This window comes from Abramis brama (genome assembly GCF_963993115.1).
Source record: "Abramis brama genome assembly, chromosome: 21".
Classification (NCBI taxonomy): domain Eukaryota; kingdom Metazoa; phylum Chordata; class Actinopteri; order Cypriniformes; family Leuciscidae; genus Abramis; species Abramis brama.
Window position 1 is genome coordinate 13,772,005 of NC_139983.1, and position 122,248 is coordinate 13,894,252.

The window sequence follows — 122,248 nt, forward strand, 5'->3', positions numbered from 1 at the left end:
GGTAGTGGGGGAAGAATTGGGAGGTTGTGAACTGCACCACCTTGTCTTACAGTCCTTCTCCTTCCAATCAGTCGCCGGGGCCAGGTGGACTCCATTGGAGTGGGGGAGATGGCAGGTCTTTTTGATGTTTGGGAGCGCAGAAGGGGCGTTGTGTCAGTTTCAGGTTCTGGGGTGGCCGGCAGCAGTTCTCTTTCAGGTTCAATGTTCTGGGGTTTAAAAGTCAGAAACAGATTATCTTTTGCCATGCACCCATCATCCCTCATGCCTTGGCCAATCTCTAGTTTGTCTTGGTCTTCTTGGCCACACATTAGGGCACTGACTGATAACTCTGACAGAGGTGGTCTTGGTGAAGACGGTTGGATAGGTAAAGATTGCCTGTTGAACTGCTGATAGGGCAAGGGGGAGGGAGAGAAGAACACAGAAGGTGTATGCGTACCAGTGGAGAAAGGGGATCCAGAGAAGGGTGAAATTTGTGGGGAGGCGATGCTGTTTGGAAAGAAGGCAACTCCTGGGTTTAAGTAGGTCTTTTCCCCTGGGGAGAGTTCAAAAGTTTCTGGGAACTTTGGCGGAGACAGAACCTTCCAGGAGTGACGGCAGAGGTTGTCCTTCTTGCCACTTTCCTGGTGATGATGCCGCTTGTTCATGGATCCGCTTGGAGCCGAACTGCAGGATACGCTGGGGGATGCCGACCTCACAAACCCTCTTGGTGACTTGCTTAGTTCATCATTTGCTAATTTCAGAGAATCAAATATGAACCTCTCGTCCAGTTTTTTGCCACTGCTGATTAGCACAGAAGACCTTGTGTCAAACATGTCTCCACCTGCTCCCAGGGAACCATTACTGGAGAAGTCAGTTTCTCGGCCCCTTCTTGAACCCAGAGTGCTGTGTGCCGAACCGTGGTCGATCTGTTCATTGATGCACATTGTGTCATAAATGGAGCGTTGAGGTATGTACCCATCTTCATTATAGCCCTCCCTGTCATCAACTTTTTTTGAACAACAAGGGCTCTGCCGTAAGCAGCCTGGACGACTTAATGGCTTCCCCATTGTGTCACTTCTTGACGATGGCTTTCTACACAACCTCCAATACAATCCTCCAGAAGTCTATTGTATGATGCTGCCGGAGCATGTGTACCAAGTCGTCTTAGAAATTATTGGAGACAGACATTTTTCATTTAGTTAAAAAATGAAAATAAAAACTTACTAGTCTTCAGGTGATGGTAAGTGGTTAGTCAAGAAATGGCTTCAGTACCTCCACTGGAAATAAAAAATATAAAAAATAAAGCATACTTCCCTTAAATGTAGCTTGACAGCGACATAAAGTGGGAAGGAAGCAACTTTGTGAGACAGTACGCTTTACATATCCATGTAAAGAGTAGCTTTTCATTTATAAACTGACAAAAAAGCTGTATGTCTGTCTATCCCCTTGGTTTAGTCAGATATAAGCAGTTCTGTTCCAAATTTAGAGCTCCCAATCTCCTGAGGCAGCATCTTTACACTTCAAAAATGCAGTATTAGAGCAAAAACTCACTTCTTTTCCTCATTCAAATGTGACATAACACTTCTCCATGGTCTCTTTGCATTGCCTCTCTTCATGTTGTTAATCACTGACGTAACTGGCAATCATAGCATTGCAGGATGACAGATGGACAGTCCAAGTTCCTTGTGCGCCGGTGGTCCAGGTGTTAAAAGTGTCCAGGAATCCAGTCTGTATTCCAGCATTATCTTGCAGCTCTCAGAGTCTTGTCCTTCGTCACACAGAAACACAGTTGGTTTGATAAATAGCCTCTTATATCAACACCATCGGCAGCTCTCTCTTTCTCTCTCCCTCCTCTCACTTGCTGCCTCACTATCACTCTCTCAGCTCCCTCCCCTGAGTTTTGAGGCAGCTTCAGGGCTTTAGCACTTATCAAGAGCTTAGGACTTTTTTTGCCTCGCTCATTTCATTTCCTTTCAGTCACTTTTATCTCAATTTGGTTTGACCTCTAATAAGATGGCTTAGATTTTCATCAGACCTTATCTGCATTTGCCAGTATCCTTGTCTTATTTGTGTTAATAAAAACCTCATCTAAATGAAACATTTAGCACATTACACCAATAGCATGGGTTTTAAAAAAGCAAAGTTTGACAATGTTTTTGGATTTTTCAAATGGCAATTCAGTCATGCACTGCCAGATTGTCTGTCTTTGTTGTACTTCTCTCTCCCACACACTCTCCTCTCATTCTCGAACCCTCTTGAATCACACCTCATCTGCCCGGAGCACGCCCACACACTCTTTCTGAACAGGCAATATAAACGTGATCTGTCCCTGAGATGCATCTTTCTGTCCGTCATACCCAATTGTACATGTACGAACAATTGGTAGTGATCAGACAAACAGAACTTGCCCTTTTACAACTGAATATAGTTCAAATGCCTCACTTATATATTGTTCCCCTTACGTTAGCCTTAAATGCTTAAAGTCAGTGCAGGTTAAATTAAAGGTCTTGATGTGGGACGTTCTGGTTAACAATAATTCCATTACTGAAGGCTGATGCATGTATATAAGTGCTTTTCATGTGTTACACGATTTCAAAAGCAGCAGCACATTCAGAATCCAGTGTGAAGCACATGCAACAGCTCTTGTCTCTGTTACCATGGTAGCGAATGACAATTGGCTTTACATCGTAGGCTGGCGCTGCATCTATCTGTGCAAATATCAGCATAATCATGTGGCTAAACATTGCTTATTTGATTCCCATTTTTGCCATGTCAAGGTCCTGTCACTTGAACTAACAAAGCAGGACTGCCCTCTATTGACTGAGACACGACACTTTGACTCCATGAATGCATCGCACTCATTATTGTTGATTTAACATCTCTTCTAGAAGCGAGGCTAAAATATCTATTTCTTAAAGATCAACTGAGGTCAGAATTGGAGCTTTTAGTACATCTATTAGCTTCGAGGCCATCTGTACCAGTATGTCTGTGGTCTAGAGAAAATTAATTTTCAGCAGATAGACACATTCAAAATGGTTTTGTTTTGCATCTTGCACACATGGGAATATATAAATTTTTGTCCATTAAAATGCCCTCAGAATGAGATTTATAGCTTTACTGTCACATATCTGAGTGTTCCCACAAATCTGTAGCATCGCCAAGAGTTGCTCAATTCACCAATTCTCAATGAAAACAAATGACTTCTTGTTGTGAACATTTTCAGAGTGAATGTTCCTTTACATGTCAATAAGTGTACAAAGTAGCAATTGTCCAGAAAACATGTTAAGATCAACGGAAACCTTACAAATCTTACCAGAAGTAAGCCAGCCATTCATCTGAGAATTCATATATTTTCAAAGGTTACCAACAATGACATGATGAATGTTTAAACTTAAAAAACTTTCACTAAATAATACTAAATACTGAGAAACAATATCTACTGTGACTAAAAACCAAACAATTCCCTCCAAATTTCATTTTAAAGGTCTATAACATTCATGATAGAACAGATGACTTAAGGAATGTCTGTTGAGCTTGTGCACAATTTCATTTCTGTTTTCATCCCATTCCCGTCTGAATAAAAGTAATACGTAGATGTCATTAAATGTTGGTCATCATGATGGGTTTTTTTAGTTCTTTTTCAAAGCAAGTTCTCAAAGTTTGTAGGTTCTAATTAAGAGCTCTCTTCATCTGACGAGTCCAGGTACTTTTGCTGATGCTTAGAGTCCAGATGAATGTCCCGTATAGCTAGGATTCGTGTGAGCATGCTCTCCATCATGGTGCTATCCAATGGCTGGGCTGAGTACCACACGGGGCTGCTGGGGTTGCAGGACGCCTCGGGCTGCAGGTAGAAAAGATCTGGACGCTGCTTCACGGAGTTTGAGCTGTAATGATAACATTACAAAGGATATCTCTTTAATAAAAGAACCAGAAAAAGACCAAACAAGTGACTCTTCTCCTTCAAGCAAGAGCAATTTGAACGAGGCTCATTTTGTGTGCAGAACTCAAGCTGCTTCATTCAAGAATCTGCAGAATTGTAATTCAAAATTCAGTCTCAAGATTGTAGAGAGTAATATAACACATTATAGTTCACTCAAAAATTTCAAATGTGTGTCATTTTCATTCTGTGAAACACAAAATGAGATTTGAAAATCCAAACTGCTCTTTTCCATGCAACAAAAAATGGAAAAAAGCATTACAAGTAGTTCATTTTATTATTAAAAGTCATTATTATTTGTCATTATATTCCTTCTGATGCCATACAAACCCTTTATGAGATTAAAATGCATGCGCATTTAGTGCTAAACGCCTTGATTTCTTGTAACCAGATGTCATGGAGTCCAACCTTAGCCATATTCAGCATATGTAATTTTAAAGCTTCAGCAGCAGTTTTATTTTAGTATTTTTTATACAGTTATAGTATTTTGAATTAGCTTTTATTGTGATATTTTTATTTTAGTTTACATTTTAATTTTAGTTCATTTTATATGCTTTTTTATATTTCTATTAGCTTAAAAAAATTATTCCAGTTTTAGTTTTTAACTATTTTTAAAGTGATATTTCACCCAAAAATGAAAATTCTGTCATAATTTACTCACCCTCACGTTGTTCCAAACCTGTATGAGTTTCTTTCTTCTGCTGAACACAAAAGATGATGTTTTGAAGAATATGGGTAACCAAACAGTTGATGGTATCATAGTATTTTTTTCCCATAAAATGGAAGTCAATGGGGTCCAACAACTGTTTGGTTACCGACATTCTTCAAAATATCTTCTTTTGTGTTCAGCAGAAGAAAGAAACTCATACAGGTTTGGAACAACATGAGGGTGAGTAAATGATGACAATATTTAAATTTTTGGGTGAATTATCCCTTTAATAGTTTTAACCAACAATAAGATTTGGCAGTAAAAAAATCTACTTTTGCTGCATTGTCATGGAAGACGTTGTACAGGGTTGGAACGACATGATGGTGAATAAATTATAAAATAACACTCACCATTATATCCTTTAAAATAACACTCACCATTTCGAGAGATAGAACTCGTAGAGTCTGACAGGACAGCGTAAGGGGTTCTCCACATTCTCAGGCATCTCCAAAAACTCCTCTTCCACCATCTCTTCCTCTTTCCTCCTTTTAACAGCCGGTGCTGGATGTTCAATAAACACAAGAAATATTATGAGCACAGATGCACGCTCACATGACTAGGAGCTCTGTAATGATTCAAACACATTGTGGTCATTGCATCTTCAGCACAGCCCTTACATTTCTTTTCCTTTTCCTCTTCCTTGCTAGGCAGTCTGAACCGAAGAAAGGAGGTTGTGCCATTTTTGGTGGTCTTTGAGGAGTGGGTGACATTGGCAAATGCAAGGCGTCGATGCTCTTCAATCGTTTTGAGATTGAGCAGCTTGGCTCCAAAAAACAGCAGCGTGTTGAGCAGAACAATAGGAGATAGAGCGCCCAACTGCTTGCATTCCCAAAGGTACTCCTCCTCAACCCGCGAGTGTATATATCCTGTGGAAACATCATGATCATCTTAAAAGCCTATTCACAACACAAGGGGATTTTAAATTTTGTACCAGAGAACAAAATTCTCCTGGTGAAGAATAAACTTTTGTCTTGTACACAACAAGTTCAGGGCTAGTATTGTCTCTTCTGTCACCAAGGCTGCATTTTTTTTTTAATACAGTAAAAACAGTAATACAGATAATATTTTTTTTACAATTTAAAATAACTGTTTGCTATGTTAATATATATTTAAAATAATGTATTCCTGTGTTGGTAAAGCTGAATTTTCAGCATCATTAACCCAGTCTTCAGTGTCAAATTATCCTTCAGAAATTAGTCTAATATGCTGATTTGCTGCTCCAGAAACATTTATGATTATCATCAATGTTCAAAACAGTTGGGCTGCTTCATACTTTTGACCATCATTTTTTTTTTTCAGGATACTTTGATGAATAGAAAGTTTAAAAAACATAATTTATTTGAAATAAAAAGTCTTTGTATCATTATACATGTCTTAACTGTCACTTTTAATCAATTAAATACATCCTTGCTGGAAAATAATATTAATTTTAAAAAAAAATCTTACTGACCTCAAACTTTTGAAAGTGTAAATGAACTGTTTTTGTTTCAACACCTTAAAAGATTTCAGGTTAAAAAAAAATATTTTTTATTTTTACCAATTTCAGATGCATTTAAAATATATTAAGGTTTTAAAAGAACAAATATTCCATGTATTCTCTCAATTAAAATGATGTCAAACTGCATGTACGAAAATACAATTACAAAAATGCTTGACCTTTTATATGGAGTATAAAAATAACACACATGACATTTCAAAGTATTAAGCTAATCAGCTTTACAAGTAAACGGTTAGACTTCCGTACAAATAATAAAATGCTTATTTTATGCTTATTAATACTGTAAACATCTAATATATATGCTAATATAATATGCCCAGAACTGGCATTTCAGTTAGATGCGGAGCTATTGATATGGTGTCAGTAGTTAGTCTAGATTTGTTGGGTGATATGCTTTGGTTATGTGAACAGGCCATATATATTTATATATAGTATCTATGACAAAAAAAATAATTGATGGTGACAGAACAAGGTCGTTTTGGAAAAAAAGAGATTTACCTCCAGGCGGCAATGTATTCCCCCAGTCCTTCAGCAGTGTGGTGATGTCAGTGATGAACTGACTATAGAGTGAATCTGTGAAGATGTTCTCAAGACGCTCATTTTCAAGCAGGCACTAAGAATTGATTGAAGACAGAGTATGTTAAAAATATATAATGTATCAAAAAAAATTTTTTTTTTACATGTAATTACATTCATTTGAAGCAAAGGTACTGAATTTAAAGGCAAATGATTTAATTTATTCTCAAACCTGCTGAATGCCCAGGCACAGGTAGTAGATGCTGTCGGGTTCATACGCCTTGCCGTTCGGCCTGCGGACCTCCTTGATGAAACGACACAGACCCAAACTGAGATCTGCAGGAGTGCACTGCAACAAATCCACCTTCACAGTCATGGGGCCCTCTGAATAAGACACAGTGGGAGAAGAAAAAGTTGCTAAAACACATGGTGGGTCAGCGCAATGTCACGCACCAACTGTGTCAATGACCTTTACCAATGACACAAGCTGCGTGAGTCATGAGGCAGACGGAGAGGGAACGACTCCATGTTCTGACCCATATGTGTGAACTTACCGGACTCCTGCTCCTGTTCACTTTGTCCCGTTTTCATTTTCACCCAGCTGGCCCAAGCTTCGACTCCGTACATTTGGTTAAGCTTCGAGCAGGACGTACTAAGCCAAACACTGCCTGCTGTATCCGTTCCAGATCGCTTACGTCCCTGAATGAGACACAAAACACTAGTTTTATTGCAACACAACAAAGAAACATGACATTTCTTTCACATTTACAAAAGATCAAGCCCAATAAAACCAATGGAGTGCACGCGATATCTGAAAATATGTTGTTAAACAGCTCTTTAGAATACTAACTGAAATAAAATGTGTTTAAATGCTCAAATGGTGGTAAAATGAAGCTAATTGATAATAAAAAAAGAAAAAAAAAGAAAGCTAGTTCAAAAATATTAACAAATACCATAAGAATATCTAAGTAATACTAAAACAATACTATCATTTAAAATAGTGAAAGACATTAAATTGTAGATAAAACCTGATAGCCGATAGAGCGGCACGATTAATCGTTAAAAGAACGCAATCTCGATTCAAACACCCTCGCAATCTTATTCCTAAATGACAAGGATTCGTCTGTGTCTATTAAACCTCTGACAAGTACGATCACAGCGAACATTCAGATCTGTGTTGCCTAAAGTAAAATCTAAAAGTGTATAGTTTGGATATAAACAATGATGTTTGCAGTAGTGATCAAAATAAAAGTAAATCACGGTTTGAAAGTAACATGCTTCAAATAAATATTGTATCACTTCCATTGTTACACCAGTAGGTGGCGAAAAGTGACAAAAAATGTCATTGAAGCATTCAAAAGATTTGGTCAAAAACACTGATTCATCCAGTAATGAAACAATTTGAGTCTTTGAGTCATTGAATCATTCATTAAACCGTTTTTTTTTTTTTTTTTTTTATTCAAATTAAATATTATTTTAATAGACTGCAGCAATTAACATTTTGTCAGAACCTCTGGCAAATATTTAAAAAAAAAAAAAATTTTAGTTGTTTATTCAGAATTATGAAGAAAGAAATCATAATTTTTAATTTATTAATCATGCAGCTCCAATATCTGACTAGTCCATAGAAAAAGTAACTTGCATTGCAGATAATAAATTCTAACTATTTTATTAATATCGTTTCAGTGTTCATCTTATGATGATTGTTTTCTGTTTCAGCTACAAGAAAAAACAGACTCTCAAATCAGTATTTCATCTCCATGTATTTACTTTATTGGTAAGTAGTTGTGTAATAATCATGATAAATGTACAGTAAGCCAGTCATTATCAAAAAATAAACCACTTCAGGGTGATACAAGACCCCTCCCCAATTATTGTTGATTCACTTTCTCTTTTATTCAACCAAGAAAAAAAAGAATCCAAATAACTTATTCTGATGATTTCCCCATCAGAATCAACAAAAAAATTGATCATATAAATAATGATGACAATATAAATAGAAGATTATACTGAATTCTTACTAAATATGTAAATAAACAATTACAGATAAAATGCATTTTAGACTGAATGAATGAAGACAAATAAAGATGATGCCTCAAGAGGAATAATACTGAAATAAATGTCAGAGTTTGCATGACAGAAATAAAGAATAACATCCGATTCTTGTAAAGCAGGCACAGACACTTCAGAATGCAACAACCATTTTGACAGATGCCGACACATTCATCTCCTTTTATGGCAACTTTCTTCAACTGCAGCAAGCTCCATGGCAACCATTCCTCCATCATCATCATCTCCTTCTCTTTCAGCTTCTTCGGTCCCCATCTGGCCTGCATTCAGTCTCATTGTATTTGGCTTTGTTGCGTTATGTACAAAGTTCCTGAAGCGTTTCAGCTTCACACTTTAAACGAGCTACTCCGTCCTATATGCCAGGTTTCCTCCGGAGGGATATTACGAACCTTCCTAACTGCCATCTGACGGCTTCACACTTCTCAGTGCACCCTTTTTATTTTATTTCCAGTCAGAGCAATATTCCTGAAGATTTCTGGTGGCAATTTTAAAGTCTCCATCTGACTTCTTCTCTAGTGCCACTTAGAATTTATTGGCACTTTTAATTTACTGCATGCTCTAAATTTCCAGCTAGATTTTCCAAACTTCTTTTCTAAAAAAAATTACCTTTCCAAACTCCTCCTGAAGTTCATAAAAATCTTTAAATTTGGGACAGATTTGATATATCAAACCATTCAGTTCAGTTTTTCTAGAGCTCCACGATTCTGCATAAACTGCGAATCACGATTTTTTTTTTTTTTGGTTCCAAACAGAGATCATGATTCTGAACAGACAACTAAACAAAATAAGATGCAATTTACCAGAGGTTCTGACTTTACCTGTTTCATTACTGGATGAATCAGCGTTTTTGAATGAATCTCTTGAATTAATTATTATTCAAATGACAAATACATATTTTTAAGTCACTTTCAGCCACCTACTGGTGTAACAATGCAATTGATATAATCGTTACTTGAAGCGCCAAGGTACTTTCAAAAGGCAGTTTGCTCTATTTTGATTGCTTCCGTAGACATCAGTGTTCATATCCGAACTATAAACTTTTATCTCAGTACTTGAATATTTGTAACACAGAAATAAGGATATTGTGTATTTGAAAAGACTGTTGGTGAACCTGTTTTTATACATATACATGATAATTGCTTTCTCTGGGTCAGTGACAGTGCAGATTTGAACGTTCTTGTGTGATTTTGTCAAAGTTTTAATAGACTGGAATGACGCGTGGGTGTTTGAATCGAGATCGCAATCTTTTAAAGATTAATCATGCAGCTCTCGTTGTTTCTTTTCCAATTTTCACTTGTGGGCTACCAAAACCCTAAACAATAAGAATAGGAATATGACCAATTCTTTATAAATTCAGCTAAGCTCACACAGAAATTGGAGCCGGTATTTTAAGCTTTTAAAAATGAGTTTTATTTCTGTCAGTAACCTAGTAAAGTTCTGTAATGAGCGACAGTCTGCAGGGGATGATGGGACTATGGCATCTACATGTTTAATTTCAGCACACGACACATCTCACCCACAAATTAAATGTTATTAGAGTTCATCTGTTTCAAAGAAGAAAGAAATCATACAGGTTTAGAACTATATGATGGTAAGTAAATGTCATTTCTGGCTGAACTATCCTCTATAATGCAGTTTCATTTAGCTTTACAGACAGTTTTACTCTTCTTTTTTTTCTTAACACATCCAAAACCAGGACTGGATTTATATTTTTCTTCGAGTTTTTTAATTCTTTTTTCATTGAAGCCAAAATGGCGTAGTGCATAATTTCAGGAATAATAATGACATAATTTTATTAACCCTTTCATGCATGAATTATGATAACCTCAGTCAGGATTTTTTTCCTATGTGTTTTTATTGCTCTTAGGGCATGAAAAACAAGAATTGATTTTTATTTTATTTTTTTACAAATTTTTCAAAGAGATCTTCAGATGTCCACTTGAGTGGACAGCATGCGGTTGGTTTAAACTTAAGATATACTATATTAAATATAAGACAATAATCAAACACAAAGTATGTGAATTTAAACTAATAAATACAATTATATGAAATCATGTGAAAACTATAAAATATATACAAAAAATATAAATGCAAAATATTGCAAAGGCTTCAAACAACTTCATACAAGTTGCACTTCGCGTATCTTTGATATCAGAACATGAGGACGTGATTCCATCAGAATTTTCTACAGTCTGTCAAGGTACAACTGTGGAAACCACTCAGATGCTCCCTCCAGTGCACCAGAGTATGGAGATTTACCCTTATTAGCTGATAATTCTGATTATGTTCAAGATGCACATGCACATTTCTATCATAGTCCTCTGAGAAAACCTAGCAATACGTTTTTTTCAATCTCATCTGAAATGATCAGTGTTGGGGGTAATGCATTACAAGTAACATGCATAACGCATTCAGATTACTTTTTTGATGTTACAAGTAAAGTAATGTGTTACAAGTAACATGCATTACCTAATCAGATTACTTTTTGATCTAACAAGTAATTAACTACAAGTAATGTGCATTACCTAATCAGATTACTTTTTGATGTAACGAGTAAAGAAACGCATTACGTAATCAGATTACTTTTTGATGTTATGAGTAAGGAAACGCATTACAATAACGCACATTACATAATCAGATTACTTTTTGATGTTATGAGTAAGGAAACGCATTACAAGTAACATGCATTACGTAATCAGATTACTTTTTGATGTTATGAGTAAAAAAACGCATTACAATAACATGCATTACGAAATCAGATTACTTTTTTATCTAACAAGTAAAGTAATGCATTACAAGTGTCAGACATTATGTAATCACATGACTTTTTTTGATGTCAATGAAAATTACATTCTAATAATGCAAGTACATTTATTTACAGTAAAAAAAAGTCACTGCAGATTAAGTTTTTAAGTTTTAAATTTCAAAAACAATATTCACATTATAATTATGAATTGTAGCTGAAATATAGCAATTGATGCATGACGTCCACTACAGTGGACATGTGATTAATCAGAGTTTTCTCTCAATCTAAAATCAAAACTTGGAAAATTTTACTGTGATATGACTCATTAGATATTGCTTGATGCTGCAATATTTTTTTTTACCTACAAGAGTCTCCTAGGATAGAAGGAATGGGTGGATATTCCGGAGCAACTTGGCATGTCTGACTGACCCTTGGCCATCTTGGTTTGGAGGGGGAAAAAATCAAAACACAAAGGCTTGCCACTTGGTTGCAATTTATAGGATGATGCACCAGGGTCCAATGAAGAGGCTGATGTGCAACTTTGCCATAAAAACCCGTGCAAATTCAAGAAAATGCTTTTTTAATAGCTGTCCACTGTAGTGACCACTATGCGTGAAAGGGTTAATTTAGCCAGGTGGACACGGACTCCACAACATTTCATTTCCAAAATTTAATGGGAACTTTGTTCATGTCCAGAACCCACAAATTAGTCCAATTCTCAACAACAACAATTACATTTGTTCATCTCCATGTAAACTCAAATGGTTTATTGCACAACCTCTTGATTAACTAAAAGGTACATCTAGAACAATACAAAGCTTATAGAAGAACAGTAAAACAACCTTGTGATTTTCCATTGACAAATGAAAAACATCATTCCCTTTATCAGCCATTCACAAAGTTTTTAAAACGATCAAAACTGCAAACTACCAATGGACGCCAATGCAATTAATGCTTTGGAGCATTTAACAATCCTGCATCTTGACAATAGAAAATAATAGATACAGCCAAAATGATCTGAAATGTTAAAACCTTTAAAAAACAATTAAGCTTTCTAGATAGAACAGTCTATCTGTAGTTAGAATGCTGTCAAGTATAAAAACCTGAAATCAAGAATCTTTACTACTTAGTAAAAATCCAAGACATTTAAAACCTCTCTAAACCTTTGGTGAACACTTCATTTTTTACTTTGGAAAGTCTTTATCACTCATTTAAAAGCTGTGAAACAACCCACTTCAACAGACTTCCCACTTCAACCTTCCAAACTGCAAAAAGACTGTGGCGGACTCTCGGTTGTTCTGTCACTTGTGCCAAATGTCTTTCCAACAAGCCAGGAATCTGATTCGTTCAGATTACATACCCTTTTTCTGGGAGGGTGGCTGTCTCTACCCCTCTTACGTCTCTTCAGCGTCAACACCAGTCTGTTCTCTTTAGCTGATCCAGGGTCAGTTGGTGCTGTGAAATGACATGAAAGTTAATATTTTTGGGGATTTTACAAATGATAAAACAGAAAAGCTGTCAAAAGCTGCTAAATCTGTACGCAAGAAACAAAAAAAGAATTAACGCAATAGTTTGTTCAAAAATGTGTAATGCCATTATGTATTAGTTGTAGCAGGGACATTTTATGTACAGCATCCAAAAATAAAATATTTGCTTTTTTAATTGATTATCATCAAAGCTCAACGAGAATGAAATATTAGTCGCATCTGTACAAACATGAATGAAAAGGATGACAGAACATTCTATAAATTAAGGTTAAGTCCATAAAGTGAGGGAAAACTGAAAATTCGATTCTTGTTATCAGTAGGGCTTTTCACACTGCGCTTAACCCTGGGTTATCATCGTTCTAAACACAGCTTTTAACCCTGGGTCTTTGCACACTTGTAATTTAGAAGTTGGGTTAACTTAGCACTGATTTTTACCCGGGGTTATTAAACCCTGCTCCGGAGCAGAGTTAGCACCGCTCTTGCACTATTAACCCCATATTGCGGTGCCAAACTTGTACAGTGTGAAATGATGCGGTGTTAGAATGTTGAAGCTAGATGTTTAGCAACAGACAACCATTAGCGTACACATTTGCAGGATTTGGACAGTCACAAAAACACTGCACATTGTATATAAACAGTAAATTCAGCATTTGAGTGGAAAAATGTCAAATGCTGACAGAAAACGCGACAATTTGAGTGAAGAGCAGCCCGTTTGTCTTACCTTTATAGTCCGAAGTATCCATTCAGTATAAACTCGATGCGCATTGCTAGAGCTTTTATGTAAACAGGTTGTGTGCTGCGTTCATCCAATCAATGACACTAAGCCCGCAAATATGCAAATAAGAATTTTAACCCAGGGTTTAGGAATGTACAGTGTGAAATGTCAGCTTATGAATACCCAGGATTAATTGTTAACCCCAGGTATAGTATGAGTAGTGTGAAACGTGAATAAAGATAACCCAGGATTCAGTTTACCCTGGGTTTAGAATGACGCAGGGTTAACTATTTCAAGTGTGAAAAGCCCTAGAGTGGTTTTTTTTCTTTGCTCTACTGCAAAAAGCACAAATCGTTAAAATGTTGTCACGTTTAATTACAGAAAGTAAATAGTTTAGATGAATTCCAACTATGTATTTTAATCAATTTACAGGCCTAAAACAAATTTCTTAAATCTTAACTTACCGCGAGGAAAATCATTTTCCAGATCTGGCTGTTCTGATGGCAAAGACGTGGTAGGGGCAGCTGTCGGCTCCTCTCGTTCCGACGATGCCACCTGTGGCTTCACGGTGGCTCCAGGATCCTCAGCATCTGCCCAGCTGAAGGGTGTCGATCTGGCTTCTGACTCTAGATCGCCACTGTAAGTGCTGCCCTGGTCTGTGCAAGGCAATAAACCCAATACAATCAAATACTGAAGTACTTTGGTTTGGATAAGCAAACGGGTCCAATAATAACAAAACATTTATGCACCAAGTAACGCAGGCTTGTCTTTTCCTTTCTCCACCTCATCGTCTTCCACTGAGCTCTGGGCAGGCAGGCTACATTTAGTGTCTTTCTTTTCAGCAGTGTCTTGATATCCGGGGATGACCATAGGAACAGGCACCTGGACGGTATCAGCATGATTATAAAAGAGCTCTAAACTATAGCACAGAATAAATGGTTAGAAAATAAAGATGACATACCGGTAGAGGTAGCCCCAGTGGAAAAGGTGTGTACTGGGTGTATAGATGCATTGGCACTGGGATGTAGACAGGCATTGGAATGGGCACCGGCACAGGCACATACCTCACAGTCTCTCCATTTTCATCTATCACTGTGGATGGAGAAAGTGTAAATACAATATTTCATTTCAACATATTTTGCAATGCTTATGATAGTACGGCATAACGACTTCTAGCAGGGGTGATGGTGAAAGTGAGGAAGGCCAACCTCTTTCAGACATATTTGGAGGGACTGGAGGTACTGGAGGCTCTGGCTCACACTGGACGCCTTGCTCTTCAGTAATAGGTCTGCACATGAGAGCTTTGTTCTTCAACATTCTTCGATATGGAATAGCAGCCACTGAAGCATCAGTTTGAGTGCTGGCCTATTGGAAAAAAAAAAACATTACATACAAGGGTCAAAAAATAAATAAATCACATTTTGGAAAAAATAAAAATAAAAAAATGCATGTTTTGGAAAGAGCTAATGAAATAAAATGAAATAAAACCAAAATTTTAGTAGCCAATATCAATACCAGTGAAATTTCACAATTCTCAAATCTAATTTTAATAGCAAAACTGAATAAAAAACTAATACATTAAAATCTTATTTTATTTATGTCTTTTATTTATTGTTTTATTTGTATTATAATACTAAAGAAAAGTGTTCTCATTACCAGTAGTTACTTTAACTTTTACATGAGTCTCCTTTGATACTTGCATCTTTACATACACTACCGTTCAAAGTTTGGGGGTGGGTAAGATTTTATAATGTTTCTGAAAGAAGTCTCTTATGCTCAACAAGGCTGCATTAATTTGATCAAAAATACAAGTAAAAACAGCAACATTTTAATAAGAATAATTAAAAAAACAAAACATTTCTTATTATCATCAATGTGGAAAAAAAGTTGTGCTGCTTAATATTTTTGTGGGAACCATGATACACTTTTATTCTTTGATACAGTTCAAAATTACATATTTGAAATCGAAATATTTTGTAACATTATAAATGTATTTTATTGTCATCCTTGCTGAATAAAAGTATTAATTTCTTTTAAAAAGCAATCTTACCCCAAACGTTTGAACATTAGCATGTATTTAATACAACACTTTGTAACACAATGTATGCGTGCATCACTACTTACTTCCCCAATGTTTTTTGAACTGGCATTTGAGGTAGGTAGTGCTCCTACAAAGAAAATTAATTACATTAAAACGAATGGAATTAAACAGCAAAATCTTTTAATTCAAAAACATAAAACATGACAAATGAATACCTGTGAGAGCAGTATTTCCAGGTAATGTGGAGGCCAGAGACACCACACCGCCAATAACAGGCATGTCCTTCGACAAAGATAACGGAGCTTGGACTGTAGTGGTATTAGACACAGTACCTTCAATGATAAAGAAACAAGAGTGAGTCCTTATAAAACCAGTTTTGAAAATTACATTTCACAGCAGAAACTTCTTAACTTAAAATAAGTGTTAATGTCATTTGGTAGCCCTCCTACTACATAGTTTTACAACAGTTTTACATGTAGAACTACATGGTGACGTACCGTTGCTTGCTGGTTGATGAGGGGAAATATACTTTGAAAAGAACTGCAGCAAACAGGACAGGTTACAGAAGTGCCTTGTTGTTCCATCCCAGACGAGGCTTTCCTTTAGTGAGCCCTGATTCTTACAGCAGTGACACTTGGCCATCTGACACAACAAATTCATGCAGGAATGATGCAAAAAGTAGTAACAATTAAAAAACGCTGGCAATATGAAGAATTCAACAAGTGTATCTTAAAAACAAAAAGCAAAAGCTGTTGCTCAATTCGCAATGTAATTTTAACCCCAACTAAAAACAGGTGATTGTGAGTCTTTCTTTAAAAAATAAAGGACAACTACAGCTAAAAGAAGAAAGAAATTAAAAATAAATGCCATCTCTAACCTCATAAAAGAGCACGGTGTAGAGAGACATGCACTCTTCTGTGCAAAACTCCTCCAGTTTGCCCCCAAAGAAGTTCTGAATGGTTTTATGGGTCATGTTTTGACAGTAGGCACAAACCCTGCATTGACCTCCATGTCGTTTGGCAAGGTCATGCTTAAAAAGCAGTTTACAACCTAGAAAAAGAAGACCGAAAGAATGAAAGACAAGTAAATATATGTGGAAAAAGTAAGAGATAAAAAACAACCTTTATTTAGAAAAGTTGTTTTTCTTCGCGCTTTTTCATTGTACGTCAAGTGGCCACCAAAACCATGAACTAAATTGCTTATTTTATGCAAGTAAATGAGTAAATTTCCTTAAGATCCAACACCCGCTTTTAGGCATGTTCCTACCACAGGAACTGGGAATGATTTTAGGGTAACACTTTAGTTTAGGGTCCAATTCTCACTATTAACTAGTTGCTCATTAGCATGCATATTACTAGGATATTGGCTGTTTATTAGTACTTATAAAGCACATATTAATGACTTCTTCTGCACGACCATATCTACATCCCAACATCCTACCCAAAACCTAAACTTAACTACCTTACTAACTATTAATAAGCAGTAATTAGGAGTTTGAGGCAAAAGTCCTAGTTAATAGTTAGTTAATTGTGAGAAATGGACCCTAAACTAAAGTGTGACCGATTTTAGTTATACTAAATTAACTCCTACTTCAGAGTAGGGTTTTACATATTTAAATTTTACATATACTTACTCCATGAATATGGAAAACAGAGATAGATGGACAGACGCTGAAGTCCAGGCACTTCTCAACCTTTGCGCTATAGAGTTGTTGACGTTGTTGAATGCCACGCTTAAAGGGATAATTCACCCAAAAATGAAAGTGAAAATGAAAATTCCTATAACTACCTGGTGCGAAAGCCCCTAATGTTAACCTGAACGGCATGGGCCCAATAATAAGCATCACATGGGCTGAATAAGACGACTGCCATTCCATTTTTTGTTTCATTTGAGAACCACTGATATAATCAAGAATCAAGTAAAGAGATTGGACAAACCTTCACAACAGAAAGATCTAGGCTGCTTTTCGTATGTGATGATGTCTTTGACTACTTTCTCTAGTTTGCAGTACTCGCACACAGCTTTCACGTTGCTTTCCCTCTTATACGTGTCGCAACACGCTCGAGAACAGAACAACCCTGCGTGACCCTAAGAGAAGAAAAAGAGGGTGCTTTAACAACGGTTTTTGAAGAACAACAAAATAATAATTTCACCTTTCCAATACTGTCTGAAGCTTATTATAGAGGTGTTTTATAAAAGTAACATCACACTTGCAATTGCACTGTTGTTCTGAACATCAATACGTCTGTGATTCAGCCACAGCAATATCACTTTTGCTCATGTGACCACTTTTGGAAGTCATACCTTAAACTGGAAAACTTCAGGCTTTGAACTAAACTGATTCTGGCACTGCTTGCACGCGAGTCGTATTGTGTCAGAGGATGAGGGAAGCTTGTTTGGCCATTGCTGCTGGGCGTCTTGTGAATTTACTACACCAGGAGCCGGCACATAAGTTGGAACTGGATTTTGATTTGAGGGTGGTACAAAAGGTGGCGGAGGGTTGTGGCTTGGGCCAGGCACATTGGATGACGTTTGGATGGGCTGGAGATGGTCGCTGTTGGGCCGAGGTGGTGGAGCGCTCTGAGGCTGAGGTCCATGAGAGTTTCCATTCATCTGGTTATGAGGAACAGATGCATTCAGTTTCTCCTAAAGAGAGAGAAAAAAGAAAAATTACATAAATGTTACAAAAGATCTTTTTCAAATAAATGCTGTTTATGTGAACTTTTAAGCTGTTGTCAACATTGAACATAGTAAGAAATGTTTTTTGAGCTCCAAATCAGCATATTAGAATGATTTCTAAAGGATTGTGTGACACTGAAGGCTGGAGTAATAATGCTGAACATGCCATCACAGGAATACATTTCATTTTAAAATGTTAAAAAAGAAAACAATTATTTTAACCCTTTAACTGCCCCACCAAGAAAAAGGCATTTGAAAAAAAATGTTGTTTGCATTTCTTATCTCCTTGTGTCGCTAGTAACCACAATATATTTAATAGAAGTATTAGTATATATAGTAATAATAGTATTTTTTTTAACACATCCCATCATTTTTAAAATATCAGCCTCTACTAAATGATTGATATGGCACTTAAGGGTAAAAGTACCGGAATTAATTCACATACTATGAAAATCAGAAAATACTAATTTATTTAAAAACTAGGGCTGTCAATCGATTAAAAATTTTAATCGATTAATCGCATGATTGTCATGAGTTAACTCGTGATTAATCGCATTTTTTTATTTGTTCTAAATGTACCTTAAATTAATACTTTTCAAGTTTGTAATACTCTAATCAACGTGGGCATGGATAAATATGGATGCTTTATGCAAATGTATGTTTATTATTGAAACCATTGTCAACATAGAGCATGAAGACAAGACATGTTTCAAAGGTCATAGATGTTTTTCAAAGAACTTGTTCATGTCTATTAGACACATGTAGAAAGAACAAAGAAATACCAGGTTCCCATTACTTCTCTTTCTTTGCACTGAGCAATTAACACAAACATGTTTTGATTTTTGCATGACAGGGCAGCTCTTCTGAAAATGCTAAATGTACATTTATTATTTATTATTAGGCTACATTATAGTTTGTCTCTCTCTGTGCCCATTTTGATGAAGCTAAATTCTCAATAAAACTGTTTTCATTAGTATATTTTACTGTTTCTGTTGTCAAACAACGGAATGAATATGAAATGGTGACTGAAACGCGACCCATTAAGACATCGAGCCGTCGTCTGATGAAATCAAATACACATAAGATAAACACAATATCGGTTTTGCGATTTCGGCTATACTTGCATGTAAAATTAGAGAAGCAACATCATATCTGTGTTTAACTGAATTAAAGCGCTGCTCCTCTCTCCAGCGCGAGACGCAGAGAGAGAGAGAGAGAGAGAGAGAGAGAGAGAGAGAGCGAGAGAGAGAGAGAGGCGCGCGCGTGCTGGGAGAGCAGTACCGGCGATACCGGTAGATTCTCAGAAACTAAATAAGGTTTGGGCGCTTTGTTGAAGGGAAAAAAAAAATAAAAAAATCGCTAGATGGGTCTGCAATGTCGCTAAGTTGGCAACACTGTGTATCTCCATTTCTCCAACTAGGTTTTGGGCCACGGGTCAAACAGAAAATACGCGCTGCGTTAATCGAGCGTTAAAAAAAATAGTGCCGTTAATATGATTTTGCGTTAACGCGTTATTAACGCGCTAACTTTGACAGCCCTATTAAAAACATAAAGTAAAATATTTTTGTATATTCTTTATTTATTGAAGTATGCCATTAAATATTTCAGATTTTCATTTTAACACAGGAAATTAAAGATTTTCTTGTTTTTTTCTAACAATAAACAAAAATAAACAACACAAATAACTAAAGTAACAAAACCAAAGACATTACATTCTTTCTGCATTCAAAAACTAAAAAAAGAAGCAGCAAAAGATAGTAATATAATGGCATTCAGAGGTGGGTAGACTATCTAAAAACTGTACTCAAGTAAAAGTACAAGCACTTGTTAAAAAAAAAGTTACTTGAGTAAGAGTAAAAAGTATCCAATGAAAAAACTACTCCAGTAGCTAGTTACTAGTTACTTCGGATCATATATAGGCCTATGCATGCATGTATGCATGCATGTATGTATGCAGGTATATATATATATAATTAGATAGTTAGTTAACAAAAACAGAAGAGACAAGCATTATTTATGCCATCTGTAGCCCGAAAATCATTGCCTGTCCTTTGATTTGTGTAATAGTAACTTATACAACTACATTTGGATTATTAGACAATGTCGAAATAAAGTGAATCTGCAGAGTTTTGCATTCAAAAGCAGGGAACCATTGACACAGAGAAGAAAGAGTTAAAACTCTTCACATGTGCTCGCGCTCATGACCGCTACTGAACATCTGAACACAAACAACGATCAAATGCACATCGACGGATCTTCTTCCATCTGTTTCTCCAAAATGTAATCAAATGTATATTTCTGCAAGCATGTTTAAACTGGTTAACTGTCTAAGACAGGCAAAGGCATTCGTTTTCAAGACAATTTCACACGCCACTGCGCAATACACATAAATTACCGCGGGATGGTGGGTGTTCATTTCATAAACTGTGAACAATGGCTTATTTAATGTATAAATTAAGGGTATACGTCCAAAACTGGTAATGTCATACTTTGTAGTAGTGCTATCGTGGTGTAATAATCAGTTTGGTTATAAAATGTATTACCTGAAATGAAATCGAATGTATCGTCCTACGGAATCATTTATTCACAGACAGCATACGAAGATGTTCAACTAATAAAGATCTTCATCGCTAGCAAACAATATGGCAAACAGCCACTTCATCCAATGCTCTTGATGTTCTAAAACCTTCCTGTTTACGACTCCGAATGTGAAACCGCTTCAGACAATTCAGTGCGTGAAGGAAACTGAACAAATCATTCAAACTGATTTGCGAAACAATTTAGACAGATCTGCCAACTTGTTTGATGAAGTCTTTGAACAGAATCGACTCAGAGTGATTCATTTGTGAATTGAGCATCGCTCATGACTCAAAAAAAAGATACAGCGCGCTTGAAATAAACTACGCATTTAACAACATGTATTGCATTAAAATAAAGTACCGAGAGGAACGTCGCCCAACGTAACGAAGTAAAAGTACAGTTTTTTCATTAGAAATGTACTCGAATTAAAGTAAAAGTACCCACATTTAAATCTACTCTTAAAAGTAAAAATATTGGAAAAAAAATACTCAAGTAAATGTAACGAAGTAAATGTACTTCGTTTACTACCCACCTCTGATGGAATTTTAGGCTTTTATGGTTCAAGAAACACGCAGTCAAATGTGGTAGTGCAACAGGATTTTTTATTTTTAGATAAATTAACATTTCTTTGTAAACCAGCAATGCTGTGTAGTGTAAGCCAACATTAGAAACAATCCTTCAAACAATATAAAACACTAGGGATTGTAAAACATTTTAGCAGCATCTCTTACATGTGAAATGGTGCAACAGCGCGAGTGCTTCCTGAACATGAGAACCACCCGTTATTTCTGGTGGTATACTGCAAAGCATTCTTGGTTTGCGTTCAAGCACAGGAAAACATTGCATTTTTGACATTTCCATCTTGACACACCCTTCGGACAGTAGTTGCACCATCCCCGCTTGTCACAGTGTAGTGGCCAATGTCCCAAGCTGTCATATCGCACATCTGGTTGCGGTTTTGGGAGTGAGGGTCTTGGGGTGTAGTGTTTCTTTGGTGGTGGTTCAGAGCTGGGTGATGGTCGACCAACTTTGGATGCAGGCTTGTTGACCTTATTCAAACTATGGGCAACTGCCAGGCGGAACTGTTTGAGAGGCATTGCTTTCTCATTTAGTAGGCCACAGTCCCTCTTGTAGACCAGCCAGGAGTTTGCAATGGACAGATCAAGGATGTATCTAAAGAGGGGAATATACCATCTCTTTGCTCTTTGCTTTGACTGGGGTCTTGTACAAGTGTACCAGCATGTCAGAAAGATAAATCCCACCCATATGCTCATTCTAAGCAGGGATGAGTGATGGACACGGGACAGTGATCTTTTCCTTGGACTCTTTGCTCCACCGTTTGACAGCTGAAAGAGGCATGATCCCACTGGCATTGCTCAAAAGGTTGTAACATTTGTTGTCAAACCATTTTACTGCAATCACCCCTTCAGCAGACCTGTAGTCATAAGACCCACGTCCTCTCTTAATCAGCTCTTTATCTGTCATCAAAGGAGCTCCACCCGTGCGGTTTGCTCGGACAGTGCCGATGCACTTGACACCCAAGGAGGTTTGTAGGGTCTGGACCAAATTAAAACTTGTAAAAAAGTTGTCAAAGAAGACAACAGAAAGACGTGGCTGTTGTATAGCTTTGCATAGTGTTGTCACCACTTTGGCTCCTAGAGGTAGCATCTGCTCCTCCTCACTGAGGGCGACATTGAAGTATGTGGACGCCCCTTAATACATCAGAAGGTCATGGATGATGCCAGATGAACTGGCTCTGCAGAAGACTTTAAAACCCAACTTGTCTGGTTTATTGCTAATATATTTGGCGGAGGGTGCCAGCTCTTGTGCCTTTATATCCTATCATGACCTCATCCACACTGTGCTTATAAGTGGATGGTATCAGGAGACACTGCTTGCGAAGCATGTCAAAGAGTGGACGGATTTTGTAAAATCAATCTGGATTCTCACTGAACTGCTGATTGTCATTGAAATGAATATAATGGTGCAACAGCTGGAATCTCTTCCTTGGCATGATATCAGCTATCACACTGAAGCGTGACTCATGGTGCCAGTAATCCTCCAGCGATGGAAATTTGAAAACACCCATAAAGAGTAGCATGGAAAGAAAATCTTCAATCTCTTCTAGGCTGGTCTTGATTGGATCCCCCAGCTCCTGGGAGGAATACAGGTTGGTGTGATGAGCAACATGATGAATCATCTCATCAGTGAAGAGCATTTTGAAGTATTGGAAGGGTGACTGTACAACCACAGGGGGTTCAAATCTTGATTCTGTGACCTGGAATTCCTCAATGTCTTCATGCTTCCAAATTCTTCTTCTGGCATTGTGTGAACCTGAGGGGGAACTTGAGCCAGGGGTATCCTCTGGCTCCTTCAAGGAAACTGTTTTTAGAGTGCGTTTTCCTTTTCTTCTATTCTTACATGGAAGCTTTGTAGAGGATGTGCTTGTTAAGGGAGCATCATCTTCATTCAGGGACTCAAAAGAACTGTCACCAGCTACCTCTTCTCGGACGGGGTGATAATCCGGATCCTCTATTTTGTCATCATCATCACTGATATCAGCATCAGAGTCTTCAGGATTTTCTGGTACAAGGGCCTGAAGAATGCACGTTCTTGTACCATAAAAACTGTTGACATCCATCTAGTAATTGTAAAAAAAAACAAAAAAACAAACAAATAAATAACAATCTCTTACAATTTTTGTAATGTTAGTACACCAGCATTCGTCATTTAAGAAGTAATTGCCTCTGATAATTATGATTTCCACACATTCATTCTATGAATTCATTATATTTACTTGAAAAAATATCCCTAAGTGGCAAAAAAATACATAAGAAATGATCTCAGTATATTCATGAAGAAATAACAATAGCTGTGTCAAAAATACAATAGCTGTGTCATATTCATGGCTATGAATGATCAGAAGTTTATATTTCTCAGCAGATAGTCCATTCTGACTGCAGAAATGGATGATCTGAAAACATTAGCTTAGCTTTACTACTTTTACCATAAACTGCCAAATCAATCGTTTGGTTGAGCACGTTTTTGAAAAATTATTGAAAACATACTAAAGTTTTTTCATGGCACCAAGTAACAATGTTGTAAAGTTAGGGCTTTTACAGTGTAATATGTCAAAAAAAAAAATATGCTTACCTTGCAAGATTTCACCAAGAACAGTTCACATGGCAGGAGTGATTTGTTTGTTTCTAAAATCCATGTTAGAAGTGTTGTGACAAGTGCTGTTGATTGACACTGACATCTAGTGGATTTGTTTTGGCATAGCATACCTCCACCAGATGGTAGAGATGGATCAATCAGCTTGAGTTAAGTTAGGTACTCCTCTCAATAAAATATAGTGACTCAAAATGTGCTCAGCCATTTGGTCGAGCAGGCAGATAATATTTTACAACATTACAGTTCTTACTGTATTTTTGATCAAATAAATGGAGCCTTGGTGAGCATAAGAGACTTCATCGATTCTAACCGACCCCAAACTACTAAAAGCTAGTGTATATTATATAAAACACAATATTAGTCTAAATCACAAAAACAAGATAGGAAATAAGCTAAATCCTAAACTAGATTATTAAATGAAATATTGTCCATTACATTATTTAAACTAGTTACAAAAAAAGCACGACAAAAAACACTGTAAATAGAGAAAGACTGCAACACCTGGAATTTGCCGACACAGTCTAATGAGCAGAAGTTCCTGATGGACCCATCAGAAATGGCAAGGTGATACTGAGGAACAGCTAACTTCTTGCAAGTTGTGCATGGGAAAGAGGTGCCTAAGAGAAAAGCAAGATGGATCAGCACAAGAAAAAAAAACCTCTTTAGATGAATCTCATAAAACAAAAACAAAATATTCTAAAAGGAAATATTTTATTTTTACTAAACAAAAGCCTGTTTTTGAGATATTGAAGATTTTTTTAAATCATTTTATTTGATAATTGAATTTTGATTTATTTGAATTTTGATTAATTTATTTGATTATTTCAAAATTATATACATTTCAAAACTATATTTTGCTTTTACTAAAAAAAGCATCCTCATAAACCTGCACTGGCTGCCAATTGCCGCTCGCATCAAATTCAAGGCACTGATGTTTGCCTACAGAACAACCACTGAAATATCAATGGTCTTAAAAATAGGCTTTAATGTCTTTATGAAAAAAATGTTTTTTCTTCTTTTTTTTGTGTTGAAAAAACACAAAAGACACACAGACACAAAAGACACACAGACGTGAATATTTGTCATGGTGCTCTATTAGAACACAATATTTACCTGTCAAACTGGGAGACGCTTGACTCAGGGCCACACATCTCTGAGAGCAGAAGAACTCCGTGACACCCTGTATGTTTGTCCCCTCCATCATTTGTTCAATATTTTTGATTTCTTGGCAGTAGGGACAGTGAAGCCGCTTGCCACTCTTCTGCAACACAGTGAGAAAGACAACAGCTTTAACCCCACTGAAAGGCCATGCCTGACTAACACAGCTTGAGCAGAGAACAGAGTTCAGTCGTTTAATGTCGGGGTACCTGTTTGTAATTGCTGATGCATTCGGTGCAGCAGAACTTTTTAATACTATCCTCTATCTGAACCAGGTGATAGTTTCCTGAGGCTGTACAGTTGCCACAGTTCTCACAGTAGCTCATGTAGAGGTTTCTGGAGGATCTGAAGCGTGCAAAGCATTCATCGCTGCACAGCTTGTGTATGGCACCCAGATGAGTCACTTCATGCTGAATCTGTAATGCAAAAAACAACAACAATAAAAAAAACAGATAATGGCTCAAAACAGCATTTAACTGCATGGATTCCAATTTGCACTGATGTTCTATGACATTGTGGACTAAAGGAACGTGATTTCAAGTACATGTTCCTGGATCAACATCTTTGTTAATCCTGGAGCAACATTTCAATCAACCAATCAGATTTGAGGAGAAATTTACAGTTGATGTCGAGTTTAGGCTTACAACCAGGTTTAGGTGCTTCTACACCACCGTTATTCACCTATTATTTCCCTCTGATTTTATAAACAGGTTATGGTTAGGTTTAAGGTGTTAGGATTATGTTTTTGGACAGAAATGCTGTTCCAGGATCATGCCTTGGCAAAATTACAGCAACAGCACACCATAAGCATTAAGTTTTTAAGACTGAATGTCAGGCTGAGGACAACTATAAAAGGTTTATTTTACTTTATATGGTTTAATTACACTTCCCTGGTGAGTTTATTTTTCAAATTAACAAACTATGCATATGTATGATTGTTAAGATGGTAAATATAAAATGGTAAAACAAGACTCTTGACTTCTCCAAATGTTAAGAAATTATGCAAGTGTCTCATTTTCTCATTATGCAAGATAACAGAGAAAACAAGCCTTTCAAGATAATTGCACCCTCGAGCCGAGTAACGCCATGTTGGAATTTTTTGGACTGTTTGTGAATATAACATCTTGTACTGTTTATTTGGGAAACTGAATGAAAGTTTAGGCTTACAACATTGCATCGTACTGTACATACAAATAATCTACTTCATAATGTTAATCAAAACAACTCAGCCCATAAGGGAGTAACAAATTTGAATATGCAAAAACCACAACAACAAAACTGCAGCATTTGAATAATTTGAGCCTTACCTCTTTGACCAACTTACACACGCTACAGTGTGTAAATAGATCCACAGGTGCATCTTCATACCTGTCTTTATAAATACTCAGACAAGCTTGGCTGCAAAATTCCTTTAGTGTGTTCATGGCGCCCACAGGGATGGTTATTAAGTCCTTTAGATTGACAATGACCCTTTGGAACAATAAAGTAGATTAATAAAATTATCAATCCCACATACCATTTGTATAAATTACATTACAAACTTTGCATAATTAATTTAATTTGCATGATCAAATTAAATATTTGAATCATTATCAGTTATATAATAGTTTTCCACACTTAAAAAGTAGGGATGCACTGATATGAAAATCTTGGCCGATACCAATAACTCTTTATATTTGAAAGCCGGTAACATATATATATTTGCAGATAAATCTAAATCCATTTTATTTTTGCACATTTTTGAGAGCCTGATTACCAAAACAAAAGTCTCACCATTAAAAGCCATGTCCCAAGCACACAATTATAATGATCTCATTATAATTTTATGTAGTCTATATGACAGCACATGTGGCACTTAACTGTATTTTCCTTGTGATTCCAATCCTATTTCAAGCCATTCAAAACCAATTCAAAACCATCACTGCAAACAGAAGTGTCTCAGCTGAAGGAAATTATCAATTTATCAGCTTTAATGTATCGGCCACATTTTCTTATCTTGCCAATAACGATAACATTAAAAATGAACATATCAACCGATACCGATATGGTGAAAAGTAAAGGAAAAGTTTACACTGTCATTATTTATTCACCCTTATGTCATTCCAAATGCCTTAATAACATAAGTTATTTTTTTAGAAGCTCTTTTCCATACAACAAAATGAGCTACAAAAATGACAGCATAACAGCCTCAAGATCCCAATTTATTTGTGTTGTATGGCAAAGAGCAAAGGTTTTCTGGTGAACTTCCTTCAGGTTCAATGAAAGAAATCCATTTAACACACTTTTTCAGTTATTTGTAAACACAATAAACTGACAAAAGATGGAAAACAATTATATAGTACACAACCTAAAGTACTCACTTAAGGCAGAGGTGGCAGGTTTTCTTAGGAGCGATAATGGGGGTAAACTGAACCGATGGTAAACTGAAACTAGTTAGACAAACAGTGGAGCAAAACAACTGGTTGGAGCCTTTTCTCTGGAACGCCGTTTGCCCCTTCTGGAGGACTTTAGAACAGCCCGAGCAGCAGATCCTCACTGTGGGCGGGGGAGCGTGGACCTGGGGCGGCTGGGGCTGCAGGTGGGTTTGCGGCATCATCGGCGGCTGCATTCGGGCGTGGGGCTGGATTTGAGGATGCATCTGGGTCTTGGGCTGCAGTCGGAGCTGAAGCTGAGTTTGGGATTGGGGAGGCAGAAATATAGTGGTCCCTCTGAGTGAAGCAGTGTTCTGGGACATTACTGAGAATGAAGATGGCTGGGAGTGTGCCACAGAAGCTGCATGAAAACAAACCCATAAGAAAAAACACAAATGAGCTAAAGATGTTGACCACTCTAGGTCTTATGGCATGAAAAGGTCATATTCTACACTGTTTTAGCATTATTCCTTTTTTCCCTGCTGTACACTTGTAACGTCATTTGCCTAAAACTTTAGTCGAAGCTTCTTGCACCAAAAAGAGGTTTTATGTAAACAGTTGTGCTGCGTAATATTTTAGGAACCATTTTAGATTTTTTAGGATTCTTTGATGACTAGAAAGTTCAAACGAACCACATTTACACTTTAAAATAAGGTTTCATTGGTTAACACTCGTTAATGCATTAAGTTAACTAACATGAACTATGAGCAATATATTATTTATTAACCTTTGTTAATGTTAGTTAATAAAAATGTTAATGTCCATGTTAGTTCACAGTGCATTAACTAATGTTAACAAATACAACTTTTGATCTTAAAAATGTATTAGTAAATGTTGAGATTAACAATAATTAAGAGTAATAAATGCTGTAGAAATATTGTTAATTGTTAGTTCATGTTAACTAATGCAGTCAACTAATGTTAACAAATGAAAACTTATTGTGTAAAGTATTACCATTTTTTGTAATATTATAAATGTCTTTACAATTTTGATCAATTTAATGTATCCTTGCTAAATAAAAGTATTCATTTTTCTGGATTTTTTTTTTTTTTTACTGTCTTAAAAGTTGTTTTTTTATTAAACATTCTGCTTTAGACATTAATCCATTTCCATTTTTGGCTGTTTGGTGAAGTTATGGTTTCTCTGAATGGACAAAAAAGCCATTTCGAAACAAATACATAAATATTAAGATCTATATTAACTTGTGTCAAAAATTGCTGATATAATTTTAGCAACACCATGCAGCCCTCATGTAAGGTAGTAACATTAAAGCCGATGACAAACAGTGACGTCCTGCACGGACAGAAAAATCTTTGTGCTCTCACCCGAGACTGCATCACTGCTGCTTCCACTGACAGAGAAAACAGAGCTAATCCTCAGTTCATCAGATGCAGAGGAGGCCTGAAATGAGTAAAAAGCCATTTAATACACGAGACAGGTTTTTACAACAGACTGAACAGCACCGCTGAACAGAACAAGACCAAATCTTACCTCATTCTCATTATTTTCAGAACCCTCGAGCTCCTGTTTAATACGGCTCATGTCAGACTGGGGCATTAATGCTTTATCATAGTCTTCATCAATAGGCTCATCCTTAATTCTTATTACAGGGGAGTAATTGGTTTCTCTATCTGTGGATTCCGAAGGAATCTCCGGCTGTAACTGGGAATGAAAGGCACTATTATCAAACTACACAGGCCCATTTAACACTCAAACAACAATAACAAGCAGAAAGAAAAAAAATGTGCAAAAGGAAAAAAACAATCCTTCACCTTAAACCACATGCATTCAGCGGCCACTTCATTAGGCGCACATGTGCACCTACTTGTTAATCAAATATCCAATCACCTTCAGCACCTTGCCAAATCATGCCATGAAGAATTTAGGATGTTTTGGGAGCAAAAGTGGGTCCTATAAAGTATTATACACTCACCTAAAGGATTATTAGGAACACCTGTTAAATTTCTCTAGTTGGTTCACGTAGTGTTTTTGCGCTGCGCGTCTGTGTTACACGTCACCACGTAGGCTCACAATTGGCCGACGCTGGTCATGTGTGTGATGCGTGATGACGTGCAACACAGACGCGCAGCGCAAAAACACTACGAGGCCCAGAGAGAAGGAAATGAATAGTGGAATAAAGTCGTTATTTTTGTGCACAAAAAGTATTCTCGTCGCTTGATATACTTAAGATTAAGCCACTGTAGTCACTTGGACTATATTAACGATCTCTTTAATAACTTTTCTGGGCCAGCAAGTTTCGGTCACCTAGCAGCCTATGGAGGAGTGATCAGCTCTCAGATTTCATCAAAAATATCTTTAATTTATGTTCCGAAGATGAACGAAGGTCTTACGCGGTTGGAACAACATGAGGGTGAGTAATTACTGACAGAATTTTCATTTTTGGGTGAACTAACCCTTTAATGCAATTATCTAATCAACCCATCACATGGCAGTTGTTTAAATGCATTTAGGGGTGTGGTCCTGGTCAAGACAATCTCCTGAACTCCAAACTGAATGTCAGAATGGGCAAGAAAGGTGATTTAAGCAATTTTGAGCGTGGCATGGTTGTTGGTGCCAGACGGGCCTGTCTGAGTATTTCACAATCTGCTCAGTTACTGGGATTTTCACGCACAACCATTTCTAGGGTTTACAAAGAATGGTGTGAAAAGGGAAAAACATCCAGTATGCGGCAGTCCTGTGGGCGAAAATGCCTTGTTGATGCTAGAGGTCAGAGGAGAATGGGCCGAATGATTCAAGCTGATAGAAGAGCAACTTTGACTGAAATAACCACTCGTTACAACCGAGGTATGCAGCAAAGCATTTGTGAAGCCACAACACGCACAACCTTGAGGCGGACGGGCTACAACAGCAGAAGACCCCACCGGGTACCACTCATCTCCACTACAAATAGGAAGAAGAGGCTACAATTTGCACGAGCTCACCAAAATTGGACAGTTGAAGACTGGAAAAATGTTGCCTGGTCTGATGAGTCTCGATTTCTGTTGAGACATTCAGATGGTAGAGTCAGAATTTGGCGTAAACAGAATGAGAACATGGATCCATCATGCCTTGTTACCACTGTGCAGGCTGGTGGTGGTGGTGTAATGGTGTGGGGGATGTTTTCTTGGCACACTTTAGGCCCCTTAGTGCCAAATGGGCATCGTTTAAATGCCACGGCCTACCTGAGCATTGTTTCTGACCATGTCCATCCCTTTATGACCACCATGTACCCATCCTCTGATGGCTACTTCCAGCAGGATAATGCACCATGTCACAAAGCTCGAATCATTTCAAATTGGTTTCTTGAACATGACAATGAGTTCACTGTACTAAAATGACCCCCACAGTCACCAGATCTCAACCCAATAGAGCATCTTTGGGATGTGGTGGAACAGGAGCTTCGTGCCCTGGATGTGCATCCCACAAATCTCCATCAACTGCAAGATGCTATCCTATCAATATGGGCCAACATTTCTAAAGAATGCTTTCAGCACCTTGCTGAATCAATGCCACGTAGAATTAAGGCAGTTCTGAAGGCGGGGTCAAACACAGTATTAGTATGGTGTTCCTAATAATCCTTTAGGTGAGTGTATAACTAAAAAAGTGGCCCCAGAGCACATGTTTCTATTAACACCCAATATCTGTCACTGTTTTTCACCCAAACTTACGTTGGCATCACTTCGCGATGACTCAATCCTAAGCTCAGACTGTACGTCTTGGATATCTGACACAGGAGGACAAAAGTAGCATTTTTACATATATGCAGCTCCATAATTTTTCTTAAGGCATCCAGCTCATCATAAAACCAGTGTACTTATACCAGAGTAAATTACTCTGGGAGAGGCATCAGAATTACTGAAGTATATTGTATAAAGCATAATTTCATTATCTTTTACCTATAATGGTATCTGATGAGGGGGTGACAGGGGTGCCTTCAGAAACCTTCGCTCTCTCCACATCCATTTCTGAGGTTCCATTGGTAGAGGAGCTATTCTCTTCTGTAGTCAGAGAGGAGCCCAATTAGTCCAGAATAGTTCAACTATCCTACATTCTGATTTATAATTCACCCACATTAAAGAACTAGTTCATTTGACAACTAAATGATGATTTACTGCATAAATATATTAAAAACAATGCGTCTCATTCACTAATAATTGCTTCGTATTTAAAGATTACTTCGTATTTGTACGCACAAGTGAAATTCTCACCAAAAAATTCCGCACACATGAATTTGGAGTCTTCTAAATGAGCGACCGCATGCTCAAGGTTAGTCATTTGCATAAAACATGCTGACAACCCGAACATTTTGGTTATTGGTGAATCATTTGTTTGAACCCAGATTTCATGCACAAATTTGTGCATATGCATGCTTAGTAAATGAGACCCGATATCACTGCAGAAACTATTTAGCATATGAAATCTTGCTTAGTAAATGATTCAAAATGTTCAAACTCACCTGCTTCAGCACCACTAGTTGGCAGTCCATCTTGACTTTCATTTTTATCATTGCTGTTCCCATCCATCTGAGAGAAAGCCTTCTGAGCGAAGCTACTGTCTATTTCCCAATCATCTTCATCTGTTCCAAAGACTGGCAGTCCATCAAGCTCATCCTCCACTGGCAGACCACTGCTGCTCTCACCCTGATCAGCAGAAGCTTTAATCTCAAGCTCTAAAGGAGATAGAAAAGACAAATAAGGTTTAATATATCAGCATGAGAGACGAAACTAACAAAAAATGACCAATTGCAGAAAGTGAAGTTAAAAGTAAAACTATGGTAAAATTGAGGTGTTTGGTTTCGTACCTGATGACTGGTCCATCTGGCCCAGATCCGCTGGCAGAGTGCTGATTTGCTGGAGTTCAAAAGACAGAAAGAGTGAAACTTTTAGCTTTGGTATGGACATATTGGATAAAGCAAATGTAATTTAAGACAGAAAAGGGCAGTTGACATACAACATGAACTTTTTTCATTGTGACTGCAGCATGAAATTGAGATTATCATGCAGAAAAACGCAGACTCTTTAATTCTCTTACAAGTCAAATTTCTTTACAAAACATTCCATATAGAATAGTAACACTGGCATAATAAAGAGAGGGAAAAAAGACGTGTCAAGTTTAAAAATCAACAGCAATAATTAAAGAATGAAAATTAATTTAATGAATGAAAACAAAAGCAAAATGAAAGTTAATTCAGAAGTTGATTGAGGCTAAATAGGAAATAAATAGAATTTTTAAAAACATACAATGAAATAAAATAGACACGTTTGTACAGAATTAAACGTTAAGAACATTAAAATGTGAACTGAAACAGTTTTTGGTTGTTTTATACATTTAACTGTAAAATGCAGCACCTGCATTTATGTTAAACTTCCATGTATTTCAATAAAGGCATCTAAATGTGCACAAATAAATAGCAAAACAAAATTAGAGCTGGCAACAAACACGTAAAAAGTGAGTTTGCAAGCACATTAATTCACATACTATTCATTTAACTGTTCCATTCCATCCCTCAATTAAACGAATGCTTTTCCGTCTTTCTTTTTCCTCTGGCTAAGAAATTATAGCTTTGTCATCTTCAACGCTTTCCCTCATTTACCTCATAAATTCTGATTAAATTTATGTCCATTTATGTGAGATTTGAGCTGACCCACTGTGGCACTGCAAAAGTACACTACTGTTTAAAAGTTTGGGGTAGGTAAGATAAAAAAAAAGTGTTTTGGAAAGATTCAAAGAGTAAAATATCAGGTGCCAAATGGTGCCACAATATTCACAAACTTTGACATCTTTATTTTAATAAAGGGTGAAACTTACCCTACTCTGTTATTGAAAGATCCCCAACAAATCGCCAGTTTAAAAATAGATTGTGTCACTCTGCAGGACTTCATAATTAGCGCCAATATTGCATAGGTTTTCTTACATTACGCTATAAATGAATTCAGGGACAATTAAAAATTATTTTTCTGTTAACTTTTGGTCGTACCACAGGAAAATGTCCACAAAATACTTGAAATGACAATTTTGCCAATGTTTACACCTGGTATTAACACTTGGTCATAAGTGGACGACGCTAAATAACACAGATATAAATGGGGTCTAAAACGTTTTGAGCTTGTCTTCTTTCAACCACTTCCAGAGGCAGTCAAAAACGCATTCGACCAGATTGCTTTCATACTAGTCAATATTTAGCATAGCAAAGCAGCTGTTTTCAAAATCACCCCCTATACCCGTATTCACAATTCCCTACATCACTCCACTAATATAGTCCACTGGAAGCAGTGGATGAAAACAAGTGAGTGAATTCAGACACTGACTGTGCAGGAAGGGCTGCAGCTTTTGCATAGTTTGTGCTTGCGGTTTAATAATCTTTTGAAACTTAGAAAACTGACCACTCCAGTAGTAATGAATTTATACCTGTATGATATTACGCTGTAGCAACATTGGACCAGCGGTTTGGAAAATGGATGGATGGATGATTCAGCTACGGACACCATCTTCTGGCGAGACCCTGTGATGTGACCGTCACAGTGCATTATGGGTATTCTCTAGCCATTGAGAGTACACTGGTTGTACACTCGTTATTGCGGTGCATTGTGGGATTGAATGAGCGCACTTGATAACGTCCACTATGGTTTCGGACTCCACTACAAATGGCTGTACCCTAAAATAGTGGCCTTTTAAAAAAAAAGACTATTTTAAAGAATCCCTATGGGAAAAACGAATGGAAAAAATACTTCTGGAACCAAGAAGGCCGCTGAAAAAGAGGGTGGGACACTTTTTCATTTTCAATAATCCATTACACTCAGATGTAAGACACATTTAGGAAGAAAAATCTGTCGCTATTACCATTTCATTAGTATTTTTAAAACTTTTATCCATATGATAGAGACATGAACAGCGTAGTAGGAAGGACCTTTTTGACACTGATATCGATATTTCCTCGATCTTTAATTCTAAATACTTTAGCAGATAAATAGTGATTAATTGGAATTACACATACGAATCCGTATAGAAGCAGAGGCAAAAAAAGTTTGGGGGGCAAAATTCTTCAATGAGAGGGGCCAGAGCTAAACCAACCAATTACGTATTTCCGGTTCCCTGGCTGAGAATGCGCGTGACGTCATAGAGTGCTGAAGGCGCAGGTCTGCATCTAGAACACATACACACCTGAAAATAAACTATAATGAACCTTATCGGTGCATATTCACATGTATTTCAATACACGTGTCACCAGCATTGCACTGGAACCCGATCCACACAAGCTAACGACTTTTGAGGTATTCATTGAGAGATGCCTGCTGCTGCAGACCCCCCCTGCATGCACTGCATTTCTCGCCATGTTAATAATGCAACGCAATATATTTAATAACAGCGATCTCATGTGCACAGAAGCGCTTATTAATGGTTTACTATAAAATCTGAGCTTAAAACTATTGATCATCAGCATCGTACTCGCAGACCTGCGTTATGCATTCGCATGCGTGCTAGCACGCTACATATGAGAGGGAACAGAGAGGAAATGATGCTTTAAATTTGAAAGAGTTGTGAGCGTTTAATTAAATACTTACGAAGAGATAAAGATCAGCGGTCAAACAGGGGCTTTCATGCGTTCTCTTGATGTTTTAAACGTCTTCGCTGTAGTATTGTACGTACAAAGCCTTTCGCCAAAGCAACAACGCGATTCGAGCTCCTGCTGCTTCCCAACAAGCTCAATGTGTTCTGCTGCACCCTGGTGTCCGGGAGGGGAAACGCAAGCCCAAAAGAGCATAAACTCTTCCAAATGCGAATCATTTATTCATGTGCAATAATAGCAATCATTTAACAATTCCATTTATAATATTAAATGTATTATTATAAAGGAACTAAGTGTTTTATTTTGTTATAAAGCTGCCATACATTAAGCAATAAAGCAAGTGCACATGGATTTTTGTGTGTGATCCCCAGGATGGAGAAAGGTCTCATGTCCATGATGCCCAAGTTTGCACCAAGCTCCCTGATCATTGCTAAGTTTTGGGAGGGTCCATCACACATCAAGAAGACAACCCTAACTCCGATTGCATGAAGCCTAACAAGGCTCTCTCGGATGATGCTTGGCTCTCTCTGTTCCTGTCATGCTATTGATAAGAAAGTAAGCAATTGCAACAACCATGAAGACCAGTGCTCGTGTTGCCACACCATTTTCTGTCTCACCATCACTGATGTCAACATAGCCATGAATTTGGTCCCCCGCCAAACTCAGTTTGATTATGAATGTACATTTCATCCATCATCAATGAGCAAACTGTGTCTTTTCCGACTTTCTTCTGCTCCGCAAAATGACATTTTAAAGCTGTGAATGAAGCAACAGTAAATCCAGTTTCTTTAGAGATGCTACTTTACCATTTTCATATGGTCTGAGGATGAGGCAAAGTCAAGAGAAACTTCTCTTCTCTCTCACATAGTCATAGGGCTTTTGAGAGTTGAACTTGCGAATTGCTTCAAGTTTTCAGAAAACACTGACTTTTTCTTCTTTTGGATTCTCTGAAAGATTTCTCAGGGAACATCATCCAGAATTTCAAGAAGAGAGGCACATTCAGTTGAAATTATAAGTGTCTTCTGAAGCACTTTGATTACACCTTTCAATGAAGAAACTCTTGCCTTTGGTCTCCTTGTCTGTTGCCTTTTCAATCTCAGCTTTTGGCGAGCTACACATAGCTTTATAAGCTTTCCTTTTAAGTGTTTTCGGGAAGATTCTGAAACATTGTACCAGTGATCACTCAGAGAGCTCACACACATTCACTGTCAGAGCAATGTCATCATACATGATGACTTGAGCAACAAAGGCCAGTTCAGATGTGTCTTCCATCATGACATTGCTCTGATTGGCAGCTAGGCTGTTGGCACTACTCCCATTGTCTACATATGCAACATCCTCATTACTATTTACAGCAGAAATAGGGATGCCACTTACTACCTCATTAATACTTACCGAGCGTCTTCTTTTTGGCTTTTGCTCTTCCCCCTTGTAGTAGTTGAAAATGGTAGGCACAGCAGTGTCCTTCAGGCATGTCCTTCCCTAATAAAAATGACAAGAAACATAAAAATATGACATTATTGCAGTTAATGGCTGTTATTAATAACAGAGATGAACTGTATGTGTTTATGTTTCATTAATCGGTCTATCACTAGTACAGATTACACATTAAAATTATTATTGCTTAAAAGAATATGTAACTTTTCTCAATAACTGTCACTTCGAATCATGCTGTGTTCTGCGGTCTCACTTGGAGAATCATTTTTCCAACATGAATTTCAGAGAATTTTTTTTTTATAGCAATTCTCACTCTGTGATAGGTTATTTGCATTGAATGCACTGAAATGTAAAGGTTGGCAAAAAGTGGTAATGTTGCTTGATTGCTAAAATCTAAACTTCACTACTAGTGTGTCACTAATTTCACCTAATCAAATACTTAGTGATGTAATGTAAATGTATGAATGATGGTCAATACTTCACCAATTTCAACCAATAAGTTGCTTGACTTTTTTTAATGTATGAAACAAGGTCTCTGTACCCTGGAGTCAGTGGTGAAGTGATGACTCTCGAAGTGTTCACTGCACAGACGAGAGTCCTTGCTAGGGGTCCAATTCTGTCGTCTAATTTTGAGCACCCACTGGTCCAGCCTAAAATAGTCTGAATCACCTAGAGGAAAACTTTACACAGACAAATCCTTCACAGGCTACTTTACATGCAAACAATACAACTTTAATTACTACAGTGTCAAAAATGTCATAATAAATATTTTATCTGAAAGGGTGGTGGACATCACAGTCCTCATTCTGTTCCGCTGCACTGTCTATTCTTGAGTACTTAGGCATATTTCCTACACATATTTTTGAGGACATGTCAACAATTAAAACAAATACTTCCAATAGTGTGTTAGTAACGTTAAATGTTACGCTATTTATGAAATGCAGGCGTAACATTTGGCTAAATTATATGCCAACGTTTCAGACTGTTTTATTCAGTCTATGGTTTCAGCCTGCATCTAATCACAGTCTGTCGGATTCTGGAGTGTAGTAAAGTTTTAAATAAATTAATAAATACAATTTATTATACATATTTTAGTATATAATTTATTATTAGAATTTCACTCACCGGAAAAAATGGACCTTTGACTTCTTGGACGATCTGCTAGTACAATTAATCGCAGAGCAAGCCATATTATTTGAAAATGTTTGAAATAATCCCGAGAAAAGTACAAACGGCAGAGATGCCAAGTGCTGAAGTGACGTGACGTCTAAAAGACAGCAGTAGTGAAATCAGCGGCAATCCACCTGTCACTCAAGTTGCCCGCCTTATTTATGCAGAACTTTAAGGCTTATATAATTTAAACGGATGAGTTATAAAAATTCAGCCTCCTCACAGTTGTCATGAAGGGCAAAATTAGCTATATAGACCAAAACCACTTTTTGTACCAGGCTTTAAACATATTCTTTTCTGCTGTAAAGTTGGGCATTTTAACATGGGTGGTCTAGGGATGGACTCCCTTTCGGAGCCTGCCTCTAGCGGCCAGTCGATGAATTGCAGTTTAAGTCACTTCCGTGTTGGATTCAAGAGAGACCGGAAGGTTGACGCTTGATCAGGATAGAATAAACGATCCCTGCGTCTCAATATCCATACTTTTCATCCTAAGTATGTGAGATTCAAATAAGTGTGTCCCAAAGCATATGTTGATAAGAGTATGCCAGAAGTCCCCGGATGCTCTACTATATCCGGTGGATTTTCGGAGTGTGGATCCGTGCTCACTGGCTGCATTCAGGCTGCATTCCACTCCAATTGTTCATGCCCTTAACTTCCCTCCGTCCCGCTCACTCGGATGTGCGTCATTGCTTACGTTGCACGAGTGCCCACTACTGGCGGAACTCGTAAATAAGGTTTAAATGGAACGCACTAAGCCCTTGATCACTTGCAATTCACTATTGAGCTGATTTATTATTTAAATCCCTTTTTACCTATCAATTTGTTTTATGCACCGTTCTATGTGCATATAAGTTGTTGGAGAAAATATATAAAATCCTATAGGTAGGCTATATGGGCTGTTGGGAAAATAATTAAATTACATGAATGAAAAAAAAAATCCATAGTAGCCTATAAACTTTGACTGTGAACATAAGGTAGCTACAAGTATTATACAATTAAATCTCAAAATAATTAATATATTACACACTATGCTGCCGAGCCCCACACATGACATGCAAGAAAAAAGAAGTAAATTGTGTGCACGATTTATTTGTGGGATTGTGGGATATAGAGCTGAAAGTGTACATCGGATTAGACTCGCTCCCTCGGTCAAAATCAAGGGGACGAGGGTATGTCCATATAATTCCCTCACCCAATTCACAAAGTGGAACACACTTAAAAATGGCGACGGGGATTCCCTGGGGGGAAGTGCATTTCCCGAGTTAGTGTCTAAAATTGTCATGCCCTTCACTTGCTAACAATCCTCCGTCTCGTTCACTCGGATGTACGTACATTGCACGAATGCCCACTATGGCGGAAACTGCAATGGGCTGAATTGGAATGTCCTAAGCCCTTGATCACTTGGAATCAGCTATGGAGTTGATTTATTATTATTATTTTTTTCCCCTTTAAGAATTTGTTTAATGCAGCATCCAAATGTATATAGGTGTGTTTGGGTTATTTTAAATTAAAAAGATTATAATTAATATATCACAGTTGTTTGTTGTGGTGGTGATTAGAGGAGATCTGTGGTGACGTCACAATCGTACTGCATTGTGGGACATATAGGTGCCTGAAGTGTACATATGGCCTATGAAGTAGACTTGCTCCCACGGTCAAAATCGAGGGAGCGAGAGTCTGTCCATATAAACTTCCCTCGTCCACTTCATGAAGTGGAATGCACTTCAAAATGGCGGCAGGGATTCCCCCAAGGGGAAGTGCTTAGGGAAGTTTGCAAGTGCGTGTCTAAAAGTGGACTGGAACGCAGCCTATAACAGCTAACGGCTCGTTTCCACTGAGCGGTGCGGTACGGTACGGTACAGAACGGTATGGTACGGTATGGATGACATACAGCAGATCGTGTTCTTGCTTCTCAACATGTGGCTGTTTGTCACAAGAAGACAAGCGCCTACATTAGGCGTTTCTCAATACCAAGTACCCACAATCCATTGTGCTTTGAAGGAGGATCCAGTTCAGAACTACAAACACAAGTTAAAAATTGTTCAGAATACTACAAAACATGGCGGATGTGCGCGACCAAGGGGGCAATGTTTCCGAAAAAACTGAAGCTTCCCCGGGCGCCGCCATTGATTAGCAGACCCCCACCTGCTGTTAGCATTCCATTGACTCCCATTCATTTTGGCGTCACTTTGACAGCTAATAACTTTACATCTGAGGCATTTAAAGACTCCATTTGTCCATTATTTATCTCTAAAGAAACATGAAAATGCATAAAAGGCTCCATTACCTTGTATCTTACGTTATGGCCCCGTAGAAGCAGTTTTTGTAAAAAGAGGCTAACGATTGCATCATAACCACGCAATCTTCTCGCAATTGCGAGTTTACATCTTACAATTCTGACGTTTTCTCAGATTTGCTTTGTATAAACTTGCAATTGTGAATTATAAAGTCATCGCGTGATACAACTAAAGCCACCAGTTGCGTGTTATAAAGTCAGAATTGCGAGATATGAACTCACAATTCTAAGAAATAAAGTCAGAATTACGAGAAAAAAGTCATAACTGAGAGACAAAAAGTCTATTGTTTTAAAAAAAAAATAATTTTATCATTGTTGTCACGCTATCACTTTTTTGCAATACACAATGATTGTCAAATTACAAAATGTGGAGAGGAAATATGGGGAAAATGTATGAGAAGACAATAATACAATTAATAATTTAAATGTCACGTAAAGATACTTAAAGATTTTTTTAAACCAAGAAGTAACTTGACTCAACATTACACTTTATTTATATATGAAAAAACGTATAAAGGGATCAGTATTAAATATAAAAATGTGAAAAAATATGAATATGAATATTATGAATTTATTTTCATTGCATAAAAGTAGACTATCCATATAGAATACTATCCATATAGAATGTTGTCAAACACTGCTGTGTGTTATTTAGCAATAATTAATCTTGTATCTAGGAAGAAAATCTGTGTATGCAGGTACACATTCTCAATTAACACCACAAAACAAACGCTTCTCATTCGCTCAGTTATATGCATATTAATTTACATTATGCATTATAGATATTTTTTATAAATGAATCACCAGCAGAATAGAACCAGTTTAGGAAAGTTTATGCATCTTAATTTAATTGGAATTTTACTGATATCAAAATTATATTTCAGGAGAAATGTGCCGTCAAATTAAGAAGAAGAAGAAGATGATGATGATAAAGATTAAAGATAAAATCTGGTGGTTGTACAGAAAATAATAATTAATCAACATCGCCTCAATACAAACCTTTATTTTGAAAACAGAGAATATGGGTTATTTTACTTCCGGTGTTCCAGTGCCATTTGAAGGCTGTAGCAGGTTGTGCCTTCCTTAGCAAAATCATACATCTATTAACTTCTTTAAATAGTTTTAACAAGTGAGAGGGATGTTTCGTAGGAAGCTTTCAGCCTTAGAGTATCACAACCCAACTGGATTTGACTGTAAAGGTAGGAATCTGTCAGAAATGAAAGACGTGTTGCCACCTCATGCTCCTAATTCTCCAAGTGAGAATACCAACAGAGTTTAATAAAGAGAATTTATCGTTTCCAACTAGGTTTTATCTATATGTTAATTGTATTATTAATATTGTGTGTGCTCTTTACTTCACCCAGATGAAACGGAATTCAGAAATTTCATAGTTTGGCTGGAAGATCAAAAAATCAGACACTACAAAATTGAAGACCGGGGAAATCTCAGGAATATTCCCAGCTCAGACTGGCCTAAATATTTTGAAAAGGTGAAACTAATATATATCAACAGATTTATTTTCATATGTATATGTAGGCCTAAAGTAATTTATATCGTTATTATTATGAATATTATGTATTAATTGGTGTTGTATGTTTGTAGTACCTTCAAGATGTGAACTGTCCATTCAGTGTTCAGGAAAGACCAGAGAGCGTTGACTGGCTACTGGGTCTTGCTGTTCGTTTTGAATATGGAGACAATGGTATGATTATTTGTTTGAGATTAAAACCAGTGGTCGACAAATATAGTTTTATTTTATTTTTTAAGGCCAATCAATATTTGGAGAGCAGTTTGGCTGATATAAACTATATCCACTACTACTCAAAAGTTGTTGTTTTTAAAGTAGTAATAAATAAAAATTAAATACAAATTCAGCATTGATTTATTTAATTGATCAAAAGTGCCAATAAAGACCTTTATAATGTTACAAAAGTTACTATTTCAAATAAATGCTTTTCTTTTGAACTTTCTATTCCGTCAAAAATCCTGATAAAAGTTTTACTGTTTTCCACAAAAATATTATGCAACTCTTTTCAACATTGATGATAATAAATAATGTTTATTGAGCATCAAATCAGCATATTAGAATGATTTCTGAAGGATCATGTGACCCTGAAGACTGGAGTTATATATATATATATATATATATATATATATAAATGACGTATTGATGAACATAAGAGATTTCTTTCAAATTACTAACCCCAAATTTTTGAATGGTAGTTTATACAAAAGAAAATAAGAGGAATACTTGTGCATTATTTACTTTCAAAAAACAGTTTATCCATGTCACAGTGAAGAAGGTCTAAACTTATGTTAAAAGCACAATGTGTCAGATTTTTGGATTAAAATATCCAAAAACCACTAGAAAAATGTTCTGTATTTTGTTGACTTGTGTAATTACACTCTCCCAAATGTTTCCAACGATGTTTAAATCCAGAGAAGTATATTTTAACCAGTGTAGTAGTAGTATACTTTGTCCTCGAAAGGAAATTTGTTGTGGACTACATGTTGCTGCATAGACATATAATAATTATTAAAAAAGTAGTGTACAATGTAACGTTTGATGCGTCACCGGTCAATGACTTCATATCCACAAAACCCTTGATTTCCGTAGAAACCATTGGAACACCAAGACACTTTAATATGTGTTTTATTAAACAGGTGAGCAACTGTTTTGATGCATTTATCCATGGAAAACGAACCATTGTTATATAGCTCAACACAGTCTTATTGTTTGAATCTTATGTTTTCTTGATTTACCGCGAGTAACATGTTTGTACCCTAAAAAGTAAATCAGACAACACTATATTGTCAAATGGCTAACATGGCATAATCAGAGAGAGCTTCATTTGTAGTAACAGTAATACAGCATTTCCTTCACCATACAGTGTTTTCAAATGAATTACATGCCATTTAGCAGCACAAGTCATCCAGCTTTTATTAATTGATGAATGATATTCTAATATCGATTGACTTTACTGCAGTGTGCGTCAACAAGTGTCTCATACAGCCACAGAGTGAAATGTGGCATATAAGCAAAATAAAAACGACAAAGTAAAAAGTCCCAGGCTCTCGTCCCGCCCTGCTTCATACCACAGTAATTAATAAAACTTTAATACATTACCTCATCCATGAACATGATTTCTGCCTGAGTCCAGTCGACATCTGCCGTGATTCCACGCTCATTCACTGCGTCATCAAGCTACACCTTTGTTATTGTTTTGTATAAGCGACAACTAGCGTGAAACTTACACACTGTGCCTTTAATTTGCCAAGTAAACACAAAATGGCCAATTATTAGGCACTTAACGTCCATGCGTATACAGTAGTCAACATTTGAAGTGGATCAAAACCTTTCATCAAAGTTATACATGAATTTGGAACAATACCCTTTCTTGTCTTAGGACAACTTTGATGAACTTTTTTGATCCACTTCAAATGTTGACTACTGTATATTGGTATATCACTAGTTGTAACATACTTATTTTTGTCCTTTTATTGGTGAGACCAAATGAAAGCTGTTTAGCAATAATGTTCAATCTCAAACCACTAGATGGCAGCATTTGCAAAGTTTTTTAATAAAATGTAAAGCTTGCAGCTGTCCCACACATTCGATTGCACAATCTTGATTCCATTTATGTTTAGAGCAAGATGTTCCTAGAAATGCCATCAAATTATTTTGCCAACTTGAAACCTCTGGTTTCCATCGAACTAACCACTTATGTTATTTTACATCCCACAGTCGAGAAATATCGCAACTGCAAACCTGCGACAGAGGCCAATGATGCTCAAAAGTCTGCTGACCCATTAATTAATCTGGACAGTGAGTATTCCCTCCCCCAAACGTCTTTCCAGTCTCCAGTCCTGTTGTTATGAGACGGAGGAGGCTGATTAAAGAAACCAACTCAATCGCTAAAGTGGCTTTCCAAGCATGTCTGAACAAACCGATTACACACCCACCTCTCTCCACAACCCACAATGAGTGGGCTGAACCGAGCCAGTGACCCACAGCTGGAGGAAACCTCCAGATGTCAACTGAATAATGACACACCGGGAGGACAGGGTTCACTGAATGGAAAATATTGGGCTCTGCTGTTGTTTTTTTTTTTCTTTTTATAGTCTTGGTCTGAGTAGTTTCATTCCACTAATCACAAATCAAGCATTTTTATGGTAACATTGTTTCCAGAGATCATGTTTTCTTGTCATCAGTAATTAAACCAAGTCAAACAAGTTTTGCATTGGAAAAATTATATGTTGGACTGATATTAAATGCGATTTCTCTCTTTAGTTAATAATCCAGATTTTAAGGCTGGTGTCTCGGCTCTCGCTAATCTTCTCAAAATTCAGCGGCATGATGACTATTTGGTAATGCTTAAAGTAAGTATGGTTCGTTTTGATGACGGTATGAAACATTTGTTTGAATCCAGTGCAATTAAACTCAAGTTATTCTGTTTGTTTGTCATCACAGGCCATTAGGATCCTGATTCAGGAACGCCTGAACCCTGACGCCATTGCAAAGGCCAGTCAAGCAAAAGAGGTGAGCATTCAATGTTCTTCTGAAATGAAAACGGCCAGTCGGGAATATTGTTTCATGTCGTTCGAAAGAAATCTCTTATGGTTTCCATGGCTGCATTTATTTGATTAAAAAATACAGTAAAACTGTTATATTGTGAAATAATCACAATTTCAAATACATGTTTTTAATATATCTTAAAGTGTAATTTATTCCTGAGATGCAAAGCTGACTTTTCAGCATCATTACTCCAGTCTTCAGTGTCACATGATCCTTCAGAAATCATTCTAATATGATGATTTGATGTTCAACAAACATTTCTTATTATCATCAATTTTGAAAACAGTTGTGCTGCTTAATATTTTTGTGGAAACTGATTCATTTTATTTTATAGGATTCTTTGATAAATTGAAAGTTCAAAAGAACAATTTATTTGAAATGGAAATCTTTTGTATCATTATAAATGTCTTTACTCTCACTTTTGAGCTATTTAATGCATCCTTGCTGAATAAAAGTAATAATTTCTTTAAAAAAATCTTAATGAAAGGTTGTTTGTGTTTCAAAACATTTGCTTATTTGTTCTTTCGTAGGGTTTACCAGTCGCTCTTGACAAGCATCTTTTAGGATTTGATACCGGAGGTAGGTTTGCACGCACATTCTGCATTTAATTTCATATGCTGTTGACTTTTGGAGGAATTGTAAGCACAAAGAATGTTTGATCGTTCCAGATGCGTCTCTGAACGAAGCGGCCAGAATTCTTCGCTTGCTTCACATCGAGGAGCTCAGAGATTTACAAACAAAGATCAACGAGGCTATCGTGGCGGTTCAGGCCATCATCGCTGACCCCAAGACAGATCACCGCCTCGGAAAGGTGGGCAGATAAAAACGTCCTGCCAGGACCTTGCTGCAGAGACCTTCTTCACGACACAAGCTTTGTTTTCATTAACCACACCACAGATATTTTGTTTGAAATCAAGGCATTTTTGTGGGAATGCCAAACTGGATTTCTTTTTTTTTTTTCTTTTTTTTTTTTAATTATTATTATGCATTTGCTTTCCCCTGTAATTAAAAAAAAAATGCACTTATGAAATTTTACATGGGCTACAATAAAAAGCTGGACTATTTTTTTTTGTTGCATAATAAACCTTAATGCAACGCAGCAAAGTTTTATGGCCAGACTCTGTTTGTTTTACCCCTGGAGAGAGAAATTCAACTTTATACCTCCAACTGTGCATATACTGTATTCAAGAAAATAATCACTGCAGAGCCAAAAAATAATGCAAGCAGGCATATTAAAGTTGTCAGTCACATTTTATTGTTATAAATATCACATCTTACAAAAGATAAAAAGGTTAAAAAAATTAAGATTGGTGAAAGACCACTTTGGTTGTTCAAAGGAATTATATTTTTTTACTTTTCCCCCAAAAATACTGCTTTAGTGTTTTTATTAACATACAAATTACTCAACTAAACTCTGAGGGTATTTTTTTTAATTATTATTTGTTAGGGTTTTTTTATAACAAAAAGTCACATACAAAAATACAGTAGAATGAAATGAGGTATAAAACAAATTTACAAAAATATTTTGAGAAAATATTCACGCTTTCATGTTTGTAAATTTGCACTTTGGCATTGACGGTGACGTTTGTCGAGACTTGCGGGTTCCCTGATCCGCTCTCTCCTGGTCCACGACTCCACCGCGATTCCCACAGCACCAGCTCTCCAAACGCTCGCCCCAAAATAGCACCATGTAACGCTGGCTCTGTTATTAATGTCTCCCTATAACACAAAACGGGACGCTTGTCGGAAATCTTTCACAGAAAGCCAAGTTTGGACAAATGTGAAAACATTTCATTTTCTAGCAGGGGAAATTGCCTGCTTTCATATGCTAGTACAGATATACAAACTCTTACTCTGATCTTGTTTGACTGTTTTCTGGTCTTTAAAGAACTGAAATGCTTTGAAGTACTGGTGCAGTACCGGTGCAACACCAGTGTTTCATCACCTCTGTCAAAACTACAGTGATTTGGAGGCAGGTGCCTTGTACTTTTCTCTTAAGTGCCTGTAGTTGACAGCTCATGTCTGAAAAATGTTATCCTGTTATTTGCTTGAAAAGAGGTCACCCACATTTTGCTACATGGTAAACGTGTACTTTTAGGTTATTAAACTACACTAGCAGAAGCCCATTTACATTATTAGAGTGCATTACTGTATATCACTGCTGTCAAATCGATTAATTGCATCTAACTTAAAAGTCTGTGTTCATATAATATATGTGTGTGTGTGTATATGTATGTATATATATATATATATATACACAGTTGTAATCAAAATTATTCAACCCCCATTTCAAATCAGGTTTATTAGCAAAATGTACAGACTTTCAGCTATTTGCAATGAACAAATCAAACAAAAGTAAGTGAAATGGCTCAACACAACAAATGTGTCAAGTGGTTTCCCCGAATTCGACAGAAAAAGCAACTTTTAATGACTTCTGCAGTCTCAAAATTATTCAACCCCCTGAATAGAATCCCTCACAACAGCACAAATCTGCAAAACAGGGTGTTGTCTCAAGCACACCTGATGCAACTAATCAAGGGCTTCATTAGTTGCACCAGGTGTGCTTGAGCTAGAACACATGAAATATCTGAACTGGCTAGGTTTGTCGAGTGTCACGTTTGACTGCATGTTAGAAATATGGCAAAAGAATGGTCCAAAAAGTTAAGAGAAGATATAATTGCTCTTCACAAACAAGGAACAAGATACAAAAAGATAACAAAGGCACTAGATGTTCCTAGAGACACCGTTGGAAGCATTGTTCACAAGTTCAAAGTTAAAGGAACAGTGATTACACTACCTGGACGGGGCAGAAAAAGGAAGCTATCAACAGTTGCAACCAGATTTCTGAGAAGGCAGGTTCAGAAAAACCCTCGAGTGACTGCAAAAGACCTACAGCAAGACTTGGTGGCAACAGACACTGAGGTTTCAGCACAGTAAGGCGCGTACTAAAGCATGCGTTTTCCATGCCAGAACTCCAAGACGTACACCACTATTGACCCAAAAGCACAAGAAAAAAGCTCAAAATCATAAATAAGGCACAGAAGTTTTGGGATTCTGTTCTGTGGAGCGATGAAACAAAACTGGAGCTTTAAGGCCCTATGTATCAGCGGTATGTCTGAAGGAAGAATGAAGCATATGCTGAAAAGAACACTCTGTCTACAGGTAAGCATGGTGGTGCTCTGGGGCTGCTTTGCATCCTCTGGTACTGGAAACCTGCAGCGTGTGGAAGGCAAGATGGACTATTGAAGTATCAGGAAATCCTAGTAGAAAACGTCATTGGACCTTCTAACAGGACAATGATCCCAAGCACACCTCAAATTCCACCTAGGCTTGGTTGGAGAAGTCATCCTGGTAGATTCTACAGTGGCCATCACAGTCACCTGACTTGAACCCCATAGAAAATCTGTGGTGTGATTTGAAGAAGGCGGTTGCATCAAGCAAACCCAAGAATTTTACTGAACCGGAGGCCATTGCTCATGAGGAATGGGCTAAGATTGCTCAGAAACGCTGCCAGAAGCTGGTGTCTGGTTATACATCTTGTTTACAGCTGGTCATAACAGCAAAAGGGTGTTCTACAAAGTACTAAAGATGCTTGCCACGAAGGGGTTGAATAATTTTGAGACTGCAGAAGTCATTAAAAGTTGCATTTTCAGTTGAATTTGGGGAAACCACTTCAAACATTTGTTGTTGAGCTATTTCAATTACTTTTGTTTGATTTGTTCAATGCAAACAGCTGAAAGTCTGTAAATCTTGGCAATAAACCTGATTTGGAATGGGGGTTGAATAATTTCGATTACAACTGTATATATAAATATGTGTGTGCACTTGTGTGTGTACATTGTGTGTATATATATATATATAGATATAGAATGGAAAATACATTAGCAAAACTAAACAGATTATATACTTTACCACTGAAATCTGTAAGCACCTTATAAACAGTGTGGAGGAGCAACTGTAATTCCATACAAATGAGATCTCTGATCAGGCAAGTACTCATCTGTTGACTGGTTATCTCGACTGAGAGCGATGACCCCATCTCTGAAACATCACAGAACAAAATATAAAATGAGATCAGTTATTTTGTAATAATTTAATTGATGAAGGTACAGTCAGTCACACTTGACAAACGACCTCACAATACATATGAATAAGCTTCAGGGCTTCTGTTTTTAATAAATTGTAAATAACAAATAATAAACTTTATAAAGGGTATAAAGCTATATTATCTACTCCGTTTCCTGTTTCACTGCAAATCATGTTGCTCTAATGCTTGTATTCAGTATGAATGGAAGTTAATGGAGCACAAAGTCTAGTGCGACACAGAATGTGAAGTGAAACGAGCGTGAAGGACTTGCCAACATGGCACTTTTTTAAATTGAATACAGGAACATTCATAAATAGAACTATCTGATAGGTAGTTATGATTCTGATGGTCATTTTGTGTTGGACATGCATGTGCTATGCTTTACCTCCTCCAGTCTGTGTAATAGTAGTGATTGGCGAAGGAGACCATGCTGAAGGGGTAGTTCAGGTTACTCTGGACCACACGTCTCCCTGTCCCATTAGGCGATATACACTCTAGGCGCTTGGTTCCTGCCCAAAACACAAAAAAGAGGTTATCAACATATTTTGAAATTGCTTTTCAGTCCCCGCCTGTTATTGTGGTATCTAATTCAGATTTACATGGTCTGAATTAGATGCAAAGTGGACCAGACTTTATGTCAAAACCCAAAAATATTGCTGCACAAAAACTAGCCTACATATGCTTAGCGCATACCTGCATCGGCCCAGCAGACCTGGCGTGTAGTGGAGTCGTAGGCCAAAGCATTGGGCAGTCCAATGCCATCCTGTACCAGGACTCTTCGGTTTTGTCCATCCACCGAGGAGCTCTCGATTTTAGGAGCTTCTCGGTTCCAGTCAGTCCAGTAAAGGGTTCTGTGAAAAGATCAAGTTTTACTTGTCAGGACATTATGACAATGGAACTTTTGGTTGGCTTTTGTTTAGTCCTGTCAAATTGATTAATCACGATACATAAATGTTTGTAAATATATATGTGTGTGTGTGTGTGTGTGTGTGTGTGTGTATGTATGTATCTATATAGATAAATCGCGATTAATTGATTTGACTGCACTACGTTTTTGTTAAATATAATCTTAGATATAAATATAGATATATTTTATATTTATATATTTTTCATTTGTTTATATTTTACATTTATATTTCATACATGTACATTTATAATTTATAATTTATTAATAATGTAGTATATATATATATATATATGTGTGTGTGTGTGTGTGTGTGTGTGTGTGTGTGTGTGTGTGTGTGTGTGTGTGTGTGTGTGTGTGTGTGTGCGTTAAAAATGTAAAATTGTATTACGGTTTCCACAAAAATATTCAGCAGCATCATTGATAATAATAAGAACTATTACTAATAATTGAGCATGCTTGCATGTGCAAGTCTAATTCTCTCATATTTAACATATAGGTTTAACAGTTTGATCAAATTAGTAAAGTCAAAGCTTGAAATAATATGCATTAGATTGAGATATAAGACTTTTAACATGGGAGGCAAAATGGCTCACAGTTTGAGATTTTTCAAGAGTTGCAATTCATGTTTTGCGAAAACAGGAAACATACAAAACTGTTCTGCACTATTTAGCATTGATTTAAAAAAGATGTTCTAAATCATGGCATATGAAACTAATAAAAACTAGCCTGCACTATTTTTAATGCTGAATCACTCACTGGGCAAAAAAGATTTGTAACCGTAAATTATATTACTTATGTCCCTCCCGGAGGATTTCTAAGCATCAAATTACAATTTCACAGCATTTGTGGTAAAAAATGATTTAAGGGATATTTATAAGAGGAGCAGCGAACAACGCAGACTGCACACTGCTTGAATGATTAAATATTTGTTTTGTAAAATTCTCAACTGATGAATCAGACTTCAACCCAGATAGCATGTTAATCGGAACCATCACCTCAAGCATGCAGACATTATGCGTTACGGCACAAACAAACTAGCACGTAGCGCGAATCGCAGCATCAACAAACACAAACACACATTTGCAGCTATTCTCATGGCCCATGAGGTTTGTGTTATATCTCCTGTCCTCCACACTAGTTCAGTTGCTCCAGATGTTGCAGATGGCTGTGTTTGTGGAGTTGCTGGCCCACACGTTGCCTGCCTCCCCTGAGACCCGAGAGCCAGGCCAGACACTGAAGCAACACTAACATCTGGGCCAATTTGTAGCCTTGCCCTCTTATTTTCTCTGCCTCCCATGCACGTCCTGACCTCCTCCCTCTCTCGCTTACCCTCAATCGCACTTGCACAATACCAACAGATTTTTGGTTTTGGAGCATTCTTGTAAAGGAAACATGGGAAGTTGGAGATGGAGGGGAAATGATGGTTCATTAAATCAGCCAATTATTGGATTAATTAAGCAGAGATGCCCCTGATAATGATGCAGTCGTAGTGATCCAGCACGCTCAAGACTAAAAAAGATTTATTCAAAATAGAAATCTTTTCTAACAATATAAATCTTTACCATCATTGTTTATCAATTTTACACATCCTTGCTGAAGAAAAGTATTGATTTCTTTCAAAAAAAGAAAGAAAAAAAATCACTGACCCCAAACTTTTGAAGGGTATTGTATATATTGTTACAAAAGATTTCTATTTTAAATAAATGCTGTTCTTTTTTAACTTTTTATTCATAAAAGAATCCTGAAAAAAGTATCACAGTTTATGAATAAAAATATTTAGCAGCACAACTGTTTCCAACATTGATAATAAATCACCATATTAGAATGATTTCTGAATGATCATGTGACACTGAAGACTGGAGTAATGATGCTGAAAATTCAGCTTTGCATCACAGAAATAAATTATATTTGAAAGTATATTCAAATAGAAAACCATTATTTTACATTGTAATAATATTTCACAATATTAATGTTTTTTCTGTATTTTTGATCAAATAAATGCAGCCTTGGTGAGCATAAGATACTTTTTTTAAAAACATAAAAAATAGTAATGTTTCCAAACTTTTGACCCAGTACTGTACATACACACAAACATATATATATATATATATATAATTAAATGAGAAGCATTAGTGTTCTTGATTTTTGATATCTTTAAGATCATCTTTAAGCAAGATCAGCACATACCCTGTAGGGGAGTCCACAATGATGGCTCTGGGATTTACTAAGTCTTTCTCGAACAGAACACGTCTGTCACTTCCATCAAGATTTGCTGTTTCGATCTTGTCTGGTGTGCTGTCCACCCAAAACAGTCTCCTACGGGCCACATCTACAGCGAGACCTTCTGGACTCGTCAGAGCTGGAAAAGATTATATAATATAAAAGATATTACATTCCATTCCATAAATCAAAGATTTTTTTTCTAGCAAAATAAACATACCTGTATTGATGATAATCTCAGATTCTGATCCTGGCTCCAGACTGGCTCGATTGATTGTCCGTCCTGCCAGATCTGTCCAGTAAACTTTCTTTTCTCTGCAGTCGTAATCAATGCCGACCACTATGGAGCCCTGAAAGTGTAAACAGGACTGAATTAGTATACTTTTCTCAAAGCCACAGACTTCAGTATTTTAATTCAATATTGTGCAAGTCTCACATGTAGAGCAAGCAGCACTGAAGATCTCTGCTTGTCCATCTGTGTGCCATTGAGAGGCAAGACTCCAATCTGTTGACCCTGGGCATAGAGCAAGAACGTGCCTGCTGGAGGCGGGGTCACATCTGGGCGTGGCAGAGGGCGCATGGTGGGAGGGGCCACAGTAGGTATACCTAGACGTTAGAAGATTGATTGTTTTAGCTTTGAAAAATAAATAATTTTGCCGCCTCTTGTTGTGAATATACAGGTTATTCATAATAATAATAATATATTCAACCACTACAGAAGCATCATAACTCTTCTTGTTCAAGCATGGAGACACATAATTAGTGTACATTTCACAGCGAGCGACACTCACAGGCAGGTTTCACAGCGTCATGTGAGCGGGTTCCTGGTACTTCCCGTCCGTTCCGGTCCACACACCAGCAGTAGGTGCTGTCTCCATAGCACTGAACTGGGTTGAACTCGCCGGAAGAGTCACACTGAGGTAGATAGGACTGGGAATTCGGCTGGCCTCCATATTGCTGCATCAGACTGGCTCTCCAGCGCTCACAGACGGTCTCTGGACGCTGGGTTGGAGGGACTATCACTGGGTATATCAGAGGGGAAACCACAAACATATTACTGATGCTGCACAAAATATTTCAAACACCACATTTGCATATCTATATATTTCAAGCACCACACCACAGAGATTTATGAAATGAAGATAGCAAATGAAGAAAATGAAAATAGCAAATGATTTATCCAGCATGATAAAGAACAGAAGAAAAAAAACAAAATGTTTAACAGATATTTAAAAAGTTTTAAACTACTGATATATATATATATATATATATATATATATATATATATATATATATAGTGTATATAATTATTATTCTGAAATAATAATAAAAAATATTTCTATTTTAAAAATACTATATATTATATATAATATATATATATAGATTTTTAAATAACATACAAATACAAAACTATATATATAAAAAAATAAAGTATATATAACATAATTATATATAATAGATGCACCCCTAACATCTATTTCTAAAAAAAATAAAAAATAAGATATAATACCAATATTTTTGCTTATTTTCTATCCATTTTCCATTTAACATCTAATTTTGAAAGTTGTTTTTACTTCTTCGCAAGTTTCATTTTTGGCCACAAAACATTGAGACAAAACAGGAGGCATTTCTAACTGTGGTGAGGACACATTCACTGGCAGTGTTGACATGGACGAAAGTGCTCATATTTTCCTAATGCTCTGTAATCTCGAGACACAGGCTGGACTCTCTGAGCTCTGCTACAGATTATAGTGATTGCTTACACATGATAAGAAACTGCTTAGCAAAGTATAACCATAATTTGCCCATAATTTGCAAGCAATATTACAATTATAACACCAGACACTGGATGGAGACCATGTCAGACGTGTTTTAGATGTGTAGCCTATGCAAAAGTTGGTGCCATGATGCTAGTTTATGGTGGATGGTTGCCAGGGCGTTGCTATGCAGTTGTTAATGTGTTCTATTTCTTTTTTTTTTAAATGTATGTACATTTATAAGACTATACTTTGTGTTACATTATCTTGGCATTACATTTCTGAAAAATAGTTAATATTGCTGTGCAAGTGTTTTTAATGCAACTGCTGATATGGCTAAGGCCAATGGGATTTTATTAGCTATCATATCATTCACCAGGTACCAACTCGAAGGTTTGATTGCTTAGAGAAGCAGAACCTTCCACCGTATAACCCCATAAGACTAAAATCCCACTCCATAGCTGTATATTAGAAATTAGAGGTTTTATTCTGGCCTGAAAAATTGCTTGACACTGGAAACTTAGGACTTGTTAGGATGAGGTGGCCGCGTACAGCACTCTTACCAGGCTCGTCACAGTTTCTTCTCTGGGTTCCAGGTGGAGTTCGGGTTCCCGCTCTCTCCTGCCCCCTACTGTCCACACACCAGCAGTGACCTGTGGACCCGTGGCACTGCTGAGGCCTGTACTGACCCTCCTCATCACACTGAGGGATGAAGCCTCCCACTAGAGTAACACCACCGTTTCCACTCTGAAGACTGTCTCTGTGCTGCTCACAGTGGGTCTTGGGACGACCTGGATACACATGAGATACACAAGGGATTGTTATTCTGCTCTCTAGATATGGCAAAGGGCCCACCTGTGATGTAAGTCTATGGGATTTTGATAGCTTTTACATTCACCAGGTACCCAACTTGTAAGTCTGATAGCTTAGAGAAGCAGCCCCATCCACAGTATAATCCCATTGGACCAAAATCCCACTCCATAGCTGTATATTCAATTGGCTATGATTTTATTGCTTTATCCTTAATGCAATATTTTGGTGTTATTCAAGCCTGAAAAATTGCTTGACACTGGAAACATAGGACTTGTTAGGACGAGATGGCCGCATACAGCACTCTTACCAGGCTCGTCACAGTTTCTTCTCTGGGTTCCAGGTGGAGTTCGGGTTCCCGCTCTCTCCTGCCCCCTACTGTCCACACACCAGCAGTGACCTGTGGACCCGTGGCACTGCTGAGGCCTGTACTGACCCTCCTCATCACACTCAGGGATGAAGGCTCCCACTAGAGGAACACCATCGTTTCCACTCTGAAGACTGTCTCTGTGCTGCTCACAGCGGGTCTTGGGACGACCTGGATGCACATGAGATACACAAGGGATTGTTATTCTGCTCTCTAGATATGGCAAAGGGCCCACCTGTGATGAAAGTCTATGGGATTTTATTACTAGCTTTAATATTCACCAGGTACCAACTTGTAAGTTTGATAGTTTAGAGAAGCAGCCCCATCCACAGTATAATCCCATTTGACCAAAATCCCACTCCATAGCTGTATATTCAATTGGCTATGATTTTATTGCTTAAAGGAACACTCCACCGTTTTTTGAAATAGGGCTTATTCACATTCTATCATACATTTAGATAGATGGGCAAATGCATTTTTGTCTCAGTGCATGCATTGTTTTAGTTTGACAGGGTCGGCGCTAGCTTAGCGTAGCACAATGAATGGAATCCTTTGTTGCCAGCTAGCATGGCCTGAGTAAAAGTGAAAAAACCACACAAAAAAAACACGTAATTACTTCTTGTGGCCTGCGTATTCACAACGAGTACAAATAGCGATGCAGATTAACACTAGGCGATTTCCTAGGCAGATATTGACTTGGGACTATATTAGGGGGAGGCACAGGCGAAGCACAGCTACTTAGGCGAAGCACTGCTACTTGGGCGCAGAGATATCACGCAACACATGAAATCCCACGACTTCCGTCAACATACCGGTGTGAATAGTAGCTGCCTGGCTATTTTCCCAACAGTACATGAATGGCGATGAACATGGCTGATTTTGTGTGAGCCAGAACCATACCTATATACAAGAGTTTACAGAAAATGAGTGGAAATAGAACGACAGGCGGAGGTTGCGATCGCTCAACAGCCTGAGGACGTGAGGATGAGAGCCAACACGAACTGGTGGTGTGAATGTGGGGGAATATGCCAATCTATGCCGACTGAAATAGTGTCTGTGCTGTGGCGAGTGGGACAAGTTACTGACATCGATGACCAGGCTCAACGCGTCAGATCAAGATGAGCGTGCCCACAGTTGTGTCACAGCTACCGCGGATTTCACGGCGCTGATCCATCCGGCAGTACTCGATTTTTTTTTTTTCAGTGTGATAAAGTGAACTGGAAAAAACGCCCCACGCCGAATAGACCAAATGGACAGCTGTCCACAGAGTAAGTGATTATTTTAAACATGACACATGTATAGTAAACTGCTTGTAGCCTTCTCCTCATAGTAGTTGTACTAAAACTCCTGAGTCAAAAGAACCAGGCTAGATCGGTGAGAGAAATAGCTAACTTAGCCCTCAGTCATTTCATTTTACAGGTAACGATAACAGCGGTTTTTATTTTAGTTTGGTTGTTCATGCTAAACAGGTTGAATTCAACATGAGGTTATACTAGAGGAGGCTAACGTTATTTGAACCGTAGTCTATATACAGCTTCTCAGCATCTATCTTACAACCGAATAAAGACACAGATTAACATAAGGAAGAGTAATAAAAGACAACTTACATGTGCACTTTGTTCTGCCTGTGCTTTGAAAATAGATGGGATGGGACAGCCGTATGTTTCAGACGTAGTACCGTCTTTCTGGGCCCATATTCCATTTTTTCAAAGTAACTTAGTCCTCCGGTGCAAAATGCTCTTTTTGTAGAGAGGCGTTGGAGTACAGATATCCAGAGTAGCTAGCCATTTATTTCTCAGTTCAACATTCGATGGAATTCTGTCAAACATTACATTCGTGTATGTCCTTTGCTTGTTCTCACAACCTTTTGCTACGCAGGTAATTACCATGTTTGCTGTAACTGTAGCTGTAACTTCTCAAAATAAACAATCCAAAAGCGAAGACACTCGGTGCAGGTCACGCGTGTTGTTCTTCTTCTTCTGAGTTTTGACTCGTTGTAATGCACACCGGTATGTTGACGGAAGTCGTGGGATTTCATGTGTTGCGTGATATCTCTGCGCCCAAGTAGCAGTGCTTCGCCTAAGTAGCTGTGCCTCGCCTGTGCTTCCCCCTAATATAGTCCCAAGTCAATATCTGCCTAGGAAATCGCCTAGTGTTAATCTGCATCGCTATTTGTACTCGTTGTGAATACGCAGGCCACAAGAAGTAATTACGTGTTTGTTTTTTGTTTTTTTATCACTTTTACTCAGGCCATGCTAGCTGGCAACAAAGGATTCCATTCATTGTGCTAAGCTAAGCTAGCGCCGACCCTGTCAAACTAAAACAATGCATGCACTGAGACAAAAATGCATTTACCCACCTATCTAAATGTATGAAAGAATGTGAATAAGCCCTATTTCAAAAAACGGTGGAGTGTTCCTTTAATCCATAATGCAATGTTTTGGTTTTATTCAAATCTGAAAAATTGCTTGACACTGGAAACTTAGGACTTGTTAGGATGAGGTGGCCGCGTACAGCACTCTTACCAGGCTCGTCACAGTTTATTCTCGGGGTTCCAGGTGGAGTTCGGGTTCCCGCTCTCTCCTGCCCCCTACTGTCCACACACCAGCAGTGACCTGTGGACCCGTGGCACTGCTGAGGCCTGTACTGACCCTCCTCATCACACTGAGGGATGAAGCCTCCTACTAGAGGAACACCATCGTTTCCACTCTGAAGACTGTCTCTGTGCTGCTCACAGTGGGTCTTGGGACGACCTGGATACACATGAGATACACAAGGGATTGTTATTCTGCTCTCTAGATATGGCTAAAGCCCAAAGTATACTTCAGCCATCCATGTTCCCCGACGGTCCTCGCACAGTCCGCATGACGTAACTTTCATCATCAGGCGGGTCCGCTGATGTCTGCGCACACTGTCCGCGTGCAACCCAATTTTGTGACTGTGTGAACGGTGCGCATACAACTGTGGGTATTTGAGGGACTTGATAGTGGATGTGTGTTTTTGCGCTCACGGCAAAAGGAGTATACTTTAAAGGCTCACGCTCTCGACTGTGTGCGAGACGGAGCGGAACGTGGAAAATGAAGTATACCCGGGCCTTAAGGCCCCACCTGTAATGAAAGTCTATGAGATGTTATTAGCTTTTACACATTCACCAAGTACCAACTTGTAAGATTGATTGCTTATGCTGGGGACAAACTTAGCGACTAGCTTAAACATTCTAAGACTGAACTGAACACACTTGCAGACTGTTTCCATTGACTGGAGCAGATTTTAAACACCGACTGTGAATACAGACTGAATGCAACTGTCTCTGACTCGGCGCGTTTGGGCACGATCAGTCGTAAGTATCAAATTACATTCATAAGAAGTTCTGGAAGCTCATAATTCATGTACAGTCATTTGAGTTTGTGGCAAAACCCTTTTACAGTGCTTGTATATTGTTGTCTTTCAAGGCATTTGATAATTCATACTCATAAAGTAGAACTGAAATGACATTCATTACATGATTATTAGTTTTAAAAAAATCAATATGCACCTGCAGACAATTTTTCTAGTCATGAATTTTGTCATTGAGGATTTCTATAAAATTTTGTGCAAAAATCTAGTCTCGTCTTGTTCTCGTGAACCCAATGTCATGTCTCGTCTCGTGAGATAAGTGTCTCGTCACACCCCTACTTAATACAATATTTTGGTTTTATTCAAGCCTGAAAAATTGCTTGACACTGGAGGACTTGTTAGGACGAGGTGGCCGCGGTACAGCACTCTTACCAGGCTCGTCACAGTTTATTCTCGGGGTTCCAGGTGGAGTTCGGGTTCCCGCTCTCTCCTGCCCCCTACTGTCCACACACCAGCAGTGACCTGTGGACCCGTGGCACTGCTGAGGCCTGTACTGACCCTCCTCATCACACTGAGGGATGAAGCCTCCCACTAGAGTAACACCACCGTTTCCACTCTGAAGACTGTCTCTGTGCTGCTCACACTGGGTCTTGGGACGACCTGGATACACATGAGATACACAAGGGATTGTTATTCTGCTCTCTAGATATGGCAAAGGGCCCACCTGTGATGTAAGTCTATGGGATTTTGATAGCTTTTACATTCACCAGGTACCCAACTTGTAAGTTTGATTGCTTAGAGAAGCAGCCCCATCCACAGTATAATCCCATTGGACCAAAATCCCGCTCCATAGCTGTATATTCAATTGGCTATGATTTTATTGCTTTATCCTTAATGCAATATTTTGGTGTTATTCAAGCCTGAAAAATTGCTTGACACTGGAAACATAGGACTTGTTAGGACGAGATGGCCGCATACAGCACTCTTACCAGGCTCGTCACAGTTTATTCTCGGGGTTCCAGGTGGAGTTCGGGTTCCCGCTCTCTCCTGCCCCCTACTGTCCACACACCAGCAGTGACCTGTGGACCCGTGGCACTGCTGAGGCCTGTACTGACCCTCCTCATCACACTGAGGGATGAAGCCTCCCACTAGAGGAACACCATCGTTTCCACTCTGAAGACTGTCTCTGTGCTGCTCACAGTGGGTCTTGGGACGACCTGGATGCACATGAGATACACAAGGGATTGTTATTCTGCTCTCTAGATATGGCTACAGCCCAAAGTATACTTCAGCCGTCCATGTTCCTCGACGGTCCTCGCACAGTCCGCGTGAAGTAACTTTTATCATCAGGAGGGTCCGCTGATGTCTTCGCACACTGACGCCGTGCAACCCAATTTTTGTGACCGCGCGGACGGTGCGCATACAACAGCGCATAAGTGAGTGACTTCAGTGTTTGAATACCACTAGATAGTGCACACACGCTGAATGTGTGTTTCTGAGCTCACAGCAAAAGGAGTATACTTTAAAGGCTCACGCTCTCGACTGTGTGCGAGACGGAGCGGAATGTGGAAAATGAAGTATACCTGCGCCTTAAGGCCCCACCTGTAATGAAAGTCTATGGGATTTTATTAGCTTTTATATCATTCACCAAGTACAAACTTGTAAGATTGATTGCTTAGAGAAGCAGCCCCATCCACAGTATAATCCCATTAGACCAAAATCACACTCCATAGCTGTATATTCAATTGGCTGTGATTTTATCGCTTAATACAATATTTAGGTTTTATTCAAGCCTGAAAAATTGCTTGACACTAGAAACATAGGACTTGTTAGGACGAGATGGCCGCATACAGCACTCTTACCAGGCTCGTCACAGTTTATTCTCGGGGTTCCAGGTGGAGTTCGGGTTCCCGCTCTCTCCTGCCCCCTACTGTCCACACACCAGCAGTGACCTGTGGACCCGTGGCACTGCTGAGGCCTGTACTGACCCTCCTCATCACACTGAGGGATGAAGCCTCCCACCAGAGGAACACCATCGTTTCCACTCTGAAGACTGTCTCTGTGCTGCTCACAGTGGGTCTTGGGACGACCTGGATGCACAGATACACAAGGGATTGTTATTCTGCTCTCTAAATATTGCTGAAGTCCAAAGTATACTTTAGCCATCCATGTTCCGCGACGGTCCTCGCACAGTCCGCATGGCATAACTTTCATCATCAGGCGGGTCCGCTGATGTCTGCGCACACTGTCCGCGTGCAACCCAATTTTTGTGACCACGCGGATGGTGCGCATACAACAGCGCATAAGTGAGTAACTTCAGTGTTTGAATACCACTAGATAGTGCACGTGTTTTTCTGCACTCACAACAAAAGGAGTATACTTTAAAGGCTCACGCTCTCGACTGTGTGCGAGACGGAGCAGAACGTGGAAAATGAAGTATACCTGCGCCTTAAGGCCCCACATGTAATGAAAGTCCTATGGGATTTTATTAGCTTTTATATCATTCACCAGGTACCAACTTGTAAGACTGATTGCTTAGAGAAGCAGCCCCATCCACAGTATAATCCCATTAGACCAAAATCACACTCCATAGCTGTATATTCAATTGGCTGTGATTTTATCACTTAATACAATATTTTGGTTTTATTCAAGCCTGAAAAATTGCTTGACACTGGAAACTTAGGACTTGTTAGGATGAGGTGGCCGCGTACAGCACTCTTACCAGGCTCGTCACAGTTTCTTCTCGGGGTTCCAGGTGGAGTTCGGGTTCCCGCTCTCTCCTGCCCCCTACTGTCCACACACCAGCAGTGACCTGTGGACCCGTGGCACTGCTGAGGCCTGTACTGACCCTCCTCATCACACTCAGGGATGAAGGCTCCCACTAGAGGAAAACCACCGTTTCCACTCTGAAGACTGTCTCTGTGCTGCTCACAGTGGGTCTTGGGACGACCTGGATACACATGAGATACACAAGGGATTGTTATTCTGCTCTCTAGATATGGCAAAGGGCCCACCTGTGATGTAAGTCTATGGGATTTTATTAGCTTTTATATTCACCAGGTACCCAACTTGTAAGTTTGATAGCTTAGAGAAGCAGCCCCATCCACAGTATAATCCCATTGGACCAAAATCCCACTCCATAGCTGTATATTCAATTGGCTGTGATTTTATTGCTTAATCCTGAATGCAATGTTTTGGTTTTATTCAAGCCTGAAAAATAGCTTGACACTAGAAACATAGGACTTGTTAGGACGAGATGGCCGCATACAGCACTCTTACCAGGCTCGTCACAGTTTATTCTCGGGGTTCCAGGTGGAGTTCGGGTTCCCGCTCTCTCCTGCCCCCTACTGTCCACACACCAGCAGTGACCTGTGGACCCGTGGCACTGCTGAGGCCTGTACTGACCCTCCTCATCACACTGAGGGATGAAGCCTCCCACCAGAGGAACACCATCGTTTCCACTCTGAAGACTGTCTCTGTGCTGCTCACAGTGGGTCTTGAGACGACCTGGATGCACATGAGATACACAAGGGATTGTTATTCCCCCATTATACTCCTTTGCACAATTTTGTTTATAAGAAATGAAAGGTTTTGTGCAAGTTTAAGAGCTGCCTAACTCTAAACTCCAATAAAGTTAAAGAATTATCTGTTTTGATAGTAATATTCCAGATGTTAATACTATCCGTGTAAACACAGGTGGTTTTGACAACCCTTGATCTTCACTAAAATCCTATATTTATCAGAGAGGAATGCAATATGTGTCTACAACAGAAAAAGTTGTATCTCTTCACATTTTTGATCCTATCCTCCTTAAGCTCTAAGGTTCAGGGCCTGTTTTCCCAGACTTCCTTCAGAAGAGTAGAATCTGGAGTTTGTACCAAGGATATTCACTATCATTCAAAAGTATAAAATCAGTAAGGTTTTTTTTTTTTTTTTTTTAAAGAATGTAATACTTGTATTCAGCAGAGATGCATAAAATTGATCAAAAGTAACAGTAAAGGCTTTTACATTGTTTTACACTGTTATATTATGTTTAAAATAAATGCTGGTCTTTTAAACTTTCTATTCAGAAAAGAATCAAATCAGCATATTAGAATGATTTCTGAAGGATCATGTGACACTGAAGACTGGAGTAATGATGATGAATATTCAGCTTGCATCACAAGAATAAATTACATAAAACAGTTATTTTAAATTGTAATACTATTTAAAGGTGGGGTATGTGATTCTCTTTTTTGTCCATTTTTTCAAAATCACTTGAAATCCTATTCCTAACCCACTTACAGCCACTGAGTTAGAAGCACTGAAATGAAAATTAAGCAATTTAATCATCTGTGGAACGGGCAGGACTCGAAAAACTCCAGCCAATCATTTCCAAGACCACCTAGAATCATTGGACAGTAAGTTCGTCAATCAAACGGTCGTACCATACCCCCCTCCCCCCATCCCCCTCGCGTGCGTGACCGCGAGAGACAGAGAGAGGGTAATGGGTGGAGTCAGGGCCAGCCTTGGAGGAAAGACGGTAGGACCATTTGTGTTGTGCATTTTCAAAATCTGCCGGCCGTTTTGCAAATCCCATACCCTACCTTTAACAATATTACAGTTTTTACTGTATTTTTGATATATATAAATAAATGCAGCCTTCGTAAGCAGAAGAAACTCTTTTTAAGAACTTTAAAACTGACCCCAAAAAAAACAAAAAAGCATTTGCTACCTCTCTATAACAGATCCAAAGACAATTAATTAGTAAAAAACATTAGAAATAGTATTTAAAATAGGACATGTGACCTATTGAGAGAGGACTATGACAATTTTCTCCAATAAAACTTCAAGTTCAGGTAGACATGCTAACCAGGCTCGTCACAGTTTCTTCTCGGGGTTCCAGGTGGAGTTCGGGTTCCCGCTCTCTCCTGTCCCCTACTGTCCACACACCAGCAGTGACCTGTGGACCCGTGGCACTGCTGAGGCCTGTACTGACCCTCCTCATCACACTCAGGGATGAAGGCTCCCACCAGAGGAACACCACCGTTTCCACTCTGAAGACTGTCTCTGTGCTGCTCACACTGGGTCTTGAGACGACCTTCAATGTAAACGTACCAGAGAATATAGAATTTACTTGGAGGGTTAGTTCTCCAAAAAATTAATTAAATTCTTAAATTCTGTCATCAATAAGTCACCCTCATGTTGTTCCACTTTCGTTCAACTTCGGAACACAAATAAAAAAAAATTATAAAATCTGAGAGATTTCTGTCCCTCCACTGGAAGCCTATTAACCCAAAACTCTGACAGTTCAAAATGTTCATAAAGAGATCGTAAAATAAATTCATACATGAATCGAGCGGTTTATTCCAAGTCTTCTGAAGAATAAAGATTGCTTGATACAATGAACAGATTTAATTTAGCTTTAATTCACCTATAAACATTGATCAGCAAACATGTTTATAGCGCTCAAATATGGTAAACGGAAGCTCAAGCATGCTTGCTTGACATGCGAGAACCAATGAGGTTCATTCGCGCGTCACAGGCTGTGTGAGTGACTCATAGCCGAGCATTGAGCTTCTGCAAGAACTAATGAGGTTTGTTCTTACGCATCAAGCAACAACGGTTGAGCTTCTGTTTATGTTAACTGATCAATGTTTACATGTGAATAAAACTCTTTTAAATCTGTTCATCATATAAAGCGATTGTGTCTCTTCAGAAGACTTGGATTTAAGTCTTGAACGAAAGTCTTATGGGTTTGGAACGAAATGAAAGTGGGTAACTGATGACAGAACTTTCTTTTTAAATAACAAATACGCAAACAACTACCATTTTGAGGGTGGCACTGGAAACCATCTCCATGGTATCCTGGTTGGCACTGGCACTGGAAAGATCCCGGACCGTTGGAGCACAAAGCCTGGGCGTGACACGGCTGGTTACGACACTCGTCTACATCTGCACACACCACAAAACAAAACACTCACTTCAACAAATACAACATTAACCACATTCCACAGGATGTTAGTCTGAGTCATTCTAGCTGTTGCCCAAAAACTCCAAATTCCCACAATCCCGTCAAAGACCAGAAAGCGCTGAACAGGAAGGAGAAGAGTGAACTGTCTTCTGACCCCCTTGTGTTCTTCAGCTGCGAGTCTCCTACGCACATTCCCTGAGTGAGGACATTGGGTCATTGTTTCAAAATACCCTCCCTTCCACAGCGGCTCTGGTTACCCCTGCCCTCTCTCCACACTGCAAACCCTTCACCTTCAGCATTCAGCTGAGAGAATGAGCCTACCAACATCAAATCCCACTGACAGCACACTTGCTGGCCATGTTCTTAGAAGCTAATATAGATGAGATGCTGCTTACTGCACACTGTACAGCATAGTATGTGAAATAGTACACTGTACAGTATAACAATGAAACATCAAACATAGTCATATTATGCACGTTTAATGCCATGAGAAGCATTCAGTTTTTACCTGGAAAAAAAATAGTTAGACTACTATAAAAAACGTATGTTTTTAAAAAGAAGTCTCTTCTGCTCACCAAGGCTCCATTTGTTTGAACAAAAATACAGTGAAAACAGTAATATTATTACAATTTAAAAGAACTATTTTAATATATTTTAAAATATAATTTATTCCTGTGATGGCAAAGCTGAATTTTCAGCATAATTTATTTAATTATCTTTGTAGCATTATAAACATTTTTACTGTCACTTTTAATCAATTTCATGCATTCTTCCAAAATAAAAGTATTCACTTCTTTCAAAAAAGAAAATCTTACTGACCCCAAACTTTGCATTTTTTCTCTCACTTTAAATGAGAAAATATGAATATTTAAAAGATTTTAATAATTTATATTAAATTCAATTAATTTAGTAATGAGTCAAGAAAAGGTCTGTAGTTATTTCTTCTTGTTCATTTGTCACACTGGAATCAGAAGGTCAAGTGCATTGCAATGTAGTTGTGGTGATAAAAAAATAAAAAAATAAAAATGTGGCTATTTGGAAGTTTATTTTCATTCAGTAATTGTATATATATATATATAGAATTAAACTCCTAATTGAATGACAATACCATTTTTTAATCAAAGACCCCCAATTCCACTAACACATCAGGTATACAATGGTCTCTGAATGATAAATAATAATATCCAATGTGGTTGGTAGAGTTTTGTTAAATCAAGGCAAGGGAAACAAAAAAAGTTTCTTACCCTGACATGTGCGGCCATCATATCCAAACTGAAATCCGCTCTCACACTGACAGCGATGGCTTCCGGGCAGGTTCACACAGTGAGAGTGAGCACCACAGGAGCTCAGACCTTCTGCACACTCATCCACATCTGGGGGAAAGAAACTGCTCAATTGCAAGCCATAATGCCCTCATTTGACCCAACCAGACAACAAGATTCATGTTCTTGGTAGATAGAAAGCTGTGAGAGATGCCTTGGTGTGAACATGTCAGTGATGTGCTGGAGAGATAAATCATGCCCTGAGATCCTGACGTTTGTGATGACAGAGAAAGATAGAAGGAGATCTCGTCCCCGTCGGAGTGTGTGGGAACAGGCCTGAGGCTCTGGGTGGGTTTAGAGCTGGTCAGCAGGAGACCTGGTTTTGATCACTGCTAATTACAGGGAGGGTAAGGAGCCCACGGTCCCCCTCTCTCTCTCTCTCTCTTGATTTTTCTCTGCTGTCTTTCCTTGACCCCCTTATTATCTACTCTAGAGTGAAGAGTTCAGACAGGTGATAAAATGTTCCTCTAATAGGAACACGATGCCTGAAAACACACCCATACACACTCACGCACACATAATCAAGCGCAGACAGTGCCTTCAGAGTAGCACTGGGAAATCTGATTCAATCTGATTCAATCAGTTCATTCGGATGGTTTGTTCCAAAGAACCAGTTCTAGAAGAAATGAGTCAGTGAATCAAATTATGTGAATGAGGTTGTCAGATCATTTTTAACAACAAAATTAATTAATTTCTAATGCCAATAGTGTTAATAATTATTCCACAATATTTCTTTCCAACAGTTTTACTCTTTAAAAAAAAGATCCCTTATGAGGCGTACACATGTACACTGATTTAGAGTGACAAAACAGCAATAAGTCATTCACTTTTGTTGCAGTGTTTTATGGGTGTGTCCAGCGATGTGAAGTTTAACTTTATGCAAATGAGCTTTATGGACATGATGTGTGGACCATTCCATTTTTAGAAACTGTCAGCGTAAACAAAATTATGCATGGACAGTTTATTTTTTTTAATCATATCATTTGTGATATTATGCAGTATGCACTGCAGCAGTTTATATATTCCATAACACTTTCCCAGCCAAAATGTTAGTTTAAGTGCAGATGGTTTGTTCCAAAGAGCCAGTTCTAAAAGAAATGATTCACTAAATAAATAAACTAAAATAAAAGAATCATACCTAAAAGCATTTATCACTGCGTTTCTGATTAGAAAATATAGGTTGCGTCAGGTAATTCTCCACAACAAAATACACAACATTGTTGCCAATATTATATTAATTAATAATGATATATTTAATAATATTACAATTATTTATTCCACAATATTCTTTCCAACTGAACAAAATCATCCCTTATGGTATGTTCACATACATTGATTAGTCATTACATTTCAATGAGAATATTTTCTTTCTTTTTTTTTGCAATGCTTTATGGGTGTGACTCAGCTGAGAAAAGTTTAACTTTATTCAAACAAGCATTATAAAAATATGCATAAACAATTTATTTTTTAGAAACTCACTGTCAGCATAATTTTGAAACATTTTACTTGTGATATTATTCAATATGCATTGCTGTAGTTAATATATTCTATAACACTTTCCAATCCAGAATGTTATTTTTTAGGTGCAGGAAAGCTGATTCTTTGTCCAATTATAATGACATCTTTTTTCTCCCACTAGCAATACATCTCAGTTGCGCAGCCCAACCTCTCTTTTGCTTTGTGAATCAGTTCAACCAAATCATTGAATCAGAATCAATTTGATCGCAATTCATTTGTCTCAATATCAAATATCATCTGGAATAGGGGTTCGCAAGGAACAAAATGCACATCTGTGTGGGTACATTGGGAGTTTTCGGGAGGGGAGGTGCGATTTGCTCTCACCCCTCTTCAAACGAGGAAATATTAGGTGGTCTCAGCCCCCCCAACTAGCTTGAAGCTGAGGATGTGGCCTCTGCATATGTGCAGCTCAAACAGAAATGCCACAGCAATGTGCCTTTGCTTACAAATCTTCCACAGACTCACCGCAACCCCACAGATCTCCCACATTCCACCTAAAGAGTGTTTAGTCTTTCTGTTGTTTGACTTGGTAACAGTGGGAGGAAGAAGATGAGAGAGGAACGGGCGGGGGAAAGACCCCAGGCACGTTCATGATTCACTGAGGGTTTCCTCTACTTTGCGCCTGACTCATCGGATAGGAAACGTCTGGTCGTGCTAATGTACTACAGTGGTGACGACCCCACTTCTGGACGACATGTAGTGTTGATGTTACGCAGATGCATTGCTCTAATGAAGGGTTATTCTCGAAGTATTCCAGACCCTCGACTTATTAAACAGAGTGTCAAGGTCCTGGAATTGAATTTACGGCTCAAACGTGTGTGTTTGCACAAGGCGGAGGAGATTTCTCCATATAACTTCTCTTACCATAACAGTTGCGCCCGTCTCCACTGTAACCTGTGGCGCACTGGCACGAGAACAGCTGTCCCTCGCCCGGCACGCATTGTGCAGTTGTGTCACAGTCATGATTTCCGGAGTAACAGGGGTTCACATTTTCTGGCTCGGGTTCTCCAGCTGAGAAAAGATGTGAAGGCAACAAAACTATAAATAGGCACACAACAAACTGAGCTAATATCACAACAAATAACTTCTTATGTAATATCAATGGATAACAACTGAATCAGTCCCATTGAAAACTTAGCAAAGGGAAACACTTCTATAAAAGAGGTCAATAGTTAAGGCTCTTTCACACCAAGGACGATAACTATTAATATATAGCTTTAAAGACCCCCCTGTGGTGAAAATCAAGTTTTTAATGTTGTTTATGTAGTGTTTTTAATATGCTTTAAGACAAACCATGTGCAAATTCATAAGTCAACACCCTTGCTGAGTATTTTCTCCTTAAAACTACAGTGAACCAAAGACAGTCTCTAAAATCGCCTATTTCTTCCATAACAAACTACCTTGTAACCAATCACGACATGTGCCGGTGGGCTTTAGCATATCATTAACAGGGGAGTCTCAAAAGAAGCCAGGTTATCCCGGTATATTTTTCTGTTGATATGAAACATTGTATATGTATATGATGTTATGGTGAACTACACGCCTTTCTCCACTGACGTTCTGAGTTGGCAGCTGTCTGTCTCTGAGATGGCGAATGGAAACATGGTTTGTGTAAAATTAGCAACACATTATTAGTTGTTTGATAACATAGTCAAGCAAAAGGCTAATCATATTAATTACCGTTGTGTGTCCGTCCGACATTGTAGAAAGCAATACGTAAAACGCATTACCAATCTGATACATTGACTTGTAAGCGATCCTGTATAATTCACTCTTCCACTTCTTCTGAATCAGTTACTAGTTCAAACATATATGTGACCCTGGAACACAAAACCAGTCATAAGTCGCACGGGTATATTTGTGGCAATAGCCGACAATACATTGTATGGGTCAAAATTATCGATGTTTCTTTTATGCCAAAAATCATTAGGATATTAAGTAAAGATCATGTTCCATGAAGATATTTTGTAAATTTTCTACCGTAAATATATAAAACACTTATTTTTTTGAGTGAAACGGACAACTTTAAAGGCGATTTTCTCAATGTTTCGATTTTTTGCACTCTCAGATTCCAGATTTTCAAATAGTTGTATCTCGGCCAAATATTGTCCTATCCTAACAAACCACACATCAATGGAAATATTATTTATTTAGCTTTCAGATGATGTATAAATCTCAATTTCAAAAAATGTACCCATGTGACTGGTTTTGTGGTCCAGGGTCACATATGGTTAAATTAAACCAGTAAAGTTGAGAGAGTGGATTAGGTATTCTAAGCTTGCGTGATTGCGTGGAGATGAGGCTAATTTGCATATTTACTTTCAGAATTATTATTTTTTCCAGCTGACAAACAAAAAAACACTGACAATCAGAATCCATCCTGCTTTAAAGAGCTTGAGCATTTAAAGCATCAGACGACAGAACTGCAGCACACACTTTATTGCGCACACAACATTATTGTCCATTGGTGCATATTTCTCCCTAATTTTTTCTCCACTGACATTTCAGAAAATTCTTCCATCAAGACTTTTAGGCATTGAAACAACTCAAAGCATTACAAATATGATTCAATATGATTAAAAGCAAAGCAAAAACAAACAAACAAACAAAAAATAACGAGAAAATTTCCATCCATATATAAATCTCACCCCTTTCTTACAAACAACTGTTGTGGTGTGGTCTTTCCTATTTACATAGTTTCAGAACTATTATCAAAAACCGCTAAGTTATTGATTTCGTCACTGGTGTGAATGGGCCTCACATGACTTTTCTTCTTCGCAACACAAAATAACATCTTTTGAAGAACATTTGGGTCCAAACAACATCGTAACCCGTTGACTTTCACTGTATGGATAAAAAATCACAGATACATTTCTCAAAATATTTTCTTTTGTGTTCCGCAGAATAAAGAAAGTCATACAGGTTTGCAAAAATATGAGGCCGAGAAATTTATGAAATTTTTGTGTAACCTATCCCATAAATTTACCAGAAAGTATGTTTAAAGGCGCCTTTTAAAAAAGAAAACAGTGCCAAACATGACTATGGCAAGGAAAAAAGTCCATATGATGAACTGTATGTCATAAAACACTCAAATGGAGATTTCGGAAATGAATTTTTACTCCCAGAACCCCACTGGGTAGCTCTATTTTTGTGCCAGTTTATAATATTGATTGATTATACCGCTATTTGTTCAAGATACCAAACTAATTCATTTTGATGGGGAACACGGACTGGAAATGTGACTCACAGATGCATGGCATGAGTCACTGCAGATGTCTTAAAACCTCCAGCCAAAGTCAGCATCCTCAGAGGAGGTTTCTTAAAAAAATAAATAAATAAGAATTATTGATGGAACTTTGCTATTACAGCCATCACAGCTAGGGCTGGGCGATATGGCCAAAAAATAATATCTCGGTATTTTTTGGTTAAATGGCGATATATACGATATATCTCGGTACTTTCTACGTTTTTCTATTTGGATAAAGAAAAAAATGTCATTTCACATCCTGCCCAATGATATCCTACAAACAATGTTGATATTGAAGGATATGGAAACAAATACAGTGCATGTAATATAGGCTAAATCACATTACATTCTAGCATTGTAACATTACAATCTAAAAACAAAAATAATGCTTTTGACTAAAGGCTAAACTAAAAATAAAAAATAAAAAAAAGCACTTAAACTAATTATATTAGCCTGCATTTGATTACCCCATTATAATGGTCACATTCATAAAAATATAATAGGTTTAAAATTTCACATATGGCACATTTATTGTTTCCAACAACAAATATTTTAGCAATATGTATATTTTAGTCAGAATTATTGCGCTACTATTCTATTGTGCTCCGTCTGTTTGGCGGCGGCGCTCCATATCGTTCCAAAAAAATATATTGATATATTATCGTACAAACTCGATATACCGCCCAGCCAAAATCACAGCCATAGGGAATGCTGGGACGTCCGTGCCGGACATGACTTTATTCTTAGTAATGTTATATAACCACAGACCTTGAGTAATGAGAGTCTTTGTGATAAATGTGCATTCACAGGTGTTAACATATGGAGAGGTGTGAACACTTTGCTTCCCGCCAAACCAACACAATTTCAAATGGTCCGTATGTTATTTAAATTTGACCTTGGGGGTCAAAGTACCTGACCTGGAAAACACAACACCTTTAAAAGGGTCTTAAAACACAGGGTGGTTCACACACCATTACTAAAACTACAAGTGACATTACCAAACCCCTTTAGACCAAGACAACAGGACTTCGTTGTGCTCTTACCCATTCGGCCTACCATGAGGGACCCATTGTTGGGACCCTTGGGCCATGCGGACTACCTTCACCCCCACCCAACGCCTACTCATCACGCATTAAAAACAGCTTGATTTCCTCACCCCAGGCCAGGGACCAATTTGGCCAATTATCAAAGCCAGACAGGAAGACTTTTGTTTGAAGTGAGAGAGAATGAGAAAGACGGTCCCCTTTAAAGTGACTCCACAGGGGAGGGGGAAAAGTGGAGAGAAACTACAGGACAAACGTTGCCAAAGTTGGTCGGGGGGCTTCTTTTTAACTTTGTGCTAATTAAAGGGACAGGGGCAGACCAGTGGGGCGGAGCGCTGGTTAACACAAGACTTTGAGGAAAACGAAGGGGGTGGATGCACCAGGTGGGAAACTGTTGTCGCAAGTGGGAGAGAAACACTCCTCAAGTTGTTCACACAACTAAACTTATGTTAAGAGTGTGTGATAGGGGCATCTGGAGGACTGAGCTTGTGCCAGAAGAAACAGAACCCAATACACAAGCTTAAAGTAACTGACAGACATAAAACACTGACCATCACTTTTCTACACATTCATCTAAACAAACCCAAAACTTGACTTACACAATCTGGACCAACATCCACCCATGCAACCAAAAAAAAGTTAGCTAAAGCATAAACCAATGCTTGCTTTAGTTAAGTTAAAAATATGATTCTACATTTGAAATGTCCAAGGTGAATTAATCTTTAGAAATGTTTGTAAAAATGTCTTTCAAATCTATATCTAATAATTTATTTCATTTAAGAGAGAGTTTATTAATAATTTATTAAATCATTTTAAATGAATGAACTGCACCATGGTTAATTATAAATTTGATATCTACAGAATCAGGCTCTTGTGGTTGGACAATTTCTCATCAATATTTCTTTATGTAATAACATGAAAAATAAAATAAAATAAAATAAAATAAAATAAAATAAAATAAAATAAAATAAAATAAAATAAAATAAAATAAAATAAAATAAAATAAAAAATTAGATGGTGCCAAAATGGAAGAGCCTGTTTCGGTGGTAAAGAATCATAATCATACTATTAATGTATTTATGACGATGATATTATTTTAAGGATTCCAGCGTTAGAAGTGCCAAGGTCATGGGTTTGATTCCCAGAGAATGCATGAACTGATAAATTGTAGGCCTACACCTTGAATGTAATGTAACTTTCAACAAAAGTGTCTACCAAATGCAAAAATGTAGATAAGAGCTGTATTTGCATGACATGAAAAAAAGCTTGTAGGGTGTTGCCAAGATGGCCAGCGAGTGAACAGACTTCCCTGAACAAATTCCACCAGCCCCGGTTGTGGGAAAAAAAACGACTGCTTTAAACATCATCAACCACATGAAACTCTAACAGCTGGTCTGAAAAGACTTGAGAACTGAGATCTAGCCACATACCTCTTCATGTTCACAGTCAGCAGGACCATAATGACCAGAGCCGGACAGTAACGGAGTACATTTACTTGAGTACAGTACTTAAGTACAATTTTGAGGGATCTGTACTTTACTCGAGTATCATTTTTGGGGAGTACTCATGACTTTACTCAAGTACATTTGAGAGGCAAATATTGTACTCTTTACTCCACTACATTTCTATCCATAACTGTGAGTAACCATTACTTCTTCAAAAAAAAAAAGGAAAAAAGAAACATCTCGGAAACCCTCAATTTGTTGTTTCCCTCTCAAATGTGATTGGATTGTGCAGGCGCAAAGTCAACTCCATGGTCAGATTTAGATAAGAGACGAAACCATGCACGAAACAATGGATGAACAATGGACCACCTCGCCAGACTATTTACATTTTCTGAACAAGTTAATGATAGGTTTCGCTTCAAGTGTTTGCTGTGTTTACCAATGTAAGCACTGTGGCAGTAGTAATGCAATATTTAGAAAATGTACTCTTGTACTCTTGATTCTCAAGTACTTTTATTTAAGTAGACATCTGACTGTAGTACTTTTACTTGTACTTGAGTAAAATTTAGCAAGGGGTATCTGTACTTTTACTCAAGTAATGTAGCTGTGTACTCTGTCCGCCTCTGATAATGACATGTTATACGGTCACACAAGCGTGTGAATCCACCTCAGTCTAATCTAATATGCTTTTAGTCAGATCAGGTCTGATTATGTGTCAGCACTGGTCTAATTACTACACGTCAGTCGTGCCGAACAAACTGGACAGACAGTGGCAGCTGTGTTTTCCAGCCTCGGCCAGAGTCCATGCATGGCTCTCTTGGGTACAGGGATTCCGGGGTGTCCTTCTGTTCCCACAACATCACTCTGCAACTATTCCTCAACCCGGCCCCCGTTAGGGATACTCTGTCCGAGTTAACACAACAATAACAGCAGTATGAAACTTATCACACCCACTATTTAGGTTATATATCAACATCTGGAGGAGACTGTACTCCCTGAACACTAAATACTCTCACAGGGCATGATCTGGCTTGTAGTTGACCAACCACATCTTACTATTTATTACATAAAATCCAGCAACTAGGTCCTGTGATTTCAGTTTACACAGTGACAGCAATGATCAATTATGAAAAAACAATAATTGTGTGGCTTTCCAACTAGGGATGCACAAATAGCAAATTTCTGGACGATATACAATGGCTGATAAATGGACATTAAAATCCTACCCTATTTTGTCTAAATAAATTAAAAAAAATAAAACACTAAATCAAGCATTTTAAATGCTTCAAGAGGGAATTTAGGCATTTAGCATTAGATGAGGATAAAGGTAATCTAATCTAAATGTAAAAATCGGGGAAATGAGAATGAACAATATACAGTATTGGCCAATATTCAATTTTAACTGATAATTATATACGGCACATGATGATATACTGGGCGATCCAACTTGAACAGGGGGTTCAAAGCAGTCAAAATGACCAAAACACACATCCCTATCTCTGATGATACGCTCTTGCAAAAATGAGACTTAGTTAGTGTGTTTATCATCTAATGGTAAGATAACATTCATTATAATGCAATGTTTTATCTTCACATATGAACTTGCAATCCATAGCAAGCGAATGGAAGGTCACATCAGGTTTTGTTGCCGATTGAGCAACTCTAAGAAACTGTATCTTATTCGACCCACAGACTAGATACAACACAGCTGGAGATACGCTCATCCGAGCCCCACTTATCATCCTAAAGTCAGCGTCTACAGCATTAGCCAGGAACTACAGGGCCATACAAAGCATAATGTGATGTGCCTTTGTCCCACTAAAACCAGTCTTGGGAACAACACAGCCTTACAAGGTCACAAATCGAATGGGGTTAAAAAAGAAACGTTTGATTTATTCCTTGAGGGAACTCGGTGGATAAAGGGATTTGTAACAAACTGCACACGCAAAGCCCAACAAAATGCTACAGGCTCACTTCACAGACATTGTTCATTTTAAGTGCAGACCTCTCTCTCCAGCCCCTGGGTCCGCTGTCTAATGCCGGGCCGTGGTAGAAAGCAGCAGGTGGTTCGGAGTGGTTATCTTAGACCTCCTATTTTGCATGATGGGAAGGCAGCTGAAAGCAAGCCAGTGTAAGTCCTGTGTGAGAGCCAGACGTCTCAATGCCACATCAGTCAGCATGTTAATAAAGAAACTATGCCAAAAATGAGGGTCGGCCTAAACGAAGGATGAGGAGGAGGCCATATACAAAGAGACTCAGTTTCTCTTAGATTAGGAAGGTTTTTCTACAGAAAATGAGAAGAAGATACCAAAGCAATCAACTGATAGGCTTTTAACACTTGAAACTGTTAAGCCAGTGTCATTCCAAACCCTGAGTTTAATCAAAATAACGTGATCTTCAGGGTCTTCATACCCTGTGACAGTGCTGGCAGCCTACCTCCGAGAGGGCCGATCTTGTTGGTGATGGCGTATCGAAGGATGCGCTCCTCTTTGACGTACATAACAAATATGCGCTCCATTCTCAGCTCCTGCGTCTCCAGTCTGCTGCGGTGCCCGTGACTGCAGTCCCTGTATGTGATGTTCTGTTTGACCTGGAAAGTGAAGGTCTCCGCTCCGTTTTCAGCTGACACGACTGTAAACTCACGCACTGATGATGAGGTAATCACTGAGAAGGATAAAAAAGACAAGAGTTTAGAGAATTCAATCAAAACTAACTTTAGCTGGATAATATCTTTATTCTAGAGCTGCTGTAAATAAAGCCAAAACAATCTCTGTTACGGTAATTTCCTATTATCACTGTAAAGCTGCTTTGAAACTATCTATATTGTTAAAAGCGCTGTATAAATGAAGGTGACTTGACCTGACTAGAGGAAAGCAATTCACTATAAACTTTGGCTCTTCAATTCTAGACCCAAAATCCCACAGGATTTGATTGTTAAGCATCATCATGTTCAGCAACATGAGAACTGCTTTTATTTAGGGTGCAAGATCAGACAGAGCTTCCTTTGAAAGGAAATGGAGGAGACAGGAGACGTCACAAGATCTATTTTTTTTAGCTTACATTTCCCCCCTTTTGTTTTATACTGAATTTGTGGGGGAAAAAAATTGTATTTAACTAAGCCATTTTCAAAAGGCCACAACTCTTCACAAATCTTATATCATTCAAAAGGTTTGGGTCAGTACATTTTTTAATGGTTTTAAAAGAAGTCTCTTATGCTCACAAAGGATGCATTTATTTGATCAAAAATACAGTAAACCCGTAATATGGTGAAAGATTCTTAAAACTTAAAATAATGTTTTATTATAAGCCTTGACCGTCACTTTTGATCAACTGAATGAAAGAACTTTTAGTCCTTGGTGAATAAAAGTATTCATTTACTTTAAAAAAATCTTACTGACCCCAAACTTTTGAACGGTAGTATATACAGTATGTGATTAATTCGATTAATTCATTCATATTGTGTAATTCATTTGATCTATTTACGTGTATTCCATTGACAGTCCTGGTAAATATAAAACAATATTTTTGAAAGAAAATTCCATCAGGAAAAATGCTCAGAAATTGGATCAAACAAAGGTGGACAGATATATTCACTCCCTAGTTACTCCCTTCAGAACTTACATGAAGGATAATACTGGTAAGTGTCCTTAAATGGCTCCATCTGCACTGTGGCACCAGGAGGGATGAAGGGAACGCTGCCTTGTAAACGAGTGTCCACATTGAGGTAGTTCTGGGTATCCAAACCCGTAGCTGTCTGGACGATGCTGAGACGCTGGTTACCGGGATAGAAGGTCACATCGGCACGGCGAGTGAATTCGGCACCTGTGAAACAGAAATGTTCCTTTTCAACATAACTGTTTTAAAGGTTGTTAAAAAGCAGTGTTGTGGCTCACTCATTTTACTACAAACAAATATTAAGTCAAGAAATAAGATCCAGATGGGGGTTGTGACCCTTATAAACGGTGCTTGATGAACATTTGGGTCTTTTTCAAAAAGAAAAAAAAACAGCCTTTTTCATGCAAAGTGAAAACATATTATCATACAATGGAGCACCTGACTTAAATTAGGGGAAAGGGTTGTTGTACGCCTTGCATATCAGACTAGCAAAGCCCTAGTGGGACTCTATTAGTGAGAACAAAACCGCTAAGCCAAAAATCTCACAGCAGGCAAACATGTGTTTTAACAAACATGCAACACCATAAAAGAGGTAGAAAATTAGATCATGACGGCCTCACCGGTGATACTGAAGCCATTAAGGCTGTTTGGCAGCTCTAGGGCAAAGAGCCAACCAAACAGACCTCCAATGGGGGCCACGGGCATAAGGGCCCAGCCCACCGGCTCCGGGACCTCACTGATGGCGGTGTACGCTCGCCCATCGCCAACCACGATGTAAGCGTGCAGGTCGATGCTGCCCACCTGCACTGCTGTGCCACCCACCAGCACGGTCCCCCTGACCTTTCCATTCACACGATGAGGTGCACCTGAGGACAAGGTGAAGACCAAATCATGAAAATGAAAATCTTTTGCAAGTCTATGTGGATTGCTGATGAATTCCCGGAGTCAAGAACTAAATCTGAGAGGTTAAAATAAGGATTAAGCAGGCAGAAATGTCATTTTTATGTTTGTATTCATCATTCTAAATGACAAATAAATGACCAATCAATACTGAAAGTAATGGTACGTCCAAGTACTCCTTAAAAGATTGCATGTACATGTTGAGAATTACGTGTTGAGTCGTAATTATGACGTCGGATGCGTTCAAGTCACTTTGGTTTGAGCAAGATGGCGATGCACCTTTTCTACAAAAAAAACTCTACTCCTACAAAACGATGAATAAAGAATGTGCATCAGTGTTTTTGCTTTTTTATGTTTTTGATAAATGTATGAATTTATGAATAGAATCATTGTATATTTTGTTGTAATTGTACAATACTATCAAATTTTGTACATGCAACTTATTTTATACTTAAAAAAATTTTTTTTTAACAATAACATTATTTATTTCAACAAATTTACCAACAATACGGCCACTATTTTCTCACTAACATGCCCCCAACTCGGAAACTCGGAAAGTTCTGAGTTTCCCACTTGTAATTACGACTTTGTGCTGGTGTTCAACTCGTAAACACACACAACATGACTTGAATGCACCATTATCACCACCCTGGTTCCCTAAACAAAAAGCCAATAGGGTTTTTTCCATTGGCTTTTGGATTATTGCCCTCGAAAGCTCTAATTTCTCCAGTTACTCAGCTGTTTCAGACTGGTTTTGGAAGGTTTTCCCTCTCCACCACCTCCCTCACCGGCCACACAAAGCTCCCACTGTTCACACGCATATCCAACAGCTGAGGAAGCTTTTCCACTGAATATTTTCTCTCAGAAACAAATGTCTGTCATTCAGTACAAGCCAGACGTGCCGCTTTGAAACGGGGCTCAAGTTTTCTTTCACACTTAGGCTTGCAGTGGATGTTCACAGGTAGATTACAGTCATGCAAGGCCAATGTGATGTCATTGTCTTGAAAAGATCCTGTTACTCAGGCCCCATGAGAGCCACAGAATGATTCACTGGGGAATTCCTGTCCAAAAGATTTTCCAAAAGATCAAGTGTTTCCGACATAAAACCTCCCACAAATTTGGCATCGCAGCCACAACTATTACGAAAGAGACTGTGGAAGAAGTTGTGGGTATTACCGCAGCCACTTAACACATGTGATCGTCAATTACAGACAATTAGCACACGAGTGAAGCTGTTAGTAAAAGTTTATGCTAGGAGACGTGGCTAGATTTGACAGGAAACAACTGCATGGAATTTGCATACCTAACCGGCACAACGTGTGTGCCAAATCGAAATTTTATCTACAAATTCCTTTGCATTACAAAAATAGATGTTTTTACCTTTACAAATACTGTGTTGGAAAGACAAACACTGGTAATCTGTCCCCAGAGGTTTACTGCAAATGTTGTTCATACTTTCAGAACAAGGTCATGTTATGTGTGGCTTTTACAACGGCTCTTTTTACAACATTCCCGCTCCAGTCTTACCGTTTGGCAGGCAGTGGCGGCCGTTGCCGTAGAATCCTGAGTTGCAGTGGCAGCAGAAGCCAGTGGAATAGTCGGTGCAGTGTGCGTTCTGACTGCACTGCTGCTGGAAGCGATCGCACGTCTCTTTATTATCAGTTGAGTAATGGATCACTGCAGGAGAGACACGGAAAGACTGCTCAGAAATAGGCTAGTAAAGTCGAACTTCTCCACTGTTTAAGTCATAAGTCACATTCCTACACAATCTTAAATTCTCTCTGCATTGTTTTGTTAATTAGGGATGCAACGATATGAAAATTTTGGCCGATACCGATAACCGATAATTCTTTATATTTGAAAGCCAATAACCGATATATTGGCCGATAGTTCTAAATCCAAATTTTTATATAATTTTTGAGAGCCTGATTACAAAAACCAAAGTCTCATCATATCCCAAGCACACAATTATAATGATGTTCTCATTATAATTTTATGCAACCTATAGCATGTTGCACTTAACTGTATTTTCCTCTTCAAAGTAATTCCAATCATATTTTAAGCAATTCAAGGCCATCATGGCGAACAGTGCATATCTGAAGTGTCTCAGCTGAAGGAAATAATCCATTATTTATCCGCTTTAATATATCGGCCAAATTTTCTTATCGGGCCGATAACGCTAAAATTAAAAATGAACACTTATTGGCCGATACCGATATGGTCACAATACTTGCATCAAATAATCACAATACTTGAATCAAATTAAAGGTGCATTAAAAAAATCATTTTGATTGAATTTATTTTGTTATTTTATTTTGGAAATTAATTTTGTGTAAAATTGTGTAAGTTTCTGGTGTGAATGTTTATGTTGCTTTTTTGTTAACATTAAATTATAATTTAATTTGCTAAACCAAATTAGAAAAACAAAAATTTCAGAAATTATATAACATTTATTATAATAAACGTATTTTTTTTTTGTCACAATAGTTGCCAAGGCAAGTTTTTCATGTAATACTTATATTTTGTATTATTTTAGTTTTATTTCAATTACAAAAATGAATTTTTAATAGTTTTAGTTAACAACAACAACAACACTTTTAGCTTAACACACAAGACTATCCATATACATACATTAGAAAAGAGCAAAAGCTTGTCTGAGATGGCGTACGGCAATAGATGCTAAAGTAGGATTGGTCAGTAACATGTTTAGGGCGGGGCTTAGTGAAGGATAAATTAGCAAAGGTTCCATCTGTATATATCAGTATTGGTTATGGATCACAATAATTAAACTCTCACCTCCAGAGTCAAAGTTCACTTTCTCCTCAACATTGAACACTTGGCCACCAGAGGGGTGAGGTGGGATACGGTTGGGGTACACCTGCAGAATTGCGTGCTTTGGTAATGGCCGCTGGGGCTGGGTCACATCCTCGGGGGGGAGATTACGGGGATCCGGATGAGGGAATTCGCCTGGACCTGACACTGAGGGCTGAAGTGGAGATTGACCAAGAGGTGCCTCCTGGTCGAGACGCTCCAGTAGGGAGGAGTCCTGCTCTGGCTTAAGGAACTCTGTTGTGGTGGGATCCTGGAAGTCTGGATCGTACTCCTCCTCATCTGTATCTGTGTAGTCTTCATCTGGAAACACAGTGTCCAGGACTGGGGGAGCTTTGGTTAAAACAGCCTCATTCTGAGCAGGAACCACATTCTGGAAGGAATATCTGTTTCCAACGTGGAAAAGCCAAACTCCAGGCTCTCCTATGTTTCCCTTTCTGAGGAGAATTATAATATTAAATGATAATATTATCGTTTTTATCATGGCAATTTATCAAATTAAAAATAATCAGACTAAGAAATTTTTTTTTTATTAATGCTTTTATTGTACTTTATTAATAAATATAATAAAATAACAATAATAAAAGGATTTCAAATAATCATTTAATGTTTGTTCTGCATTACCTGTTTTATAATTTGGGGAGATATACACCGTTCAAAAGTTTGGGGTCTGTATGTTTTTTTTAAAATAAAATTAAATAATTTTATTTAGCAAGGATGCATTAAATTGATCAAAAATGACTAAAATATTAAGCAGAACAACTGTTTTCAACACTGAAAATAATAATAAATATTGACTGGAGTAATAGCATCCGAAAATTCAGCTTTGCCATCACAGGAATAAATAACTTAATAATAAATTAAACATTAAAATAGTAAACAGTTATTTCATAATATTTTACTGTGTTTTTGATTACATAAATGCAGGTGAGCATAAGAGACCTCTTTCAAAAACATAAAAAATTATATTACCAACCCAAAACTTTTGAAGAGTAGTGTATAGTGTATAAATGTTATTATTTATGAACACTAACTGATAACAGTTTATTTTATTTTCGAATAACTTTCTGTATTAATTCTAAAAGAAAAAGTTATTTTATTTTATTTTATGGTAAGCTTACTGGTAAAGGTTCTTGACGGACTGCTCGTTGGTGGTGACGCTGTAGTAAGGCCCCTCTGTCCGAGAAAAGAAGAAGTAGGACAGCTCTCCTCTGGTAAAGCCCACACGTGCTGGGAGCTCAATTTCGACATTGTAAGATTCTTTGGGCCGTGTCCCAAAAAACTGCAGGCCATCCTCAGGGTATAGAAAGAGCGCATAAGTATCCTTCTCATTGTACGCAAGCACCACTTGGAACGTGTTTATCTAAAAGAAAGAAGAGATGGCCATTACTCAGGGCTCCAGAATTCTTTGCAGCACTTTAGAAGGTAATAAAAAGACTTTCAAAACATATCACCTGTAAATATTCCATTATATACTGTAAATCTATCGAACATGTTTAACTAAAGAACTTCTTTTTCCTTACTTTTGGACAAAGTGATCTCAAAGAGATTTGCTTTCTGTGTACATCAATTGGTTCTGGAGATCTCAACCATCTAGAACTTCAGCCGTAACCCAAATATGGTGTTTCTAACAGCTTCACTGATTTTACAAGCCAAGTGACCCACCAAATGTGCCCCCCACAAGGATTCCCCACATCAGTACAATATGTTGCCTCCTTTTGGCCCCGTTTACACCTGGTATTAAGATGCGTTTTGGTCGATCGGATCACAAGTAGACGAGGGAGACAAATTCCAGTTTACACCTGGTATTTTAAATCTCTTGTCCACTTTCAATCACTTCTGTCCTGATTTCTGTTAGGGGAGGGTCTAGAAGCGGGTAAATGTATGGGCTTGCACAATTTACATATGAACGTGCACGGAGATTACGGAAAAACATACGGAGAGCAGCAGTTTTCATTTCTGATATGATAGCCTCAAGACAGCGTGTTAGAAATCAGGAATGGTGAGAGAACATTGTGCTTGGTACATTTTTCATCTTCAAACCAAACTTGGGTTTCCAGCCGACAAAGTTTAAATCCTGTCTAGCTAGTGTGCTTCCCAAAATGTTTACGCATTAGGTCAGTAGGCAGAGAGTAGGCGGAGAGTAGGCGGAGAGTAGGCGGTCTTTTGTGGCTGTTTGAACTCATTCAACCACATGTGCGTTTACTCTATGAAAGCAATCCGATCGAATGAGTTTCGACTACCTCTGGAAGTGGTCAGAAGTGACTAGCTAGACAAGCTCGAGACGTTTTAGACCCCGTTTACACCTGTATTTACCAATGTCCACTTGTGATCGATAAAAAATTTTTATACCAGGTGTAAACAGGGCCATTGTTGTTTTTCACACCTACTTTTACTGCACTTAACAGACCATTAAAAAAGTTTTGAGAGTCTGTGACTCTTGGCCATGTCAACAGTGAGGAGGATATTATCAGAGGATATTATTTTAGCGTTATTATTAATATACAATTATAGTATTTATTCACATTAATACATTTATAATTTTTTTTAGTTTCCATTTTATTTTTATTTTAGTTTTAGTCATTTTCGTACTTCATCTTATTTTATTTCAGTTAGTTGACAACATTTCCCATTTCTCTCTCGTTTTATTCCAGCTTTAGTTCAATTGACAGTGTTTAATAGTTCACTGCCCAACTAGCCTCTCAATTGTGCCTGCAACACTTACATGCAAAATCAACATCAAAGGCAGTTTGCAATCCATTTTGCATTCATAATGTAAAATAATTCCAAATGAGCCTTGATATACAAATAAGGATGCTTGGTGCAGTTGCTGCATAAATGGAGCGAGTTACATTAGTTACATTTTCATCAAAGATTATGAAAGCAAGCATTTTTCTTCTTCTGGATAACTTGCAAAGATGAGTTGTTCCCAATAATGTAAGGAATGCGCATTATGAAAATAAACTGGGTCTATTTTTTAAGTAAGCTTTTCTAACAAGACATCCTAATGATATTCAACCCAGATATTAAGATACCCTTCCCCCTTTCCAGCCTCTCACGTACACACATACACACACAGAGGTTGTGTGTGAAATTCCTCTCCTCTGTTTAGTAATCCAAGCTGTCCCCGAGTAGAGCTATCACCTCCACGAAACAACCCCCAATTCCAGAGAGACAATGCTGCATCTGGCTTTCAGAGAGCCTCGGGCTGCCTCATTCCCCAGCATGCATCCCTCCTCGATCCCCTCACCCAACCCTGCAGCCTTCAGCTTCAAACTCCTAATTGCAGGACCACACTGCCTCTGAGCAGTGCAGAAACACACCCATAAACAAGATCGTTTAAAGATGTTATGGTACGAAAAAAGATATTAGACCCCCACAATGTAGGGGCTTATGAGCTTGAGATGGCACTACATCAATATTATCAATAATATTACAGTAATCATCATCACCATCATCATAACATCAATACTATTACAGTATTTTGCTGCATTATGTCTTATATATAGTGACTATATATAGTCAAGTCACCTTTATTTATATAGCACTTTTTACAATACAAATTGTTTTAAAGCAGCTATACCGTGATAACAGGAAAATATTGTTTTGTAAAAAAAAAGAAAAAAAAAAGGTTGTTTAGAAGAAAATAGTGTTATAGTCTAGCTTAAGTAAGTTCAGTGATGGTTAATTTTTGTTTTAAATTTTTTATTAATTTAGTTCATTTATATATATATAGCCGCTCTGGAGAAAACAGCTCAGTTCAGTTCTCAAATAATGGTGTCAATTCAGGCAGATCAATAATATTGTTGAATATTAAATGTTAAATGTTTAATAATATAGTGTATATATATATATATATATATATATATATATATATATATATATATATATATATATATATATAAACACTTAAAATTTTAATTTGATTTTCTAAAACTTATTTCATTTCTAAATTTAAGGATTTTAATACTTTTTTATTGTTATTTGTTATAGCCTACTGTATTTCTTTTTCTTGTCATTATTTGTTTTGTGTATAAAGTCACAAAGACTTTACAAGGCACAAGACCAGATATAGTGGTTCAAATCCCAAAGGAAAACAAGATATCATCCCGAGATTTCCACCATTTAGTCCCCCTGAGCTTCAGCAAACTGCAGAGAGACCGAGCGGAAGCGTAGTAAATCAACTCAAGGATGTGCTTTCTTCAAACAAGCCCTATGGCCTACAGCTATTCAATTGCAATCAAGTAAAATGTAGTAAGCAAACATTGCGTAAGATAGTAAACAGTTCTAAAAGCATGCGACCTTTTAGTCCGGAAAGATGACTGCAGTTTGACTTTCCTCCCAGTATCCCTGCAATGGGAGCTATCTATCTAGCTTCTACCAAGTGACTGGGCCAAAATACTGGAGTTTGATTGGATGCACTGCATTTTATGTAAAAAAAAGTTGAATGTTGAATAACCTATTTATTTTTTAATCCTAAATATGCTTAGTTGCATTTTATTATTTGCATTTAGCTTTGTTCTTTTTTCTGCTGAACAGAACCCAGTGAAACTCTTGGTGATATTTACTCTGAGGATACAAACATGGCCTTGTGCAACCTCAACAAGAGAAGAAATGCTGCTTCCGGAACCAATGAATAACAAATGCTAATATTTTATGAGCAGAGCAGCTGTTTCTGCTCAGCAGTGTGGACAAGAGAGCCAAACATGCACTAGACTCTAGTGACTAGAGGCTTGAAGAAGGACCCGGTCATTAATGCCCATTAGAGTGAAACACTCAGAATTCACTGAAAACACTCAGAATTCAGTTTCATTTCAGCTCTGCAATCACTTCACTTACACATCAGAAGATTGACCGACAACTGTTACATTGCTAAATGGAAATATGGTCTGAATGTGAGGGATACATTTAGGATATGACCAGTCTACTGAGAAATTCACCTATAAATAATATAAAACTGGATTTTGTGCCTGTAAATGTGGTTCAACAGATGCATTACTGTGTAAAAGTTTGGGGTTGGTAAGATTTTATGTTTTTTCTCCTATGCTCACCACGGCGGCATTTATTTGATCAAAATTACAGTAAAACAATAATATTGTGAAATGTTATTACAATAAAAAAAACTGTTTGCTATTTGAATATATTTTAAAATATAATTTATTAATGTGATGCAAAAGCTGAATTTTCAGCATCATTACTCCAGTCTTCAGTGTCACATGATCCTTCAGAAATCATGCTAATATGATGATTTGCTGCTCAAGAAAAAAACTTTTGTAACTTTATACGTATTTTTTGCTGTCACTTTTGATCAATTTAATGTGTCCTTGCTGAATAAAAGTATTAATTTCTTTTTTAAAAAAAATACTTTACTGGTATAGTGTACACTTGATGATTTACTTAAAATGGATCACAGGGCTGTTTTAATGGACATTTGGGAAAACCAATGCTAAATCCAAATAATAAATACAACTTACCATTTTGTGTTAAGTTGGCATAGCAAAAAAAAAAAAAAAAAAAAATGTTTTGTATTATTATTAATAAAATGTATCAATTTTATTATATTAATAAATATTACAAGATTTTTCTATGTAACAATATTTTATTAAGTTAATAGATTATTAAATTTATACTTTCAATGTGTGATTTTAACTGCATTTTTGTCTGCTTTTGTACAGTAAACTATTCTGGTACTCTGCTTGATGTCCGATGTAAAATTTGACCCTAGAAGCAAAGCCAGCTGGGAACCACTGCAAACTTAATTAGATTCAATAAGCCCGTCAGGCCCCCTGAGAAACACTGTGGCTCTGATCATCTAAAACCTTCCAAGACATTACTCAGCATTTCTGTGGTATGCGAGGTGTTGATAAAACCTAATCACTGAAGTGACGGGGACAATTAGGAGCAATTCAATCCCACCAATTGTTCCAGTGAACTGCAGGTAAAATGAAAGGCTGAAGGGCTCTGGGATAGATTAGCGGGTTCTGGGAGACGCTATTGTGTGCGCAGCGGCAGCCCCCCCTCTAGGCCTGAGATTAGGACAGATGACCAGCTTTGATAACCTCTGCCTAAAAGGAGCTCAGGTAAAGCACCACTTTAAGCAGTTCTCTTACCCGATTGGATGGGCCGGAGCTGCGGGTGACCTCCTCATAAGCTGACACGTTTTCCCAGGTGGCGATGAAGGCATGGGTAGGGGTGAACGTGGCATCTGGAAAGCCTCTCCTGACATCCGCTTCCGCCCGCTTCAGCACGGTAGGAGACTCCGTCTGCCGGTAGAAGATGGATCCTTTTCCTTTGCTGGTGTCAATGTCAGCCAGGAAGGGGGCGATGACAGGGAAGTCGGTGGGGAAGCCGTCATCCACGTACTGCTTCTCCATGGGAAGATCCTGAGTTGAGATGATTCCATTGGTGGCCACCTGGAACGAGACATTTGAAGACACAAAACAAAATGAAAACTGTCCATGATGATCTTAATCTGGGGTCATGTTCTTATTTCTTTTTGAGTAAAATCATACAGTGATGGTCAGTTTTGACCACTTTGGATTTAAAATGTTAAACTTTTAAATAAATAAAAACTTTCGTTACAGTTTATTTGGTAACGCTTTATTTTACAGTGTCCGTGTTACATATGTCACATGTACTTACCATAGATATAACAGCACATTATGCATAATTACAAGTAGCCTAACTAACCCTAAACCAAACCTTAACCTTAATATTACCCAGTACTTAAATATATAATTACACTGTAACAGTGACACCTTAAAATAAAGTGTAACCCTTTATTTTAAGGTGACATAGTTACATTGTAATTACTCAAGTAAGTACTTTGTAATATTAATTAACTACATGTACTTACTATAGAGTTACGGTTAGGGTTTGGTTTAGGGTTAGTTACTTGTAATTATGCATAATTTGCTGTTATTACTATAATAAGTACATGTTGTAACGTGTAACTGTCACCTTAAAATAAAGTGTTACAAAAGCTTTTATAAACATTTAATTCTGAAAACTTTTTTTTTTTTTTTTTAACTGAGAAGAAATTACAAACAAATAAGCTAATTCTTTAGGCAAGACAACAACAATACATTATCAGACGCTTGATGTAACGTTACTCACATATAAGATAGTGAAGGACGCCTCATAGAAGTACATGGGTTTGGTTAGCGTGATCACTTTAGAAGTCTCATCGTCCCCCTCTTGCAGAGTTACATCGCCGTAAAACATCCCATATGGATAGATGTCATGTCTGTGGATAGCTGTGACATGGTGAACTGTCCAGAAAAGTTGTAAAAAGAACAGCGTTGTTTTGCCCCACATCATTTTACAGAACAGCTAGTACACATGCAGCTTAGTATGCATGCGGCACACTCAGATTGAATGAGTTTGAGTGCGCGCTGGTGATGTTGGGCATGAAGGTGGGAAGTTTGGGATCCAGAACTCCACGGACGGGAGGGTTTGTGGGAGGTCACGCGGACGTTGATTGGCTAACGGGTGACACTCGGGACACCGTCTGCATTTCATTACATTTACAAGAAAAGAGAAAGGCGAAATTTATTTAATGGCGAAATTTATTAAAAAAATATTTTTAAATGCATGTTCTTCTTAAATAATTATATTATATTATAATATAAAATATATATGAATTAACATGTTATAATATTAGTATTAAAAAATGACAAATAACTATCTCTAAATGTTAATGCATTATATAACTTTTTTATTTTATTGTGAAATTATATAATATTATATTTTATTCTGTTAAATATCCAGCTTTTTCATAATCCCTCATGTGTTTTTTCCCTCTTTTACCCTATGCTTTTACCTGACAGTTTAATAATAATTGTATTAAGACTGCTTTAATCCAATTATTCAATCTGAAAGAGTCTTTAATCAATTTAAGGAGTGTAAATATCAATAACAAATGGATGAGTGTCACTAATCTAATCACTGAGGCTCATCAAAGACTGCAGTATATGACAGTAACGTTCTGTTGCTATCATTTTTGTATTCGCATTGTGAATATTACACAATACATACTTTCTGTCATTTCTGTATATTGTACATATTGTGTAAATTATGTATTATGTGTGATAACAGTGCTGTATTCGTATTTCATATTTTGTTGTATTGTGCTTGTGCTGATCATTCAGAGAACTGATCATGTCTTCTTTGTTTTTGATGCCATCTAGTGGTGTATGGAAGCCATTTTCTGCCAAATTTAAATAAATAAATTAAATGATTAAAATGAAAATTAAAACCAGATTAACGATTTCATTACAGAAAACAGTACGCAAAATATGTGACAAAATTGAGAATGAAATTAAATGATTTCATTTTCACAGCATTATCCCTGTCAAATTGAAAAATAAAATGCAATTGGTGATTTCACATTTCATTTTCACTACAGTCTCGAGGCAAGACTGCCAATATTAAAATGAAAAGCCAAACGTGAAAAAGAAACTGCAAATACAGTTTTTACAATGCTCTTTAGTAACGCTCACGCAATAATAGTGACACAATTCAAATAAAAATGTAAATTTTCGTTTTCATTTCAATTCCTCTTTTATTTCAGTTTTCATTTTCGTTTTCATTTTCAAAGACAACCTGCATGCAAATTCTATGTTAATGAGTGGGTGTGGCTTATTCTAGTAACGGCGCTGAAACACGCCTTCTGTAAAGCTAGAATTCATAACCTAGTTATGATGTTAGACTCAGACTAGACCATAATCGACGATGAGGTTCATTCATGTATTAGGCTGTTTTGGAAATTCAACTATTTGGGTGTACAGAAGTCTTAGTAACACAATTTCTACAACAATTATAGCCAGACATTAATACACACTGGCTTTAACCGAGGACCTCGGCCAATGTTTCATATTCGCGTCGTGCCTAACAACGCCCTTCAGCCGTGACTTATTCAGATACAGCACTAGCCTAGAGTACCTTATTGCTTTTATAAAACGGTTACCACGCAATACAAATATTAATCCCGAAACATATGTATATATGCAACTTTCATGAAGTAAAATGAATCACTAAAAGCCAATTCCTTCCGCTGGAGAAAAAAAAATAGTCCCTGACCATAAAGCAACAGAATAAGTTACATTATTTCTCCATTAGATGGAGACAAAGACTGTCTTAATGAGTGAGTCAGTCAATCAGTAGAGAAGACTTTTGAAATGACTTAAACTTGTGATCACGGAGAAGAAAGACGCAACTGACATATGACTATAGGCACGGACAACCCCATTAACTGTTAAAAGTACAAGATATCACACCGGGTATTCAAACGGATTTTTTATTATGAATATAGGACTGACCTGAAGGAAAATGCTATATCTGGCCTACTGTAAATGCAGGTACACTCGCTTTCTCGATCTCATCCAGAAGTTGTTACTGGAAATGAAAATCAGCATTGTGATTCTTTTTGTACACTTAAAATAACCAAAAGACACGTAACAGTTAAACAGCGGACAGACACAGGCTAGTGCTGTATCTGAATAAGTCACGGCTGAAGGGCGTTGTTAGGCACGACGCGAATATGAAACATTGGCTGAGGTTCTCGATTAAAGCTAGCGGGTATTAATGTCTGGCTATAATTGTTGTAGAAACTGTGTTACTAAGACCTTTGTACACCCAAATAATTGAATTTCCAAAACAGCCTAATACATGAATGAACCTCATCGTCGATTATGGTCTAGCCTGAGTCTAACATCATAACTAACATGGTCAGGCTGGTTGTTTCCATGTTCTAATGCTGCGGCAGCTTCCCGCAAAAGCTCACTAACAGATTTCGCCATATCTCGTCGTCTCGATTACAATATAATCACATTTAAATAATTTCGTTTCACACATTCAACTCATGCACACGGGACGTCGACGACTTCGCTTTACAGAAGGCGTGTCTCTAGCGCCATTACTGGAATAAGCCACACCCACTCATTAACATAGAATTTGCATGCAGGTTGTCTTTGAAAATGAAAACGAAAATTTACATTTGTATTTGAATGTGTCACTATTATTGCGTGAGTGTTACTGAAGAGCATTGTAAAAACTGTATTTGTAGTTTCTTTTTCACGTTTGGCTTTTCATTTTAATATTGGCAGTCTTGCCTCGAGACTGTAGTGAAAATGAAATGTGAAATCACCAATTGCATTTTATTTTTCAATTTTACAGGGATAATGCTGTGAAAATGAAATCATTTAATTTCATTCTCAATTTTGTCACATATTTTGCGTACTGTTTTCTGTAATGAAATCGTTAATCTGGTTTTAATTTTAATTTTAATCATTTAATTTATTTATTTAAATTTGGCAGAAAATGGGAAATGGGACAAAAAATAAGAAATAATGTGAAAATAATTTTTGCAGGACTATGGCACAAACCATAAGGTCTTAGAACAAGATCATGTTTTTGACTTGTGCCGTGGCTTGACCTTTTCTCTTGTCTTATAACAACTTCGTCTGTAAACAAAATGTGTTTACAATGCATGAAAATGAAATGAAGAGTGATTTTTTGCTTCTTAGAGAAATGATCACTCATTGGTAACATGGACTGTAGAGCAGCACAGGTCAGAGTTTTGTAAGTCACAACAAAGTTAAATTAAACCATGCAATGTTGATTCATGCTCTTATATTTATTTTATCTGAATCTTCAAACCAATAAAAAGGTTTAGTTTCTGATCGTTTACAAGGACACAAACTTGATTATCTATTAATGTTTAGTGTCCAACAGGGCAAAAGGCCCCTCAGGGTGAAAGGCCACAGTATTTTCCTAAACATGTTTGTTACTAAATACTGAGAACCCGTCCTGTTCCACGTGTCATTGCAAGAACTGACAAAAGATTTGAGGTCAAATTTTAATTTGATTTGATACAGGATGATGATTCTTTGATGAACAGAAAGTTCAAAAGAACAGCATCTATTTGAAATGAAAATCTTAAGTAACATAAATGTCTTTACTTTTCATTTTTGATCAATTTAATTCATCCTTGCTGAATAAAAGTATTGATTTCTTAAAAAAAAAAAAAAAAAAAAAAAAAAAATACCCCAAACATTTGAATGGTTGACATATGGATTTTTTTATATTACAGATTTATGTAGATCATTAAAAAAAAATCATAAAACATTCACATATAATTTCTACAACTGTCGAATACATGAAAGTTAAATTAATTAAATTATATTCTCGTTTATTTTAGTACCATAAAAAGCCTTACCTTTTTTAGCCTGTGGAGGGCGCCAGATAAAAACAAAAAACACTAAACCTAACGCTGAATTGGTTTGTAATCTGTGTATAGCTATGTATAACGATTTTAGATTGCAAATAAACTTTTGTTATCACACCTCAACAACGCAAATTCATTTATTATGTGTTTTACATTACTTTGGCTAATTTATTCATCCTACAACAATCATAAATTGCACAATAAGGTTTCCTTTAGGCCTCTATTATTTTGCTAGTTAGTGACGTGTGTCTTTTCATTGGCTAAGTGAAATTTGATCGTCTCCTGATGTACGTGAGATGTCCCTCAGTTTCAAGTTTCAGGAGGACAGTTTGCTTTGTTCATAACTGTGTTTGGTTTGTCAACAGAGCATAACCTAGCATAAGCTGTAATGTAACAGTGTGTGTGCAACATCAAGCATTATGGTGGCCAGACATGAGGAGAGCTCTGCCAATCCAACCTTCATTCCCATATAGGCCTAACACAAATGCAAGCTCCAAATTTAAGGGGGAAAAAAGGGTTACACTTTATTTTAAGGTGTCCTTGTTACAGTGTAATTAGTAGTAGGCTAATTAACTACATGTACATAATTGGGGTTAGGGTTAGTATCATGTAACTATATGCATAATTGACGTATTACTATATTAACTATGTAAAATGTGTAACACTAAGATAAAGTGTTACCAAAAAAGTTTGGTTTCTTGGATGGAAATATGCCTACATAGCTAACAATATGAACAAAACATTTTAAAACACAGCAGTATACATAAAATTGTAATTGAAAATGTGTAAATGCTGTTTTATTATAACATAAAACATTAAAATACCAGGAAGCCCTGAAGTAAAAAGAGTACAAAACTTCCTTCTAAGACAGTAAAACACGTAGCAGCATGTTGTGAGCTCAGGTCTGTACAGCCCAACCTTAAAGCCATGGAAAGTTCTGTAACGTCTCTCAGCATTTAGAAACGTAAAATAAAGAAGCTGTTGGAAAAGAAGCCAATTGAGCTGTTTCTGGGTCTAAAGTTCAATGTTTCGGGCCGTTTTCAAAGGTTTTGAACAGGTCCATTCTAGAATAAGATCTAAAGAGCACTTTGGAGGACAAATGTATTTATTTGTTTATTTTATTTCATTTATTGTCATAGATCTTTCAAAAATCTGTCAAATGTATACAGTTTACATCAGTTATTTTAAGGATCCTTCTTGTCATGTAGTCTTTGGTGGTGTGATGTTTCGTTGTAATTTCAAGGATAGTGGCCATTATTTAATCAGTGGTAATTTCGACAATCATTCTTTCCTAAAGACAAATTTAGTCACATGCAACCCTTACCAAGAGACAATTTCAGGGCCATCTAAAAAAATTTTTTAGAATAGCTATTTGATTATTATTATTTGTACAAATATAGCACAGGGCTCTTTTGGGACCCCAAACTGCCAGGAAGTAGAGTCTCAACGGCACATGAGGTTCTAAGGAAGCTTGAATTTCTCAGTCCTGTGTCTGGACCAGTGTGTGTGTGTGTGTGTGTGTTGAGGGTGGAGTCAAGACGTTGTTTCACCAGTCAACAGCTCATTCAGCAGAGGAACTCATGGCTCACACTACATTCTCCCACCACTGCCTCTTTGCCTCGAGAGCATGTGGCAGACAAAGAGGCAAGTCTGTCTGACACCAGAGGTATTGAAATACTGCTATGGTTCTGCAATGCGGTGCACACCATGCTTAGATTGATGAACTCCATGATTTTTTACCAGGATGAACAACCTTTAAGCTTTTAAGATTTTTAAATTGAATGCAGTTTTTCTGATGTAGAGTTGGGTTTTCTCAAACATGCCAACCTAAACTAATTCAAGGAAGCTTTTCACTTGAAGAACTTTGAGGTTCCAAGAAGATATACAACAGGAGCGTTAATATATCCACTGCTGGAATGGGGACAGAGAACATAACCTGTCGTGACAGTCTGAACCTGACGACGAACAAGGGCCCGACCATCAGCGCGATGATGTTCGCAGCTGGAGTGCTGGGGAACCTGGTTGCGTTGGTTCTCCTGGAGTTCCGCAGGAGGAAAGAGAAGAACCGGGCGCGACAAACTCTGTTCCATTTGATGGTGACCACGTTGGTCATTACGGATCTAATGGGCACCTGCATGATCAGTCCCCTTGTGCAGATTGCACACTTAACTAATACCACACTAGTTGGGATGACTGAGTCTTCTGCAGTGTGTCAATATTTTGGATTTGCAATGACTTTCTTCAGTCTGGGGACACTTTCCATCCTCCTCGCCATGGCACTGGAGAGGTGCATCTCCATCGGGTACCCGTACCACTATGGGAGGCACGTCACCAAGCGCTGTGGATACATCACCATCCCTTGCATTTATCTAGTCTGCTTTCTATTCTGCTTGATGCCGTTTGTAGGCTTCGGGGAATACGTGCAATACTGTCCAGGGACGTGGTGTTTTATTGACATGAAGCCTAAGAAGCCTGAGGACCAGACTTATGCCAACGTTTATGCCACCGTGTTGCTGCTTATTATTGTAGTTATAGTGGCATGCAACTGTTTTGTAGTTTATCATCTGGTGTTGATGAACCGGAGGCGCAAAATGAACCGAGGATCGGTGCAGACCCGAAGTAAAAGAGACAGGAGGCACTTCTCATGGGCAGAGGAGGTGGAACATCTCATTCTTCTGGTCTTCATGACAGTCATATTTGTCATTTGTACCCTGCCATTAATGGTAAGACTTACAGTATCTTATTAGGATTAAGGAAAGTGATTTGTTGTAAATTCACTAAAATATTTTAAAAAGTCCTTCAGGCATCAATAAACTACTTTATAAAGAGAGCGGAAATTAAATACATGTTATTGTTAAAGTGTATGATGTAAAAAAGAGGGTAAAACATATTTTTTATATTTCACTACTTATACTTAATACTTAAAATGAATGATATTGCAAACCTTCTTATCCCTAGAGAAAATATATTCCTATTAACAACAATATCAGAAGTTGCAAAAGATAAAAGATGAATAAGAAACAATATTAATAGATATGAAAAGATGGTATAATATAATATAATATAATATAATATATATATAATATAATAACTGCAAACGGGCTTGCTTATGTACTACAGAGACATTAATTTGCAGATAAATCATGATTTTTTATTTATATTTTTGAAGTTGAAGTATTTTTTTCTTGTCTTCATTTATAATGTAGCTGTCATTTATATTCAGGTTATAAAAAAGAGACATTATCGCTTAACCATCTTTTGCAGATTAAGTCTGGTTAGATTTGGACAAAGTAATTTAAAAGCAAACAACAGGTTTCATGGACGGATGCTTCCATATTATAGTTCCGGTTACTGGGCATGGGGATGTTATGGTTTCTAAGTAACCGCATATTTTCTTGCTGATTTATTGACAGAAAGGAATGGTTATAAAAATGAAAAAGGTTTTAACCTGTCTTGGAGAAGCTGGTATTTATGAAAAGAATTGCCACAGAAACATAAGTGCATGAAAGCATTTAGCGTTTCGAAAAGGACGGCTTACTGAGATCTTGATCAAACCCAAGATCGTGATATGGAGCTACTTTCAAAATCATCTCACCTCCATCAGAGCTTCTGTACCAACAATAACTGACAGTATGAGATTTAGATAGCTGGAGCTTATTTATTCTTGTGTATTATTAATTCTTGTGAAAAGCGACTAGATTGTGGTTGTGACACACAAAGACTCTAGGTACTGACAGACCAAGTCTAGCTGAAACCAGACTCAAATCCAGCTCTTCAGTCACCTGGAACTATGCCAGCCATGTTAATTATTTAGAAATTACATCAACAGTAGGTGAAATGACATTAAAGTATTACAGTTTAATATTCGTGGCTCCTTCTGCAAACTTATTGCTGATTCACTGGTTTGAATTGAGTTTATTAAGGACAACTGAATTTCAGCATAAATTACAAGTAATGTAATTTCAGATCCCAGCAACCCACTGACTAAATTTGTGGGACGGGCAACTAGGTAAATGTAATGATGGAAGGCTCCTGTCTGGTGAAAGATCATGCATAATCAGAATCATTAGATTTCATAACAAAAAGGAATCTTTTACTTGATCAAATAGAAATGTTTAGTAAAACATGATTTTTAAATGTATATTTGCACTGATATGGTTCTTTTCAAACCATTAGTCACCACCAAATAAGGAATTTTGAAAAGATTCTGCATCAGTGTTTACTCTTTTTTGGAGAAAATAACATATGAATGCCATGGTTTCTGCATATTAAAATGGGATAGAAGAAAGTATTTTAACATCAAAGAGATTACACACTTTAGTTTTAAGACTCCAGTTTGATGAAATGCAGTGCATGAGAATTTCGTAATAGCCAACTTTCATTATACGTCATGGTCTGTGAAAAAAAACAATCCTATTAGGAAAAATATAACTTCTACAGTGTGTTTACCATCACTTTTGTGTGTGATAAAGGAAAAATGAAACAAAGGCTTATGTAACTATAAACTATGAGTAGAGGTAAGCAAACTTAGGAAAATAATATGAATAATTTCTGCTCTGTTTAGGAGAATGAACTGTGAAATGAAGTTTTTTACAGTGATCTTGTGAGTCATTGATGGGAACTCCAAGATGAAGACATCTAGAGAGTGGATTGTATTTTTTACATAACTGCTTCCATGGGTGACAGAAATAGCAAAGTTTTGACAGACTGTGCCTTGTACTGTTTATATTTTTTGAGTTGTTTTATGCACACACAAAATCTTACGAGACCACATAAGTGTTTGCTGAAATCTCAGTCAATCAGGGGAAAATGACTGATAGGTCTCTTGCCTTTTAAATTCCTATCAGTAATTTAGAGTAATAACATATTAACGTGCACGTTGATGAAAGTAATGCGATTAAAGCGCGTTATCTTGTGCGTGAGATGAAACACATCCACGTTGTTGTCATTAATATTGATCAATGAAATGGTGTCTTATAGAAGCTTTCATACAATGATAATGGTTTCTCCGATTAGATATGATTTGTGGGATGTGGAAAAGTAACATGAATTATTAAAACCATGAAATGCAAAACTATACTTTGGACCAGACAGTGTATACAGTGACTCCGCATATCTCATCTCAATGCTTTCATTACAACTATTGCTAGCAGCTGTCACACTACATGCTAAATTTACATGGTGATATGTAACCAACTGTGATTAATTATTAATTAATTGAGTCTACACTGTAAAAATAAAAGGTGACTGGAGGAACCTTTTGGGGTTCTTCACTTTGCCACACCGGCGGAACCGTCTGTAGATCCTCTAGGCACCCTTTAAAAAGGGGCGGTTCTCTGAGGAACCCTTATATAAGGCACTGTGTGGAACCACTTTGGGTGCCTCCAGGAACCAAATTTCACTTTTTTAAAATATTTAATTTCATGTTGTTACTATGGTTACTTTTGACTTCTATTATAATAAACAAATTGAAACAAATACAAAATAAGAATTGTTTATTACATATTTGATATTCATTTTTATACATACACTTCCATGCACATGGGGAAAAAAGTACTATAAATATAAATTATAAACTATAAATTAAAATCAATGAATACACAAATAAAATAGTATAATACATAAGCAAAATGAATAATCAACCATGTATATAATAGATAAACAAGAAAATACATCTCAACAAAATGCATGGAAACACATATGTTCCACAAAATAAATCAATGTAAAAAAATTACATTTTGACTAATTAAAAATGTCCATCTTTACTTAACTTTAAGACATTTGTTTCAGTCCGATGGTAAGTCTGACATCACTGTTTCCAAGTCCAAAAGCTCTATCAGATGCCAAAAACAAACAAACAGTGCTAATATGCACTCATTGTGCTGTAATATTCCTGAAAATTATGATCCTAACCTTTATCTCTATACTGAAATCTTAGATGGTTAGTTATTCAGCTATTTTGAATCATAAAATGTTGAAGTCTGGGATGCCGTTAGACTGGAGACTGTAATGTACACTATGGCTTTTGAAAAGCTTAAATGTGTGACTTGAATCAACAGTATTCATAAATGGTTGTTGAGTATTCTCATGAAACAAGATAGAGGAAGTAGAAGTAGAGGCTTCGACCCAGAAACAGTATTAAGGTGCAGTAAAATTATCTGTTGTTCTGTGAATGTTCACTGGTGAATTCCAGTCATTTCAATAAGAATTTACATGGTCAGCAATTTCGTTTGTGGTCAGAAATGTCACTATGGGACCAAGTTGGTGTGAGGTACTTAAAGAGTTAGAAAAGTGAAGAGGTGCCGCAGCTTCGTTTTCCGTTTGTTTTTCCTCTGTTCTGGTGGATGGTCCAGGCACTTCAGTGATTTTCAGGTCTACAGGAGAATTTTTATTCTTGTTCAAACTTGTATTTCAGCTTACCGAGATCCCTGCAAAGTACAAAATTTACTGTTAGTAAGGTTATTAAAGTGATAGTTGTGAAATTTAAATAATTTCCTCAGCCTTGTGACGTTCCAAATCTGTTTGACTTTCTGTCTGTGGAACCCAAAAGCAGATCTCAGGCATAATGCAACCCCAGCCATTCAATTTCACTGCATGAAACACAAGCAGAAAACAATTGTGTAAATCATTCATGAAACCATTCTTATGTACACTTGTCTAGCTCAATTCAATGCAACAATTTATGTAAAAATAGTTAAGCTCCAAAAATGTCCCAGAAAAGATCCTAAAAATAATCAATGAGTTCACAACTCATGTGTTATGGGTTGTGTTGTAAGTCTTCTGAAGCCATATAATAGCTTTTTATAGTGATAATAATAATATAAAATAATAGTGATATTATTTTTCTGAGTAACATGAATGAGATTTGAGAGCATGAGGGAAGATTTTCAGAGAATAACTGATTAAAAAAACACAAGTACACAGTCAAACAATACAATTTCACACAGAGAAAGTTAGTAATAAAGTACATGCATGTGGTGCAGGTAACTTACTGTAATTCAATGTTGCCTCAGAAATGTTCAGATTATTTTAGAAATGTAGCCTAATGGTTGTTCTGGGGAAACAAAAGAACAAAGCTGATTATTCACAACATAATATTTATTGACCAGTAAATGGCTTTAAAATTGTAACGTATTTGAGAGAATGGGGGCACCTGTAGTAAGTAAAGTTAGGCTAAACAAAAACAGACCAAACTATATTAACCTGCTTTTGTTATTCATAACAAACGCCAATGACGCCAGCAGGAATCAGCTAAATTAGTTAGGCTATATCAGCAATTTGTACAGAATATGTTGAATTGAATGACTAAATCAATCTAAGACAATAAGTCAATAATTTGCATTATGTTCATTAGATCAACGTAGTTAGCATCGCGGCTAAAACCTTCATACCAGATACTGTGCAATAAGCGAGTGGTAAACACTGTAAAAACATAGTATAATAAAATGTATAATAAATTTAGTTTATATATGTGTGTGTGTGTGTGTGTGTGTTTGAATATATAGTGAGTAGACTCTGTATTTATATTTATTTGGCGAGTTTACAAACCTTGTAATGGAGAGCCGAACAAACGGCGGAAGCTTTGATGAGGGGAGCCGTTACTTTCAAACCATGTTTCAAACCTGATGACGTCGATCAGCTGAGCTTTGTTGCGCGCGAGCATCACTGAAGCGACGGCAGCAGTTTCGTGACATAATAAAACTTCTCTCCTCCTGGTTCTTCTTCTTCATATTATTAATATTATTATTATTTAGTGTTGTTGTTTAAGGTTTAAATTACTTAATAAAATAGGCCTATACTAAATAAATGTAAGCTACCCAGGTGAAAAAGACGTAGGCTACTGTTAAATGTATTAAAAATGCATTAAAGTATATTTGTATTGTAGGTCTACTAAAAACACACTCAAGTACATTTTTAATACATTTAATAGTAGGCCTATGTCTTTTTCACCTGGGTATGTATACTGAATCAAACTTAAGCAGCCTATAATAATAATAATAATAATAATAATAATAGGATAATAATAATCTTATTCTGGCCTCACTGAACCATTGGGTTACTCCAGATGCTGGTTTTAACATAAGAGATCTTCCAGGAACCACTTAAATGTTAAAAGATCTTCCAATAACCCTTTTATCACATTCAAGTTCCTCTATTTTCCCCCAAAGCACTTCGAGGTCTCATGGTAATGAAAAAGTGACTCCAGAACCTCTGAACTAAATACAAAGTGCTTAAAGGATCCCATAAGTTCCAGCAAGAACCTCAAAGATTGTCAATGCTCCTCCAGTAACCCTACTATAGGAGAAAGAGCTTAGAGGCACCTAAATTACATTTTGAAGTTCCTTGAGTATCCGACAGGATATTTGAGGCTCCTTTAGTTTTTACAGTGTAGATAGATCTAGTTTGAAAATATTCTATCAATATTTATCTAAAAGGCCTAAAAACCAACAATGCATTAAGTCTACATTGACCAGAAATAAGATTTGCAATTGCTGATGCTCTTCTGAAAAATTTATATCAAAGTTTTTGGTTCTTGACATTTGATACAGTATTTCTGAAAATAGATATGCATCTTCATGCTTCTCTGGTTTCGTTTGTAAGTCTCACTGTGTTGTGCTCGGAATAAAAATTAGTTTCCTATGACATCACCATCTGTGGTTAATGTTCTGTGGTTAATGTCTCTGAATTACCTTCTTCTCTCTAGATCCGTGTGTACATCAACTCCATGGTAAAGGATGAAAAAAACATGACAGAGCCTCAATACGAGACTGATCTAATAGCTCTGCGGTTCCTCTCGGTCAACTCCATCATTGACCCATGGGTGTTCATCATCCTCAGCCCCTCGGTTCTGCGCTTCCTCTGGGGGGCGCTGTGTAAGACCCCCTTAATGCCCTCCAGGAACTCCTTGTTCAAAACGTCCATTTCCAAGAATCCTGCAGGCCAAATCGAGCTGTTCCAACCCAGTTCCACCTGTGTGCAGACCACACACCTCAGCAAGTCTGTTCAGATGATCTGAAGTGATGAGGACAATGACGATGGACTGGATGATTCCATCTAAAAATCGATATGATTTGGAAGGCAAGACTCATCAAGGTTTAAAATTCTTAGATAGTATTTCAAAATTCCAGGATCTTATCAGTTGACAACTTAAACAAATTGAGGAAAACTGTTGCCTTAAAATTATTAAGTAAATAAACTTCATGTGTACTTGAAAAAATTAAGTTATGTGAACTTGACAATTCCACATAACAGTTTTTTTTTTTTTTGTTACGCATGAAGTTTATTAACTTAATCAATTTAAGGCAACGGTTTTCCTTAAGTTAAGTCAACTGATCACTTTTTACAATCTATCTATCTATCTATCTATCTATCTATCTATCTATCTATCTATCTATCTATCTATCTATCTATCCATCCATCCATCCATCCATCCATCCATCCATCCATCCATCTGAGAACATCTTAACTGATTTGTCTGCCATTCCAAAGGCGATCTGGTTTGTTTGTTGATCTAAAAACAGATTCAGAACCTGAGTGAGATAAACCCAAATGTGAGGTCAAAGGGATACGTTATGTTCCCTCAACCACTACAGTAATTGTTTTGAGACCAGGAGCCCTGTTAACTGCAATTACCTGAAGAAGTTGAAAAATGTTTAAGGCATGTTCAGCGGGAGTTAATTCATGGAGGATTTTTCAGTTTTGCCGGGGATATTCGGTGATTGGACTGTTTAAAAACAGAGGAACTGTCCTGAAGCTATCGTTCCATGATCATTACTCATCCAAATGTTCTGCAGGCTTCAGGCTTGTGTTTTTCAGGTTAATGGTAAAAACGGCACGTTCTCCTTTGGACACGTTTGTTGTCAAGTGACTCATATGACGTAGTTTGCCTTTCAAGTAATTCAGTTCTTCAAATGTTACATATGAAAGCTGTCTGCTTGTATTTATAATCTCAACATATTTATTGTGCTTTAATTTATGGTAATACAACTACAAGTCAATGACATATACGTGTCTTCATATGTATGTAGGCTGACATGAATCAGTCATTTCTTTCATGTGAGAGATTCCGATTGTACATAATTGTACATAAGTATAAGCATTTAAGCATGACGACATGCGTGGTGCCGTTCAGTAGCTACAGACCTGTTCTTTGTGTCAAGATACTTGTTTTTATGTGCCTTTGAAGGTCTTGAATGTACTTGTGAAATAATGTGTTATCTACGTATGCATGTAATTTATGTTGAAGTGTTGTGAAACTGTTTAATGTGACATATTCTAAGCAAGTCATAGCCATTGAGATGCACTTCAAAACGGAGCAAATCAATAAGAGATTGATAAGATAAGAGATGCATTTTGAATTTGAATATAAGGAAGTATTATCTGTCATTTTTAACAAAAAAGTTGTTTGTCAAGACAAAATCATGTCGTGTGTGGTTTGAAAGTGTAAAAAAAAAAAAGTTTAAAAAGCCTTTAAGTTTGAAGGTCTATAGGCCTTATGGACAGAGAAAACAATATTTAAATTCCAACTCATGAATAAAAAGGGAGACAATTTTTCATTTCTGAATTTTGCCCAAACCTGCTCAGGACTCGTGTCTCTTGACAAAGAAATAAATAAAGCATGCATACTTTCCCTGAGGCCATAAATAAGTATGCGAACACTGAAATGCTTGTTGAGCGCATTGCTTGCACATGGTCCTGTTGTACATATTTAATGTTCTTGCATTACAGTGCTGTGATAAACCATGTGACTCAAGGGGGTGATAGCCTTGCCATGTGTTTTATTCCAAGTTACTAATTCCTCTGCATGTTTATCAAACTTTAATTAACTTGGTTAGCAATTTTTTTTCTTCAAACTGCTGCTCTGCCATGACAGTAACTGACCTGAACTGACCATAGAAAAAACACATTGCAATGGTATATCTCTGAATGCAATTATGTGTGAAAATATGTGAAGCTTAAGTTTGCGTTTTAAGCCTTGGGCCGCCTACATAGAGTACTCTCTAACAGACAGGAATGTCTAACGTGTTTGAGGGTGTGAAAGGAGCCATGCCAGTTTGAAATCAACTCCACTCCACATTTTCAGATGCCTACGTCAGGTTCTGCTCGCATAATGCAGAGTTTCCTAAGTAAATATTTTAGGTCAAAGGGGTTCAGCTGACAAAAAAGTTTGGGAATCTCTGGCATCATAGGGGCCGATCCTGTGGGTGCTCCGGGGCTCAAGCAACCATGCCAGATATTCTCCAATCAAAAAATCTATTGAAATTCAGGAACCTCTCTGATTGGTGGACAGCACATCTGGTCCCGGAGGGTGGTAATACACACACAGTTCTACTTTTACCATATAGCTTTAGGACATAACAACCTGACATAAAAGCTTTCTGCTTTTTGCACTGTGATAAATTGCTTTTTTAAGTAATTAAATGCAAAATGATCAGGTATATCAGCTAGAGAGTGACTCACAACAACACTCACAGAATACGTGAATGAAGATGTTTATGTTTGGTTGGGATAATGTAGACACTAATTCTATGCAAATTCTTCACAAGTCACGAATAACTTTTGTGTAATTAATTCATCAAGCGCACAATCGCATGGAGATGAAGATTGTACTCTTTGAAAAAAAAAAACTAACACCAAGTATTGATAACAAGTATTGAGTGATTTCATGTTAATATTTTAAAACATTTGTTGCGTATCAGTGTGTATCAGTGTGAGCACCCACCAGCAGAAACATAAATCTCCACCTATGCCAGGCATAACGGACAACTACCCATAAACTCAAACCATACTTATTAAAGTTGACATGAAACAGAAGTTGCGATAGACTTTTCTTCCCTTTTGTGACGTATGTCCAAGTGAATGACATCTCGAACAATAAAGAATGTAGGGCTGCTCTTGATTTTGTCCATTGGGAATTGATTGGATGGTTGTTGTTTGTTATTGCTGTGATGTCATGTGAGTGACAGGTTGCTCCGCCCTCGCACCAGTGATCACATCATCAGAGAAGAGAAGAGATGTCGCTGTAGGGGAAGTTATTTTGTTTAAAGATTACGAGGGCACATGAATTATAAAAAATAATGATGAGCATGTCATCATGATTGTCAGCAAATCATTTATAATAAATACTGAATTAAAAAAAAATTCATGTATTTAAAATCAATGGATTCAAAGCATTTTTTGAGTGGAGGAAATACACTATGAATTAATACACTACAAATCAATACAAAAATATGCCAGTTAATTCTGTGGGCAGAAAAAGTGCAAAAATGGTTGTATACCAGGTAAATATTTTTGACTTTTGCTTTGCTTTGGCACATTTCTGGCAAAACTAATATGTGTAATATGCCTAATTTACATAAACTAGATTGCAGTCATGATCAGTTCACATGTGCATGGCTCAACGGAAAACACACTGGGTTTACACATCTGACAAGTGGAACAGAACCCCCCATAAGTCTATTAATCGTTCGGCAGATATGAGGATATCAGAGATCAAGCTCACAAAAATAATTCTGTTTATTTTATCTGAAAGATCATTGCAGTTACTAAAAGTTGAAATCACTTAGCTTCAGCCTGATTGTGGGAACTTGAGTTTTTCACAAGACAAATATCAAAATATGCGAATATTTAGATAACAGCGCAGGGTCTGATGCTCGTGACACGGTGCACCCATAGGGAGTGTGGGAAGAAGGACAAAGTCAGATCTTGATCGCTCAAACAAACCTCGTCTCAGACGTCATGGTAACATTTCTATATAGCAAACCACAGCAGGTGCCTGAGGCTGTCTTGAGAGCTAGAATTTCCTGTGGTTAATTTGGTGATTTAGCCTACACTGAGAATTCATAAAAGTGTTCAGAACATTTATTGCATCGCTGATGAGATACAATTAGATTTAGAAGCCTTGGCTTAAATTGTCACTATCACTCCTCAACCACTTTTTATTTCTCTGAATACAGAGGCAATGAAGTGTCAACTTGATTTGTTGTAAAATACCTTTAAGTGATTCCCATGGTGCCTGATGCCTTGTCTCTCGCCTCTGCAGTGTCTTTACACCGTTGTGTGAAAGTCTATTGATTCAGTCCATTGATTCTGAATGATATATTCACAGACTTAAGATCACATTAAAATCGCTACATGAGCCGTTTCGGCTTCTATACTTGTTTATTATACCTGTGTAGTGTGTAGTCAACCATTTACAATTTGCATAGGTGTCTGCTCATGATTAATTGTCCATTATGTATTTTAAGATAATAGCATGTTAAACATCAGTTTACGACTGAAACGAATAGCCTATGTTGTGTCTTAATTGTATACATCTCATTAAAACCTGCTAAAAAAATCTATATTTCACAATATATAAATATATAACAATATAAACTATACTGCCAAAAGTTTTAGGACGTCTGCCTTTACATGCACATTAACTTTAATGACATCCCATTCTTAATCCGTAGGGTTTAATGTGGAGTTGGCCCACCCTTTGCAGCTATAACAGCTTCAACTCTTCTGGGAAGACTTTCCACAAGCTTTAGGAGTGTGTTTATGGGAATTTTTGACCATTCTTCTTGAAGCGCATTTGTGAGGTCAGGCACTGATGATGGACGAGAAGGCCTGGCTCGCATTCTTCGCTTGAATTCATCCCAAAGGTGTTCTATCAGGTTGAGGTCAGGACTCAAACTCGTTCATCCATGTCTTTATGGACCTTGCTTTGTGCACGGGTGCACAGTCATGTTGGAACAGGAAGGGGCCATCCCCAAAGTCGGGAGCATGAAATTGTCCAAAATGTTTTGGTATGCTGAAGCATTAAAAGTTCCTTTCACTGGAACTAAGGGGCCAAGCCCAACCCCTGAAAAACAACCCCACACCGTAATCCCCCCTCCACCAAACTTTACACTTGGCACAATGCAGTCAGGCAAGTACCGTTCTCCTGGCAACCGCAAAATCCAGACTCGTCCATCGGATTGCCAGAGAGAGAAGCGCGATTCATCACACCAAAGAACACGTCTCTACTCCTCTAGAGTCCAGTGGCGGTGAGCTTTACACCACTGCATCCGACACTTTGCATTGCACTTGGCTTGGATGCAGCTGCTCGGCCAAGGAAACCCATTTCATGAAGCTCTCTACGCACTGTTCTTGAGCTAATCTGAAGGCCACACGAAGTTTGGAAGTCTGTAGCTATTGACTCTGCAGAAAGGTGGCGACTTCTGTGCGCCGCACCATGCGCTACCATTTCATGACTGAGTTGCTGTCGTTCCCAATTGCTTCCACTTTGTTATAATACCACTAACAGTTGACCGTGGAATATTTAGTAGTGAGGAAATTTTACGAATGGCCTTATTGCACAGGTGGCAACCTATCACGGTACCACGCTTGAATTCACTGAGCTCCTGAGAGCGACCCATTCTTTCACAAATATTTGTAGAAGCGTCTGCATGCCTAGGAGCTTGATTTTACACAACTGTGGCCATAGAAGTGAATGGAACACCTGAATTCAATGATTTGGAGGGGTGTCCCAATACGTTTGGCAATATAGTGTCTATATACACATTTTAATTATAATCAAATCAAATATATTAATTTATATATTCATACTCATAATTTATAATTATAATATTTACTATAATAGATGTATATATACACTGTATATATTTACATAACATAAAATAAATGTATAAAATATTATAATAGAATTCTTTATTTTTAAAAAATGACAGTAGTGAGAATTTAAAAACAAAAAACAAAACACCATTCTTAATCAGAATTACACTAAACCTTAAAATTAAAAGGTCCTGAACACAATCATATTAATAGTTCTAAAATAGGCTTGATTTAGTTATGAAACATTCAATTTCTTATTTATTTTTTGATTTTGGGGTGAAATGTGAGCTGGAAATGTTGCCTTGAGATTTACCCAATTACACCAATGCTAATGAATGCCATCCATTGTAATTAGCGTCAACGATGGTAATGAAGATTGGAGACTCATGAAGGGCTGTGTGGCGCAGTGGCCTGTTTAATCTCATGGAAGTTTTCATTGTAATCACATAAAGCAGATCTAACTGTGTTTACATGCTTATTTGTTTTCTGACGCAAAGGGAGGACACATCTCTGTTGACTGCAATGATCTGCGAGGTTATCTACGAGCCCCGGCCAGAGCACCAGCGGATGACTAGCAGGAAACAGCAGGAAACAGCTGCTCATCTCTTGGGAGATAGTCGATGCCACACATCAGCGGAGACCCATCATCATGAATTACAAGCACACACTGACAAGACTCTGTAATGAACGTTGCTCATACATTTCCCTCCCTTTTCATCTCACTTTTATTTTTCACTCATTCCTACATTTCTCACTCTGGGAAAAGTGGTCAATACCAGTCCTGTCATTACTGGTGCTGTGTGAAGTTTAATGTGGTGTGAAATAAAGCTATTTGCTGAGCTCAACAGCATTGCTCAATGACCTTAGACCTTAAAAGGAAAACATTCTTCCATCATTTACTCAATTTCCAAGCCAGCATTCAGTTGTTGTTTTTTTTGTCCAATACAGTGAAAATGGGGTCCAATGTTGTAATTATTGGGAGAACTATTCCTTCAAATGAGACTTTTGCTTCTTTTGGCATCTGTTAAATGACTCTACTTAGAAAAGAAACACTCATTTCCGTTCAACGCATTTACTGAAATGCTGCAGCCTACACATGGCTAGTGCTTTGATTGAGACATTATGCTTTTAAAACAAGGACAACAGCAAGACACTATGAAACACAATTTTATAACCAGTACTGTTGGTATGCATTTCCTTTTGATATATATATATATAAAACGTGGTCATACGGCTAAAAGGCATGGACCCACTTCTATAAGACACCATTTTGATTTCTTATGGTCTCAAAAAATCAATATTTCATAAAGCAGATTTTAAAAAAGGATTTTGTTGACGGATTTCAGCCTTACTTGGTTTGTCCAATAAATTGAATAATATAAGGCTCTAGACATGGAATGCATGACCAATGTTTTTACTTAATATGATCTTGGTCCCAATGGGAAATAAAAAAACCCCACTGCAGACAGGGTTGCCAGGTTTGGGTAACAAAACCAACCCAATTGCTATTCAAAACCCGCCCAATCATGGCAGAAACTAGCCAAATCACATACTAGGTGTCACGTATAGCTGTAATGTGCGCACGACGATCGGAGATAATAAAAAACAGACTTGGGGGGGGGGGGGGGGGGGGGGTTGTCTGAGAGGTACGGCAACCACAAAATGATCTTAATTTTTTAAGTTCATGTCATAGCTACAATATCCCTCCACCCAAGAAAGAGTGCTTTCCGTTATGAAGAAAACTCTCAGAACAGGCAATTATTAACTAGCTCATGCATTTAGATGGTTTTTATTTGCCCTTCTGCTTTTGATTAGTAGAACTGAGGCAGGACTAATTAGGCATAACATTCTGTCTGTCTATGGTGGATACCAGGGGTTGGGCATACGGGAAAACACATAATATCATCGCACTGGTCATCCTCGCCTCTGAAGAGCTCAGCCAAGCTTGTAACCGATGGCGTGGACTTCCCAGCCCAAAAATAATTCAGACAGATACTTTGGAATGGGCCATATGACAAGCAGAAACCTCAGGAGAGAACAGCCCAGCCTCAATGTTCATGAGAACCTCTGCTGAGATACGATTGGCGGAGGACCATGAACTGCGTGACAGAATGATGCTAAAAGATGATTGTATCAGAATCATGTTCACTGAGAGGCCTGGCTTCCACTTAAAAACTGGAGAACTACTAGCAAAGGTAATGAAAACAATAAACCTAATAGCACTGTTGTTAATTCAAGATGGAAGCACTTTAAGTCTGCTTGGACTGATTAACGTGATTTGTTTTTACAATCTGAAGCACCAGGAGTGGAGCTGAAATAAAATCTTCTTCGTGTGCAGTGCATTCCAACACAGCTTGGAGAAGATCAGTGCCTAGTGTGCACAACACTGATGGACCACTATTTTTCTGTGGCCTGGGATTTGGAAGTTGTTTCTCATTAGGCATTTCTCATTAAGCCAAATAAAAAAACTCCAAGATGAATCACAACATTATAAACTTCTATATGACACTAAAAACCATCATAAAATTGGATAAAAAGTACAAGATTGTGTATTGAAATCCGTAATGAGGGAATGAACTACATTTGTATGAAGTATTGTAATATATATAAAATTCTGTCAGCATTTGACACAGATGATTGGTGCCTGCTGTATCAGTAGCCATTGAGCTTGCATGCTCAACCTTCAAATACTTGGTTAGCATTTTCAGTAGCAATGCTACTTGCTTTCAGAAAGCTCCACCTGTATAGATCTGCTGTGGGTAATTCATGTTTGCTATATTGCACAGGAGCAGCATGTCTTACTTGCTCACAGCAGTGTGTCGTGTATTTATTGGCATAGCAAGTTCTGCAATTGCTCTGCAGCAGCAGAAATAAAATAAAAAAATATATATATTTATATATAACACATGTATAATATATATTATTAATAATAATAATGATAATTAAAAAATATAGTGATATATTATTACAATTTAAAATGATTTTCTATTTTAATATACTTTAATATACTTATATTATATTCAAATATAATTTATTTCTGTGATGCAAAGCTGAATTTTCATCAGCAATTACTCAGTGCCACAGATCCTTCAGAAATCATTCTAATATGCTGATTTATTATGAATGTTGGAAACAGTTGTGCTGCTTATTTATTTATTTTTTTTAACCTGTGATACTTTTTTTCAGGATTCCTTGATGAATAAAAAGTTTAAAAAAGAACAGCATTAATTTAAAATAGAAATCTTTTCTTAAAGGGTTAGTTCACCCAAAAATGAAAATTCTGTCAGTAATTACTCACCCTCATGTTGTTCCAACCGCGTAAGACCTTCGTTCATCTTCAGAACACAAATTAAGATATTTTTGATTAAATCTGAGAGCTGATCACTCCTCCATAGGTTTCTATGTGATTGAAACTTGCTGGCCCAGAAAAGTTATTAAAGAGATCGTTAATATAGTCCAAGTGATTACAGTGGCTCAATCTTAAGTATATAAAGCGACGAGAATACTTTTTGTGCGCAAAAACAAACAAAAATAATGACTTTATTCTACTATTCATTTCCTTCTCTCTGGGCCTCTAGTTGGTTCACGTAGTGTTTTGCGCTGCGCGTCTGTGTTGCACGTCACCACGTAGGCTCACTATTGGCCGACGCTGGTCATGTGTGTGATGCGTGATGACGTGCAACACAGACGCGCTGCACAAAAACACTACGAGGCCCAGAGAGAAGGAAATGAATAGTGGAATAAAGTCGTTATTTTTGTTTGTTTTTGCGCACAAAAAGTATTCTCGTCACTTTATATACTTAAGATTGAGCCACTGTAATCACTTGGACTGTATTAACGATCTCTTTAATAACTTTTCTGGGCCAGCAAGTTTCAATCACATAGAAACCTATGGAGGAGTGATCAGCTCTCAGATTTAATCAAAAATATCTTAATTTGTGTTCTGAAGATGAACGAAGGTCTTACGCGGTTGGAACAACATGAGGGTGAGTAATTACTGACAGAATTTTCATTTTTGGGTGAACTAACCCTTTAAGAATCATGTGACACTGAAGACTGTAGTAATGATGCTGCAAAATTCAGATTTGCCAGCACAGGAATAAATTGCGTTTTGAAGTATATTAAAATTGAAAACCATTATATTAAACTTCAATAATACTGAAGTTTATATTTCACAATATTACAGTTTTTTCTGTATTTTGATCAAATACATGCAGGCTTGGTGAGCATAAGAGACTTCTTTTAAAAACAATAAAAAATTGTCTCTTACCAAGGCTGCATTTATTTGATCAAAAATACAGTAAGAACAGTAACATTGTGAAATATTATTACAATTTAAAGGTTGTATCAGTGATTTCAGGCCCAAACATAAACGATCACATTCATCTAATCTGTCCTAACGATCCGCTAGCTGCCCGCCCCATAAGCATGCTGTCAAAAAAACGTGTCTCTGTAGGCAGCCTAGGCTCTGAGATCTGCAAAAAGTTGGTTTCACCACCACTCAAAACCAAAATAAATAGTGTTCCAACCAATCACCGACAGGGGTGGGTGTTGTGAGGTTTTGTGCTTGTGCACGGCTGCTATGACGGCTGCTATGACGGCTGCACGCGAAAACCTCACAACACCCGGCATTGACGGCATGCTTATGGGGGGGGGGGGGCAGCTAGCGGATCGTTAGGACAGATTAGATGAATGTGATCGTTTATGTTTGGGCCTGAAATCGCTGATACAACCTTTAACAATAACTGTTTGAAATCTTTTGTAACATCATAAATGTTTTTTTTTTGGTTGATAAATTTAATGCACCCTTGCAGAATAAAAGTATTCAATTCTTTCAAAAAATTTAAGAAAATCTGACCTCAAATCTTTTAAACGGAAGTCTATATAAATATCTATAATTTATTAGATATAATATTATCATATCATAAAAAGAGTCCAATACTTTTTATTCCCAAAAGGTAATAGAGAGAGGGATTTTGTGCATTGTTATAATGGAATATTATATCATTTTAGTTCGTTCTGGCTTGTTTAACTATAATCGTTCTCATATGCAAGAGAGACAGGTCCTTTTAGCTCACTTAATTCCTGTTATTTCACAGATGCAAGAAAATTAAACCAACTTAAACTGAATATCCTCTGGGCACGTCGACAACTGTCTGTGTAGTGTTCCCACATGGAGATCTAAACATTGTTGTCACTGTCATTACTCATGTCTTGTTATATATGATGCTAAACAATACGTCAGGACTCCAACTGTTGCTGTGTACAACATATGTAGGATGACCCTTCTTCTATCCCTATGTGCGTCATGTGTCTGATAATAATACACAACCCCAACAGTCTCTGACCTTTGTCCAGTAAGATAGAATTGGACCATGGGCTAAAACTCTGTAAGGCCTGATGGCACACTGGCTTCTGTACACTGTTGGCTTGAAGTCTGAAGCGTCTACCAGCTACTGAATGAAAATTAACCTCCTGAATAAACGGGGAATGTCTTTACACATCCTGAAACAGAAAAACATTCAGTTTGCTGAGCGGTCATTGACAGCTAACCATTTAGGGAGAGTTCACCCAAAAATGAAAATTCTGTCATTATTTACTCACTCTCATGTTGTTCCAAACCCAAAAGACTTTTGTTCATCATTGAAACACAAATGAAGATTTTTTTTCTGTCTCTCCATTGAAAGTCTGTTCACCCAAAACTCTTGACACTTCAGAATGTTCCTAAAGAGATCGTAAAATAAACACATATGAATCGAGTAGTTTAATCCAAGTCTTGAAGAGACACGATCACTTTATGCTTGTTTTTTATGTGAAAAAGTAAAAAGTACCAACAAACCACTTAGCGATGCACTCAGCAACACCTCAGCAAGAGTATGGCAACATCAAAATGCAAACCTACATGACAAGTGTGTTTCCTAACAAACGTTCATGTATAACAAATGGAGACAGTGATTGACATTTACTATTAGCCTCATCTGCTTTTTTTGGTTAAAGTTAATCGTAAATGTCAGTCACTGTCTCTTAAAATTGGTTAGCTTTGAAAGTCACAACACATTTCCCATGCGGAATAGGTTCACATTTGACTTAGACATCAGGAACAGTCTCTCAGGCCTTGTAAATACCTCCCTTTTGAGCATAACTTGCATTGGTCTCTAGGGATGGCGACAGCCGAGCAGAAACAGCCAGTTTCGTGCACACACGGAGGAAGTGTTGCAGGGCGCATGCTTTTCTTTGTTTTGTTTTGTTCTTTGAAAAACGCTTTCTTCCTTGTCCCGAGGGGTCTCAGAAAGAGGATGTAACTCTTCACCCAGTACTCCAATAATGGACCAGACAATGTTTGTTTGTTGGGAAGAAAGACCTTCCACCTGAAGCCTGCTCATGCCAGATAGACATAAAGGTTAGACATCACTCCATTACAGGATTAGTTCACTTCAGAAATAAAATTTCCTGATAATTTACTCACCCCCACGTCATCCACGATGTTCACGTCTTTCTCTTCAGTCAAAAATTAATTAAGGTCTTGGAGGGAAACATTCCAGGATTTTTCTCCATATAGAGGACTTCAAGGTTCAAATTGTAGCTTCTAAGGGCTCTACATGATCCCAGCCGAGGAATAAGGGTCTTATCTAGCCAAACGATTGGTCCTTTTCTAAAAAGAATTCTGAAAAAATATATACTTTTTAACCGCAAATGCTCGTCTTGCACTAGCTGTGATGCGCCAGCGCCACACATTACGTAATCACGTTGAAAGGTCTATATAAATCTATATAATCTATATATTTTAAAATATATATAAAATAGAAAAATGGTAATAATACTTCACAATAATAAACTATTTTACTGTATTTTTGGTTAAATAAAATGCAGCCTCGCGGAGTTGTCTTGGTAGACATGGTGAGACAGAAATCTTACCGACCCCAAACTATTTAAATTAAAAATAGTGAATAAATTATAAATTGTCAATTTATCATTAAAAAGGTGTATTTGACTATAACAGATGTTTTTCCAATTTTTATAATTTTCTCAAAGCAAAAGGATTTAAATTAAAATTGTATGAAATATATTAACAATTTTTAAGTAAAAACATATTCCTAAATAGATTTAGTGATTCAGAAAGATATATTGAACTCAAAATCAATTACTTAGGTTATAAACAGAGCATCCTAACTTTTTGTGACCTAAGATATCACTTTAATCACTTGAATGTCATCCAGTTAACAAGAAGTGGATCAGGTTACAGCTTGTGCTGCAAACAAAACACGTAGCCAAGCATAAACTACGTAAATGCAAATCGGATTCAATTGCCCTACTAGAAAGATCTGGAGATTAATGCCTACCATCACCTTCAATGCAGCATATCAGGCCTATATTTCATCTGTGATAGATGTGGGCTAACGTTCAGTGGAAGATACAATCAAAAGCATCAAGCATTGGGCCAAGTTCATTTATCCACCGGCTTATTTATAGGATTTCATCTGCTAGCTGAAGAGTTTTGCTCAAGGACTTACGTGCAGTTTGTCTGAGATGGGGATGTTTATTCAGGGCCAAAAATGATTGAAATATCAATGTATCTCTCCAATAAATTCATTCAGTCTGCAGAGCATACAATTATTAAGAGATTTTAACGCTTTCTGAAGAAAATATGAGTTGTTTGCCCATGCAAAACTTACCCTACGCATTTTATCTGTGTAGCAACTGATAACAAGATCACATAACAGAAGCTTACTGTCTAATTACTGTTATTGATTAGCACATCTGTATTTCCCTGGATGCATTTATATTTATTGTGAAGTGATTATGGCATTCTGTTACTCATCTGCTGCGCACCCTTCCTCTCTGATCGTATTAGTTCAAAGTATCATTTTTTAATATCGTCAACACGCAAATTGAGTTAGCGAATATCAATTCAATACTGACGACAAGCTTAATGTCTTGTAATGAGCTGTGGATTAAAGATTAAGGGCTTTATTGTGGAAGACACACCTGGCTGTTATCAAAGTAAAGATATCTCTTCAGCATGTGTCTGTTAGTGATGTCAGAGAAGAGTTCACACATGTTTTTACTTGTACTTCCTCATAAAAATCATGCATGGTTCCTGTCATTCTACCTGTCAGTTTCAGAAATGGCGTGCTGCTTAAAAAAACGAATACTCTCTCATTTCACCCTCAATTTGTTTCAAACCAGTATGACTTCTTCTTTTTTGTGTCTTTTTTTTTTGTGTGTGTGGAATTTTTTAAAGAATATCCAGGATGTTTTTTTCCATTTAATGAAAGTGAATGGGGACTGGAGCTGCCAAGCTCTAAAAAACACTATAAATGCATGATAAAAGTGGTCCATATGTATTGACACTCATGCACTATTGCTTCAAGTCTTTCGAAACCACATGATAGCTTTGCCTGAGGAAAAGACTGACCTTTAAGTCATTATGTTGCTGTTTTGTTCCTCTAAAACCCCAGTCTTTATTCACTTTCATTATATGAAAAAAAAAAAAAAAAAAAAACCAGTCTGGATGTTCTTCAGAAATTCGTCTTTCGTGTTACAAAAGAAAGATTGTCTGAAACTGCCAGGTTTAATTATACAAGGACAAGATTCTTGCGTGACTTAATGGCTAGAATTTCTAGAAAGCACATCATGTTTGGACATGAAGGTGAGAAAATAACAGACATTTTTATTTTAGGGTGAACTGTCCCTTTAAATCTTACTTAATCACATAGCTCACTGAAATCAAAGTATCATACATGAATCCTGTTGCAAGAATGAATATCCTCATTCTGTTGTGACTCATACATGCATTTCACACTTAACATCTTATTAACATGAAGTACTTTCCTGTACCTTATCAAATAATACACTTTTGGTTCATTTGTACTCTTTATACAGAAAGGGAAGGTAAATAGATGTCTTTAGTGGTTACATACTTTTTTCCCCCCTTTTAAACATTTATTAAAGAATGACAACCTTCTTGACCTTTCAGTACTAAAATATTATTTGCCTGTAGTTTAAATGATAGTTTGAACTAGTCTATCAGGTTTTCTAGCGTGTATATTTCAAAACCTTTCGCAATCCACTGGCTTAACTTATGCCAAAAGAAAAAAGAAAAAACAACTTCTGCTTCAGACTTTCCCCTTAAAACAAGCCGTACACTTGACAACATTATGAAAGCAAATTGCCTTCTGTGGAGGAACTTTCAGCTTCAAGTGATCATTTTGTTGAAAACGTGACAGCAATCAATCACATACCTTATGTTAAATCAAATTGGCTGCTTGAGGCAGAAGCGCTGAGAGTTGATTACAAAATGTTAAATGTCAAATTCATTATAAAGACTTAGGGGTATTTTGTCGATAAAATGTCCGTATCTGTCCTTCAGGCTAATCTTAGGTGTCAGAAGCGGCAATTTATTAATTTGGCTAGTGTCCTGTTTGATTACTAAATCAATAAAACAGACAGGAACCTAAATATAATGCTTATTCAACAAAATATTTCCTTTTTTAATTAGACTGCACAGCTACACACTACCATTCAAGAGTTTGGGGTCAGTATGATTTTGTAAAGAAAAATTCTCTTTTTTTTTGCTAGGACTCATTCAATTGGTCAAAAGTGAGAGAAAAGACTTCTTTTTTCCTTTTTTTTTTTTTTTTTTTTACAAATAAATGCTGTTCTTTTGAACTTTCTATTCATCAAAGTATCCTGAAAAAAGAATTAGCTCAAAAAATATTAAGCAGTGCAACTGTTCTCAACATTGATTTTCATAAGAAATGTTTCTTGAGCAGTAAATCATCAGAATGATTTCTGAAGGATCATGTGGCACTGAAGACTGGAGTAATGATGCTGAATATTCAGCTTTGACATCACAGGAATTCTTTTTTAATTTTTTAAAAAAATATTCAATTAAAAAGAGTTACTTTAAATTGTAATATTTCATAATATTACTGTTTTTATTGTTGTTGTGTTTTTTTACCAAATAAATGCATCCTTGGTGAGTATAGGAGATTTCTTTCAAAATCACAATCTTATCAACTCCAAACTTTTGAAAGATAGTGTATGTAAATAAGAACGATGATATAAATATCCTCAGACCACAACTACCTGCATAATGACAATGGACCAATTGTGGAACAAAAGTGTTTATCAGCCAACTTTTCCAGGAAGTTTGATTTGGCAAGCTGTTTCGAACTCCTAAAACAAACTCCAAACGGACTTAGTTTTGGCCTGATTTGTTTGCTTTTGATTTTGTCACACCAAGGGGGTATTCCAGAAAGCAAGGTTATCTTACCATCAAACCCAGACTTCATTGCAGAACTATTGTTTGTTTCATTAGGGGAGAAAAACAGGTTTACTGGGAAAAGAGCTGTTCTTATGTGAATAACGCTCACAAGAGGAGGAACTGCAAACCTGCAAAAATGACTACAAAGTCTACAAAAATGATAAACTAGCAGTCATTCTGAAACCTATACTGTGGCCTTATGTGGGTAGAAATGAATCTGCAGCAGCAACTTTTAAAACTGAGAGAAAGCAACCGTTTGGGGTCAAATGTTATGATAAGGCTAATGCAACAATACAGCTGAATGACACATGAATTTTGTGAAAAGACATCACCAGCACCACCTTGAGGGTCAAAGTTTGGCTGATTAGCTTTGGTATGTAATCCCTGCCACTCCAACTATATAATTAAACAGGCTTGAGGAAAATGGAGCAGTCAGATTCAAGAATAAAAATAAAAAAATCCAAAATAGTTCAAGTAGCTAGGCTACTAAGGTACTAAGTAAGTTGTTGAGTAAGTTGTGCAGTCCATCTTGGTCCATCACAGGTCGAAGAACATAAGGGTCAAAGGTCAATAATAAGATGGTGGATGTGGTGTATTTACAACTACCAAAAGAACACACTTAAAGGGTTAGTTCACACAAAAATGAAAATTCTATCAGTAATTACTCACCCTCATGTTGTTCCAACCCCGTAAGACCTTCGTTCATCTTCGGAACACAAATTAAGATATTTTTGATTAAATCTGAGAGCTGGCTCACTCCTCCATAGGCTTCTAAGACATTATAACTTGCTGGCCCAGAAAATGTATTAAAGACATCGTTAATATAGTCCAAGTGACTACAGTGGCTCAATCTAAAGTTTATAAAGCGACGAAAATACTTTTTGTGCGCAAAAAACAAAACAAAAATAACGACTTTATTCCACTATTCATTTCCTTCTCTCTGGGCCTCAAGTTTTTTCACGTAGTATAACTGCACAGCGAATCTGTGTTGTACGTCACACGTAGGCTCACTATTGGCCGACGCTGGTCATGTGTGTGATGCGTGTGACGTGCAACACAGACGCGCTGCGCTAAAACACTACGTGAAATAACTCGAGGCCCAGAGAGAAGGAAATTAATAGTGGAATAGAGTTTTTTTTTTTTTTCACAAAAAGTATTCTCGTCGCTTTATAAACTTAAGATTGAGCCACTGTAGTCACTTGGACTATATTAATGATGTCTTTAATACATTTTCTGGGCCAGCAAGTTATAATGTCTTAGAAGCCTATGGAGGAGTGATCAGCTCTCAGATTTAATCAAAAATATCTTAATTTGTGTTCTGAAGATGAACGAAGGTCTTACGGGGTTGGAACAACATGAGGGTGAGTAATTACTGACAGAATTTTCATTTTTGGGTGAACTAACCCTTTAATCAACAGTTGGAACTAAGTTCATGAAATACTAAATACTTCACTAAATACAGTACACACTCTTATCTGCCAACAGAGTAGAGTTTAATCGCCAAGTAGGGCGCTGTGTACAATGCTGAGTAAAACGTAGGTCAAGAAGTAATGGTGCGTGATCTGATATTGTAATTGCTGAATATTGAGTATTTTCCACTGAAGGAAGTATTGTTTTATCTATAAAAATTAATCTATTCTTGAGTATGAAGAATGGACAGGGGAAAAATAAGAGAATTCTTTCTTTTGCGGGAATAAAAATCTCCACGGATCCAGACATCCTGTTTGTGCCATGAAAGTAGAGAGAGCTTGGGACATTTTAGACTGGAGCATGGTTTTCGGATTCGAACGATCTAGAATTGTGTTAATAACACAATTCAGATCCCCGCCAAAAATTAATCGATGTGAGTTTAAGTTGGGTAAAAGTGAGATAAACATCGTCCCAATTGGGGGCGTAGACACATACCAGGGCAACAGGCGTGTGAAACAAATCGCCTGTCACAATAACAAAACGACCCTGAGGATATGAAACACATTTGGAAGGATATAAAACTGTACTTTCTATGTATTAAAATCGCTGTTCCTCTTGCTTTGCTGTTGAATTGGGAAGTGGGAATGAAAGACTTGACCAATACATGTTTTTTTGTGTCTCATATGATCTGCTACCTGTAAATGCGTTTCTTGCAGGAATGCTATTTCAGTATTCAATTTTTAAAGATGAGCAAAGATACGAGCTCTTTTATTTGGTCCATTCATACTTTTAACGTTCCAGCTAGTGAACCGAATGGTAGACCCTCCTGTACTATTTGAATCACACATTAATCAATCATTAGGTTATAAAAGAATAATGAATAAGACCACGTCTCCATTGCATGCCAGGCAAGTAAAGAGAGAAAAACCTTGGCGGTTACCATCCCAACCCAGAAGAAACTGAACTTTTCCTATATTTGTCTCAAGAACAGAGACAAAATGCATTGTAGGCCCCTATTATCAAACCCCCAGTAATCCCTCAACTGACTTAAAACCATTCCAACCTAGGGAGCAACCCAACCTTTACCCTTATGAAACATTCTCAGTGGTTAAAACGCTTTTGTGAATAAAGTCTTAACTCGGTGGAGTATCAGTCTATGTCACAGAACCATCAGCTTGTTTGAGTTAGGTTTAGAACAACAAACTATTTTCGAAGTCACAAAAAATGAAAGTGTTTATACCTTTTTCAACCGTCTCAAGAAAAATTAAATAATTATCCGTCATCCTTCGCTCAAAAGGGAGACCTTGAACGTAAGAAAATAATTAAATAAATAATCCAGAAAATCCTAAACATTGATACGTTGATCGTAGAACTGTTTCGCCTCCACTTATACTATTGACTTCCATAGTAGGAAAAAAATATACTATGGAAGTCAATGAGACCAGAAACTGTCTGGTTACTGATATTCTTCTAAATATCTTCCTTTCTGTTCAGCAGAAGAAAGAAATTCATAAAGGATTGAAACAACATGAGGGTGAGTATATGATGACAGAATTTTCATTTTAAAGTGGAGTATCCCTTTAATGCCATTGAAAGACGCGCGTTTCCTTGACAGGATAGTGCTGAGATCTGGGTAGATTCTGACTGGACTCCCCTTGTATTTCGCCTCATGCCGCCTTGCCCATCGCAGTAATTGCTCCTTTTCTTGGAACCTGTGAAAGCACACCACAAATGGACGTGGTTTACGGCCATCAGCTGGCTTTTGACCGGGTGATCGATGCGCTCTCTGAAGTGCTGGTGGCTTGTCGAAGACCTCCGTGCCCGTCATCTCTAGCATCATCTCGGCAATGAACGTAACAGGATCTTGACCGTTTTCGCTCCCTTCTGGAACGTTCACAATCCTCAGGTTAGCCCTTTGCGATCTATTCTCCAAATCTTCAATGCGGTCAAGGAGAGATGTGTTCTGCGCTTGCAAAGTTTTTATTGTATTTTCGGCCACTGTCAGCTTTTCGAAATTCTCCCCAACCAGGGATTCTGTCGCGACCAAACGGCTTTGAAAGCCATCCACAGTCTCTCTCAGTGCATTTACAGAGCTTTGTAAAGGACCGATAGATTCCCGAATCAAGTCAGAAATGTCTTCCCTGATACTAATGCGCTGTTTAGTTAATCCAGAAATCAACTGGTCCATGGAGACAGATTCAAAAGTTTCCGTCATGGCCTGTTTTTCGAGATTGGAGGTAGCGGCTAGGGCTGCACAATTAATCGAATTTCTAATCGCGATTACGATTATGGATCCCACGATTACGTAATCGTTCAAAACCGCGATTACAAAAAAAAAAAAAAAAAAAAAAAAAAAAAATCCACTCTGCGTGCATTTAGAGCATGTTATGAGAGGCGAATCACAACTACTTCAGAAAACCCGGCACAATAGGAACTACCAGGCAGTGACGTATATGTACGCTGAAATAAAGTCTTTCACCTCAGAAAAACTGACGTTCCTGTCCTGTCAGCCGTTATAGGCTACTGTGCTCGTAGCGCACACTCTTCAATTGCACGCGCAAATGCGGCGGCGCGCGCTGTGTTTAAGTGCAAAGGAAACTACGAGCATGCAACGTTGTTACGTTGTAAATTAGTAAGTCACGAAATAAAAGTAAAATACCAATAAATCACGTTACTGGTACGTCGTGTGTTAGCTGAGAAGGATTTGCATGCAGGGATGATTTTCATTCTATTCACCAAGAGCAGTTTCCATGTTTCATTAACAGTTCTTGTTAATATTGTGTAGGCCTATTCACCATGGTAACTGTCATTTCAATATTAACCCCAAAATGCCACTTTATTTTCACTTTGTGTTATTTTTTTATATTTTTAAATGACTGTGGTGGCTCATACCAACATTGTATTAACAAAAGCTAGTTTGGGACTGCTATTTAATAGCTTTAGCATAGGCCTAATGTTTATTTATTAGTAGTCTTTACTATTAGTCATATTCTTACAATTTATGTGTATGTTAAGTAAAGGGGGACAGTGTGTGTGTTCACAATTTTTAAGTAAACATGTATAATAATATGTATATATTAATATGTATATATATATATATATTCAATGTAAATTATGATAATCGTAATTAATAATCGCAATTACAATTTCAAGGGAATAATCGACAATTATGATTTTTGTCATAATCGTGCAGCCCTAGTAGCGGCAATGGCTGCCAACTTACCGGCAATGCTAGCAGTAGCTCTAGTGGTCGGTGGGGTTGAGGGGTGCGGTTGCTTCTGCTTAGTGTGACTCATAATTCACCAAGCAATGATCTAAACGCGTATATCAACAATGACTGACGCTATATGGCGTGTAACAAGTTTAGTTTGAAAATGTAGGTCGGGAGCCCTTCTTCCTTCGACCTCACGCCTTCATGGCTATACCGGAAGTCCGTCTACAGTACACACTCTTAAACAGACCTAAATACGCGAGCAGAAGTATACTGCTAGCGAACATCCTGACGCCACCCATGCTGCTGAGAGCAGCAGTTAGATGAATATGTCAAAATATGTGCTTCATGTTTTCAAACAACAAATTAAACGCCACAAAAAATGACAGCGGTGAGAAAACAGCAGTTATTAAGAAAGCATCTGATCATAGCGATGTGGATATGTTTGCACCAGCTTTAAATAGAGCAGCTTTACAGTATTAAACATGAAATAACCGTGTCAGTGTTGTGTTCATGTTTTTACTTACTGAAGTCTGACCTCAAAGGATCAAACAGAAGAAATGAGATGATTTCCACGTCAAAGAAGGCGGAGCCTCAGACCACAACTTCCTATTACAGAATCACCATGGACCAATTGTGGAATGAAGGTGTTTGCCAGCCTGAGCAAACTTTGAGATATGTCTAACTGCAGAACCGCAGAGCTGTACTGTACGTGACAGCAGTTTCAGAGCAGCGGCGCCAGGCCAGCAGCCTCAGACCGGAAGTTAGGGTGGAGCTGACGATTGTCTAACCTCGTCTATAAACTATAATCACTGGCTTCCGGCAATGGCCATACGCGTGTTGACGAGTTCCGGCGGTAGGGTGACCTCTGACCCGAAGTATGATGTAGCTCCTCTACTTATTTATTGAATTCCTCCGACATTTTTCTTTCTAATTCTAATTCGTGACCGGCATTTTGTTTTGCTCCATCCTCTGCGCACTGCATTCATCAGTTCTCACCTAAGCTTATGCTACGCCTACGTTATACGTTTTACGTCAGGTCAGAGGTCACTCTTCTGCCGGAACTTGACTTTCTCGTCAACGCGAGTATGGCCGTTTCCGGAAGCCAGTGATTATAGTTTAGAATTTAATTTAAATATGGATATTTTTCTTACAAAAACCCATTGCTTCACTTCAAAAGGCATTTATTAACCCACTGGAGTCGTATGGATTGGATGGATGGATGGATGGATGCGCTTTTTGGAGCTTCAAAAACTCGGGCGCTATTCAATGTCATTATAAAGCTGGGAAGAGCCAAGATATTATTTAATATAACTCGGACTGTTTTCAGCTGAAAGAAGAAAGTCATATACATCTAGGATGGCTTGAGTGTGAGTAAAATGATGGTATAATTTTCATTTTTGGGTGAACTCTGCCTTTAATGATGCTATAAT

General features: G+C 37.5%; 5 protein-coding genes and 1 long non-coding RNA gene across 8 annotated transcripts; 2 read left to right on the top strand and 4 right to left on the bottom strand.

Annotated features, from left to right (window-relative positions):
• Window positions 1–3,079: 3,079 nt before the first annotated feature.
• LOC311072378 (zinc finger MYM-type protein 4) lies at window positions 3,080–38,556 on the bottom strand. Of its 2 annotated transcripts, XM_084097351.1 has the most exons (31): window positions 37,830–38,556; window positions 37,246–37,384; window positions 36,663–36,749; window positions 32,502–32,550; window positions 32,157–32,369; window positions 31,597–31,698; window positions 31,369–31,424; window positions 29,192–29,362; window positions 29,026–29,101; window positions 27,650–28,061; window positions 26,597–26,759; window positions 25,499–25,705; window positions 25,245–25,392; window positions 24,633–24,748; window positions 18,003–18,344; window positions 17,636–17,786; window positions 16,576–16,748; window positions 16,196–16,340; window positions 15,914–16,030; window positions 15,782–15,825; window positions 14,866–15,022; window positions 14,619–14,749; window positions 14,407–14,539; window positions 14,122–14,313; window positions 12,816–12,910; window positions 7,194–7,338; window positions 6,872–7,023; window positions 6,622–6,736; window positions 5,243–5,491; window positions 5,003–5,126; window positions 3,080–3,863 (listed from the first exon to the last, which is right to left on the bottom strand). In XM_084097351.1, exons 1-31 carry the CDS (start codon window positions 37,892–37,894, stop codon window positions 3,653–3,655), a joined length of 4,680 nt encoding a protein of 1,559 aa, XP_083953477.1. In that variant the 5' UTR covers window positions 37,895–38,556; the 3' UTR covers window positions 3,080–3,652. The 2 variants fall into 2 exon arrangements, with proteins under 2 accessions (XP_083953477.1, XP_083953478.1); XM_084097352.1 differs by lacking the exons at window positions 36,663–36,749; window positions 37,246–37,384; window positions 37,830–38,556 and adding an exon at window positions 35,263–35,418.
• On the bottom strand, window positions 21,574–24,376 carry LOC311072379 (uncharacterized protein). The gene is made up of 2 exons (XM_084097353.1): window positions 24,111–24,376; window positions 21,574–23,598 (listed from the first exon to the last, which is right to left on the bottom strand). The coding sequence occupies exons 1-2, from the start codon at window positions 24,240–24,242 to the stop codon at window positions 22,891–22,893; spliced, it is 840 nt and encodes a 279-aa protein (XP_083953479.1). The 5' UTR covers window positions 24,243–24,376; the 3' UTR covers window positions 21,574–22,890.
• A 2,636-nt stretch (window positions 38,557–41,192) lies between the features above and the next one.
• On the top strand, window positions 41,193–46,108 carry rtraf (RNA transcription, translation and transport factor). Its single transcript, XM_084097815.1, has 8 exons — window positions 41,193–41,369; window positions 41,535–41,659; window positions 41,773–41,872; window positions 43,916–43,996; window positions 44,462–44,550; window positions 44,642–44,710; window positions 45,277–45,325; window positions 45,415–46,108. Exons 1-8 carry the CDS (start codon window positions 41,309–41,311, stop codon window positions 45,567–45,569), a joined length of 729 nt encoding a protein of 242 aa, XP_083953941.1. The 5' UTR covers window positions 41,193–41,308; the 3' UTR covers window positions 45,570–46,108.
• Window positions 45,979–87,499, bottom strand: nid2a (nidogen 2a (osteonidogen)). Of its 2 annotated transcripts, XM_084097811.1 has the most exons (28): window positions 87,219–87,499; window positions 86,213–86,515; window positions 81,224–81,465; window positions 80,070–80,539; window positions 78,801–78,950; window positions 76,994–77,239; window positions 76,380–76,580; window positions 75,195–75,422; window positions 67,888–68,034; window positions 65,428–65,556; window positions 64,039–64,164; window positions 63,083–63,310; window positions 61,510–61,737; window positions 60,953–61,180; window positions 60,093–60,320; window positions 59,220–59,447; window positions 58,663–58,890; window positions 57,420–57,647; window positions 54,838–55,065; window positions 54,281–54,508; window positions 52,752–52,982; window positions 52,397–52,566; window positions 52,181–52,310; window positions 51,928–52,099; window positions 49,527–49,684; window positions 49,219–49,342; window positions 48,678–48,787; window positions 45,979–46,465 (listed from the first exon to the last, which is right to left on the bottom strand). In XM_084097811.1, the coding sequence occupies exons 1-27, from the start codon at window positions 87,420–87,422 to the stop codon at window positions 48,679–48,681; spliced, it is 5,592 nt and encodes a 1,863-aa protein (XP_083953937.1). In that variant the 5' UTR covers window positions 87,423–87,499; the 3' UTR covers window positions 45,979–46,465; window position 48,678. The 2 variants fall into 2 exon arrangements, with proteins under 2 accessions (XP_083953937.1, XP_083953938.1); XM_084097812.1 differs by lacking the exon at window positions 54,838–55,065.
• Window positions 87,500–92,888: 5,389 nt separating this feature from the next.
• Window positions 92,889–101,993, top strand: ptger2a (prostaglandin E receptor 2a (subtype EP2)). Its single transcript, XM_084097814.1, has 2 exons — window positions 92,889–94,052; window positions 100,034–101,993. Exons 1-2 carry the CDS (start codon window positions 93,246–93,248, stop codon window positions 100,343–100,345), a joined length of 1,119 nt encoding a protein of 372 aa, XP_083953940.1. The 5' UTR covers window positions 92,889–93,245; the 3' UTR covers window positions 100,346–101,993.
• On the bottom strand, window positions 96,810–98,969 carry LOC311072652. Its single transcript, XR_014604031.1, has 3 exons — window positions 98,878–98,969; window positions 98,322–98,383; window positions 96,810–97,919 (listed from the first exon to the last, which is right to left on the bottom strand). It is a non-coding gene; the product is annotated as an uncharacterized lncRNA (long non-coding RNA).
• Window positions 101,994–122,248: the final 20,255 nt, after the last annotated feature.

Coding starts and splice junctions, on each gene's coding strand:
- LOC311072379 (XM_084097353.1), bottom strand. CDS start 24,242: ATGCTATGCCAAAACAAATCCACTAGATGTCAGTGTCAATCAACAGCA. Junction 23,599..24,110: donor TCTTGGTGAAATCTTGCAAG/GTAAGCATATTT, acceptor TACAATTACTAG/ATGGATGTCAACAGTTTTTA.
- LOC311072378 (XM_084097351.1), bottom strand. CDS start 37,894: ATGGCTTGCTCTGCGATTAATTGTACTAGCAGATCGTCCAAGAAGTCA. Junction 31,425..31,596: donor CTCATCAGATACCATTATAG/GTAAAAGATAAT, acceptor CTCCTGTGTCAG/ATATCCAAGACGTACAGTCT. Junction 7,339..12,815: donor GCCACCCTCCCAGAAAAAGG/GTATGTAATCTG, acceptor TGTCTCATTCAG/GGACGTAAGCGATCTGGAAC.
- rtraf (XM_084097815.1), top strand. CDS start 41,309: ATGTTTCGTAGGAAGCTTTCAGCCTTAGAGTATCACAACCCAACTGGA. Junction 44,551..44,641: donor ACTATTTGGTAATGCTTAAA/GTAAGTATGGTT, acceptor TTGTCATCACAG/GCCATTAGGATCCTGATTCA. Junction 45,326..45,414: donor TTTAGGATTTGATACCGGAG/GTAGGTTTGCAC, acceptor TGATCGTTCCAG/ATGCGTCTCTGAACGAAGCG.
- nid2a (XM_084097811.1), bottom strand. CDS start 87,422: ATGATGTGGGGCAAAACAACGCTGTTCTTTTTACAACTTTTCTGGACA. Junction 68,035..75,194: donor CAAGATCGGCCCTCTCGGAG/GTAGGCTGCCAG, acceptor ATCTTTTCTCAG/CTGGAGAACCCGAGCCAGAA. Junction 52,567..52,751: donor TGACGCTGTGAAACCTGCCT/GTGAGTGTCGCT, acceptor TCTAACGTCTAG/GTATACCTACTGTGGCCCCT.
- ptger2a (XM_084097814.1), top strand. CDS start 93,246: ATGGGGACAGAGAACATAACCTGTCGTGACAGTCTGAACCTGACGACG. Junction 94,053..100,033: donor TTTGTACCCTGCCATTAATG/GTAAGACTTACA, acceptor TCTTCTCTCTAG/ATCCGTGTGTACATCAACTC.